Genomic DNA, 144,179 nt, shown 5'->3' on the forward strand with positions numbered 1-144,179 from the left:
CTGTATTAGGGGAAACAAGGGAAATGAGGGAGACTATCTACTGCCCCGAATTTGTCGAAGAGGCAAGTTTTTGGGATGATCAGATTTCCGCCTGCATGTTTAGGTATTCGCGAAAGGGTCTGATAAACAGTGTTCGAAATGTTTGTGGTCTATTGTCAGCAAAATCACAAGGAGATAAGTATTTCAGTGTTTTTATCCAAATATTCGCAGGCTCTACTTTGTGAAACACTGGAATCCTTTTCACAATACTGTAATATGTACAGACAATGCGCCTCATTTCATTCACACCTAGAGATGTGCAAACTGCACATGAAAAATAAACTTGGATATTTATCAAATATCTTTAAAGAACCAGGGAACAAAAAGTCCTCATAACGTCCTGCATTGTTGCCCGGCCACCACAAAACAGTGTGTGGTCTCAGTTGATAGAGATTAGAGTGCATGCCTAGACGCCTACAGACAGTTAGACCCTGCAGCAATAAAACAATCATTTTTACATGAACATACGCCTACAGTTGGAGCACTGTATCAGGATGTCGTGCTCCATTTTGAGATGTACACACTCGGAACATAAAGTTGACCACTGCTTTGGACCTACGTGTGCGACATTCTAGCATTGATATTCCAGCGTAATTTCTGATTAATGACAACATGGAGCATGGCTGTTCTCTTTCTGCTGGCCATTTCTAGTTGATTGGTGGGAGGGGTGCTCCTAGTGCTTGGGGTTTGTCACTGAAACTGAATTAGTGCAAATTTAGGGTATTACCCCAAGGGCTATGCCACTGGGATGGCTTAAATCACTCCGGCACCGAGCAATAAAAAATGTCAACGAGCAGATTTAAGACACTCTAGCTATGAACTTTTCTTTTCTCTTCACAAGCTTCACAAGGTTGACATTTAGAAAGAACGAGGCCCTTGAAGGAATCCTCGTAATCATATTTGCTTTGTATCTCGTGCCATACTTCCAATTCGTCTGTTCCAGTTGAAGGATGGCACGTCCAATAAGGCTGCTTATGCTGAGGGTGTATTATGAGGTATTAATAGTTTTAAACAGCTTTTATCTGCTATTGAAAGGATTAACAAATGTACTGTATAATTTCCACCACAGCTACCACAATGCACACTTTCCATCTCTTGGGTACATGCGTAATGTTGACATAATGGGGATTGTAAGTGCATTTAAGGTCGGTTTTACTCTGCATTTGATTACTCTTTAGCTAAATATGCAGCCCCCTCCATTCCGCCCCTCCTCTACCCCCAGTAAGGGGATGCCACTGTCAAATGAGGGTCATAAACTCAATCAGATTCTTCACAGGCTAAAACAAGATTAGAGTTTAATCCAATGTACAACAGGGGCTACAGCTCTTGTCACTCACAGCAGCATCGCTACAACATTTCCCTAATAAAACAATAGAAGTACACCATCTTGGCCACCGTCTCTTCAATTGATATGGTTATTACCTCAACTCCATGTTAAATGGACAGTTCACCCAAATTACAAAATGACTTATTGGTTTCCTTACCCTGTAAGCAGTCTATGGACAACGTATGACAGCAATCCATGCTTTGGGTTAGTTTCCCTGGCACTGTTTCCAAATGCTAACGTTTTATCACGTGTGGCACAAATCCCATTGAAGTCATGGTACCGATATTAGCATTTTTCACATACCATGTTCAAATCATCTATAAGTGACTTTGTTGAGCTTCAAAATCAATTTGAGATACTTTTGGATGATTTGGACATAATGCACGAAATATTATAATATCAGTACCATGTATTGAATGGGATTTGGCCACAAATGCGAAAACGGTAGTATTTGGAAACAGAGTCAGGGAAATAAAACCAAAGCATGGATGGCTGTCATACCTTGTACATGAACTGCTTACAGGGTAAGGAAACCAATGTGTCATTTAGTAATTTGGGTGAACTATCCCTATCCAAGTCCTCAGTTGTGGAACGTCTTACATACAGAAGTCAACCTCTTTAAATACCTTTATACATAAGGAATATATTTTCTTATAGTGGCTACCACTTTCGCTACAGTAACCTAGAACTAATTCTTATATGTGCTGCTAACTTCTACAGTTATCTTTGGCTGGTCCTTGTCCTGTCCACTCCTGCTGTCTTCCTCTGTAGATATCTCATGGTACTTAATCCCCTAGCCAACCATGTGCGATATTGGCCACGCTAGCTTGCTGGTCCCCTGTCCACCCACTGCACTCCAGCTATATTTTGTTTGTCAGCTAGTAGTTGTGGAATTATGGTTATTCTGCCATTTTATTGCTCCAATTTCCCAATGAGAGAAGCACATTTCCCAACTGACAGGCAGGCAGACAGACATCTTTCTATTAGAACGGGATGGAAATAAACATACATCAGCTAGGCCTACTAGAACTAGCCCAGTTGATGTATGTGGGGGAGCAGCTAAAGTTACATTATAACGCAATCACAATTCCTACCTATGTTGGATTTGGGGAAAGGGGAGGAGCTGCTGGCTTGATTGACAACCACTGACCCTGTGGTAGAGAATCGGGGAGAGATCAGTTTCAGTTTAAATTCAGTTTCAAGTTGAAGCCCCTTCCTGCAGTCAAATGACTAGTGGCCTCATTGGTGGAATGTTATTAATATTTTTCATAACCAGATGAAAATCTGGTGTTTCTATGTCAAACAGTTTTGTTATATTTCAGTCTTCTGTGATATATACAGTGTAATATTGGGATACAAACTCAAAATTGAATACATTTCAACTCTATATCTGACATAGTACAGGTGTCTTCTTTTTTTAAGCCCATAACCATGTGTGTGAGGTGTGTACTTTGGTTTCAAAGTAGATTTGTTTAAGATTACCAAGAAACACTCTGTGTGACCCTGATTTAGCCCACTGCAGTAAAAGGTTAAAGTCACTTCCACAAGTACAGTGAAATGCCTTTCTTGCAAGCTCTAAACCCAACAATGCAGTAGGTATGCAAGGTAGAACAAAAACACACAATAAATTAAAATAAGAAAGAACGAAAGAAAGTATGCAAGCTATATACAGGGTCAGTTCCAATAGAGGTAGATATGTACAATATAGGGGTAAGGTGACTAGACATCAGGATATATGATGAACAGAGTAGCAGCAGCGTACAGTATATGATGATTGTATGTGAGTGTGTGTACGTGTGTGTAGACTCGGTATAAATGTGTGAGCATGTTATGTGTGTGAGAAAACAAAGTGAGTGTGTGTGTGTTGGAGGGTCAGTGTGCGTGAGCTTGTAGAGTCCTGTGAGTGTGCATAGAGATGGTGCAAAAATGTAAATAAAATACAAGAGTCAACTCAGATAGTCCGTGTAGCCATTTTGTTAGCTACACTGAATAAAAATAAATTTTAAGCTTCCAGGAATTGTGTACAGATCCTTGCGACATGGGGCCGTGCATTATCATGCTGAAACATGAGGTGATGGCGGCGGATGAATGGCACGACAATGGGCCTCAGGATCTCGTCACGGTATCTCTGTGCATTCAATTGCCATCGATGAAATACAATTGTGTTTATTGTCCATAGCTTATGCCTGCCCTTACCATAACCGTACCGCCACTATGGGGCACTTTGTTCACAACATCAGCAAACCGCTCGCACACAGGATGCCATACACACTGTCTGCCATCTGCCATCTGCCCAGTACAGTTGAAACCGGGATTAATCCGTGAAGAGCACACTTCTCCAGCATGCCAGTGGCCATTGAAGGTGAGAATTTGCCCACGGAAGTCGGTTACGATGCCGAACTGCATTCCGGTCAGGACCCTGGTGAGGACGCAGATGAGCTTCCCTGAGTCGGTTTCTGACAGTTTGTGCAGAAATTCTTCGGTTGTGCAAACCCATAGTTTCATCAGCTGTCCGAGAGGCTGGTCTCAGACGATCCCGCAAGTGAAGGAGCCGGGTGTGGAGGTCTTGGGCTGGCAAAGTTACACGAGGTCTGCGGTTGTGAGGCCGGTTGGACGTACTGCTAAATTCTCTAAAATGATGTTGGAGGCGGCTTAAGGTAGCGAAATGAACATTCAATTCTCTGGCAAGAGCTCTGGTGGGCCTTCCTGCAGTCAGCATGCAAATTGCACGCTCCCTCAAAACTTGAACATCTGTGGCATTGTGTTGTGTGACATAACTGCACATTTTAGAGTGGCCTTTTACTGTCCCCAGCACAAAGTGCACCTGTGTAATGATCATGCTGTTTAATCAGCTTCTTGATATGCCACACCTGTCAGGTGGATGGATTATCTTGGCAAAGGAGAAATGCTCACTAACAGGGATGTAAACAAATTTGTGCCAAAAATTAGAGAAATAAGCTTTTTGTACGTATTGACAATTTCTGGGATCTTATTTCAGCTCACTTTACTTGTTGCGTTTATATTTTTGTTCAGTATATTTAGCAGTCTTATGGCTTGTGGATAGAAGCTTTTCAGGAGCCTGTTGGTGTCAGGCTTGATGCACCGGTACTGCTTGCTGTGCGGAAGCAGAGAGAACACTCTATGACTTGTGTGGCTGGAGTCTTTAACACATTTCTTCCTTTCACACCGCCTGATATAGATGTCCTCGATGGCAGGGAGCTCAGCCCCAGTGATGTACTGGGCTGTCCGCACCACCGTCTGTAGCACCATGCGATCGAGGGTGGTACTGTTGCCATACCCAAGCAGTGATGCAGCCTGTCAAGATGCTCTCAATGGTGCAGCTCTAGATCTTTTTGAGGATTTGAGGGCCCATGCCAAACCTTTTCAACCTCCTGAGGGGCACGTGTGTGGGGACCATTTTAAGTCCTTAGTGATTTGGACACAGAGGAACTTGAAGCTCTCGACCCGCTCCACTGCAGCCCTGTCGATGTGGATGGGGGCGTGCTCACCCCCCCGTTTTCTTTAGTCCACAATCGGCTCTTTGGTCTTACTGACATTGAGGGAGAGGTTGTTGTCCCGGCACAACACTGCCAGGTCACTGACCTCCTCCCTGTAAGCTCTCTCATCGTCGCCGGTGATCAGGCCTAGCACCGTTGTGTCATCAGTAAACTTGATGATGGTGTTGGAGTTGTGCGTGGCCACACAGTAGTGAGTGAACAGGGAGTACAGGAGGGGACTATGCACACACCCCTGTGGGGCTCCCGTGTTGAGGGTCAGCGTGGCGGAGGTGATGTTGCCTACCATCACCACATGTGGTCGGCACATCAGGAAGTCCAGGATTCAGTTGCAGAGGGAGGTGTTCAGTCCCAGGGTCCTAAGCTTGTTGACGAGCTTGGAGGGGACAATGGTGTTGATCCCTGAACTGTAGTCAATTAACAGCATTCTCACATAGGTATTCCTCTTATCTAGGTGGGTGAGGGCAGTGTGGAGTGCAATTGAGATTGTGTCGTCTATGGAGCTATTGGGGCGGTATGCAAATTGGAGTGGGTCTAGAGTGTCTGGGATGATGGAGTTGATGTGTTCCATAACCAGCTTTTCAAAACACTTCATGTTTACAGATGTGAGTGCTACAGGGCGGTAGTCATTGTGACATGAAGCCTTGGGAACAGGAATGATGGTGGTCAGCTTGAGACATGGGGATTACAGACTAGTTACATAAAAGGTTGGAAATGACCGTGAATATGCCTGCCAGCTGTTCTGTGCAAGCTTTGAGAACGTGCCCTGGAATACCGTCTGGCTCTGCGGCCTTGCAAATGTTGACCTGATTAAAGACCTTACTCACATTGGCCTCGGAGAGTGAGATCACCCAGTCATCTGGGTTAGTTGGGGCCCTCACGCACGGCACGGTGTTGTTATTGTCGAAGCGTGCATAAAATGCATTGAGTTAGTCTGGTAGAGAGGCATTGTTGGGCAGATCACGGCTCGGTCTTCTTTTGTAATCCATAATGGACTGTAGCCCCTGCCACATGCGGCAGGTGTCGGAGCCTGTGTAATATGACTCCACCTTATTCTTATATTGTCCTTTTGCTCGATTGATGACTCTATGGAGGTAGTAGCGGGACTTCTTGTACTTGTTCCTGTCCTCAGCGTTGCTTGCAATATCCCTGTGTGTAGCAGCCATGTCCTTTAGCTCTGTGTTAATCCAGGACTTTTGATTGGGGAAGAAGCGAACCTTCACTGTGGGTACAACATCGCTGATACATTTCCTAATGAAGCCAGTGATGGAGGTGGTTAGCTAGTCAATGTTTTCAGCGGAGTCTCATAACATATTCCAATCAGCGTTAGCGAAGCAGTTCTGTACCATAAACTCTGATTCAGATTACCATTTCTCAATGGAATGAGTCACGGGTACTTACTGTTTCACCTTCTGCTTGTAAACAGAACACAGGAGTACGGAGTCATGATCTGATTTGCCGAATGGGGGAGGAGGGAGGGCCTTGTAAGCTTGCTTGTGGTTAGAGTAATAGTGGTCTAGAACTTTATCGCCCCTATCGTGTTGATGGAAGTTGGGCATCACGTGTCTTAATGAATTAAAATCACCGGCAACAAGACAAGCAGCAAGTGCAAGTTTTCCTGCTTATTTATAGCCTGGTACAGTTCGTTAAGTGCTAGCTTGTTATTTTTCTTGTCCTGAGAGGGAATGTATACAACAGTCCCGATAACAGTAGAAAGGTCGGCATTTGACCATAAGGTATTCCAAGACGGGTAAACAATGGGTCGAGACTTCCACTACGCTTGAGTTAGCACACCATTTGTTGTTGATAAAGAGGTAAACCCCTCCCCCTCTCGATTTGCCTGACTTCACTGGCTTGGTGAATGGAGAATCCATCAAATTGGATAGCCATGGGGGGTATCTTGTCTGAAAGCCATGTTTCAGAAAAGCAGAGAATATTGCAGTTACGACAGTCCCGTTGGTAGCAAATCCGTGATCGGAGGTAATCCATCTTGCTATCTAGTGACTGGCCAATAGAATGGAGGGAAAAGGTGGCTGGTTTTCCCTTCGCCTTAATCTCGCCAGGACTCCCCGTCTTGCCTCTGTAATGCCGGCATTTCCTCTTGGATACCCCGAAAATTGGGTCAGAATTACAGAAAGAGCCAAGGGCAGATGAGTCAAAGTCGAAGTTAAAGCCGGAATTAAGGTAAGTAACTGCCGATCTGATGTTCAAAAGTTCTTGTCGGTTATAAGAAATGATAGCGTTTATAAGAAATGATATCTGATACATTTAGTGAAAAATAAACGCCAAAATAATCACAAAATAGCAAGTTGGGTTGGAGCTCGCAAAACGGTGGTCATACAGTACGCTGCTATCTTTTTACATCACTGTTGATGTTGAGGAGACCAAAGGGAATAGTGGTGAAAGAGACTAGTTGACTCTAAACTCAGGATCATACAGGTTCCACAGTTTATAGTGTATACAATACAATTAGATATAAACTACACTGAACAAAAATATAAACACAACATGTAAAGTGTTGCTCCCACGTTTCATGAGCTGAAATAAAAGATCCCAGAAATGTTTCATATCCACAAAAAGCTTATTTCTCTCAATGTTTACATCCCTGTTAGTGAGAATTTCTCCACCTGACAGGTGTGGCATATCAAGAAGCTGATTAAACAGCATGATCATTACACAGGTGCACCTTGTGCTGGAGACAATAAAAGCCCACTCTAAAATGTGCAGTTTTGTCACACAACACAATGCCACAGATATCTCAAGTTTTGAGGGAGCGTGCAATTGGCATGCTGACTGCGGGAATGTCCAACATAGCTGTTGGCAGAGTATTGAATGTTCATTTCTCTACCATAAGCTGCCTCCAATGTCATTTTAGAGAATTTGGCAGTACGTCAAACCGGCCTCACAACGGAGACCATGTGTAAGTACGCCAGCCCAGGACCTCCACATCCGGCTTCTTCACCTGCGGGATCGTCTGAGACCAGCCACCAGGACAGGTGATGAAACTGTGGGTTTGCAGAACCGAATAATTTCTGCACAAACTGTCAGAAACCGTCTCAGGGAAGCTCATCTGCGTGCTCATCGTCCTCACCAGGGTCTTGACCTGACTGCAGTTCGGCTTCGTAACCGACTTCAGTGGGCAAATGCTCACCTTCGATGGCCACTGGCACGCTGGAGAAGTGTGCTCTTCACAGATTAATCCCGGTTTCAACTGTACCGGACAGATGGCAGACAACGTGTGTGCCATCGTGTGGGCAAACGGTTTGCTGAGGTCAATGTTGTGAACAGAGTGCCCCATGGTGGTGGTGGGGTTATGGTATGGGCAGGCAGGCATAAGCTATGGACAACGAACACAATATCATTTTATTGATGGCAATTTGAATGCACAGAGATACCGTGACAAGATCCTGAGGCCCATTCTTGTGCCATTCATCCGCTGTCATCACCTCATGATTCAGCATGATAATGCACGGCCCCATATCGCAAGGATCTGTACACAATTTCTGATGGCTGAAAATGTCCCAGTTCTTCCATGGCGTGCATACTCACCAGACATGTCACCCATTGAGCATGTTTGGGATGATCTGGATCAACGTGTACGACAGCGTGTTCTAGTTCTAGTATTTTGTTCAGTGTACACTACCGGTCAAAAGTTTTAGAACACCTACTCATTAAAAAGGGTTATTCTTGATTTTTTTACTATTTTCTACATTGTAGAATAATAGTGAAGATATCAAAACTATGAAATAACACATGTGGAATCATGTAGTAACCACAATTGTGTTAAACAAATCAAAATATATTTTATATTTGAGATTCTTCAAATAGCCACCCTTTGCCTTGATGACAGCTTTGCACACTCTTGGCATTCTCTCAGCCAGCTTCATGAGGTAGTCACCTGGAATGCATTTCAATTAACAGGTGTGCCTTCTTAAAAGTATGAAAAATGTATGCACTCACTAACTGTAAGTCCCTCTGGATAAGAGCGTCTACTAAATGACTAAAATGTAAATGTAAAATGTAAAAGTTAATTTGTGGAATTTCTTTCCTTCTTAATGCGTTTGAGCCAATCAGTTGTGTTGTGACAAGGTAGGAGGGGTATACAGAGGATAGCCCTATTTGGTAAAAGATCAAGTCCATATTATGGCAAGAACAGCTCAAATAAGCAAAGAGATACGACAGTCCATCATTACTTTAAGACATGAAGGTCAGTCAATCTGGAACATTTCAAGAACTTTGAAAGTTTCTTCAAGTGCAGTCGCAAAAACCATCAAGCGCTATGATGAAACTGGCTCTCATGAGGACCACCACAGGAATGGAAGACCCAGAGTTACCTCTGCTGCAGAGGATAAGTTCATTATAGTTACCAGCCTCAGAAATTGCAGCCCAAATAAATGCTTCACAGAGTTCAAGTAACAGACACATCTCAACATCAACAGTTCAGATGAGACTGTGTGAATCAGGCCTTCATGGTTGAATTGCTGCAAAGAAACCACTACTAAAGGACACCAATAATAAGAAGAGACTTGCTTGGGCCAAGAAACAAATTTGAGATTTTTGGTTCCAACTGCCGTGTCTTTGTGAGACGCGGTGTGGGTGAACGGATGATCTCTGCATGTGTTTTTCCCACCGTAAAGCATGGAGGAGGAGGTGTTATGGTGTGGGGGTGATTTGCTGGTGACACTGTCTGTGATTTATTTAGAATTCAAGGAACACTTAACCAGCATGGCTACCACAGCATTCTGCAGCGATACGCCATCCCATCTGGTTTGGGCTTAGTGGGACTATCATTTGTTTTTCAACAGGACAATGACCCAACACATCTCCAGGCTGTGTAAGGGCTATTTTACCAAGAAGGAGAGTGATGGAGTGCTGCATCAGATGACCTGGCCTCCACAATCCCCCGACCTCAACCCAATTGAGATGGTTTGGGATGAGTCGGACCGCAGAGTGAAGGAAAAGCAGCCAACAAGTGCTCAGCATATGTGGGAACTCCTTCAAGACTGTTGGAAAAGCATTCCAGGTGAAGCTGGTTGAGAGAATGCCAAGAGTGTGCAAAGCTGTCATCAAGGCAAAGGGTGGCCACTTTGAAGAATCTCAAATATAAAATATATTTTGATTTGTTTAACACTTTTTTGGTTACTACATGATTCCATATGTGTTATTTCATAGTTTTGATGTCTTCACTATTATTCTACAATGTAGAAAATAGTAAAAATCAAGAAAAACCCTTGAATGAGTAGGTGTTCTAAAACTTTTGACTGGTAGTGTATATAAACCATGTTTGATAATGGAGGAAAACAAAAGCTGAAGAACATACGCACATCTAGGTACTTTTTTTCAGGTGCTGGAGTTATAGGTGAACTCATGAAAAATAAAAAGGAAAATGCCTTACACTGCCGTTCATGCTCCAAGGTGATTTTATTGTTACAACGGTTCGACCTTAGGTCTTCATCAGGCATGGATGCCAGCTTGTTGTTCTGCTGTATCTGTCTATCGATGTATGACCAAGTAAAATAGTTCAAGCCATTCATGTACTTTGTTCAGTTCCATCGACAAACCTATTTGGTACGATATCTTCCCCGGCACAGTTTCTCTTTAAGCTGTGGCCTATGTATGCCTTTTTCCTTGAACGTTACCCTTGTTTCCTTGTTTCCATAGCAATGCCTTTTTCTGTGCTCCCACGCTCACTCTCCTCCCAGGTAGGCACTCACAGGATGACATCATAAACTGGTGGATTTCTAATCATTAGACTACAAGACCTCCATTAGAGTGTGTGGTGAGACATTCCCATATACATAAGTGGTATGCCCTTGAGGGGGCCCAAGGCACTATTAGCAGACGTTCTTTAAAAAATGTTAATAACACAATGTTTACGCCTGGCCTTTTAGAAATGTGTTAGTACGTACTCTTATTTGTGTGTATTTGCATAACATTCTCAGACAATAGCTAGAACAAACATTTATTTGCTTTGACCGAGGGCCTGCTATGTTATAAGTCTCACATTTACAGAATGGTGCTGTAGCATTTTAAGGGAACACATCTTTTGAAGTAAAGTTCTCCTTTTTCAAGGTTGGTTCCCTCATATCTCACACACACTGCAGTTCTGCTGACATTGTTCTGCTGACGTTGTGCAAATGGTAAGTGATTTTAGCATGTTAGGTAGGTCTTAGCACCTACTAGCTATAATAACAGTAAAAGCCACTTAGACAAGACGTCTTCGTTTTAACAACATACACAATGGATGTTATAGCATCACTTTTCTGTTTTCTGTGATATTTTTTTCTGAGTTGGGTGCTTGTTCCTGAGAAGTGAACCCAATTCTGATTGTGTTTTTGGGAAGAGTAGGAGTTGTCTTCCCACACTAGACATTGATTCCCACTGATGCCATGATTCATGAAGCTTAGCCTACTAATGCATTTACATTTTCAATTGAATCATCAGAAGTCCAGCTGCTGAACAACGTTTTTGTGAGGATAATACTTGATTACTTCATGCGCGCACACACAATTATATCAATTATTTTAAGTAACATGCAGTTATGTCTACCTCAAGACTGCAATAACCTGACATGAAACTGGTAATGCTACAGCACACCTTTCATATAATGAACCCACAATCTTAGCTGAACATCGTCTGTTGCTATATGCACAAACTTGGCAAATTGTGAGTGAATGGAGATGCATTGCATCTCTGATGTCATTGTTTGCTGTTGTGCAGAGTGGATTTCGCAAGGTTTTCCCCATAGTATAAACAAGTGCAATATAAACCATTCATCATAGCTTCTCTCTCTGTCCTCCCTTCTAATGAGCAAACCGTGGCATATAACACCAATCAGTAAGTGGACATTATTCACTGCATCGCAGTGCTAGCTGTGTCACTAGAGATCCTGGTTCGAATCCAGGCTCTGTTGTAGCCGGCCGCGACCGGGAGACCCATGGGGTGGTGCACAATTGGCCCAGCATTGTCCAGGGTAGGGGAGGGAATGGCCGGCAGGGATGTAGCGCAGTTGGTAGAGCATGGCGTTTGCAAAGCCAGGGTTGTGGGTTCGATTCCCACGGGGGGTATAAAAAAATAATGTATGCACTAACTGTAAGTCGCTCTGGATAAGAGCGTCTGCTAAATGACTAAAATGTAAATGTAAAATATAATGAGTAGATACACCAAAAAGGCCATCATTGTGACATTGGGAAAAAAGTTCCTCTGAATAACTCCTCCTAGATTTATTCATTTCTATTAGCACTTTGTTTTGTAGAAATTGAGAAGCTAGTAGATAGAAAGGAATTTTCTTTGTGAGTAAAGGAATTTACTCTGAGTTTTTGTTTTCCATCGCAGCATGCAGTACAGGGGAATCCACTCTAATCCACACTAATCTAAGGCAGCCTACTGTTTGGGAAAGGTATCCTAGAGCAAGGCACTTAACATTAATTTGCTCCAGGGGTATCGTACTACTATGGCTGACCCTGTAAAACAACACATTTCACTGCACCTATCCTGTGTATGTGACAATAAAACATTTCTTATTTTTTATTAATTTTTATTCTACTGCTAGGACTTCTACTTTGCACAAACGAAACACAGAAATGCCAATCTGAGGCACTGAAGAGCTATGCAGACATGCTGCACATCCCAAATCCCTCTCCCTTTAATTCTAGTCCTCATTGCGGGGCGTTAATGACTTACACAACAGCTGTTTCACCGGGAGCGTTTGGGTTTATGGTTCCTCCATGTGAACCATAACACCCACAGTCTGACTGATGCAATGCAACCAGTGACTATCTCTGAGGTAAAACAACAGCACTCTCCTCATCAACGCTGTCTTTCTCTCTCTGTCTCCCTGTCACACACTCTCTCTTTCTCACATACACATACACTCAGACAGATTCAGACTAACACAGACACACACACACACACACACACACACACACACACACACACACACACACACACACACACACACACACACACACACACACACACACACACACACACACTAAGATGCAAACACACAGTGTGTACTATGTGTGAGAGTGAGTGAGAGAGAAAGAGAGAGATGGGGAGGGGATAGAGAAATCAAAATCCATTCAAAAATGAATTTAACAAAAGTCTCAATACACCTCACAAAAATAAATGAATAAAAAAGAAAGAAAGAATGAGATAGAAAGAATGAGATAGAAAGAGAGGGGAGATAGAGAGGGGGAGATAGAATGGGAGAGATAGAGTGGGGGAGATAGAGAGGGAGAGATAGAGTGGGGGAGAGAGAGAGGGGGAGATAGAGTGGGGGAGATAGAGAGGGGGAGATAGAGTGGGGGAGATAGAGTGGGGGAGATAGAGAGGGGGAGATAGAGTGGGGGAGATAGAGAGGGGGAGATAGAGAGGGGGAGATAGAGAGGGGAGATAGAGTGGGGGAGATAGAGAGGGGGAGATAGAGAGGGGGAAATGTGATGGCATAATAGCCCAGTTACTCATAGGATTAGAGTTAAGCGTTAGGACTCAGAGCTCAAACAAGTAAGAAATAACCCACTGCTGGGTCAAATATGTTTGAACAACAATAACCCAGCAAGAAAGTAAAACAACCCATGTAAATGTACAAATATACAGTTGCAAAGTATGCTGGGTATTAGTCTAATGACCTCTGCCCCACAAGAATAGAAACTCTTTGACCAAACAACATTAATTAATCTGGTGCACATCAAGTTCCACCGAGTTAAGTCAATTCTACAAGAGAGAATTACATTACGCCATAAAACCTGAATGGATTGTGTAATGTTAACAAAATATGATAGAGCAAAACTTAAGGGCTGCCAAAATAAATGTTTTGAGTGTAGAGAGGTTTGTTTATCTGTCAATCATAGTCCACTGAGAGAGAGCCATAGAAAGAGATCAACCTCTCTTGCACTCTCACATTCCTAATAGCTCACCTTCAAACACAACAAATTGGTAATGCAATGTTTGCTGTGTAAATCATATAGGCTATAACAGGTGTGATTTCAACAGCTGACTGCACCTGTTTGACACATTGACCCTGAGGTGCAAAAGAAGCCCATCACATGCTCTCTCTGTATCACGCAAGAGCTGAGCTTGTCATATGTAATGTTTTCACTTATCTCGCTGTGGTCATATCAGTATGTTGAGTCTAATGTGATGGGAGGTTGCCTACCTCCAACATCTTGTAATATAGGTGTGCAGATGGCTGAGGGCAAGACCAGAGTGACGGGTTGAGTTTGCAGTGTGGTCTCCAATATCAAATATTTTACTTTAAAATGACGTCAGATGGGTGTCAGCCGAAGCAGGACTGTCAGGTTGTTATTCAGTCTGCGAGAGGCACTGAAAGGCAGGGAGATATAGCACGGGGTGATAACATTGCACTCTCTCTCTCTTCAAATGACAAGTGCTTATTTTTCCCTATACTGCTTACCACGCGCAGCATCTCGCGCTGACGCGCTCACAGACTATCTTCCAAAATAACTCGTTCTCTCACCTAGTCTCCTGTTTCTTTAAAAAAATTGTTAACCTATTACTTACATTCATTTCTTCAGAGATGTGCGAAATGTGGAATTTTGGCCAACGGTGACCTATCACCATTTCGAAATTCTTCGGCGCATCTTTTCGGGGTTGCCTGTTATAACCGTTCAAGATGGGTATCTTTCCTGATGTTTTGCTATGCTCTTCCTCTCAATAATGTAGAAAAGTGCGTGGTCATTTTCAGCGCCGAATCCACTGAGGATGCCAACGATTCACCTTGCCTCTCTGGTGTTCTTTTTCATAGCTTTTTGACTGTCTAGTGGAGTAAATTCGATGATTTATATAAAGACAAAGTTTGACCGACACAAGTGGTCAGAGGACACCTTTTGGTAAAAGCACAGTGGACCACCTGTCCACGGACTCCGTGCGTCCTTATCAACCTTATCAAATTAATGGGAAGATAATTGCCAAGTTAGAATATACAAGCAACGTCCAATATATTTGCATCTTCTCTCCTTTGGTGGTGTAATATCAGAATTGACATCATATTTGGAGTAATTGTATATGCGCAATGTCGAAGGATATAGCCTTAGAATGTTTGCATTAATGACATTTGGAGTAAGGTTCGTCACTTGAGTGTATTAGCCACTATCGACTTTTGTGGAAACCATCTAAATGGGAGAATACCTGGAGAACTGACTCGGAATTGTTGTCGAGAAAATGTGGATAAAACGGTGTATTGCACGCAGGTAAGAATCATTTAGTCTCTACCTTATATAATTTGCATTATATAAGTTTTATGGTAAATGAAAAATGTCTGTTGGTGTTTTTCAATGTATAATATATTATTGTTTCATATTTGCATACGCCCACATCTACAAATGCTCTCTATAATCTACACCATGACAAGAGTTATGAGCGTCTGCTGGAATTGAATATGACTTTATCAATTGTAGGGTTCACAGAATACATAAATATTATTTATATATTTCTATGGTGTCTTTACTGCCACAATGGTTTTTAGATTTGAATGTGGGCATCAGTCGTATGAAGACTCAGTTTCCAGCTATATGAAGAAACTGAGCAAAACTTTCACTTACCGCACGCTGGGGGTCGCCAAAAGTACATGCTGCTGCACGACACGACTGCAAGCCAAAGCTGGCAAATAGGTCGACACACACACACACACACACTATATATTTCTCATTGCCTAACACAAGTTCAATATGTATGAATTACAAGCCATTAGTTGTACCAGAACTGTCAACCCTGTTCCAAAGAGACTGTGCTATAATTAAGCAATAAGGCCCGAGGGGATATGGTATATGGCCAATATACCACGGCTAAGGGCTGTTCTTAAGCACGACGCAACGCAGAGTGCCTGGATACAGCCCTTAGCTGTGGTATATTGGACATATATCACAAAACCCCAAGGTGCCTTACTGATATTATAAACTGGTTACCATCGAAATTAGAGCAGTAAAAATAAATGTTTTGTCATACCCATTTAGCAGACACTCTTATCCAGAGCAATTATCATTAAGTGCCTTGCTCAAGGGCACATCAACAGATTTTTCACCTAGTCAGCTCGGGGATTCGAACCTGTGACCTTTTGGTTACTGGCCCCAATGCTCTTAAGCGCTTGGCTACCTGCCTCCCTACCTGTGGTATACGGTCTGATATACTACTGCTTTCAGCCAATCAGCATTCAGGGCTCGAACCACAAGTTTATAATAACCCTTGAAATGGGTGACTTTACTTGTATATGACAATTTTGTGTTTTTGATACATATTAAAATGTCCATAGGCCTACATGCCTAGTCATATTCATTGCATGAATTAGGTGGGTAATATGTCTATAGTCCCATGTAGCTCAGTTGGTAGAGCATGGCACTTGCAACACCAGGGTTGTGGGTTCAATTCCCACAGAGGGCCAGTATGAAAATGTATGCACTCACTAACTGTAAGTCGCTCTGGATAAGAGCATCTGCTAAATGACTGAAATGTATGAGATGGCACAACTAGATTCTTTTAAGTTTGTTCCTGTGGCTGCCCACATAAGGGCAGAGCAAATGTAAGCACATCCCTCTTGCGAAGTATGCTTATGTTTACTGCTAATGTTTATGACAGTAGTTACAGGGGAAATTATCAAAAGCCAAGTGACATCCATCGTGGCACACCTTGTTACTCAGAACACACAACTAGTTAAATGCACCTAACGAACTAGCTACCCTCTCTCACACACTCAACATTAACTCAACATCAACTTAACATCAACTCTACATCAACTCAATATCACATCATTAGAGCCACACAGCCAGTGATTCATACTGACTTCTGCAGTGTTTAGATAGGATGAGGCTGGTTGGTTGGTTGAGACAGGCTCCCCACTGTGAGAGGCATAAGAGGGGCGTTTTATTCATTTTTATTCAGAAGGAATCTTTAATTAGGAAAATAATAGTATGGGAGTGAACAAGCTTTTCAGGTGATTCACTGAACGCAGAGTGGGAGGGAATCTGCTAATTAGAATAGGATTTCATGCTGAATTGTGCATTTAATCACTAAACATTTATTTATTTCCCACTGAAACGTTAATTAGACATTACGGATAATGTTGAGGGTTGACATCACAGTCGAACGATAATACTTGTGGACAGAGCAATCATTGCTTTGGAAGATGCAGAAATGAAAAGGCAGAAAGCCTATAAAATGATTGGTCAGGTCAGTGACATGACAGCTAGAGAGCTAGAGATCGAGTACCACAACCCACACCCACCACATTTCCCTGTCCTGCTTTAAAATGCCATTACTTTTCTTTATGTAGGAATTGGTTTTATCAGGCTGAAATATTATTCAAACAATTCTGAGAATTTTGAGATGCAGCATTCCATATTGAGATTCTATTATTGTGTTATTACTATTCAGTGCTATCACTCTGGTTGTTACCAAACATGATCCTAGAGGATAGCCACAACAATTTGGTCTCCTTAATTCTAACATTTGATTGTATCATTATGCGTGTTACAGTGTGTGTGTGTGCGTGTGTGTGTTTAGGATAGTACGGTGCATAAGGAGCTGATGATGTTAACCTATGAAGATTTAATACCACCTTGTGTTGCTGTAATAGTCAAAAACTACAGGCAACATAAATAGTGTAGTAGCTACAGTAATGAGTCTGCTCACCTCTGTTGTTTGTAGAATGGAAATGAGCCATTTTGGACCTTGTTCAAACAACCTTGTCAACTGAAAGTTAGTTTATATATAATTTTGTTATTGATTAATTTACTATTTTATTGGCTGAAATTAACATAAAAGCACAGGGATTTATTGAATAATACTTTTGATGATTGCAAATGAAGAGCGTATCCACCAATTTTTCATGTGTTTTTTCATCAGAAATTATAGCTAATGGCAGGGGTGTCAAACTCATTCCATGGAGGGCCGAGTGTCTGCAGGACTTTGGTTTTTCCTGTCAATTAAGACCTAGACAACCAGGTGAGGGGAGTTCCTTACTAATTAGTGACCTTAATTCATCAATCAAGTACAAGGGTGGAGAGAAAACCCGCAGAGACTCAGCCCTCCGTGGAATGAGTTTGACACGTGGCTTATGGGTACCTTAATGTGTGTGTAAAATATTAGTGTTCTCAGATTTTTGATTCATAGATCTTAGGTGTGCATTAAAATGTTTGTTATTTTGCAAAACGCTATACATCCATTGTTTATCTGGAATGGAATGTTCGAATACTGTATATTTGATGTGATATGTGGTTGTCTCACCTAGCTATCTTAAGATGAATGCACAAACTGCAAGACGCTCTGGCATCTGCTAAATTACTAAAATGTAAATGTTTTCCATACAGATCTCATATTACTGTGTTGATTAATTTTTTATATATATATATTTTTTATATTGGTATCACAAATCTTTATATAAAAAAATAATTATTTGCTACATTTGACTGTGTAAAACCTAGCAGTACTACTTATTTATCTGAGAGTGAGGCGGTTATATAGCGTTTTGCAAGAAAACATGATTATTCATCTCTCTGAAATGAAACCATCAAGTGATAGATTTCAAACAAATACATGTCTGTCATTGAACAACCCCATGCCATGATTAGATAGTGAAAAAACACACACATTTCTTTCATAAGTTCTTTAAACAATAAAAGCTAATTTACCAACATTTCTGAAAATGGATATATAGGGTTTTGGAAAGAAGCTCTTAAAATGTAACACCAAATTCCTACACCTCCTGCTGCACAAGTTCCTCCATTGGGCTGGAAATACGGCTGGGTAGAAACGCCTGAGCAATCAACACAGTATTGACTAACCAAGCATGAAAGTATTGCTCATTATGCTAATCTAATATGTTGCCTATAGGGAGATATGGCTACATGTCCTCTTCACAGACTAGCGAGAATATGGTAGGAAAGCACGTCACCTATTTGTAAATTTTATACCAAAGCCTGTTACTACTAAATATTAATAAAAATGCTATATTTACAGAATATAGGTGATTGACTCATCGTGAACAGTTTCAAATGAGATAAACTCAAAGTAGACATTGTTCCCTTGAATCCCTTCCCCCCCAGGGTTCTCTCCTGGGACCTAAATGCATAGTGTGTGGGAGTGCCCCAAATGGTTGGTTCTATTTAAAGATACTCCTCGTTTTCTACTTCTCACTGTGATGGTATAGAATAATAGAGTCAGCATGCATGGCTCGTCTTAACCAATAGGGATTCCTCCCGCTCTCCTCCTCCTTGGCATCAATAGGCCTTATCTTGAGCTCTTTTCATGGATGCCACACATGTGATGTTCCCTACGGTGAGCCCTGGCAGTAGTTAGATAGACCAGACAGCCTCTGCTACTGTTGCTAGAGGGGAAGACTTGGCAGGGCTGCCCGGATCCTTTGGGAGGAGGTTTAGAGGTGGTATTTATTTTGTGTGTGTCTTCGTTAATGAATGTATAACCATTTGATAACTAAAATCAACTTGATTTATTTCTTGTTGCTGCATTGTCGAGAAGGAACCTGCAAGTATTTTATTGGACGATGTATACCATGCATATTCCGTACATACGACTAATAAAACTTGAAACTGAAAATTATAAATGGATCCTACACATAAATAATTTCTGGCCATTTTTATGATTGGTATTCATTTCCATAAGCCAAGGGATGTGGTTGTTTTAATGATAGATGCCTTGCATATAAGGATGGTTTCTATGGACCTACAGTGATGAGAGCTCATGATTTAAATATTTTTCCTAACCATTTCCTGGCAACTCTTAGTTTTGAGTGTGCAAAATAGACCAGTGCACATAGTATCACAGATATTTTTAATTTTTTTATTTAACCTTTATTTAACCAGGTAAGCCAGTTCAGAACAAGTTCTCATTTACAACTGCGACCTGGCCAAGATAAAGCAAAGCAGTGCGATAAAAACAACAACACAGAGTTACATATGGGGTAAAAAAACAAAATACAACAGAAAATATATATACAGTGTGTGCAAATGTAACAAGTTATGGAGGTAAGGCAATAAATAGGCTATAGTGCAAAATAATTACAATTAATATTAACACTGGAATGCTAGATGTGCAAGAGATTATGTGCAAATAGAGATACTGGGGTGCAAAAGAGCAAAATAAATAACAATATAGGGATGAGGTAGTTGGGTGGGCTAATTTCAGATGGGCTGTGTACAGGTGCAGTGATCGGTAAGGTGCTCTGACAACTGATGCTTAAAGTTAGTGAGGGAGATAAGAGTCTCCAGCTTCAGAGATTTTTGCAATTCGTTCCAGTCATTGGCAGCAGAGAACTGGAAGGAATGGCGGCCAAAGGAGGTGTTGGCTTTGGGGATGACCAGTGAGATATACCTGCTGGAGCGCAGACTACGGGTGGGTGCTGCTATGGTGACCAATGAGCTAAGATAAGGCGGGGATTTGCCTAGCAGTGATTTATAGATGGCCTGGAGCCAGTGGGTTTGACGACGAACATGTAGTGAGGACCAGCCAACAAGAGCATACAGGTCACAGTGGTGGGTAGTGTATGGGGCTTTGGAGACAAAACGGATGGCACTGTGATAGACTACATCCAATTTGCTGAGTAGAGTGTTGGAGGCTATTTTGTAAATGACATCGCCGAAGTCAAGGATCGGTAGGATAGTCAGTTTTACGAGGGCATGTTTGGCAGCATGAGTGAAGGAGGCTTTGTTGCGAAATAGGAAACCGATTCCAGATTTAACTTTGGATTGGAGATTCTTAATGTGAGTCTGGAAGGAAAGTTTACAGTCTAACCAGACACCTAGGTATTTGTAGTTGTCCACATACTCTAGGTCAGACCCGTCGAGAGTAGTGATTCTAGTCGGGTGGGCGGGTGCCAGCAGCGTTCGATTGAAGAGCATGCATTTAGTTTTACTAGTGTTTAAGAGCAGTTGGAGGCTACTGAAGGAGTGTTGTATGGCATTGAAGCTCGTTTGGAGGTTTGTTAACACAGTGTCCAATGAAGGGCCAGATGTATACAAAATGGTGTTGTCTGCGTAGAGGTGGATCTGAGAGTCACCAGCAGCAAGAGCGACATCATTGATATACACGGAGAAAAGAGTCGGCCCAAGAATTGAACCCTGTGGCACCCCCATAGAGACTGCCATAGGTCCAGACAACAGGCCCTCCGATTTGACACATTGAACTCTATCTGAGAAGTAGTTGGTGAACCAGGCGAGGCAGTCATTTGAGAAACTAAGGCTATTTAGTCTGCCAATAAGAATGCGGTGGTTGACAGAGTCGAAAGCCTTGGCCAGGTCGATGAAGACGGCTGCACAGTACTGTCTATTATCGATCGCGGTTATAATATCTTTTAGGACCTTGAGCGTGGCTGAAGTGCACCCATGACCAGCTCGGAAACCGGATTGCATAGCGGAGAAGGTACAGTGGGATTCGAAATGGTCGGTGATCTGTTTGTTAACTTGGCTTTCAAATACTTTCGAAAGGCAGGGCAGGATGGATATAGGTCTGTAACAGTTTGGATCTAGAGTGTCACCCCCTTTGAAGAGGGGGATGACCGCGGCAGCTTTCCAATCTCTGGGGATCTCAGACGTTACGAAAGAGAGGTTGAACAGGCTAGTAATAGGGGTTGCAACAATTTCAGCGGCTAGTTTTAGAAAGAAAGGGTCCAGATTGTCTAGCCCAGCTGATTTGTAGGGGTCCAGATTTTGCAGCTCTTTCAGAACATCAGCTGTCTGAATTTGTGTGAAGGAGAAGCGGGGGGGGGGCATGGGCAAGTTGCAGCGGAGGGTGCAGAGTTGGTGGCCGGGGTAGTGGTAGCCAGGTGGAAAGCATGGCCAGCCGTAGCAAAATGCTTGTTGAAATTCTCGATTATTGTAGATTTATCGGTGGTGATAGTGTTTCCTAGCCTCAGTGCAGTGGGCAGCTGGGAGGAAGTGCTCTTATATCATGGATTATGCAATATATGGTTCATAAGCCATCTTATTTTTCATTATGCCCTTAGTGAAAATTATTGATGAAACCACATACTGTATTATTTGGGTTAGGCCTTGCGATAGACTAGTCCAGGGGGTGTACGTACATCAAGCTGCCTCCGGCTACAGAAACAGGAGATGGGCTTCTGCCCTATGGGCCGTTGTGGCTCGGACATGGATACTTACTTACTATGTGTGATTTTACCAAGTAGCCTACCTACCTTTAGCTATGTGTCAACTACTGTAGTGCATTGTACAGTAAGCCTCGATCTGATATTCCGATATTCGGGCGATTTCGGTGTCATCTTAATAGCCTTTATGGGGTTATTAACTGGGGCCTCTCTGGAGCGTGATTAACCTATAAGAGTCTAAGCCCTGTCTAAGCCGGGGGAGGGCAGGGGGGGGTTCTACTAAGCTATATGGAATTGTTTAAGAAGGTCATACCGAGGATCATTTTGATATTTGATGTAGAGTTTTAAGACCACTTGAAGGAAAAAAAATAATATTTAAAAAATATTAGATGAAAAATATTGTATTATTTGTCCATACAAACGCATTGAATAACAGATTCACTACATGAAACAACAGTTAGTCCCCCCAAAAATCAAAAGGAAGTTTGTTCTGAAGTGTCTGTCCTATATCTGAGAGATATAAGAAAGATCAGGAAACATTTGTCTTTTTTTAAAACATGTATTTAACCCCTTATTTTTGGCACTAAACAGTCTCTATATATACTTCAATAAATGTTTTCAACTGGTACCGGGGGACCTTCAGACGAGTCTTGTGAGGCCTTTGGGCATCCTAGAGCAAAACAGACATGTACGTGTTCTTGAGAGTCTCACCTTTCCACAGAGGGGTCATATTCGTGTGCAGCCCAAATTGTTCGGGCGATACAGACAGAAGTTGGCAGATTGGCTATACCAACTTCAGAGCAAAATGGAGAACACCATCATGAGGCCTGTGGGCGTCCTAGAGCAAAACAGACATGTACGTGTTCGTGAGAGTCTCATCTTTCCATAGAGGGATCATAATAGTTTGTAGGCCAAACAGTTCGGACACTAAAGACGATTTTGTGAGAAGACCGATTTTCGGGATGTCTCATGGTCTGACAAACACCGCTCTAGCTCTGTCACCTTTCACTGCAGATGCGGAAGTGCGACATAGGCAGATGCGGTGGATTGAGACGCCTCTAATGCAAAAAAACAGATATCTCTATCTTAAACTGACATATTTTTATGGGGATTTGTTTATTATGCTAATTAGATTTATGCGAGGGCGCGGACATCAACCTTAGATTTTTTTAACCTCATTTTGGCGAAATAGGCTGTGTTGCATTTCTGAGCTTCCCTTCTCTGGAGGAGTGTGTGTGTGTGTGTGTGTGTGTGTGTGTGTGTGTGTGTGTGTGTGTGTGTGTGTGTGTGTGTGTGTGTGTGTGTGTGTGTGTGTGCGTGTGTGTGTGTGTGTGTGTGTGTGTGTGCGTGTGTGTGTGTGTGTGTGTGTGTATGTGTGTGCATGCTTACAAACACCCTGCACTCAGCAGTCTGCTAAACCCAGGAGTGGGAGGAGAGCTGGTCCCTGTGACACACAGCAGTGACAGCAACACACAAACCGCCAACTTGGACCATGCTATTAACACCCGACGTAACAGTATACATCTCAGTTTGCCCAGCCACACAGCCTGATCTTCTAAATCTCATTAGCGAGTTATATAGCTTAAGAATTGCCACAACATGTAGTGGAATTGATCAGACATCTTACTGTATCACAGCACTGGCTGATAATGTGAGGCACCTAAGTCAGAATTGTGGTTCACTGAATGGTGTTAAAGGTAGACTCAGCATTATGACATCAGCATACACAGTGGGGTTACTTCCTGCCTACAGAAACAACAACAACAGAATTCAAGACTGACACTAATTTGCGCCCTACCTTGAGGCATGCCCATGTTGGGAAGAGCCAATAGTGGCAGTCTTGGCAGATTTGAATTTTGTTGTTGTTGATTTCTGTAAGCGGGAAGTTGCCTCGCTGTGTATGCTGTAATACCACTTTGTCTACCTTTAAGGGATTTGAATTTGGGTGCCCAAATATGTGCGGAACCACCACAACAGAACAAGACTTTGAGACACTAGTCAGGTTATGTTGTTACATTGTTGTGTCATGTTAAAACATGCCTAACATCTGCAGAAATTATACATGTCATGTACATGATAAAGGTCTACTAAGAAGAGTTTGAATCAAAATGTATCTTTCAGACCATCAATTTATTGAACTAAACACCATGCATGTCAACTACAAATATTCTCAATCTTATCCGAAATATAGGCCTAGCTCCATTCCATGCAATTGAAACACACTCTATTCCAACCACAATATGCTAACTGCAGAGAAGAGCTTGATAGCGAATTTGTGAGTGGTTTTAATGACCACTGCTGTAACCAAGCCTTGCCACAGTTGCCAGTGTGTGAGCATGTGAAGGAGGATATGTGCTATTATTTCACTGAAGCACATCCATCGCACTGAGCCGAGCCTGGGAGAGGGAGCGGCGGAGCTTATACTTGATTCATGTAGTGAGCTTTTGTTGGATCAATACTGCCTCTACAAAGTATCAGATTTATCCGTCAGGGCATCTCCACTAACTGGCCTGCTCCATGAAGGCATGGAGGTCGCCTCTCAGCGGCCTGCTTTTCCTGAAAACACTTCATAAATGAACAACAGGGATTTTCTGGGAATGGTTTCCCTTTTCCCTGTTCCATCCAGTTAGACTGTAATTGAGATGGCTGGATAGGAGGCGAAAACCTTGACTATGAGAGCTGAGTTGATTCGAACATTGTCCCATACGTCCAATCAGGAAGCTCCATCCCTCTCTTTTGCCATGCAGCATTAGTCCCCCGCTTATCTTTTTCAGCATGTGGGTCATGTACACAGTAGTGGAGGACGGTGTGCTGAGGGATTCATTAATGGAACGTCAAAGCGCCCTTGGCTGTTGCATCTTGGATCCTCCACACTTTCTGTTTTTCCAGGCGTAGGTTCCCACAGCTAGCGGTGACGCAACATTACTTCATCTGCCCATAGTAGCAGCTGCTGCCTGCTCTACCTTACAGGCATGGTGTGTGTGTGTGTGTGCGTGCGTGTGTGTGTTTATGTGTGTGTGTGTGTGTGTGTTGTTTTTTATTTATTTATTAGTTTTTTCCCTTTATTTAACTAGGCAAGTCCGTTAAGAACAAATTCTTATTTACAATGACGGCCTACACCGGCCAAACCCGGACGACGCTGGGCCAATTGTGCGCCGCCCTATGTGTGTCTGTCTGTGTGTGTGCACACGTGTCTATGGCAGGGTTTACTTTTTACAGCTTTTCATGTGAGAACCTGAAGCATGTTATTGAAACACTTGAAAGATTTCGTAAAATATTTACCACCTAGAGGCCTGCACTTACGCAATCCATAAAGCTGTAGAACCTTCGCTAGAGCCGGCTATGGTCATTTACTCTGAAATAGTGGATTTCTACTGAGAAAACATGACGCTGGGCTAGTTCCCAGGTTTGTAGCTACCTACGTGAGAATGCTATTAATTGACTACAGCTCAGCGTTCAACACCATAGTGCCCTCAAAGCTCATCACTAAGCTAAGGATCCTGGGACTAAACACCTCCCTCTGCAACTGGATCCTGGACTTCCTGAAGGGCCGGCTCCAGGTGGTAAGGGTAGGCAACAACACATCTGCCACGCTGATCCTCAACACGGGGGCCCTTCAGGGGTGCGTGCTTAGTCCCCTTCTGTATTCCCTGTTCATCCATGACTGCGTGGTCAAGCACGACTCCAACGGTGACACAACGGTGGTAGGCCTGATCACCGACAACGATGAGACAGCCTATAGGGAGGAGGTCAGAGACCTGGCAGTGTGGTGTCAGGACAACAACCTCTCCCTCAACGTGATCAAGAAAAAGGAGGGCAGAGCACGCCCCCATTCTCATCGACGGGTCTGTAGTGGAGCAGGTTGAGAGCTTCAAGTTCCTTGGTGTCCACATCACCAACAAACTATCATGGTCCAAACACACCAAGAAGGTCGTGAAGAGGGCACGACAAAGCCTATTCCCCCTCAGGAGACTGAAAAGATTTGGCATGGATCCTCAGAACCTCAAAAGGTTCTACAGCTGCACCATCGAGATCATCCTAACTGGTTGCATCACCGCCTGGTATGGCAACTGCTCGTACTCCGACTGCAAGGCGCTACAGACGGTAGTGCGTATGGCCTAGTACATCACTGGGGCCAAGCTTCCTGCCATCCAGGACCTCTATACCAGGCGGTGTCAGAGGAAGGCCCTCAAAATTGCCAAAGACTCCAGCCACCCTAGTCATAGAGTGTTCTCTCTGCTACCGCATGACAAGCGGTGCCGGACCGCCAAGTCTAGGTCCAAGGGGCTTCTTAACAGCTTCTACCCCCAAGTCATAAGCTAATGAAATGGCTACCCGGAATATTTGCTTTGACCCCCCCCTTTTTACGCTGCTGCTACTCGCTGTTTATTATCTATGCATAGTCACTTTACCTCTACCTACATGTACATATTACCTCAATTACCTCAACTAACCTGTACCCTCACACATTTACTCGGTACCGGTACCCCCTGTATATAGCCTCGTTATTTTATTGTTGCTCTTACATTTTTTTTACTTTAGTTGATTTTGTAAATATTTTCTTAAAACTGTATTGTTGGTTAAGGGGTGTAAGTAAGCATTTCATAGTAAGGTTGTATACAGCACATGTGACAAATACAATTTGATTTGATAACACCTTGGACCAGACATTTACATTTCAGTCATTTAGCAGACGCTCTTATCCAGAGCAATTTACAGTTAGTGAGTGCATACATTATTTTATTTTTTATTTTTCATACTGGCCCCCCATATCTACCAACTGAGCTACATCCCTGCCGGCCATTCCCTCCCCTACCCTGGACGACGCAGGGCCAATTATGCACCGCCCCATGGGTCTCCCGGTCCCAGCCAGCTACGACAGAGCCTGGATTCGAACCAGGATCTCTAGTGGCACAGCTACCACTGCGATGCAGTGCCTTTGACCACTGTGCCACTCGGGAGGCTCAGCCCTCGGTAATCTTTAAAAAAATATATACACTGAGTGATCAAAACATTGGAACACCGGCTCTTTTCATGACATAGACTGACCAGGTGAATCCAGGTGAAAGCTATGATCCTTTATTGATGTCACCTGTTAAATCCACTTCAATCAGTGTAGATGAAGGGGAGGAGACAGGTTAAAGAAGGATTTTTGAGACATGGATTGAGACATGGATTGTGTATGTGTGCCATTCAGAGGGTGAATGGGCAAGACAAAATATTTAAGTGCCTTTGAACGGGGTATGGTAGTGGGTGCCAGGCACATCGGTTTGAGTGTGTCAAGAACTGCAACGCTGCTGGGGTTTTCACGCTCAACAGTTTCCTGTGTGTATCAAGAATGGTCCACCACCCAAAAGACATCCAGCCAACTTGACACAACTGTGGGAAGCATTGGAGTCAACATGGGCCAGCATGCCTGTGGAACGCTTTCGACACCTTGTAGATTCAACTGAGGCTGTTCTGAGGGCAAAAGGGGGTGTATAGTGTACATTGTTGCTTTGGCTCCATAGCGTTGACTAGCTAGCCTCTTCAGTAGCTTCACAGTTAGCTTCACCAGAGTTAGCTTAGTTTAGCCAGCTACTGTACTGTAACTGAATAAGTCCTCTCTTATTCCTGTCAGCTCCTCATTGGTTGATGTTGGCGCTCAACAGTTTCCCGTGTGTATCAAGAATGGTCCACCACCCAAAGGACATCCAGCCAACTTGACATAACTGTGGGAAGCATTGGCATCAACATGGGTCAACATTCCTGTGGTGATCTCGACACCTTGTAGAGTCCATGCCCCGACGAATTGAGGCTTTTCTGAGGGCAAACGGGGGTGCAACTCAATATTATGAAGGTGTTCCTAATGTTTTGTACACTCAGTACAGAAACTGCACAGAAAATGCAAAACAGCCTCATCTGTGTCTCTGCAGGCTCAGATGAGCGATACAATGTTGCACTTTCACTGCTCTACGGGGAGGGAGGCCCCGTAGCAAGCTAGCTAGCAACTGAAACTAGTAAATCAAATCAAATTTTAGCTAAATGCTTGTGTTCCTAACTACAACAGTGCAGTAGTATCTAACAATTCACAACAATACACACATCTAAAAGTAAAAGAATGGAATTAAGAAATATATAAATATTAGGACGAGCAATGTCGGAGTGGCATTGACAAAAATATAGTAGAATACAGTATATACATATGAAATGAGTAAAGCAGTATGTAAACATTATTAAAGTGACTAGTGTTCCATTATTAAAGTGACCAGTGTTCCATTATTAAAGTGACCAGTGATTCCATGTCTATGTACACAGGGCAGCAGCCTCTAAGGTGCAGGGTTGAGTAACCGTGTGGTAACCGGTTAGTGACGGCTGTTTAACAGTCTGATGGCCTTGAGATAGAAGCTGTTTTTCAGTCTCTCGGTCCCAGCTTTGATGCATCTGTTCTGACCTTGCCTTCTGGATGATAGCGGGGTGAACAGGCCGTGGCTCGGATGGTTGATGTCCTTGATGATCTTTTTGGCCTTCCTGTGACATTGGGTTCTGTAGGTGTCCTGGAGGGCAGGCAGTGTGCCCCCGGTGATGCGTTGGGCAGACCGCACCACCCTCTGGAGAGCCCTGCGTTTGTGGGCGGTGCAGTTGCCATACCAGGCGGTGATACAGCCCGACAGGATGCTCTCAATTGTGCATCTGTAAAAGTTTGTGAGGGTCTTAGGGGCCAAGCTGAATATCTTCAGCCTCCTGAGGTTGAAGAGGCACTGTTGCGCCTTCTTCACCACACTGTTTGTGTGGGTGGACCATTTCAGATTGTCAGTGATGTGTACGCCGAGGAACTTGAAGCTTTTCTCCTTCTCCACTGTTGTCCCGTCGATGTGGATAGGGGCATGCTCCCTCTCCTGAAGTCCACAATCAGCTCCTTCATTTTGTTGACGTTGAGGGAGAGGTTATTTTACTGGCACCACTTCACCAGGGCCCTCACCTTCTCCCTGTAGGCTGTCTCGTGATTGTTGGTAATCAGGCCTACTACTGTTGTGTCGTCTGCAAACTTGATGATTGAGTTGGAGGCGTGCATGGCCACGCAGTCATGGTGAACAGGGAGTACAGGAGGGGGCTGAGCACGCAACCTTGTGGGGCCCCTGGTAGCTAACAAGCCAGCTAGCAATGTCACTCAGTCACGGGCTTGCTAGCAGGTCCAGCGGAGGGAAAGTCCAGAAAATCCACAAAAATGTTTTAAAATCCACAAAATAGTTCACAATTGTCCCAAGAAATATTCAGATTTGAGAAAATAGAAGGAAAAAATGAATCAGTTTTGACACCTGTGTTGCGTTGGCTCCTTGGAGTTGACTAGCTAGCTTCAGTAGCTTCACAGTTAGCTTCACCATAGTTAGCTTAGTTTAGCCAGCCAACACTTCTAAAAGTCAGGGTATGAGTCGATAAACCTGCCTATTTTCCTCTAAAGTACGTAATATCACGATTTCAAAGCTATACGATATTAGTGAGGACAAGTAAATTATCTCAAATCCTGAAAGAAAAATATTTGTATTGTTGATCTTCTTGTTCACGTAATTCGTGCTCATGTTGTGTTTTTGTGCTTGCGCCCAATTGACTCTCATTGACTCCTTGAAGGGGAGATCTCCTTGTTAGAGTTTACCCAGAATGCACTGCGCGGCCCATTGATAACGTACAGGCTACGTACACAGTGGCTGTTAACTGATTCCAATTGAGTTTCCCATCTTCTCAAAAGTATCTCTGATAAGTCCTGTCTTATTTCTGTCAGCTCCTCGTTGGTTGATGTTGGCGTGGGAAGAAGGACACAATAACCTTCTCTCTTTCTGCTGTTTATTGACAGTTTGTTAACCACACAAAGACTGACAGGCTCCAGCGCAAGAACTATGTGTTCCATGCCGGGGCCATACGTCAAGTCAGTCTGACGATCAAACCAGCGCGCAAACAATATAAACACAGAGCTCTTATCTGGTTGGCCAGTAAGCCATCAATCATAAATAATGTAACAGGATAGACGGGATCTCCACTCATAACAATATTATATGTATCATTTTATTTTTGGGGGGGCGGGACTCAGTCGGGGTCTCAATTTACTGATGAGAGTTAGAATAGTAGAATACACAAGGTGCCATTTTGAAACTTGGTTTATGCATCAGCAGTTTTCCTCTTGTTATATGTCACAGATGGTCACTCAATTACCCCATGTCAGTTAAAGGTCCAATGCAGCTGTTTTTATCTCAATATCGAATCATTTCTGGGTAACAATTAAGTATCTTACTGTGATTGTTTTCAATTAAAATGGTCAAAAATAAACAAAAATAGCTTCTTAGCAAAGGGCAATTTCTCAAGCAAGAATTAGGGCGTTTTCACATATGAAATTCGGTACCCTGGTTCGGTTTCCTGCAGTGTTTGTGAGAATTCTACAAAATAAGTTTTGCTTTCACAAGACCTGAAAATAACCGTTTCAGGGGTGCGATTAGCAAGACGCACATTCTACATGACGTTAGCGAGCTATCTTGTTTACAATGGGCAATGTTGCTGCGTCACGATACCTGGTACTCTGGTCCTAGATCTTGGACCCACTACTCACGCAGGTCCAGGATTAGTTTCAGCCAGGGTTAGTTTGCGTTTCACACATTCTTTATAACACAGATCAGGGTACCAAACGCTCCAGGATCCGGGGATATGTGAAAGTGCCCTTAGTCTAGTTAGTCTAGCCAGCTATTTACAGTAAACTTGTAGTAATCATGGCCGATTTACCGACCGGGCACGCAGGGCACGTGCCAAGGGGTCCTGACCTCCAGGGGTCCCCCATTGATTTTATTAGTCATGCTCACTCAGATATCAAATGAACATGTCATGACATGGCAAAATGTGTAGAATTGCAGGAAATTAGATTTAAACTGCAAAAATGTATCCTACCCAATGTTCCTTCTAAGCTGCATGCAGAATAAATATCCGCCTGCGCAGAGAAGCATGAGATTGAACTTCACTCACCTTTCTTGAGTTTTCCCCTTTAGTTAACACTATCAACGTTTCGCTCTACTATGGGAATTGTGATCGAACGCAATGTTAGCCAATTTCAATGTAACATACCGACACAAAACGAACTATGCAAAACTTAGTATGCAAAACTAACTGTGCAAGAGATTTTCTTGTAGGCAGAGCGCATTTGAGTAGGATTCTATTGCATTGACAGGCACAACTCAGGCCCGTACTCTACACAGACCAGTGCGCCATAACCAATCAGAGCTACAGTAGGCCTATATGCAAATAGCCATTGCCATATATGGATCTGTGCCATTCACTTTGACCTTGACTGTGTTTAGGCTACAGTATGAGCGGTCATGATGTGCTTGTTTTGAGATCAAAGCGAGAGCTACATGTAGCCACCTGTGCACATTTGTTCATATTCTTTGCTAGTTACTGGGTTAATAGCCCAGTTGTAGCTAATTTCTAGTCAACAATGGGGGAGTGGTTGCTTCCTACAAGATCACAAAATGTGGGCACTTCTAGCCATCTTTGAAAAGAGAGTCACGTAAATAGCTTTTTTTATGTCTTAAAGGGGCAGTGTTGTATTTTGAGATGGTCTTGAATAAGTAGCCAATAGGCAGAGCGTAGATTAATTTGTCTGATTCTCTGTAATAATGATATGGGAATAATAATGCATTTTATTTGTGTAAAGTGGTTTCTTGTATCAAACAACACAACATTTTCAGTCACCTCCTTGTCTGAAGGACAAGTGGATAAATAGGTTAATGTCAAGCCCTGCATGGTTTTTTCTCTCCAAACGTCTCATGGAATGTAGGCCTACATTGAACACCTGCTACTGTAGGCTTAATATAGAACAGCTATTTCCATGTTAAAATGTTATGGGATGGATTTTTCTCCATTGTTTTTGATAGTAGGCCACTCTGGTAGGCCTACATTATGATCAAATAGCCACAGTAGCCTACATAACCACTGTTAAAACTGTAACTTAAAGCGGGTACAACCTCAGTGCTCACAGTAAACGCGTGCCAGAAGTTGCACAGCATTTTCACATCCTTCAAGTTTATGCTCAGCAGACCTTAAATTTGCTCAGTAACAAAAAACATTTATAGGGAACATTTATCCCATTCCCACCCCATAGTAAAATGTGTAGAATTGCAAGAAATTAGCTTTAAACTGCAAAAAGGGATCCCATCCCATTGTAAAATGTGTAGAATGGCAGGGAATTAGCTATAAACTGCAAAAATGGATCCCACCCCATTGTAAAATGTGTGGAATTGCAGGACATTAGCTGTAAAACTGCAAAACAAAATTGTTCTGTAAAGCAAACTTAGGTGTTTAGCTTTTGTTAATAAAATACTTTTTCTGCTAACAGATCCCTCTGTAAGTATTAAATTATAGTTTTTAATCCCGGTGCTGAGTTAATGTGAGTTAATTTGTAGCGGCTAATTGTATAGCTAATAGGCTATGTGTTTGTAGCTCAACTGAGGTGAATGAAGCTACAGCAACCAATGTGATAAATGCTGGGGTCATTTTTGCTTGTTTTTGCTCTTCTCCAAACATTATTTTATAGTTTTTAAATTGTATAGAAATGCAGTAAATGAGCCCCAAAACTCAAGACCTGGCTACGTCCCTGCTAGTTCTACACCTCAGTCTGTTTTTGAAAGCCATTCAACCACACACTGACCAGAAACTGGAAACTGCACACTCCAAGTAAAGTTCCAGCCTATACCTATTTCCCAAATAACACACTTTGATTTATGATTTCAAAATGTCTAGCGATGGGAGGAGTGTGTATACTGTAGTGTGTGTGTGTCCTTCCTCGGTGTGTGTGTGTGTGTGAGAACATGCTGGACTGTGTTTGCCCTAACGCTTACTCTAAGAGCTTGAGCACACAGGCCTCCAACCCCAACAAAGTCACGATCGCAAATTCAACAGGCTCCAAATGGAGGCTCAATGGGCTCTCAGTCTTTCCTAAAACCTGCGGTTTTAAACAGACTTATCAAAACCACACAGACAGCTAGCAAAATGGGATTTCTTGAGCAAGCACAAGCCACTAGGCCTTCCAAAAAACAGTATTTTTCAATTATTTTTCTGTTGATGAACATGTGAAGAAAGTGATACATTTTTCAAGTGTAATGAACTAAGGCCCTGTGTTTTAGTTAATCATGTCACATTACCTGGATTTTAACCTTTATTTAAAGCTTTTTATCAAACTGTCCCCTTTTCTTTTCATGTCAGATGGTCCAGCACCATCCTCAGACAATTGCTTTAATGTCACAAGTACAGTGAAATGCCTTTCTTGCAAGATCTAAACCCAACAATGCAGTAATCAATAACAATGTAATACTAAAAAAGAACATAAGGTAGAACAAAAACACACAATAAATAAAAAATAAGAAATAAGAAGAACACGAGAAAGTTCAGACTTAAATTGACATTATCAGACTTAAATATCAGACTTAAATTAACAATATTTCCAGTATGACAGTATGACAATATCACCAGTATGCTCAATCTAGTCTCTGTGGATTAAGTTTAGCATATAAACTCTTACATTTTTTAAACAGAAGCTTAGAGAATATTATTAATTATAAAATTAAATCAATTCTACCCACACTTCCAAACATTTTCAAAAATTAGCCTATGCTATGCTGATTATCGCAACCATTCTTATCCAAAGCCTGCCAGAGGATGATGCTTTTCTCTTCTCCAGACCATCTCCAATCACCCACCTTTCCCCTTGTATCCCCCCTCCACAACACTGATACTCTTAAGGGGGCCAAGGCTGAGCCCTTTCTATCTCTGGACCAGAAACTAAGACAGTTATTGAAAAAAAGGGAAACAACATAGGCAATAAAGGATTAAAATAACTATAGACAAATTTGCTAATGGCCCTAATTTGAAGCACTGCCACAATGTGACATTTACTCAGGGGATTATAGGAGATAAGTAATGCATTGATGTCTCAAAAGAACACTAATGTTTTCCAGGCTTTGATAATAGATTCAGTGCCAATGGTAGTATTGGATAGAATGCAGCTAATATGGAATGAGGCACTTTATATCTCGTATTTCCTAATTCTGTATCCCGAGACTACTGGCACCGCATTTACTTATTGTCTGTGACTGTGCAATATCTTACAAAGTGATAGAATAGGCCTAGCCTTTTTTGTGATGACTGTATGAAAGAATAACAAGCTTGAAAATAGAAGGCACTTTTTCTCTTCTACTCATGTCAGAATATGGCACATTCAATGACAGAATATTTTTTTTTTTTTGTGGGGGGGTGGGGATTTTTTATGTAATAAAGGAAGCAGCCATGTATCCTCATCATTCATAAATTTCCAATGCGGCAGCATTCATCAGGATCCCTCCGAATCCCTGTCAGTATTTTGTATACATCCTGACATATTCAATTTACCTTATCGTTAGTAATTCATTGAGTTTATTGAACTGGAAAGAAGGGCTGCCATATTTTTCATTTCAATAACACAATTCTCTGTGAAGTCCGGCCATTGTAAATGTCTATATATCTCCAGCAAATGATAGCTGGTGTTTTACCAACATCACGGATGATTAACTCAATTGTACGCGTTTCTTTCTAAGTAACATTGGAGATTAACATCAATTCAGACATTAGCTCTTGAGAGACACTTGCATTACAGTGTACTATAGCATCGTTCCATCAAGCTCAATTCAGACGAAGAGGATGCCATTGTCAATTAACGTTCTCCCCATCATTCTCTCCAGTGAACTAACTGTTAGTCTCACATAACTATCTGTAGAATAACAATTGGCCAGTGATTCATCGATCATCTGCAGAATCAGCATTTCCCTTGATAGTCATGTTAACCATTCCTGACCAGGGTGATTGAGAATAAGAAAGTAATTAAGAGGAGAATGGTGCAGTAGATCTTCATAAGTACTCTAATAATTCCAGCCCAACCATCTCCAAGCGCCAATCTTAAGCACTGTAATATAGCTCTCATTTTCCTAATGATATCTGTGTTCTAAAGTGAAGCTGGTGATAAAGGTATTGGAAAAGAATGCTGTGGAGATTGTATCTACATTTACATTTACATTTACGTCATTTAGCAGACGCTCTTATCCAGAGCAACTTACAAATTGGTGCATTCACCTTATAGCCAGTGGGATAACCACTTTACAATATGTATTTTTTTGGGGGGTGGGGGTAAGGGGCGGGTAGAAGGATTACTTTATCCTATCCCAGGTATTCCTTAAAGAGGTGGGGTTTCAAGTGTCTCCGGAAGGTGGTGAGTGACTCTGCCGTCCTGGCGTCGTGAGGGAGCTTGTTCCACCATTGGGGTGCCAGAGCAGCGAACAGTTTTGACTGGGCTGAGCGGGAACTGTGCTTCCGCAGAGGTAGGGGGGCCAGCAGGCCAGAGGTGGATGAACGCAATGCCCACGTTTGGGTGTAGGGACTGATCAGAGCCTGAAGGTACGGAGGTGCCGTTCCCCTCACAGCTCCGTAGGCAAGCACCATGGTCTTGTAGCAGATGCGAGCTTCAACTGGAAGCCAGTGGAGTGTGCGGAGGAGCGGGGTGACGTGAGAGAACTTGGGAAGATTGAACACCAGACGGGCTGCGACATTCTGGATGAGTTGTAGGGGTTTAATGGCACAGGCAGGGAGCCCAGCCAACAGCGAGTTGCAGTAATCCAGACGGGAGATGACAAGAGCCTGGATTAGGACCTGTGCTGCTTCCTGTGTAAGGCAGGGTCGTACTCTCCGAATGTTGTAGAGCATGAACCTACAGGATCGGGTCACCGCCTTGATGTTAGCGGAGAACGACAGGGTGTTGTCCAGGGTCACGCCGAGGCTTTTTGCACTCTGGGAGGAGGACACAACGGAGTTGTCAACCGTGATGGCGAGATCATGGAACGGGCAGTCCTTCCCCGGGAGGAAGAGCAGCTCCGTCTTGCCGAGGTTCAGCTTGAGGTGGTGATCTAATTTGTTGATGTGAGTGCTTCACCTAATTGGCAAGGAAGGACCACATCATCTGCCACCCCACCCCATCTCTAAACCTACCTAGCCATAAAAGTTAATCTTGAGCACCAGCCCTTCAAAGAAACAGTATGAAACCACAGGCTTCTTGAGAAAGTTATTAATCACTCGGCTCTGATAGAGGTAGCGGTAGAGAAATCAGCCATGGAGACTGACTCATTCACTTCACTACATTGCAGCGGGGGTTGATGTCTGTGCAATGTGCAAAGATGTCGTAGGGGAACAGAAATTGGGCTTTTTGTAATCTCTCTCTAATTTCCTTGTTTTTCTATATATTTTTTTCATGGTGGTCAGTCGTTTATTTCAGTTGTTTGGAGCACGGTTGCTTAAGTGTCAAGACTTCCGCCGAGGCTGCCCCCTCTCCTGGTTCGGGAAGGCTTCGGCGTTCGTCGTCACCGGAGTACTAGCTACTGCCGATCCCATTCTCATCACTCCACTTGTCATGTCTTGTCAATCACACACACCTGGTGCTCATTCCCCTAATTAGTATGTGTATAAGTGTTCCCTCTGTCTCCCTTGTCTTTGTGAGTGATTGTTTTGTTGTGAGAGAGTGTAGCTCGGTTGAGCTACATTTCACTGTGTTTATGCCAAGGTGAATGTTTTCCCTTGTATAGTTTTGTTTGACGCTTTGGGCGTTTGATTTATGTAAAGGGAATTAACTCTGGACTTCGGTATTTTACATTTACATTTACATTTTAGTCATTTAGCAGACGCACTTATCCAGAGCGACTTCACAGTTACCTCCTGCGCCTGACTCCTTCACTCACACCTCGTCACATTAAGGCTATCCAGGCTTTAAAGTGCATCTCCACTGACCTCGTCTTAAAAACAGTGATTATTCTGGGTCAGACTCCCTTAAAGCTGCAACGCTTGTATTAATGGAAGTGGGAAGGGCAGCGAAGGACTGTTCTCATGCCATTGTTTTGCCGTACCCCTCAAAATAGGGGAGAAAGAAACCACATGACCCACTCTCTTCCTTATCTACTCTAGGGTCATGTAAAAAAAAAGACTGCTTATGAATCGCGGAGATACAACCACTTACTGTGACTATTTTGGTTAATTTATGCTTCAGATGTAATTAATTATGGGGTAATTGCCGTATGTGTTTAGTGTGCCAATTTAGACTTCGGGGGATTTACTGTAATTTCCAAACCCATATTGGTGCACACACACTTCTGATGTTAATCATGATAATAATATGAAATGCTCAGTCTAATCTGCCAATATGAAAAATGTGTTTTACATTTCCAATCAAGGTCAACTACTTTGTCCTAATACAACAATGAACGGTTGCATTTGAAGCATGTTCATTAGTTTCTGTCGATGAAACCTTTTGCGATGTAGCTATAGCAGCATTCATTGGAACAAGACCACTGTGCTTTTTCCCATCCAGACTCACTGTCGATGGTGCATTGACACATGGTTGTTTGGGTAATGCATCAACATGATGACAGCTTGTAATATCACATTCTGCTGCTGCACCAAAAACAATAACAGAGCCCCGGTCCCTCTCCTTGCGTGCTTGAAGCTATTCATAGAACCCAGGGCATCGGCTCTCCTCTGCCCTCCTCTTAACTACACTCGTGGGGCCATTGTTGTAATTTGATGAAGCAGTCAAATCTGTCCTGCTGCCAGTGGGCTCCCAATCGCTGTTTCTGCCTGCACTGCCGCTGTGAGTCATAGGCTGTATGTGATCACACAGTTTCCCCCCGCCACACCACTGTGCAACTGTTCAAGAGTTCCTCTCAAGGTAATACAAATGCTACCTCCCTCCCTCCCATTTCCCCCACTCTTCTATTTTAAGTATCATAACCCTCATATGGGCAGGCGCTCGAGGCTGCCAGTTTCAGGAGAGGAGAGGTAGAATGAATGGATTCCCATTGTATGAGCTCCTGCTGATGTTTTGCTTAAGTGTCAGATGCCTTTCAATGCCCTTTCAAGATGACATATGGAATTGTTTTAAGCTGGTCATACTATGGATCATTTGATTTGGAATTTTAGGACCCCTTGAGGTATCCCCAAAAAATATGACAACATTATTTGATAAAATATTGATTTTGGCCTTTACTACTATAGCCCATAGAAACGCATTGAATAACACATTCATGAATGGCAAAAAGGACAGTCTAAAAATCATTAATAAAAAACAAGGTTTTGAAGTGTCTGTCCTAAATCTAGGAGATATAAGAAAACTCAGGAAATATATATACAGTGGGGAGAACAAGTATTTGATACACTGCCGATTTTGCTGTTTTTCCTACTTACAAAGCATGTAGAGGTCTGTAATTTTTATCATAGGTACACTTCAACTGTGAGAGCCGGAATCTAAAACAAAAATCAAGAAAATCACATTGTATTATTTTTAAGTAATTAATTTGCATTTTATTGCATGACGTAAGTATTTGATCACCTACCAACCAGTAAGAATTCCGGCTCTCACAGACCTGTTAGTTTTTCTTTAAGAAGCCCTCCTGTTCTCCACTCATTACCTGTATTAACTGCACCTGTTTGAACTCGTTACCTGTATAAAATACACCTGTCCACACACTCAATCAAACAGACTCCAACCTCTCCACAATGGCCAAGACCAGAGAGCTGTGTAAGGACATCAGGGATAAAATTGTAGACCTGCACAAGGCTGGGATGGGCTACAGGACAATAGGCAAGCAGCTTGGTGAGAAGGCAACAACTGTTGGCGCAATTATTAGAAAATGGAAGAAGTTCAAGATAACGGTCAATCACCCTCGGTCTGGGGCTCCATGCAAGATCTCACCTCGTGGGGCATCATTGATCATAAAGAAGGTGAGGGATCAGCCCAGAACTACACGGCAGGACCTGGTCAATGACCTGAAGAGAGCTGGGACCACAGTCTCAAAGAAAACCATTAGTAACACACTACGCCGTCATGGATTAAAATCCTGCAGCGCACGCAAGGTCCCCCTGCTCAAGGCAGCGCATGTCCAGGCCCGTCTGAAGTTTGCCAATGACCATCTGGATGATCCAGAGGATGAATGGAGAATGTCATGTGGTCCGATGAGACAAAAATAGAGCTTTTTGGTCTAAACTCCACTCGCCATGTTTGGAGGAAGAAGAAGGATGAGTACAACCCCAAGAACACCATCCCAACCGTGAAGCATGGAGGTGGAAACATCATTCTTTGGGGATGCTTTTCTGCAAAGGGGACAGGACGACTGCACCGTATTGAGGGGAGGATGGATGGGGCCATGTATCGCGAGATCTTGCCAAACAACCTCCTTCCCTCAGTAAGAGCATTGAAGATGTGTCGTGGCTGGGTCTTCCAGCATGACAACGACCCGAAACACACAGCCAGGGCAACTAAGGAGTGGCTCCGTAAGAAGCATCTCAAGGTCCTGGAGTGGCCTAGCCAGTCTCCAGACCTGAACCCAATAGAAAATCTTTGGCGGGAGCTGAAAGTCCGTATTGCCCAGCGACAGCCCCGAAACCTGAAGGATCTGGAGAAGGTCTGTATGGAGGAGTGGGCCAAAATCCCTGCTGCAGTGTGTGCAAACCTGGTCAAGACCTACAGGAAACGTATGATCTCTGTAATTGCAAACAAAGGTTTCTGTACCAAATATTAAGTTCTGCTTTTCTGATGTATCAAATACTTATGTCATGCAATAAAATGCAAATTAATTACTTAAAAATCATACAATGTGATTTTCTGGATTTTTGTTTTAGATTCCGTCTCTCACAGTTGAAGTGTACCTATGATAAAAAAGTACAGACCTCTACATGCTTTGTAAGTAGGAAAACCTGCAAAATCAGCAGTGTATCAAATACTTGTTCTCCCCACTGTACAGTGCCTTGACTTTTTCCACATTTTGTGACGTTACAGCCTTATTCTAAAATGTATTACATAGTTTTTTTACCTCACCAATCTACACACAATACCCCATAATGGCAAAGCAAAAACAGTTTTTGGACATTTTTGCTAATTTATATATTAAAAAAAAGGCAATATCACATTTACATAAGTATTCAGACCCTTTACTCAGTACTTTGTTGCAGCACCTTCAGCAGCGATTACAGCATTGAGTCTTCTTGGGTATTTAAAGTGGCGCCGGATAAGATGGCTGCCGTTTTACAGCTCTCTAACCAATTGTACTATTATGTGTGTTTTTTCGCGTTATTTGTAAATGAATGTTTCTGCCACCGTCTGTTATGACCAAAAAGAGCTTCTGGATATCAGGACAGCGATAACTCACCTCGTATTGGACGAAGATTTTTTCTTCAACGAGTCGGACGCGAAGGATATCCTACAGACACCCGACAAGGCCCAAATCCCCATCATTCGCATGAGAAAGAGACAGAGATATCGTGGACGTAGGTCGGGGTGCCTTGTAAGGATCCGACTGCGAGCGAGTAAACTGCCTCTTTCATCAATCCTATTAGCCAATGTTCAATCATTTGAAAATAAATTAGACGACCTAAGATTAAGGTTATCCTACCAACGGGACATTAAAAACTGTTTCACCGAGTCGTGGCTGAACGACGACATGGACAACATACAGCTGACGGGATATACGCTACATCGGCAGGATAGAACGGCTGACTCCGGTAAGATAAGGGGTCTGTGTATATTTGTAAACAACAGCTGGTGCATAAAATCTAATACTAAGGAAGTCTTGAGGTTTTACTCGCCTGAGGTAGAGTATCTCATGATAAGCTGTAGACCACACTATTTACCAAGAGACTTTTCATCTATATATTTCGTAGCTGTCTATCAACCACCACAAACCGATGCTGGCATTAAGATTGCACTCAATGAGCTGTATAAGGCCATAAGTAAACAGGAAAACGCTCATTGAGGCAGCGCTCCTAGTGGCCGGGGACTTTAAAGCAGGGAAACTTAAATCCGTTCTACCTAATTTCTACCAGCATGTTAAATGTGCAACCAGAGGGAAAAAAACCTTTACTCCACACACAGAGATGCGTACAAAGCTCTCCCTCGCCCTCCATTTGGCAAATCTGACCATAACTCTATCCTCCTGATTCCTGCTTATAAGTAAAAACTAAAGCAGGAAGCACCAGCGACTCGGTTAATAAAAAAGTGGTCAGATGACGCAGATGTTAAGCTACAAGACTGTTTTGCTAGCACAGACTGGAATATGTTCCGGGATTCTTCAGATACCATTGAGGAGTACACCACATCAGTCACTGGCTTCATCAATAAGTGCATTGATGACGTCGTCCCCACAGTGACCGTACGTACATACCCCAACCAGAAGCCATGGATTACAGGCAACATCCGCACTGAGCTAAAGGGTAGAGCTGCCGCTTTCAAGGAGCGAGACTCTAACCCGGACGTTTATAAGAAATCCCGCTATGCCCTCCGACGAATCATCAAACAGGCAAAGAGTCAATACAGGACCAAGATTGAATCGTACTACACCGGCTCTGACGCTCGTCGGATGTGGCAGGGCTTGAAAACTATTACAGACTACAAAGGGAAGCACAGCCGCGAGCTGCCCAGTGACACAAGCCTACCAGACGAGCTAAATCACTTTTATGCTCGCTTCAAGGCAAGCAACACTGAAGCATGCATGAGAGCACCAGCTGTTCCGGATGACTATGTGATCACGCTCTCCATAGCCGACGTGAGTAAGACTTTTAAGTAGGTCAACATTCACAAGGCCGCAGGGCCAGACTGATTACCAGGACGTGTACTCTGAGCATGTGCTGACCAACTGGCAAGTGTCTTCACTGACATTTTCAACATGTCCCTGACTGAGTCTGTAATACCAACATGTTTCAAGCAGACCACCATAGTCCCTGTGACCAAGGACACTAAGATAACCTGCCTAAATGACTACCGACCCGTAGCACTCACGTCTGTAGCCATGAAGTGCTTTGAAAGGCTGGTCATGGCTCACATCAACACCATTATCCCAGAAACCCTAGACCCACTTCAATGTGCATACCGCCCCAACAGATCCACAGATGATGCAATCTCTATTGCACTCCACACTGCCCTTTCCCACCTGGACAAGAGGAACACCTACATGAGAATTCTATTCATTGACTACAGCTCAGCGTTCAACACCATAGTGCCCTCAAAGCTCATCACTAAGCTAAGGGTCCTGGGACTAAACACCTCCCTCTGCAACTGGATCCTGGACTTCCTGACGGGCCGCCCCCAGGTGGTAAGGGTAGGTAACAACACATCTGCCACGCTGATCCTCAACACTGGGGCCCCTCAGGGGTGCATGCTCAGTCCCCTTCTGTACTCCCTGTTCACCCATGACTGCATGGCCAGGCACGAGTCCAACACCATCATTAAGTTTGCCGACGACACAACAGTGGTAGGCCTGATCACCGACAACGATGAGACAGCTTATAGGGAGGAGGTCAGAGACCTGGCCGTGTGGTGCCAGGATAACAACCTCTCCCTCAACGTGATCAAGACAAAGGAGATGATTGTGGACTACAGGAACAAAAAGAGGACTGAGCACGCCCCCATTCTCATCGACAAGGCTGTAGTGGAACAGGTTGAGAGCTTCAAGTTCCTTGGTGTCCACATCACCAACAAACTATCATGGTCCAAACACACCAAGACAGTCGTGAAGAGGGCACGACAAAGCCTATTCCCCCTCAGGAGACTGAAAAGATTTGGCATGGGTCCTCAGATCCTCAAAAAGTTATACAGCTGCACCATCGAGAGCATACTGACTGGTTGCATCACCACCTGGTATGGCAACTGCTCGGCCTCCGACCGCAAGGCACTACAGAGGGTAGTGCGTACGGCCCAGTACATCACTGGGGCAAAGCTTCCTGCCATCCAGGACCTCTATACCAGGCGGTGTCAGAGGAAGGCCCTCAAAATTGTCAAAGACTCCAGCCACCCTAGTCATAGACTGTTCTCTCTGCTACCGCACGGCAAGTGGTACCGGAGCGCCAAGTCTAGTTCCAAAAGGCTTCTCAACAGCTTCTACCCCCAAGCCATGACTCCTTAACAGCTAATCATGGCTACCCAGACTATTTGCACTGCCCCTGCCCCCCCCCACCCCATCCCCCTCTTTTACCCTGCTGCTACTCTGTTTATTATTTATGCATAGTCACTTTAACTCTACCCACATGTACATATTACCTCATTTACCTCGACTAGCCGGTGCCCCCGCACAATGACTCTGCACCGATACCCCCCTGTATATAGCCTCCCTACTGTTATTTTATTTTACTGCTGCTCTTTAGTTATTTACTTTTATTTTTTTACTTAACCCTTTTTTTATTTTACGTTTTTTTTTTTTTTATGTTTTGCATTGTTGGTTAAGGGCTTGTAAGTAAGCATTTCACTGTAATGTATACAATTGTTGTATTCGGCGCATGTGGCAAATACAATTTGATTTGATTTGATGACGCTACAAGCTTGGCACACCTTTATTTGGGGAGTTTCTCCCATTCTTCTCTGCAGATCCTCTCAAGCTCTGTCAGGTTGGATGGGGAGCGTTGCTGCACAGCTATTTTCAATCAATCAATCAAATGTATTTATTAAGCCCTTTTTACATCAGCAGATGTCACAAAGTGCTATACAGAAACCCAGCCTAAAACCTGAAACAGAAAGCAATGCATGTAGATGTAGAAGCATGGTGGCTAGGAAAAACTCACTAGAAAGGCAGAAACCTAGGAAGAAACCTAGAGAGGAACCAGGCTCTGAGGGGTGGCCAGTCCCCTTCTGGCTGTGCCGGGTGGAGATTATAACAGTACATGGCCATTAAGGCCAGAATGTTTAAACGTTCATAGATGACCAGAACGGTCAAATAATAATCACAGTGGTTGTAGAGGTTGCAACAGGTCAGTACATCAGGAGTAAATGTTACTTGGATTTTCATTGCCGGGCATTTAGAGGTTGAAATAGCAGGTGCGGTAGAGAGAGAGAGTTGAAACAGCAGGTCTGGGACAAGGTAGCACGTCCGGTGAACAGGTCAGGGTTCCATAGCCGCAGGCAGAAGAGTGTAAACTGGAGCAGCAGCACGACCAGGTGGACTGAGAGTCATCAGGCCAGGTAGTCCTGTGGCATGGTCCTAGGGCTCAGGTCTTCCGGGAGGAGAGGGAGAGAGGTCTCTCCAGAGATGTGCGATCGGTTTCAAGTCCGGCCTAGGGCTGGGCCACTCAAGGACATTCAGAGACTTGTCTTGAAGCCACTCCTGCATCGTCTTGGCTGTGTGCTTAGGGTCGTTGTCTTGTTGGAAGGTGAACCTTTGCCCCAGTCTGAGGTCCTGAGTGCTCTGGAGCAGGTTTTCATCAAGGATCTCTCTGTACTTTGCTCCGTTCATCTTTGCCTCGATCCTGAGTAGTCTCCCAGTCCCTGCCGCTGAAAAACATCCCCACATCATGATGTTGCCACCACCATTCTTCACCGTAGGGATGGTGCCAGGTTTCCTCCATACATGGCGCTTGGCATTCAGGCCAAAGAGTTCAATCTTGGTTACATCAGACCAGAGATTCTTGTTTCTCATGGTCTGAGAGTCTTTAGGTACAGTTGAAGTTCGAAGTTTACATACACTTAGGTTGGAGTCATTAAAACTAGTTTTGCAACCACTCCACAAATGTCTTATTAACAAACTATAGTTTTGGCAAGTCGGTTAGGAAATCTATTCTGTGCATGACACAAGTAATTTTTCCAACTATTGTTTACAGACAGATTATTTCACTTATAATTCCCTGTATCACAATTCCAGTGGGTCACAAGTTTACATACACTAAGTTGACTGTGCCTTTAAACAGCTTGGAAAATTCCAGAAAATGATGTCATGGCTTTAGAAGCTTCTGATAGGCTAATTGACATCATTTGAGTCAATTGGAGGTGTACCTGTGGATGTATTTCAAGGCCTACCTTCAAACTCAGTGGCCCTTTGCTTGACATCATGGGAAAATCAAAATAAATCAGCCAACACCTCAGAAAAAGAATTGTAGACCTCCACAAGTCTGGTTCATCCTTGGGAGCAATTTCCAAACGCCTGAAGGTACCACGTCCATCTGTACAAACAATAGTACGCAAGTATAAACACCATGGGACCACGCAGCCATCATACCGCTCAGGAAGGAGACGCGTTCTGTCTCCTAGAGATGAACGTACTTTGGTGCGAAAACTGCAAATCAATCCCAGAACAACAGCAAAGGACCTTGTAAAGAAACAGGTACAAAAGTATCTATATCCACAGTAAAACGAGTCATATATCGACATAACCTGAAAGGCCGCTCAGCAAGGAAGAAGCCACTGCTCCAAAACCGCCATAAAAAAGCCAGACTACGGTTTGCAACTGCACATGGGGACAAAGATCGTACTTTTTGGAGAAATGTCCTCTGGTCTGATGAAACAAAAATAGAACTGTTTGGCCATAATGGCCATCGTTATGTTTGGAGGAAAAAGGGGGACCTTGCAAGCCGAAGAACACCATCCCAACCGTGAAGCACGGGGGTGGCAGCATCATGCTGTGGGGGTGCTTTGTTGCAGGAGGGACTGGTACTTTTCACAAAATAGATGGCATCATGAGGAAGGAAAATTATTTGGATATATTGAAGCAACATCTCAAGACATCAGTCAGGAAGTTCAAGTTTGGTCGCAAATGGTTCTTCCAAATGGACAATGACCCCAAGCATACTTCCAAAGTTGTGGCAAAATAGCTTAAGGACAACAAAGTCAAGGTATTGGAGTGGCCATCACAAAGCCCTGACCTCAATCCTATAGAAAATGTGTGGGCAGAACTGAAAAAGTGTGTGCGAGCAAGGAGGCCTACAAACCTGTCAGGAGGAATGGGACAAAATTCACCCAACTTATTGTGGGAAGCTTGTGGAAGGCTACCCGAAACGTTTGACCCAAGTTAAACAATTTAAAGGCAATGCTACCAATTTCTAATGAATGTATGTAAACTTCTGACCCACTGGGAATGTGATGAAAGAAATAAAAGCTGAAATAAATAATTCTCTACTATTATTCTGACATTTCACATTCTTAAAATAAAGTGGTGATCCTAACTGACGTAAGACAGGGAAGTTTTACAAGGATTAAATGTCAGGAATTGTGAAAAACTGAGTTGAAATGTATTTGGCTAAGGTGTATGTAAACTTCCGACTTCAACTGTACCTTTTGGCAAACTCCAAGCGGGCTGGCATGTGCCTTTTACTGAGGAGTGGCTTCCGTCAGGCCATTCTACCATAACAGCCTGATTGGTGGAGTTCTGCAGAGATGGTTTTCCTTCTGGAAGGTTCTGCCATCTCCACAGAGGAACTCTAGAGCTCTGTCAGAGTGACCATTGGGTTCTTGGTCACCTCCCTGACCAATGCCCTTCTCCCCCGATTGCTCAGTTTGGCCGGGCGGCCAGCTCTAGGAAGAGTCTTGGTGGTTCCAAACTTATTCCTTTTAAGAATGATGGAGGCCACTGTGTTCTTGGGGACCTTCAATGCTGCAGAAATGTTTTGGTACTCTTCCCCAGATCTGTGCCTCGACACAATCCTGTCTCGGGGCTCTACGGACAATTCCTTCGACCTCTTGGCTTATTTTTTGACATGCACTGTCAACTGTGGGACCTTATATAGACAGGTGTGTGCCTTTCCAAATCATGTCCAATCAATTGAATTTACCACAGGTGGACTCCAATCAAGTTGTAGAAACATCTCAAGGATGATCAATGGAAACAGGATGCACCTGAGCTCAATTTCGAGTCTCATACCAAAGGGTTCGAATACTTATGTAATAAAGTTTTTATTTTATTTTTATTATTATTAGGCTCCCGAGTGGCGCAGTGGTCTAAGGGACTGCATCTCAGTGCTTGAGGTGTCACTACAGACCCCCTGGTTCAATTCCAGGCTGTATCACAACTGGCCGTGATTGGGAGTCCCATAGGGCGGCGCACATTTGGGCCAGCGTCGTCCGGGTTTGGCTGGTGTAGGCCGTCATTGTAAATAAGAATTTGTTCTTAACTGACTTGCCTTCTTAAATAAAGGTACAAAAATTAAATTATACATTTGCAAAAATGTCTACAAAATAGTTTGCGCTTAGTCATTATGGGCTATTGTGTGTAGATTGCTGAAAAAATAAAATATTTAATCCATTATAGAATAAGGCTGTAACGTAACAAAATGTGGAAAAAGTGAAGGGGTCTGAATACTTTCCGATGGCCATGTATATTTATTTCTACACATATTTAACCCCTTTTTTTGTGTAAGCACAAAACTACCTTCATACTTCCATAATAAAAAAAACAACTGTACTGGTTACATTCAGATGAGTCCCGTGACTCTTGTGGGGGTCGTAGAGCAAAACGGAGAACACCATAGTGCTTGGGAGAGTCTCCCCTTTCCATAGTGGTCATAATAGTTTGTAGGCCAAACCGTTTGAATGCTACATACGTTTTTGCGAGAAGACCGATTTTGGAATCAACATGGGCCAGCATCCATGTGGAACGCTTTTGACAACTTGTAGAGTCCATGCCCTGATGAATTGAGGCAAAAGGGGGTGCAACTCAATATTAGGAAGGTGTTCCTAAAGTTTTGAACACTCAGTGTATTATATATACCATTGTTCATAATGTTACATTTACATTTTGGTCATTTAGCAGACGCTCTTATCCAGAGAAACTTAGTCAAAGAGATACTTACAGTTTATCACTGTGTATGATGTTATAATATCATGTAGGTGTTATAAAGGCTTTATGAATGCAAACATATCTGAAAATGGTGAACAATTTGCCAGCACACCTAGCGCCAAAAGGTTGGCAGTCAAACGTCCACCAGCGGGGTGGTCCCTAAAACACACCATACAGAACGAAGGCAGAAAAAATCGCAGATGAACGGCAGATCAACATTCGATTCGGTGTGCGTGGTCCCTAAGTGTAAGGTCTCCAAAAAACATGTCACCAGTTAACTGTTGTACTGACTTTGCATAGCACTTTTGGTGTAGCTGCTGAGACAAAATTATTATGTTTTGCTGTCAGGGGTCTTACACCTAGACGGCTAGATGGCTGCAGCGATCTGGTGGCTAGCAACTGTCGCTAACCAAGCTGGAGTCTGATGCCTTGGACAGGCTCACGTTTTAAACACACGGAATCCAATGAAGGCAATAACAAAACCTGAATCAGCCTGGTCTCATAGACTAGACGTAATATAGTAAAAGCAAATCCGGGACACTGAAATTAGTATGATATGTTACATTTGGTATGGTTAAATAAGACAGAAGGTTACTTGAGACAAAAACAAAAGTAGAGTGGTCAGTGTGGATGGGTGGGTGTATAACGTGAACGTTATACACCCACCCATCTAGCAATCCAAAGGTTGCATTTTCTAATCATCACAGACAACTATAGCATTTTAGCTAATTAGCAACTTTGCAACTACTTACTACTTTGTATCTACTTTGCAACTACTTAGCATGTTAGCTAACCCTTCCTCTAACCCTAACCCTAACCTTAACCCTTTAACCTAACCCCTAACCTTAAACCCTAACCCCTAGCCTAGCTAATTGTCACGATCGTTGACTGAAGACACGGACCAAGGCGCAGCGTGATAAGCGTACATACTTTTATTTAACGTACTTAACGACAAAAACAACAAACAAACGATACGTGAAGTCCTGAGGTTATAACACAACAAACCTTTACGGATCAAGATCCCACAAAGACTAGTGCAAAACAGGCTGCCTAAGTATGGTCCCCAATCAGAGACAACGAGCTACAGCTGCCTCTGACTGGGAACCACCCTGGCCAACATAGATCAAACGATCTAGAACAAAAACATAGAAAAACTAAACATAGCAAATCCACACCCTGGCTCAACATTTAAGAGTCCCCAGAGCCAGGGCGTGACACTAATGTTAGCCACCTAGGTAACCTTAGCGTTAGCAACCTAACCACCTAGCTAACATTAGCCACAACAAATCGGAATTCGTAACATATTATACGATTTTTGCATATTCGTAACATATTGCACGAATTGCCATTCGTAACATATTGCACAAATTGCAATTTGTAACATATCATATGAATTGTAATTCATAGCATATTATACGAAATGGATGATGGAAATCCACACACAAATACATACCATACAAAACGTAACATATCATGCTGAATGGAGTGTCGTGGATTTATATTTACTATGTTACGTCTACCCCTGAATCCAGGTTGAATAAATAGGTAGCAACAGTAACCAAGGGGGTGGATCTTAGGGAAGGGTGAATTAGCAACTAGATTTAGACCATTCCAGCTAATGGTGCACTATGGATGATATTAAACGACTTGTACAGTGTTGCAGTTGACATGATTGATGAAGACTCATGAGACAATTTTCCCATTTTGGCAGCTGAAGGACTATATGAAAGATTAATGTAATGTCCTTTGGTCTTGTATAACAATCTCAAGGTTATTTAATTATTATTGACAACGAGTTGCACCAATGCCCCTGCTCCTCTGACAAGATGTTGGAAGCAGAGGTGAGATTAGGGACTGCAACAGGGCACCACCACCACCTTAGGGTGGTAAACGGAATAGGTTTCTGTTGAAAATTAGAGTTTCATCCCCTACAAATTATAATTTAACACTCAGATATTTGCGTACATGGACCATCCAAACTGTACCACCTACTGTAGAAATGAAATGCATGCTCTCTGAAGCTTGCATATCTTTTCCCATTGATTTGACCTCAAGGCCATTTTTTAAAACTTTGTGTGGGAGAAGATATGATACAACAATAGCTGGCATAAATGCACCATCAATTGCTAGACACCTTCCAACAAAAAGCCTCAGTTACTGTATAGGCTCTGAAAATGTTAACATAAGCTTAAACCCCAAGACAGTGCCTCTAGGGCTATAAATCAAATAGAAAAGACGAAACACTGATTCAGTGGGAACCCGCCTAGCTGCCATCGCACCTAGCTCTTTCAGCCAAGCAGAGGGAAGGTGCCTTCAGCAAAGCACCTTTCAAAAACTTTGTCGGGAAGGGAAATTATGTGTACTAAGTGGAAGGGTCGTCAAGGGCAGTGCTGATAAAATGGCAATGTGGAGCAGTTGGGAGCTGAGCGGAGGGGCTGGGGGGGGGTGAACTAGATTATATAAAGGCCTGCCTTTCTGACCTCCCTCTGGTGAAGGACCTGGATCTGCCAAAGGCCTTGTTTCTGCTGCTAACTGACTCCCAGGAAGAGTTCTAATTACAACCTACAGTGCTGCTTGAAAGTATGTGAATCCTACAGGGCTGGTCATTATTTTGCTATAAAATATTAAAATAAACATATAAAATCCTTCTCTAAACCCCAATTCGTAATAAAGACATTCCAAGTAAATATGATATATTTTCATTGTTTATTCAACAAAAGTGGTTTATTTAACAGAAACTCAGATGTGTGCAAAAATGTGAACCCCTTCAGTCAATAGCTTGTGGCACCTCCATTAGCGGCGATAACTTGGACTAAATGTCTCCTATAGCCAGTAATCAGTCTCTGACACCAGTTTTGAGGGATTTTTGACCTCTCCTCCTTACAGAACTCAGCCAATTGAGTGAGGTTTGAGGGGTGTCTGGCATGAACTGCCCGCTTCAGGTCCTGCCACAGCATCTCGATTGGATTTAGGTCAGGACTTTGACTTGGCCAATCCAAAACACAAATCTTCTTTCTCCTGAGCCATTCTTTGGTAGATTTGCTTGAATGCTTTGGGTCGTTGCCTTGTTGGAAGACCCATTTTCGGCCCAGCTTTAGCTCCTTGACTGATGGCCTGACGTTCTGTTCAAGAATCTCCTGGTATACCTCAGAATTCATTGTTCCCTTAATGATGTGGAGTCGTCCAGAGGAGGAAAAGCAGCCCCAGATCTTGACATTTTCATCACCATGCTTGACTGTTGGGATAAGGTTCATTTGGTGGTAGGCAGTGTTGGGTTTTCGCCAAACATAGCGTGGTTGAATGTGACCAAAAAGGTCAATTTTGGACTCATCGGTCCAGAGAATGGACTTCCAGAAACCTTCAGGTTTGTCCAGGTGGTCTCTGGCAAAGTTAAGACGGGCAGTTTGGTTCTTTTTTGACAGCAGAGGCTTCTTCCTAGCAACCCTCCCATGAATAGCATTTAGATTCAGTGTTCTTCTTATTGTTGAAGCATGCACAGGTACCTGAGATGCAGCAAGGGAGGTCTGCAAATCTCTAGATGTTATGTTTGGGTTGGCTTTTACCTGATTTATTATTGTTCTTGTGGCTCTTGGGGATATTTTGGAAGGGCGTCCACTTCTAGGCCGAGTTGCTGTCATGTTAAATGCCCTCATTTGTAAATTATTTGCCTCACAGTGGACTGATGGAGCTCAAATCTTTTTGAGATGATTTTATATCCTTCCCCAGACTGATGTGCTCTCACTCCTCTGAGATCTCCTTTCCTCTCATGGTGTGCTTTGCATTCACCTGGATGGGTAACACCAAACTGACCAGGTTTCTTATCTCTATTTATCAGTGTCCCGCCCAAACTCTTTCCTAATGATCTCTCCTTTGATTGGTTCATTTGTTAGCTAATTATTTACCCACCTGATTCTACTTACCTACTTGATTTAACCAATGCAACTTGGGGTCCATTTATTTTTGCACCTTCACTCATTCCTTTTTAATTTAATTTTTCTACTACACGCATGATTTCCTCTACACCAACATATGGTATTGGTAAATATAAACCTGTTATGTCAGATCAAAAAGACTGGTTCTGATTAAATGAAGATTTCATGGTAAGAACTGAAAAAATCTATAATTGCAAAATTACTTTCAAGCAACACTGTATATTAAACACAGCATTACTATACTGTGACTATGGCAGACCTCCGCTTGCCCAGCCAGAAGACAATAATTATAGTGGAATAACTAATTAGCTTCATAGGCAATGTTTTTCTTTAGCACTTTGTGTAGCATATTTAATTTTTAAAGAAATATTGTGCCTATTGTGTGTTTCTACGTCACTGGGTAGGCGACCGCCGACTGCATATTTTTCTACGTCACTGGGTAGGGCTCCCGAGTGGTGCAGCGGTCTAAGACACTGTATCTCAGTGCTTGAGGTGTCACTACAGATCCCCTGGTTCGATTCCAGGCTGTATCACAACTGGCCGTGATTGGGAGTCCCATAGGGCGGTGCACAATTGGCCCAGTGTCGTCCGGTGTAGGCCGTCATTGTAAATAAGAATTTGTTCTTAACTGACTTGCCTAGTTAAATAAAGGTTAAAAAAAAGGCAACTGCCGACTGCATGTTTATCTACATCACTTGGTCGGCGACTACATGTAGAATATGCTGGAGATACAATGCCTCTATAGAACAAACCTTTAGTACTGCATCATTTATTTCTAGACCCCATTCAATCACTTGATGTGAACTGACAGGAGAGCACTATGTTCAGACCTTGTGTATAGTAATGTGCATATTGCAAGGAACTGCCTTTGATCCTTTGTGTTGTCTGTATCTTACATGGCTTAAATGGGTTTTTCCCTTTGTTGCTGGAGTGGTGTGCACAACCAGTTAAATTATGTTATTTACCTTGAAACGAAGACTTCTCAGCTATGATAGAACTGCATGTCCCTGTGTGCCTGGTCCTGGATTTTTTTCTTAATCTCTATCGCTGCCAGTGTAACCATGGACACTCAACTGCGTAGTAGGCTAGTGACACTACCCTCCTATGTGAGGCTTTGCTCTCTGTCCTCCTTGCCCTTTGTTTTCTCATAACCACCGAACGTTGTCCAGCCTGGCCTCATTACACACCTGAGATCTGAACACCAGGCACAAGCTCTCATAAATCCATTCCCAAACAGGGAATTACAACCTAACCATCCATTCAATTACTCTCTGATTACACCAGTGATGGATGTCTCTCCCTGTCTTCCAGTTGCGTTCCTCTCGACCTTTCAGGAAACGTTAGCCAGCTCTGTTAGCCAGCCACATTTGATTACTCTAAACTGAAGTGGTCCATTGTGCATTCGTCAGTGGCTCCTGAGTAGAGCCCTGAAGGCCAAGGCTGAGACAGTCTGAACTGCCAACAGCGAAGAAGGGGGAGTCAAATGTCACTGGTTCTCTGTCACAAGTGTCTTAGTCATCCTGACATTGAGCGTGAGGACCATTGAACCCTCTTTGCGCTCTCTCAGAATGCATAGATCACAGAGAGCTCAGGCTTAAATCGCAGCAAACATGCAGCACAGTTCACTACTTCACTATGTTATTGAGCTGATAATATCATAATATAGGCCACATCCTCTTTGCACAGAATGCTCCGAGCTGTAATTCCATAAAAACATAGAATGAATCCTTATTTTTTTTATCCTCCAAACATTCGAAGCAGGATTATTTCCCAAATATTTTTGCGAACTGACATCAAAGGAAGGTAATGCTACTCTATGCTCATTTAGCTTTTGGATAGCTTTGTATTGACTGATGGAGCACTCAAGTTTCAAGTGCAGGTAATGGCATTAAGTAGTTGTGCAGAATGGATTACCAATAAATATTTATTTCCTTTCTATGGATCACAGTTTCTTGTATGTTGGAATTGAAAGTTTGGTAACACTTTACATAAAGCCTGCAGGTATAATGCTGCACGAGCCTTTATAATGTCTTACAATCAGGCGTATAAAATGTTGTTTCATTATGTATTAACATTTCAACTGACTCGAAATTGATCATTATTAGATGATATAAGACATTATAAGGGGGTCATTCTTGCTCATAACATATCCTACATAATTTATTATATATTTTCAGCGGAATGCATTTTCAGAGTATATACTTTAATCTTGTTTGTGAAATCTCTAAGGTGCCAGTTTGTTAACACGGTCTGATATAAGAGTCGGTTCAAGAGAAAGCGCTTTTTTGGCCACGGGCATGTTTTAAACATAGTCACAGAATATTATTTATTTATAACTTACCCTAAGATGCAATTTAACAGTATAATCCAAGTCTTGAGTCATATGCCAATTATATTTTTTACTAAAGTGAAAACCTATTAATGTGTCGCAGATTGACGTTCATCAAGCATGAGGCTCATGTGCTTAATTTAGAATGCCTGTCTAGGCCTAATCCTAACCACCCTGACACTGGAATTTATATAGAGCTGCAAAATAACGTTACAGTGGATTTACTCTATACTGACAGGCTAAGGCTGGCTCTGTAAGTGGAATATCAACTGAGAACATTCCTTCAGCAGATTCAAGTGTTGTTTTATCCAAAATGCTACTACAAAACAAACAAATGGCCAATGTTATAGGCAATCGAAACTGTAGAATTCAAAAGGCTGGAATTCAATGATAACCTCAGTGCTTTAGAGAGGAAAGGACACCAGAGCAACGGACGTTGGCTGAGTGGGTGGCCGTCCTATCACCTCTGATCAGAATTTCTGTTCATTTCCAGACAATTCTACATGTTGAATCACCACTGTTCGTCGCCACCCAGCAGGTGATCGCTAACACACTGCGGCCACCCGCTGCTTTGAGCCATTCATCTCCACTGTGTTTTCTTCTCTTACACCCACACAGATAATATTGTCCCTGCCTCATACAAAAACACATTTGAAGTACTAACCGGTAATTAACTTTAAATTAGACAATGTTTACGGGTTGAAAGAAAACGAAATGAATGTTTGTTGTTGATAAAAATGGTGTATGTGTACCTGCGCTTGTGTGTGAGCCTGTGTGTGCTTGCTATCTTCCGGATGTCTAAAGAGAGCCTCAATAATGCATATTGTTTACAATCAACTTGCCTTTTGCCAGTCTCTCAGCACTAAGAAGTGCAAATGAATGTGGATATGTTGGCTCCCTCTCTGAGTAATTGTGTTCTTCCTCCTGTTTTACTGGGTATGAAGATCAATGAGGCTGTACCATCCATAATGACTCCCACTACCATGATCCCACAGAACCATCTGAATATATTATGGTAATTGAAAGGGGTCTGGTAGGGGGTGGTGGTGGTGGTGGTGGTGGGGTTAAATGTGACTGGTTACAGGATCGGGGGCGTTTGATGCTAGTTCCTACTTCACAGTAGGGCCTTTCGATAATTATTTTGGGGTTGCAGAAATGCCTTCTTGAACATGTGAACTTTCATGTGCCTTAATTAGAAACTTGTATGGGATCCAGGACCGGACTAAGAAGTTTTTATTTTTTAACTCATTTCATGTAGTTCGTCATTTACATGAATCTTTTTTAATACCACACAAATGACCAAAATGAGTGGCTACTCTGACACTGAGATCAATCTGGTCTTGAATTCAAACAAACAATAGCCCAGGCCAATGAAGCAACACACAGATTGTACAATATTAGGAGGCAATATACAGTATACAGTACATTAGGAAAGTATTCAGACCCCATCACTTTTTCCACATTTTGTTAAGTTACAGCCTTATTCTAAAATTGATTAAATAATTTTTTGCCCTCATCAATCTACACACAATACCCCATAATGACAAAGCAAAAACAGGTTTTTAGATTTTTTTGTAAATTTATGAAAAATTAAAAACAGATAAGTATTCAGACCCTTTGCTATGAAACTCGAAATTGAGCTCATCCTGTTTCCATTGATCATCCTTGAGATGTTTCTACAATTTGATTGGAGTCCACCTGTGGTAAATTCAATTGATTGGCCCTGTGTAGCTCAGTTGGTAGAGCATGGCGCTTGCAACACCAGGGTTGTGGGTTCGATTCCCACGGGGGGCCAGTATGAAAATGTATGCACTCACTAACTCTAAGTCGCTCTGGATAAGAGCGTCTAAAATGTAAATGTAAATTGGACATGATTTAGAAAGGCACACACCTGTCTATATAAGGTCCCACAGTTGACAGTGCATGTCAGAGTAAAAACCAAGCCATGAGATCGAAGGAATTGTCCATAGAGCTCCTAGACAAGATTGTGTCGAGGCACAGATCTGGGGAAGGGTACCAAAACATTTCTGCAGCATTGAAGGTCCCCAAGAACACAGTGGCCTCCGTCATTCTTAAATGGAAGAAGTTTGGAACCACCAAGACTCTTCCTAGAGCTGGCCGCCCAGCCAAACTGAGCAATCGGGGGAGAAGGGCCTTGGTCAGGCTTGTGACTAAGAACCCAATGGTCACTCTGACAGAGTTCCTCTGTGGAGATGGGAGAACCTCCCAGAAGGACAAACATCTCTGCAGCACTCCATCAATCAGGTATTTATGGTAGAGTGGTCAGACGGAAGCCACTCCTCAGTAAAAGGCACATGACAGCCTGCTTGGAGTTTGCCTAAAGGACTCTCAAACCATGAGAAATAAAACTCTCTGGTCTGATGAAACCAAGATTAAACTCTTTGGCCTGAATGCCAAGTGTCATGTCTGGAGGAAACCAGGCACCGCTCATTACCTTGCCAATACCATCCCTACGGTGAAGCATGGTGGTGGCAGCAACATGCTGTGGGCATGTTTTTCAGCAGCTGGGACAGGGAGACTAGTCAGGATCAAGGGAAAGATGAACGGAGCAAAGTACAGAGAGATCCTACATGAAAACCTGCTCCAGAGTGCTCAGGACCTCAGACTGGGGCGAAGGTTTACCTTCCAACAGGGTAAGAGGTTACAAAACCCTTTTATGGATTATAAGTCTATGTCCGCAACGCAACAAGCTCTAACCTATATTTGGCACGCATGCTGCCTAAACTGCAGCCTTCCCGACTGTAGGCACACCGGTAACTGCCAAAATAAAGGAAACACTTGAGTAAACAAGGTATGCAAAGTATATGTTATGCTGTAGGGTGCATTTTCCTGGCATGGTTTAGGTCCACTTGTAGAATCTATGCCAAGGCCCATTGAAGTTGTTCTGGCAGCTCGTGGTGGTGCAACAAACAACCTTTTAAGACACTTTATGTTGGTATTTTCTTAATAAAGGCAGATACCTGTATGTTCTTGTGATAAAACTTAATCCCCAGTTATTGTTTTATAAACTATTGATCCTATGTGGCTAAATTATGCTCTCTGGTGTCTTTTGAACATTGAGAGCGGGCTTCTGTGGTTGGATACAAAATTATAATAATAAAACAATGTCATTTTATTTTTATTTTCTTTGCCTCTTGGGCCCCCTATGGGCTTGTGCCCAGCCCCTGACTCACACAATTGACCAGTGAAACATATTATTTTTTTTATTAATCAGTTACCCAATCAAGGCAGGGCTCCTCAGTTACCCACGTTGGCCCACTACCGCCTCTCCTCCCAACTGATGATTAGCAGAGCAGCAGCAGGCAGCAGCAGGCTGTCTACACTCATTGAGAGCAGGCTCCTGAGTTTTCCTGTGGTTGGTGGTTGCAGTGAAAAAATTTAAAAATATATACCACATATATTGTATACTGTATGCGTGCCAAATATATATACAGTATATATTTCCTTAATAAAAATAAAAAGTATTTTATTTATTTATTTGCTGTCTCTTGGGCTCCCCACGGGCCTGGGCCCAGGGGCTTCATCCCCTGCATTAATCCGGCCCTGATGGGATCCGTAAATATGAGTAAAAATGTTAAATTATGAGTTTAGCCAAGGAGGAAGCACTGAGCTATATAGTGAGAAAGACAGGATCCTTCCTGACTAGCCATGACATGATTGGCTGAGATAATAGGGGTTGACCATGCTGATGGTTGGCCTGCGTTTACATGTGAAATCTTAAAAGAGATGGGTGGGGCTAAGGCTTAACACTTAAAGGGGCAATCAAGAGTTGCTGTACCCATTGATTCTTAAAGAATATAACTTATAAATGCCTCATGAGCTTAGTTAAACTTTCGTACCTGATCAGAACCTAAAATATAAGCTTGTTTTACTCCAATGTTTGTAAACAAAGTAAATGTAAACAAACACTATATATCCCCAAAACATGTTTAAAACTATAATGTTGATATCATGGATAGTTAGTCCTTGCATCCATAGTGCTGTCTATGAATTTAAGAGTGGTTACATTTCTCCAGCCCCATCCCTCAGCTTTTCACCGAAACAGGGGCGGGGAGGTCCTTTGTTATTGTTTCTATTGCTGATTGCCACTTTAAAATGCCGGGCCTCGATAACCCTGTACCTAAGCTTCTTGATGTCAACATTCTAACAGTCTAATAAATACACTAAAACACCACAATTCAAGTGTTAAATTCCATTAAATAAACACCATCGCAAAAGAACAGAATGAAATATTTAGAGTTTAAATGACCGACAGGCTCGATTTGGTCCTATGTAGCAACATTTGAAATTGTGTTTTTTACATTGGGTAAAAGTAGAGACTCTGAGCTAGAAAATGGTTATTAATACACTGCAGTTGAGGAACAATGGGAAAGTAAGTCTGCTTTGAAAGTTGATAAACTTCTAACCCCACTTTTGAGAAAATGGCCCCTGAATGTTTTGGTACACCTACTGGAGAGCTCTTCTTTGTCTACACCCAATCAGCATCGTTCACACTTTCTCTTAAGCCTTAGCCCCACCCATCTCTTTAAGGAGTCACATGTGAGGCCATGTGCTAAACAGAGTAAGGTAGTGTAGTAAACAACCAATTGTTTCAAGACTAAAAGTAGTGAAAGTAGTAGCAAAAATAAAATGTATGTAGTCCTTGGCCTGCATCCTAATCTGACTTTGGTGCAGGGCATGTTGCTCTTCACATTACCGTCTCTGGTAAACACACACCATATCAAATAAAATATATGTTTATTTGTAACATGCACAGGATACAGAAGGTGTAAACGGTACAGTGAAATGATTATTAGCGATATTAACAAAAAAAAAGTGTCCAGATAAATATTTTATAATTATTAGATGATTCTTACCCAGACACACTTGTCTAAATTGATGGGTCATTTGAAAGAAAATCTATAACCACCCCCCAGCCACATCTAGCTAAGTGGATGGGTCACTATTGTCTAGACATGTACACATGTTCATGAAATTCAATACGTGACCGTAATCACCCCCAGACACACCTGGCTAACTTGGTCATGTAATCATCTGGCGAAGTGGAGTCTTTTGTTTAGACATGTAGCTAGTTAGCTAGCGAGCTAAACAATGAACTAATGGTGCTTTCAAGACAACTGGGAAAAATCAGAGGTCAAATCATAACGTCAGTGACCTTCAGGTAGGAAAGTCAGGGCTCTAGAAAGAGGACAGAGTTCCAGAGTTGGAATTCCGAGTTGGATGACCGTTCAAAAGGATTTTTCCCAGTCAGAGCTAGTATTTTTCTGAATTCCCAGATGTCTTGAACGCACTGAAGTCGGAAGTCGGAAATTTCAGAGTTCAGAGTTCCAAGTTGTTTTGAATGCGCCAATAACCCCAACAGATACTACTAGCAATACAAACTGATTGTCATAGCTAACCACCATGCATGAATCTGCAGGTAGCTAAAGCTAACCAACTAGGTTCAATGTTAGCTAGCTATCTAATATTAGGCTATAACTAGCAATGCAGATGGCTTTCTGAGATACAAATAATATTACTACACAGATCATACATGTAACGTTAGCTAGCGAGCCAGCCAGCTAACATTAGCTAGCTAGCTAACAGTACGCTTTAACTTGCAATGAAAATGACTTTCTGACAAAATTAGAAACGTATAATATCTGAACATTTTGCTAGATAGACTCTCTTACCCTTATACACAGATGCCAAGGTTGCCCTTAGCTTGAAGATGCAATCCATAGACAACAGCCTTCTGTGTGTTCTCTTTTCGACTCCCTCCGCATATTTGCAATCAAATGCCAGAATTTTCACAGTTTTCTTAGCTATCATACTCTGTTTCCACCGGGCATGCCACTGATTTCAAAACGTATTCCGTGACAACAACACTGTTGATCACGGTTTCAGAAGACTGTACAATGCCAATGTCTGGTTCAATTAAAATGTTTTTACCTAAATCAGGGATTTCCTGATCGTCAGATTCATTTTCAGAGTCAGAGAGAGTCAGCATGGCATGATCGTCCTCCAGAAGTTGGAGAGCTGTAGTTAACACTTTTGCAGTTCTTCTTGATATCTTTCAAAAAATCTGCGGTAGAAAGGATTCCCTACACATACTGAGCAGCTCATGTTATAGAGCAGTGGAGGCTGCTGAGGGGAGAACGGCTCATAAAATGGCCGGAACGGTGCAAATGGAATGGCATTAAACACCTGGAAGCCATATGTTTGATGTATTTGAAACCATTCCACTGATTCCGCTCTAGTCATTACCACGAGCCCGTTCTCCCCAATTAAGGTGCCACCAACTTCCTGTGTTATAGACAGAAGCCTGCTACATGGCAGACCAATCCAATCTCGGCATGTTCATCCATTATCTCAGCAAATCATGGCTAGTGGGAAGGTTCCTGTCTTTTTGCGTGGTTAAACCAACTAGGCTCGTATTTTAACAATTGTATTCGTATTTACACATGGCTTACAAGTTTATTATTAAGGCACATGAAATTCACATGCTCCAGAAGGCATTTCTGCCAAAAAACGGATTTTGATCAAAAATGTATGTTTACGTTCAAATGCCTCTCCTGTGAAGTAGTGACATGCGACATATGCCTAGTTTTCTGAAACGAGTCACATATACTACTGTGCTTTGAGTGTTCCGAGTGCACGTGGGGAGCGCATGGAATTGCAGCATTTTTAAGAGTTGTTTGGCAAGGATAGGTGATTTGGAAACTGCAGAATCTGCTCTTTCTAAAACTATTTAGACATCAAAATGTCCTCCCTGCTTGTGACTCTGTAGGAGGATTTGAAAAAGTCACTTTTTGGCACTCCGTTTCCCTGCCTCTGTGTCAATTCCAAGCTTTGCTGTTCATCAGTTTCTTCATATACAATTTAACAATTGATAATATTGTCACCCATCAGACTATTGTCAATTGAATCTTTAAGATAACTCTATTATTATGTGTGTGAAATTAGTTTCAATATAGTTTAGGTGTAGTTTTGATGAATGACGGTCTATGTCCTCTTAAAACTGCTTATAACACAATTTCTGTTTATGATATTAAGATTCTAACAACATGCTCTTAAGGAAATCGTGAATGTCATAGATACATTAGAACTAGTAGATATATGGAGGCTTAAATATCCTGATCTAGTGAGATATACATGGCGGAGACTCAATCGAGCTAGTCGTCTTGACTTCTTTCTTATGTCATTCTCGTTGGCACCAAAAGTTTAAAAAGTGTTGATAGGGGACAGAATGCGGTCGGACCATCATATAATTAGCATATACATTACTCTTACTGAATTTCCACATGGGCGAGGATATTGGAAATTTAATTAAAGCCTATTGAATGACAACTTGTTTTTAACTAGGACAGAGGAATTTATAACTGATTTTCTAAGACAAAACATAGGTACAGCAAATCCCCTTATTGTATGGGACACTTTTAAATGTGCCTTTAGAGGCCATGCAATTCAGTACTCATCTCGAAAACAAAAGCAATGTAGGTCAAAAGAGTCCATACTAACAAAGGAAATAGAAGGTCTAACAGAACAGATACAGTGGGGAAAAAAAGTATTTAGTCAGCCACCAATTGTGCAAGTTCTCCCACTTAAAAAGATGAGAGAGGCCTGTAATTTTCATCATAGGTACACATCAACTATGACAGACAAAATGAGAAAAAAAAATCCAGAAAATCACATTGTAGGATTTTTAATGAATTTATTGGCATATGATGGTGGAAAATACTTATTTTCCACCATAATTTGCAAATAAATTCATTAAAAATCCTACAATGGGATTTTCTGGATTTTTTTTCCTCAATTTGTCTGTCATAGTTGACGTGTACCTATGATGAAAATTACAGGCCTCTCTCATCTTTTTAAGTGGGAGAACTTGCACAATTGGTGGCTGACTAAATACTTTTTTTCCCCACTGTATATAGCAATAAAAACTGTAACAGAATAAATTAGAGGAAACACAAAAAGAAATGGAGAAACTTATTCAAGAAAGCAAACTGTATGGAATATGGGGAAAAATGCACCAAATTCTTTTTTTTATCTTAATGATACCAAAAATAATTTACTGAAACTGGTTATAAATGACGGAATCACCCATGATTCACTAAATTATATTTTGAAGGAGGAAGCAACGTACTTTAAGCATATGTTTTCGTTTCAGTCGCCTCCATCTCCTCTAACTGAAGCTAATTGTAGAGATTTTTTTTCTATTGATAATGTAAAATTAACAGCCATACAGAAAGACTCATGTGAAGGTGAAATTACAGAGGAGGAACTTCTGGATGCAATTAAAGAGTCCGGGAAAACTCCAGGGTTGGATGGTATACCAGTCGAGGTATACCAAACCTATTTTGAGATACTCAGAGGACCGTTATTAGCATGTTTTAACCACTCCTATGTAAATGGTAGATTATCAGACACTCAAGAAGAAGGTCTGATTTCAATATTACAGGATACAAGTGGAAAATATAAAGATCCAGTCCATTAAATAAATTGGAGGCCCCTTAAACAATGTTGTGATGCAAAAATTCTAACAAAATGTATAGCGCATAGAATTAAAAAGGTATTGTCGGACATTACTAATTCTAATCAGACAGGTTTTTTACATGGACGATACATTGGAGATAATATAAGGCAAGTACTGGAAACAATAGAACACTATGAAAAATCTGGGAAACCAAGCCTGCTATTCATAGCAGACTTTGAAAAGGCATTTGATAAAGTATGACTGGGGTTTATATATAAATGCCTGGAGAATTTCAACTTTAGAGAAGCTCTTATAAAATGGGTTAAAATCATGTATAGTAACCCTAGGTGTAAAATAGTAAATAATGGATATTTCTATGAAAGTTTTAAACTGTCAAGAGGAGTGAAACAAGGTTGTCCACTATCGGCATATCTATTTATTATGGCAATCGAAATGTTAACTATTAAAATCAGATCCAACAATAATATCAAGGGATTAGAAATCCAGGGCTTAAAAACAAAGGTGTCATTGTACGCTGATGATTCATGTTTTCTTTTAAATCCACAACTTGAATCCCTCCACGGCCTCATAGAGGATCTAGATACATTTCATAACCTCTCTGGATTACAACCAAATTATGATAAATGTACTATATTACGTATTGGATCACTAAAAAATACAATTTTTACATTACCATGTAGTTTACCAATAAAATGGTCTGATGGTGATGTGGATATACTCGGAATACATATCCCAAATAAAATAAATTATCTCACTCCAATACATTTTAATAGAAAGTTAGCAAAAATAGATAAGATCTTGCTACCATGGAAAGGTAAATACCTGTCAATTTGTGGAAAAATCACCCTGATTAACTCTTTAGTATTATCCCAGTTTACCTATTTGCTTATGGTCTTGCCTACGCCTAGCGAACAGTTTTTTAAATTATATGAGAAAAACATATTCCATTTTATTTGGAACAGCAAGCCAGACAAAATTAAACGGGCCTATTTATATAATGAATATGAATTCGGAGGACAGAAATTATTAAATATTATAGCATTAGACCTATCACTAAAAGCTTCAGTCATACAAAAGTTATACTTAAATCCGAACTGGTTCTCTAGCAAATTAGTAAGATTGTCTCTCCCAATGTTCAGGAATGGCCTTTTCCCCTTTATTCAGATTACAACCTCTCACTAACAGTTATTTGAAAAGGAAATTATCTCCCAAATATCACTATTTCTAAAACAAGCCATAGAAAGTTGGTTGCAATTTCAATTTAATGCTCCATAAATGACAGAACAAATAATGCAACAAATATTGTGGTTAAACTCAAATATACTAATTGATAAAAAAACATTATTTTTTGAAAATATGTTTAAAAAATGTATAATCTTCGTAAATTATATCATAGGTAGGACTGGTGGAGTTATGTCACACATGCAGCTAACAAAAACATATGGCAATGTCTGCTGTACCCAAAATTACAACCAAATAATTGCAGCATTACCGCAAAAATGGAAGAGGAAAGTGGAAGGGGGAAAAAGTAAGGAACTTGTCTGTCGGCCCTGCATTAAAGAACATAATTGGTTAAAGAAAATTGTGATAAATAAAAAAGTATACCAGTTTCGTTTAAGGATCAAAGGATTGACAGCCGTCCCATATAGGTTGCAAAATAGTTGGGAAGAGATTTTTGACGTTCCGGTTCCATGGCATAGTGTTTATGAACTGATACGAAAACGACGCCGGATTCAAAACTTAGAATTTTTCAATTTAAATTATTATACAAAATTATTGCTACCAATAGAATGATATTTATATGGGGGATACAATTTTCTCAGCTCTGCAGATTTTGCTGCGAAGAGACAGAATCATTAGATAATTTGTTTTGGTACTGTCCATTTGTAGCTTGTTTTTGGACACAGGTCCAGGAATGGCTAAAGGATTGCAAAATTTACCTGGAGATAACCCTGCAGATAGCACCACTGGGTGATCTGAAAAGTCATAGTCAATTGATCAATAATATAATACTTTTAGCAAAAAAAAAACATGTTCAATTTACAATCTGTAGAAACAATGAGAATAGAAGGGTTCATGAGAATATATGGGAAATATAAATCCAGTATGGATGGTGTTAAGAGATAGATGGGTGGTGTTGAGTGGAGTTGAAGGATGGGGCTAATAACAATTAACAACAACTAATAACAACAAGATAACTAATGTAAAGCATACTGTGTCCATAATAAGTATGTAGGTTATAGGTTGAGAGCTTTTGTGAAAGAGCACAGTTAGAAAGATATGGCATATAGAAGCAAACCGGATGGACATCATGAAAATGATCGGAGAGGTTGAGGGTAGAGGAAGTTCAGGAGTAAAAACAAACAAAATAGAATTATTGTAAAATTGACCATAAAATGTATATACACTGCTCAAAAAAATAAAGGGAACACTTAAACAACACAATGTAACTCCAAGTCAATCACACTTCTGTGAAATCAAACTGTCCACTTAGGAAGCAACACTGATTGACAATAAATTTCACATGCTGTTGTGCAAATGTACTAGACAACAGGTGGAAATTATAGGCAATTAGCAAGACACCCCCCAATAAAGGACTGGTTTTGCAGGTGGTGACCACAGACCACTTCTCAGTTCCTATGCTTCCTGGCTGATGTTTTGGTCACTTTTGAATGCTGGCGGTGCTTTCACTCTAGTGGTAGCATGAGACGGAGTCTACAGCCCACACAAGTGGCTCAGGTAGTGCAGCTCATCCAGGATGGCACATCAATGCGAGCTGTGGCAAGAAGGTTTGCTGTGTCTGTCAGCGTAGTGTCCAGAGCATGGAGGCGCTACCAGGAGACAGGCCAGTACATCAGGAGATGTGGAGGAGGCCGTAGGAGGGCAACAACCCAGCAGCAGGACTGCTACCTCCGCCTTTGTGCAAGGAGGAGCAGGAGGAGCACTGCCAGAGCCCTGCAAAATGACCTCCAGCAGGCTACAAATGTGCATGTGTCTGCTCAAACGGTCAGAAACAGACTCCATGAGGGTGGTATGAGGGCCCGACGTCCACAGGTGGGGGGTTGTGCTTACAGCCCAACACCGTGCAGGACGTTTGGCATTTGCCAGAGAACACCAAGATTGGCAAATTCGCCACTGGCGCCCTGTGCTCTTCACAGATGAAAGCAGGTTCACACTGAGCACATGTGACAGATGTGACAGAGTCTGGAGACGTCGTGGAGAACGTTCTGCTGCCTGCAACATCCTCCAGCATGACCGGTTTGGCGGTGGGTCAGTCATGGTGTGGGGTGGCATTTCTTTGGGGGGGGCCGCACAGCCCTCCATGTGCTCGCCAGAGGTAGCCTGACTGCCATTAGGTACCGAGATGAGATCCTCAGACCCCTTGTGAGACCATATGCTGGTGCGGTTGCCCCTGGGTTCCTCCTAATGCAAGACAATGCTAGACCTCATGTGGCTGGAGTGTGTCAGCAGTTCCTGCAAGAGGAAGGCATTGATGCTATGGACTGGCCCGCCCGTTCCCCAGACCTGAATCCAATTGAGCACATCTGGGACATCATGTCTCGCTCCATCCACCAACGCTACGTTGCACCACAGACTGTCCAGGAGTTGGCGGATGCTTTAGTCCAGGTCTGGGAGGAGATCCCTCAGGAGACCATCCGCCACCTCATCAGGAGCATGCCCAGGCGTGGTAGGGAGGTCATACAGGCACGTGGAGGCCACACACACTACTGAGCCTCATTTTGACTTGTTTTAAGGACATTACATCAAAGTTGGATCAGCCTGTAGTGTGGTTTTCTACTTTAATTTTGAGGGTGACTCCAAATCCAGACCTCCATGGGTTGATACATTTGATTTCCATTGATAATTTTTGTGTGATTTTGTTGTCAGCACATTCAACTATGTAAAGAAAAAAGTATTTAATAAGATTATTTCATTCATTCAGGTCTAGGATGTGTTATTGTGTTCCCTTTATTTTTTTGAGCAGTGTAGTATGTATAAGCTGGAAGTAGAGGCCTAAGCATTGTTGTTCCCTGGTTTGCTCCAATTAGGGAAGGGGTGGTGGGGTTGGAAAGTAATAAAGGGAAATATATTTGTAAAAAGGATATGTATATATGTATGTATATGTATTTATATGTATGTATGTGTGTGTATGTATGTATGTATATGTATATATATATATATATATATATATATATATATATATATATATATATATATATATATATGCGAGAGAAAAAAAACATATGGGGGATTGGAAGTGATGCAGACAATTACATTGATGGAAGTTACAATCTATCTGCAATATTAAAGCTGATCTACCCAACCCCCCCCCCCAAAAAAGAAAGATTCTAACAACAACAGTGTGTTATATATAGACTTATTTAGGAAAAGTGAAGGACGGGGGATATTACTTTAAAAATGGCAGAGTAATTAACACTTTCGGCACGTCTAGAGTTAAGGAAAGGGGGGGGGGGGGATACCTAGTCAGTTGCACAACTGAATGCATTCAACCGAAATGTGTCTTCCGCATTTAACCCAACCCCTCTGAATCAGAGAGGTGGGGGGCTGCCTTAGTCGACATCCACGGCAGCAGTTGTTGAGGGTTAACTGCCTTGCTCAAGGGCAGAACGGCAGATTTTTCCACCTTGACGGTTCTGGGATTCGGACCAGCGACTTCCAGTTATTGGCCCAAACCTCTTAACCACCAGGCTACCTGCTACCTGCTGAATGGGGGTAAACAAAGATGAGAAAGTGTCACTAGAAAGTGTGAAAATCTCATAAAAATCTTTCAAAGGGCCTTTTCACCTACTTGTCTCCTAAGTGGGATAACAAGTTTATCAACTTTCAAAGCAGAAAGTTGATAAAGAGTCTGTACCCCCACAGAAAAATCTGGTCACAAATGTCAATCTGAATGTCAATGTCAGCTGATCATGATCCTTACAAACTAGGGGGGCCATCATCTCCTATGATGGCTTTCGCTATCATCCTACATCATCACCTATAGAATGTATATTTAGATTACCGTAATATAAAACAAATTCAAATCCTGGGAAATGGTCATTTAAGCCCCCACAGTTATTTCTGCCAGTAGCCTTGCTCCCTTTCCTTGATGGTGGCGAATCAGACGCTAATGCTTGTGATGCAGAGGTATTTATCATGCTACATGTGTCATCCCGTTTACAATCCCCTCATACAATGACCTTTCTGCTTTCACAGAGCAGCACATTCCTGATTACTGCACAGTAGGTGGTCAATATGACCCACTGTACCAGGGGATGTGGCTAGATCTGGCAACCATTAAATCATTAGACCTACAGATGTAGGATCTTAATTTGAGGCAGTTTGCTACAGCAAGAAAATTATCCTGCAGCAACACGAAATGTGAATTATAATACACATAATAATTCACATTTCGTGTTGCTGCAGGATTATGAGGTTTGATACATTTTTTGTTAGGGAAAATATGTCTAAAATTTCAAAGTGGAAATTACAAACTTCAGAATCCTTTTTAAACCTCAAATACACAACATGTTCTAAATGTCTTGCATTGCAGGAAAGTTTTCCTGCAACAGGGTGATCAAATTAAGATCCTACATCTGTACAACAACACTTTCCCTTTAATACTCATGATAATTCACACTCACATAGGGCTGTAACAGAACAGTATGTCACTCTGGCACTCTTCCCTCTGGCTATATTGGAACCCAGTAGAGCAGTGGGGTACATACTGAACCAAGGTGGTCATTAAACATTCCCTGGTACTTTTTGACAGGGCAGAGTTGTTATCCCCCATCTCCTGTTAGAATCAATATTATTCAGGACGGGTAACAACTGCTTCCCTTATTGGAGATTACATTAATTCCAGAGCCCTCAGACAACAGTCTTGGGCGAGAATGGCCTCGCTTCAAGTGTGCTTTTTAGGAAGTTAACACAGCTTGGTTTGAGAGCAGGACCAATCCAAGTCACCAGACAGAACCATATAGACTATATTTCATATTTTAAGCCATAGCTCTGTCAAAAATGTGAGAAACCTTTGCTGTATTCTCTTAGAACTTCAAAAGGACCCCGCACACTGCTACAGTATGTCTGAGGGTATCAACAACCCACAAAAAAGTTAATTTATTTTCCTACACTGTGCATTTTTCCTTTTAAGCACTTGCTTTCATGCCCCTCAGCAGTGTGCAAGTTTTTGCCCTTTTGATGTTTGATGATGACTGTGATTCTCAAACTTGCATGGAAAACAACTGCTGGTTAGTGTGCAGAGTCTCATTCTACATTCACTATGTTTACTGTGTCATCATTCAGTGGGTGGGTGGTTGATTCTTTTAAAGTAACATTGTTTACAGTAGTCCTGGTTTAGTAGTGCAATTCAACTGTTAACTTGCTCCTTAAAAAGGTGTTTTGGTCCATGGAAAGGTTCAAGCAATTAACCCTAAAGTACTAAAACATTTTTTGAAGTCATGATTCGAAATGAGCTGGTAAATTGTTGATTGTCTTGAAAATGTAATGTCCCCTTACGATAGCGTACCTACTCACTACAATACCTGCTTTGTTCAGCAACGTCTGAACGCCTGTTCAGCAATGCCTTGGTGCTGGCTTAAATTGACCAAGGACAATAACAATTAGAGATACCCCATGATTTTTTTAAATTAACCTTTATTTAACTAGGCAAATCAGTTAAGAACAAATTCTTATTTACAATGACGGCCTACAACGGCCAAACCCGGACGACGCTGGGCCAACTGTGCGCCACCCTATGGGACTCCCAATCATGGCCGGTTGTGATACAGCTTGGAATCAAACCAGGGGGTCTGTAGTGACGCCTCAAGCACTGAGATGCAGTGCCTTAGACCGCTGCGCCACTCGGGAGCCCAAGGGTGATGAGGTTGTTCCATCTGGAATCAAGTTTTGCTTTGTCACATAGTGGCCATAGAAGGTTGCACTCGGCAGATCAATTCTTCTTTATGTTCTAGTCAGGATCGTGAAACAAGTGGAGGTTTGGAAACAGGGTAAAGTTTCACTGGTGTTAAAATGTTAAGGTTTTAAATGACTCGTTATGTTGAGACAATATTAGTATGAATGCAGTTTTAATGACTATGATGACTAAAGTGATACAAAATGTAATACTTTTCATGTTAAAGGTAGTAGTGGGGCAGTGTCCTGTTTACAGATATCAATAACAACAAAAACAAAATGTTGAAATCTGCCAATACTACCACCATGCCCTCCCTTGAGACATGCCTACATTAGGAAGAGCCAAAGGTGGCAGTCTTGACAGATTTGAAGTCTGTTGTTGATATTTTATAAGCAGAAAGTCACCTCACTGTGTATGCTTTAAGTTTTCATATTCAATATCATATTCACATCAAGCCATGTCTAATTCGGACGTTATATTATATGACATCCTTCAATGCTCTTGTGGCATAATCAAATTGCCCTTTGGGAATCAAGATGACATTCTATACAACATGATTATGCTGAATATTATGATCAGCTAAACTAGGGCTGACCTTGTCCTTCTACAGTTAATCATGGCTGGATTCAAATCAAATCACATTTTATTGGTCACATACACGTGTTTAGCAGATGTTATTGCGGGTGTAGTGAAATGCTTGTGCTTCTAGCTCCGACAGTGCAGTAATATCTAACAAGTAATATGTAACATTTTCACAACATACACCCAATACACACAAATCTAAGTAAGGAATGAATTAAGAATATATACATATATGGACGAGCGATGTCAGAGCGGCATGGACTATACAGTAGAATAGTATAGAATACAGTATATACATATGAGATGAGTAATGCAAGATATGTAAACATTATTAAAGTGACTAAGATACCATAGAATAGTATAGAATACAGTATATACATATGAGATGAGTAATGCAAGATATGTAAATATTATTAAAGTGGCTAGTGTTCCATTTCTTAAAGTGGCCAGTGATTTCTAGTCTATGTCTATAGGCAGCAGCCTCTAATCTGCTAGTGATGGCTGTTTAACAGTCTGATGGCCTTGAGATAGAAGCTGTTTTTCAGTCTCTCGGTCCCAGCTTTGATTCACCTGTACTGACCTCGCCTTCTGGATGATAGCGGGGTGAACAGGCAGTGGCTCGGGTGGTTGATGTCCTTGATTATCTTTTTGGCCTTCCTGTGACATCGTGTGCTGTAGGTGTCCTGGAGGGCGGGTAGTTTGCCCACGGTAATGCGTTGTGCAAACCGCACCACCCTCTGGAGAGCCTTGCGGTTGCGGGCTGTGCAGTTGCCGTACCAGGCGGTGATCAGCCCGACAGGAACCTGTAAAATCAAGGAAAATCAAGGATACATCCTTGCTGCGTTTGACAGCAGAAAGCAAAAGAGTTTAAAGCCGTAATCTTTCAAAATGTATTACACCATTTATTTAGTTTTTGACCTTTGTAATGTCAGGTGCTCCGCTAAACTAATTATTATCGGATTTCAATTAGCCAGAGTTTACTTAGTCAGAGAGCAGAAAGTTGCCTGAGAAGCAAGTCATTGCGGAATACAGATGCAGACCTACACAATGTTACATCAATATACATTTCATTGTGCAGGTAATTAGACCTCCATCAACTTAACTTCAGTGGTGTCAATCTCACAGTTAAAAAGCACTTTGGGCTGGTTTTCAAATGTAGATTAAGCCTAGTCCTGGACAAAAAAATTTTTCAATCCATTGAAAGTGCTTTTTAGTCCAGGACTAGGCTTAATCCATGTCTGGGAAACCGACAATCTAAAAAACAACTACTATCCTTTTTAGTTTTAAATGTGAACCAATGCCAAATCTAAAATGTCCTCTCTCCTTTTCTCCCCAGTCAGATGTCGGCTTTACGGCTGGGGAGCTGTGTAGGGCTTCGGGTGTGGATCCTCCTGGCCATGACCCACCTCACCCTGGATTTCTCCCTGTGTAGTCCCCTCAGTCAGGGCCTGGAGATCAAGCTCATCCCCAAACCTGTGCCTCGTCCCCGGCCCCGCTCGGCGCCCCTCTGGGATACTCCCAACATGCTCCACTGGAGGACTGTGAGCCCGCTGGCACGCCGGCTCCTCAACCCCGTCCCACCACCAGACAGCATGGGTGGGCCAGGGCCAAAGATCAGGGGTCAAAAGCACAGGAGACTGGCATATAAAGGACAGCCATGTAAGGAGTGCCGGTTGAAATACACATCCACCGAGGCGGGGGATTTGGCAGCGGCGGCAGCGGCGCTAGGTCTTCCCATGGGGCACAAAACAGACGTGGTGAGGTTGTTACTGAGGGCGAGGAGGCAGCTGAAATGGGACAGCGATGACAAATCTCAGGACGGCAGGACCACGACAGTGGCCGGATATATCGACTGGGGACCCACGGGGACGGAGGACAACTTTGACAACGGTGAGGGGAAAACAGCGGCCAACTCCACGGTGTCCACCAAGGCCTTGACCACTGCCATGGCCACCACCACCACCACCACCACCACCACTAAGAGCCCCCAGAGGACGTTCGCATTGGTGACCACTCCTCACCCCAGGAGGCTGAGCACCACCAAGGCCAGCGTCAGTCTAGGGGAGACTGTCAAACCACCAAAGCCATACGGAGACACATCAGGTAAAACTCCTTTCCTCTGTTTTCGATCATGCTATTTTGAAACCCTTTCATTTGTATTCTTATCCTGTTAAGCATTCCACTGTTAAGTGAATAATAGTTGGATTTGGCGTGTCAAGGCTAGACTAGTCAGGAAGACAGTAGGAGAGTAGGCCGTTATTGTGTTGATCCACCAATTCGTTGCCTTTTGAGATGTGTAACTTGGTAAAAAAAACAAATTCTAGCATTCTGTTTCAAGAGGTTTAAATAAAATAATGACTATAGAAAGTGCCTATTAGGTGCCAAATAAAGTAACAGGGTTGACCGTAACAGGGTTGACGATTTCATCTTAAATCAGCCATAAATTCCCTTGTGACAGGGGGAATGGAAGCTTGTTGTGTGCAACAGGCAGTGGCAATTGAATGCAAGTTTCACGACGCGTTATGCTTGACCCGCTCAGTTTTCCGCCACAAAACACCAGAAAATGGCAAAAACGTTTGGAAAAAAAGTGCTATCTAGAACCTAAAAGGGTTCTTCGGCTGTCCCTATAGGACAACCCTTTGAAAAACCCTTTTTTGGTTCCAGGTAGAACCCTTTTTGGTTTCAGGTAGAACCTTCTACCTGAAACCAAAAAGGGTTCTACCTGGAAACAAAAAGGGTTCTCCTATGAGGACAGCCGAAGAACCCTTTTGGAACTTTTTTCTAAGAGTGTAGAACAAGCTCACCTGCCTTTACACTATCATTTGACGATAACTTATTTTTTAAAACAATTTTTTTTTTAAGGAATAGTTTCACCAAAGCAAAACGAGAGTTCAGTTCACGTAACAAGGTTGACCTTAAAAGGAGGAACAGATGTAAATGAATCACTAATCACAAAAAATTATAATATTCAGAAATTACTTCGTTAAAACAACAAAATAACTTGTGCACAGTTTCTACTTAAAATATCAATAGGGACGCAAAATACACTCATTTCGTGGAACAAACTTTATTATACTCCCATTTCTAACTGCAAGAAGCAACATTATGGCATGAAGTGCTGTTGTCTGGGACAGATACAGTGCCTTCAGAAAGTATTCACACCCCTTGAACTGTTCACATTTTGTTGTGTTACAGCTTGAATTTAAAATGGATTACATTAAGATTTTGTGTCACTAATCTACACACAATATCCCATAATGTCAAAGTGAAATTATGTTTTTAGAAATGTTTACAAATTAATTAAAAATGAAAAGCTGAAATGTCTTGATGTCAATAAGTATTCAACCCCTTTGTTATGGCAAGCCTAAATAAGTTCAGGAGTAAAAATGTGCTTAATAAGTCACATAATAAGTTGCATGGACTCTGTGTGCAATAATAGTGTTTAACATTATTTCTATAGCTCACACATCTCTGTACCCCACATATACAATTATATGTAAGGTCACTCAGTCGAGCAGTGAATTTTAAGCACAGATTTAAGCACAAAACCAGGGAGGTTTTCCAATGGTTCGCAAAGAAGGGCACCTATTGGTAGATAGGGGTAAAAAAGCAGACATTGAATATCCCTTTGAGCATGGTGCAGTTATTAATTACACTTTGGATGGTGTATCAATAGACCCAGTCACTACAAAGACCATATTTTATTAGGGTGGACTGGTTGAAATGAACTAAAATAAATATTTACAGTGATATACAGTGCCTTCGGAAAGTATTCAGACCCCTTGACCTTTTCCACATTTTGTTAGTTTACAGCCTTATTCTAAATTCCCCTCATCAATCTACACACAATACCCCATAATGACAAAGCAAAAAAATCTCACATTTACATAAGTATTCAGACCCTTTACTCAGTACTTTGTTGAAGCACCTTTGGCAGCGATTACAACCTCTCATCTTCTTGGATATGACGCTACAAGCCTGGCACACCTGTATTTGGGGAGTTTCTCCCATTCTTCTCTGCAGATCCTCTCAAGCTCTGTCAGGTTGGATGGGGAGCGTTGCTGCACAGCTATTTTCATGTCTCTCCAGAGATGTTCGATCAGGTTCAAGTCCGGGCTCTGGGTGGGCCACTCATGGACATTCAGAGACTTGTCCCGAAGCCACTCCTGCGTTGTCTTGGCTGTGTGCTTAGGGTCGTTGTCCTGTTGGAAGGTGAACCTTCACACCAGTCTGAGGTCCTGAGCGCTCTGGAGAAGGTTTTCATCAAGGATCTCTCTGTACTTTGCTCTGTTCATCTTTCCCTCAATCTTGACTAGTCTCCCAGTCCCTGCCGCTGAAAAACATCCCCACAGTATGATGCTGCCACCACCAAGCTTCACTGTAGGGATGGTGCCAGGTTTCCTCCAGACGTGATGCTTGGCATTCATGCCAAGGAGTTCAATCTTGCTTTCATCAGACCAGATAATCTTGTTTCTCATGGTCTGTGAGTCCTTTAGGTGCCTTTTGGCAAACTCCAAGTGGGCGGTCATGTGCCTTTTACTGAGGAGTGGCTTCCGTCTGGCCTCTCTACCATAAAGGCCTGATTGGTGGAGTGCTGCAGAGATGGTTGTCCTTCTAGAAGGTTCTCACATCTCCACAGAGGAACTCTGGAGCTCTGTCAGAGTGACCATTGGGTTCTTGGTCACCTCCCTGACCAAGGCCCTTCTCCCCCGATTGCTCAGTTTGTCCGGGCGGCCAGCTCTAGGAAGAGTCTTGGTTGTTCCAAACTTTTTACATTTAAGAATGATGGAGTCCACTGTGTTCTTGGGGACCTTCAATGCTGCAGACATTTTTTGGTACCCTTCCCCAGATCTGTGCCTCGACACAATCCTGTCTCGGAGCTCTACGGACAATTCCTTCGACCTCATGGCTTGGTCTTTGCTCTGACATGCACTGTCAACTGTGGGACCTTAAATAGACAGGTGTGTGCCTTTCCAAATCATGTCCAATCAATTGAATTTACCACAGGTGGAGTCCAATCAAGTTGTAGAAACATCTCAAGGATGTTCAATGGAAACAGGATTAACCTGAGCTCAATTTCGAGTCTCATAGCAAAGGGTCTGAATAATTAAGATATTTCTGTTTTCTATTTTTAATACATTTGCAAAAATTGATACAAACCTGTTTTTGCTTTGTCATTATGGGGTATTGTGTGTAGATTGATGAGGAAAACATTTAATTTAATCAATTTTAGAATAAGGCTGTAATGTAACAAAATGTGGAAAAAGGGAAGGGGTCTGAATACTTTCCGTTTGCACTGTGTATATATGTATATGTGTATATGTGTATATATATTTCTCTGTTGTCATAATCGTCTATATTTAGCATTTGTCTGACCATTGGGCAACGTCCCGGCAAATTGACATTCAAAGTAAAACGTGAATCATCAAAGAGAGTGAGACCTGCTCTGGCTCTGCCAGTCACAGTCAAAACAGTAAAACAGAAGGGTGGTGCCTAAAAAGTTAGAAAGACCAAAAAAGGGCTCTTGAAATGAACCAACTTATTTGCTAAAAGTTCTGGTTCTGCTGTTGCAAGTGCTATATCTTTGTTTGTAAGAAACAGATAATCTGCCTTGGTGCAGTCGAGGTAGGAAGAAAACAGAGAAAGACACACTCATGCACACTGACACAGATCATGTAGCCTACTACTGCCAGTTAGGTTTAATATTTTGGCTGTGTATTGCATGAAACGCTTCATTTGAAATATGTAGTTAGGCTGTTATAAGGTATTATATATTCAGTGATTTTCTTCTTTGTCTAATATATGTGTTTATTCATTCACAACTAGGATGGGTAACACTTTATTTGAAGGGTCCATAATAAACCATTTATAAGGCATTTATACATTGTGTGGACACTATTTATTAATCATCACTCCCACGTTAATAAACATTTACTAATCATTAGTAAAAAGTATTTTTGCAGTACCTAATCTAAAGTGAGTGCAATTTATACTTTATAAATCCTTTATAAATGTTTTGAGTGACCAGTTTAATTTCTCACAAAAATATGGCCATGCCATTGGTTGACATTCCTGCTGTATTGTATTGTATTGTATTATATTTATTATGGATCCCCATTAGTTCCTGCCAAGGCAGCAGCTCCTGTTCCTGTGGTTCAGCAAAATTAAGGCAGTTATAAACAATTAAAAACATTACATTATTCAAAACACATTGTGTGCCATCAGGCCACTACTCTACTATCACAAATCTACAACACAAAATCCATTTGTACGTTTGTGTATAGTGCATATGTTATCATTAGTGTGTGTGTGCGTGTTGCTGTGCCTGTGTGTGTCTCTTCACAGTCCTCGGTGTTCCATAAGGTGTCTTTTTTATCTTTTTTTTTTTAGCTGATTTTACTGCTAGCATGTGTTACTTGATGTGAAATACAGTTCCATGTAGTCATGGCTCTATGTAGTACTGTGTGCCTCCCATAATCTGTTCTAGACTTGGGGACTGTGAAGAGACCTCTGGTGGCATGTCTTGTGGGGTATGCATGGGTGTCTGAGCTGTGTGCTGGTAGTTTAAACAGACAGCTCAGTGCATTCAACATGTCAATACTTCTCACAAAGTAGGGATGAAGTCAATCTCTCCACTACTTTGAGCCAGGAGAGATTGACATCCATATTATTAATCGTAGCTCTCTGTGTACATTTTAGGGCCAGCCGTGCTGCCCTGTTCTGGGCCAATTGTAATTTCCCTAAATCCCTCATTGTGGCACCTGACCACACAACTGAACAGTAGTCCAGGTGTGACAAAACTAAGGCCTGTAGGACCTGCCTTGTTAATAGCGATGTTAAGAAAGCAGAGCAGTGCTTTATGGTGGACAGACCTCTCCCTATCTTAGCTACTGTTGCATCAATATGTTTTGACCATGACAATTTACAATCCAGGGTTACGCCAAGCAGTTTAGTCTCCTCAACTTGCTCAATTTCCACATTATTCATTACAATATTTAGTTGAGGTTGAGGGTTTAGTGAATGATTTTTCCCAAATACAATACTTTTCGTTTTTTGAAATATTTAGGACTAACTTATTTCTTGCCACCCATTCTGAAACTGACTGCAGCTCTTTGGTAAGTGTTGCAGTGATTTCACTTGCTGTGATAGCTGACGTGTATAGTGTTGAGTCATCAGCTTTACTCAGAGCCAGTGGCAGGTCATTAGTAAAGATTTTAAAAAGTAAGGATCCTAGACAGCTGCCCTTGGGAATGCCTGACTCTACCTGGATTATGTTGGAGTGGCTTCCATTAAAGAACACCCTCTGTGTGTTGTTAGACAAGTAACTCTCGATCCACAATATAGCAGGGGATTTATAGCCATAACACATACGTTTTTCCAGCAGCAGATTATGATCGATAATATCAAAAGCTGCACTGAAGTCTAACAAAACAGCTCCCGCAATCTTTTTATTAGCAATTTCTCTCAGGCAATCATCAGTCATTTGTGTAAGTGTCGTAAATGTTGAATGCCCTTCCCTATAAGTGTGTTGTTAATTCGTTTGATGTGAAAAAGCATTGTATCTGGTCAAACACAATTTTTCCAAAAGTTTTCTAAGGGTTGGTAACAGGCTGATTAGTTGGCTGTTTGAGCCAGAAAAAGGGTGCTTTGCTATTATTGGGTAGCGGAATGACTTTTGCTTCCTTGCAGGCCTGAAGGCACACACTTTCCTGTAGGCTTAGATTGAAGAGATGGCAAATAGGAGTGCAAATATGGTCCTCAGTAATTTTCCATCCGAGTTGTCAGACCCAGGTGCCTTGTCAATGCAACAATAGTTTTTTCACCTCTTCCACACTCCCTTGACGGAATTCAAAATTACAATGCTTGTCTTTCATAATTTGGTCAGTTATGCATGGCTGTGTAGGTTCAGAATATGTTGTTGGCATGCCATGCCTAAGTTTGCTAATCTTGCCAATTAAAAAATAATTAAAGAAGTTGGCAATATGAGTGGGTTTTGTGATGAATGAGCCATCTGATTCAATGAATGATGGAGCCGAGTTTGCCATTTTGCCAACATTTTATTTAAGGTGCTCCAAAGCTTTTTACTACCATTCTTTATATCATTTATCTTTGTTTTATAGTACAATTTCTTCTTTTTATTTAGTTTAGTCACATGATTTCTCAATTTGCAGTATGTTTGCAAATCGGCTGTGCAGCCAGACTTATTTGCCATTCCTTTTGCCTCATCCCTCTCAACCATACCATTTTTAAATTCCTCATCAATCCATGGGGATTAAACCGTTTTTACAGTCATTTTCTTAATGGGTGCATGCTTATTAGCATCTGGAATAAGCAATTTCATAAATGTGTCAAGTGCAGTGCCTAGTTGCTCCTCATTACACACCACACATCAGAAAATATTCTATACATCTTCAACATAGGAATCACTACAAAACGTATTGTATGACCTCTTATACACTATATTAGGCCCAGCCTTTGGAACTTTGGTTTTCCTAGATATGGCTACTATATTATGACGACTACATCCGATGGATGTGGATACTGCTATAGAGCAGATTTCTGCAGCATTAGTAAAGATGAGATCAATACGTGTGGATGATTTCATTCCTGTGCTGTTTGTAAATACCCTGGTAGGTTGACTGATAACCTGAACCAGGTTGCAGGCACTGGTTACAGTTTGAAGCTTTTTCTTGAGTGGGCAGCTTGTTCTTTTACCTGGTAAAAGAACAAGCACACAACACAGGATGTTTAAGGAAATATATATACATGTGTGAATGACTAGCTTACTAACATTTACAAATGTGGTAGTAATGATTAATAAATGGTGAGGAAACAGTTTGTAAATGCCTTATAAATGGTTTATTATTGATCCTTCAAATAATGTGTTATCCTAGGATGTTGCTGGGCCCAGCACAGGCATTGTGGTCCCCTGGTCTTCTGGTCCCAGTGATGCTATGCTTAGCTGCACTGACATCTTAGCTGCTGTTGCAGCAGTCAAGTGTAGTGGACATAGGGAGGAGAGAGAGAGAGAGAGAGAGAGAGAGAGAAGAGAGAGAGAGAGAAGAGAGAGAGAGAGAGAGAGAGAGAGAGAGAGAGAGAGAGAGAGAGAGAGAGAGAGAGAGAGAGAGAGAGAGAGAGAGAGAGAGAGAGAGAGAGAGAGAGAGAGAGAGAGAGAGAGAGAGAGAGAGAGAGAGAGAGAGAGAGAGAGAGAGAGAGAGAGAGAGAGAGAGAGAGAGAGAGAGAGAGAGAGAGAGAGAGAGAGAGAGAGAGAGAGAGAGAGAGAGAGAGAGAGAGAGAGAGAGAGAGAGAGAGTAATCTATTAGGCATTTATACAGTAATCTTTCTTCTTTATCTAATACATGTGTTTATTCATTCACAACTAGAACGTTGCTGGGCCCAGCACAGGCAGTGTGGTCCCCTGGTCTTCTGGTACCAGTGATGTGGGAAAGGATGCTAGGCTTAGCAGAGACAGCTCAGAGGTGAGTGCAGTGGAGGTAGGAGGAAAACAGAGAGACACAGATGCACTGCCTGTTCCTTAATATGTTGGGTCTATATGTTATAGCAATTAACATTTAGGAGTGACAGACAGAGTGACAGACAGAGAAAGACAGACAGACAGACAGACAGTGACAGACGGACGGACGAACAGACAGAGAGACAAATTGAGAGACAGAGTGACAGCAGAGAATATGCAGAGACCGACTGCACAACAGGGAGGCAACAGAGGCCCAGTTCTAGTGGTGAGGTGTATCTCCAATGGTCCTTTTACATGCAAAAAATGTGGCAAAGAAATGTACTTTTTGTCCTGAATACAAAGCAATGTTTGGGGAAAATCCAACACAACACATCACTGAGTACCACTTCATATTTTCAAGCATGGTGGTGGCTGCATCATGTTATGGGGTATGCTTGTCATCGACAACGACTAGGGAGTTTTTTTAAGATAAAAAGAAACGGAATAGAGCTAGGCACAGGTAAAACCCTAGAGGAAAACTTGCTTCAGTCTGCTTTCCAACAGACACTGAGAGACAAATTCACTTTTTAGCAAGACAATAACCTAAAACACAAGGCCAAATATACACTGGAGTTTCTTATCAAGACGACATTGAATATTCCTGAGTCGCCAAGTTATAGTTTTGACTTAAATCGGCTTGAAAATCTGTGGCAAGAGATGAAAATGGCTGTCTGACAATGATCAACAACCAACTTGACAGAGCTTGAATAATTTAAAAGAATAATGTTCAAATATTGTACAGTCCAGGTGTGCAAAGCTCTTAGAGACTAACCCAGAAAGACAGCTGTAATCGTTGCCAAAGGTGATTCTAACATGTATTGACTCAGGGGGTTGAATACTTATCTAATCAACATACTGTATATTAGTGTTTTATTTCCCATTATAAACTGAATGGTTCGAGCCCTGAATGCTGATCGCCTGAAAGCCATGGTATACCACGGGTATGACAAAACATTTATTTTTACTCTTCTAATTACGTTGGTAACCAGTTTATAATAGCAATAAGGCACAAAAATTACAATTAAATCCATTTTAATCCCACTTTGTAACACAACAAAATGTGGAAAAAGTCAAGGGGTGTGAATACTTTCTGAAGGCACTAAGTAAAGAGTGTGTTGAATATGTGTGTAAAAGAAGTGAAATATCATTCAGTGATGTAAGTGTTCTCCTTTGGACATATCTAGGGTATTGAGAGGGATGGGCCCCTCAAAATTGTTCAACTATTCAAAGCACATCCTCCCTAACCATTGGCCAATTAATATTTTAGCGAAAGCTTTCCCCTGAACTGATAGGAGCTGTGACTTACAGCAAACTGTCTTGTTTTATTCAACAGTTTGTGGTTTCAGAATAGGCTTCTGCCATATTTATACCTCTGTAGATAGGCCCATTAGTTTATACGCCAATGTGATTTGCAGGTAGAGCATTGTTAAATTGTTCTTACAGCATGCTTGTGGTACCATGGTATGATGAAATCTACACTATATATGCAAAAGTATGTGGATATCCCTTCAAATGAGTGGATTCGGCTATTTCAGCTACACTCGTTATTGACAGGTGTATAAAATCGGGCACACAGCCATGCAATCTCCATAGACAAACATGGGCAGTAGAATGGCCTTACTGAAGACCTCAGTGACTTTCAATGTGGCACCGTCATAGGATGCCACCTTTCCAACAAATCAGTTCGTCAAATTTCTGCCCTGTTAGAGCTGCCCTGGTCAACTGTAACTGATATTATTGTGAAGTGGAAAAGTCTAGGAGCAACAATGGCTTAGCCACAAAGTGGTAGGCCACACAAGCTCACAGAACCGGACCGCCAAGTGCTGAAGCGCGTAGTGCGTAAAAATCACCTGTCCTCAGTTGCAACACTCACTACCGAGTTCGAAACTGCCTCTGGAAGCAACGTCAGCACAAAAACTGTTAGTCAGGAAATTCATGAAATGGGTTTCCATGGCCGAGCAGCCACACACAAGCCTAAGATCACCATGCACAATGTCAAGCATCGGCTGGAGTGGTGTAAAGCTATTGGACTCTGGAGCAGTGGAAACGCATTCTCTGGAGTGATGAATCACACTTCACCATCTGGCAGTCCGACGGACAAATCTGGGTTTGGCGGATGCCAGGAGAACGCTACCTGCCCCAATGTATAGTGCCAACTGTAAAGTTGGGTGGAAGAGGGATAATGGTCTGGGGCTGTTTTTTATGGTTCGGGCTAGGCTCCTTAGTTCCAGTGAAGGGAAATCGTAACGCTACAGCATACAATGACATTCTAGACGATTCTGTGCTTCCAAATTTGTGGAAACAGTTTGGGGAAGGCCCTTTAATGTTTCAGAATGACAATGCCCAAAGCGAGGTCCATACGGAAATGGTTTGTCGAGATCGGTGTGGAAGAACTTGACTGGCATGCACAGAGCCCTGACCTCAACCCCATCGAACACCTTTGGGATGAATTGGAAATGCTGACTGCGAGCCAGGCTTAATCGCCCAACATCAGTGCCCGACCTCATCTCTGCTCTTGTGGCTGAATGGAAACAAGTCCCCGCAGCAATGTTCCAACATCTAGTGGAAAGCCTTCCCAGAAGAGTGGATGCAGTTATAGCAGCAAATGGGGGACCCACTCCATATTAATGCCCATGATTTTAGAATGAGATGTACGACGAGCAGGTGTCCACATACTTTTGGTAATGTAGTGTAATATATATATATATATATATATATATATATATATATATATAAATGTGTGTGTGTGTGTGTGTGTGTATATGTTTGATTTGGTATCTCAGAGAATAATGAATACCATCATGTTTCAAATAGTTAGCTCAGAGCTGTGGGTAATGTGATGTTTCACTTTATTATGATTAAGCACATATTTGGATGTGGATGGGGGCATTTTCACCTACAGGGAGGAGGTGAGGGGCCTGGCGGAGAGGTGCCAGGAAAATAACCTCTCCCTCAACAAAACGAAGGAGCTGATCGTGGACTACAGGAGACAGCAGAGGGAGCATGCCCCCATTCACACCGACGGGGCCGCAGTAGAATGGGGGAAAAGCTTCAAGTTACTCATCGTGCACATCACTGACAACCTGAAATGGTCCATCCACACAGACAGTGTGGTGAAGAAAGCGCTGAAGAAATTCAACAAACTTAAAACCCCCACAAACTTCTACAGATGCACCATTTAAGTATCCTGGTACGGCAACTGCACCGTCCGCAACCGCAGGGCTCTCCAGAGGGTGGTGCGGTCAGGTCAACGCATCACCGGAGGCACACTGCCTGGCAGGAACTTGAAACTTTTCACCCTCTCCACTGCGGATGGGGACGTGCTCCCTCTGCTGTCCTCTGAAGTCCACGATCAGCTCCTTCGTTTTGTTGACGTTGAGGGAGAGGTTATTTTCCTGACACCACTCCGCCTGGGCCCTCACCTCCTCCCTGTAGGCTGTCTCACCGTTGTTGGTAATCAGGCCTACCACTTTTGTGTCGTCTGCAAACTTGATGATTGAGTTGGAGCCGTGCGTGGCCACGCAGTCATGGGTGAACAGAGAGTATAGGAGGGGGCTGAGCACGCACCCCTGTGTTGAGGATCAGAGTAGTGGAGGTGTTGCCTACCTTCACCACCTGGGGTCAGTCCTTCAGGAAGTCCAGGACCCAGTTGCACAGGGCAGGGTTTAGACCCAGGGCCCTGAGCTTAGTGATGAGCTTGGAGGGCACTATGGTGTTGAAGGCTGAGCTGTAGTCGATGAACAACATTCTTACTAAGGTATTTTTCTTGTCCAGATGGGATAGGTCAGTGTGCAGTGCGATGGCGATTGCATCATCTGTGTAAATGCTGGGGCAGTATGCACATTTTAGTGGGTCTAGGGTGTCGGGTAAGGTGGAGGTGATATGATCGTTAACTAGCCTCTCAAAACACTTCAGGATGACAGAAGTGAGTGCTACGGGGCGATAGTCATTTCGTTAAGTTACCTTCACTTTCTTGGGTACAGTAACAATGGTGGACACCTTGAAGCAAGTGGGGACAACAGACTGGGATAGGGAGAGATGTAATATGTCTGTAAACATTCCAGCCAGCTGGTGTGCACATGCTCTGAGGACCCGGCTATGGATGCCGTCTGGGCTCCCAGCCTTGTGAGGGTGAACTCGCTTAAATGTCTGACATCAGCCACGAAGAACGAGAGCTCACAGTCCTCATGAGCGGCGGCGGCCCACGAAGCGGGCGAAGAAGGTGACGTGTCTGGTTTCCCTTTATAATCTGTGATTGTCCTCCAGGACCCTCCAGGACATCTACAGCACACGGTGTCACAGGAAGGCCAATAAGATCATCAAGTACCTCAGCCACCCAAGCCACGGCCTGTTCACTCCACTACTAGGCGGAGAAAGTAAAGGTGCATCAAAGCCGTGACCGAGAGACTGAAAAACAGCTTCTATCTCCAGGCCATCAGACTGTTTACATAATCACTACTAGCCGACCTCCGCCCAGTACCCTGCCCTGAACTTTCGTCACTGTTACTAGCCGGCTACCACCTGGTACTCAACCCTGCACCTTAGAGACTGCTGCCCTATGTACATAGTCATTGAACACTGGTCACTTTAATAATGTTTACATACTGTTTTACCACTTCATATGTATATACTGTATTCTAGTCAAGGCTCATCCTATATAACTACTGCGGTACACACCTTTTCTATTCATATACTGTCCATAATGCGTAAACACACCATCATATACAGTACCAGTTAAAAGTATGCACACACGTACTCATTCAAGGGTTTTTCTTTATTTGTACTATTTTCTACATTGTACAATAATAGTGAAGACATCAAAACTATGAAATAACACATATGGAATCATGTAGTAACCAAAAAAGTATTAAACAAATCAAAATATATTTTAAATTTGAGATTCTTCAAAGTAGCCACCCTTTGCCTTGATGACAGATTTGCACACTCTTGGCATTCTCTCAACCAGCTTCATGAGGTCACCTGGAATGCATTTCAATTAACAAGTGTGCCTTGTTAAAAGTTAATTTGTGGAATTTCTTTCCTTCTTAATGCGCTTGAGCCAATCAGTTGTGTTGTGACAAAGATAGGGGTGGTATACAGAAGATAGCCCTATATGGTAAAAGACCAAGTCCATATTATGGAAAGAGAAACGACAGTCCATCATTACTTTAAGACATGAAGGTCAGTCAATACGGAAAATTGCAAGAACTTGGAAAGTTTCTTCAAGTGCAGTCACAAAAACCATCAAGCGCTATGATGAAACTGGCTCTCATGAGGACCCAGAGTTACCTCTGCTGCAGAGGATAGGTTCATTAGAGTTCAAGTAACAGACACATCTCAACATCAGCTGTTCAGAGGAGACTGCGTGAATCAGGCCTTCATGGTTGAATTGCTGCAAAGAAACCACTACTAAAGGACACCAATAATAAGAAGAGACTTGCTTGGGCCAAGAAACATGAGCCATGGGAATTAAACTGGTGGAAATCTGTCCTTTTGTCTGATGAGTCCAAATGTGAGATTTTTGGTTCCAACCGCCGTGTCTTTGTCAGACGCAGAGTAGGTGAACGGATGATCTCCGCATGTGTATTATTTCCCACCGTGAAGCATGGAGGAGGAGGTGTGATGGTGTGGGGGTGCTTTGCTGGTGACACTGCTGGTGATTTATTTAGAATTCAAGGCACACTTAACCAGCATGGCTACCACAGCATTCTGCAGCGATACGCCATCCCATCTGGTATGTGCTTAGTGGGACTGTCATTTGTTTTTCAACAGGACAATGACCCAACACACCACCAGGCTGTGTAAGGGCTTTTTGACCAAGAAGGAGAGTGATGGAGTGCTGCATCAGATGATCTGGCCTCCACAATCACCCGACCTCAACCCAATTGAGATGGTTTGAGTTGGACTGCAGAGTGAAGGAAAAGCAGCCAACAAGTGCTCAGCATATGTGGGAACTCCTTCAAGACTGTTGGAAAAACATTCCAGGTGAAGCTGGTTGGGAGAATGCAAAGAGTGTGCAAAGCTGTCATCAAGGCAAAGGGTGGCTACTTTGAAGAATCTAAAAAAAATGTAACACTTTTTTGGTTACTACATGATTCCATGTGTTATTTCATAGTTTTGATGTCTTCACTATTATTCTACAATGTAGAAAATAGTAAAAATAAAGAAAAACCCTTGATTGAGTAGGTGTGTCCAAACTTTTGACTGGTACTGTACATGTATATTTATATTCTGGACTCTGACATTGCTCGTTCTAATATTTCTATATTTCTTAAGTTCTTTCTTTGTATTTTGGGAATTTGTGTGTATTGTATTGTTTTGTATTGTTAGGTCTTACTGCATTGTTGGAGATAGGAACATATCGCTACACCTGCGCTAACATCTGCTAAATATGTTTTGGCAACCATTTTTTAAAATTAGATTTTATATTTATCTTTTAAAAGTATGATAGGAATCCCAGCCAAAGCCTAGTAGTATTCCACAAGAATATCTGCCGTATAAACTTTCCTTGGTTTTCACAATGCATAAAACGTATGTCTCGCACACACTTGCCTGCGGGCAGGGTATAATTACCAACTATAGACAGCAGCGCTCTCTATTGCTGATGAAACAAAACCACTGTTGGAGGGGGAAGGGTTGAGGAAGCAGGGGACACACACTTCCCTTTTTCTCTGCTATCTCTCACAGCAGGCATGTCAGGTCATTGTGCAACTTGGGAGAAGAGAACCCACCTACCCTCAACATCTCATACATTGGCAGGATCTGAGGCTCGGAGTATAGGGACTGTTGTTATGTAAAAGGTCCATGCTATGTACATTACAGCAGGCTCAGAACATATCAATGAAGCACCTAGGAGCCCAGTAACTGGCTCTGATAATGTGTTCGTACGTGCCTTTTTCGTAATGTTCTTGAATGCTAGTTATTGAAAATGTGCACAGAATTCAACAATTCTTAAAGGGGCAATCTGTGATTACTACAACCATTTTGGGACACTTAAATTAATGATATACACTCAGGGACCAGTTTATTAGGTACACCACCCCGTTCACGAAAATGATTTGCTCCTACAGACAGTCAGTCACATGGCTACGGCTTGCTATATAAAGCAGGCAGAGAGGCATCGAGGCATTCAGCTACTGTTCGATTAAACGTTAGAATGGGCAAAACCAGTGACCTAAGCAAATTTGAACATGGTAAGATCGTCGGTGCCAAGCGTGCCAGTTCCAGTATCTCAGAAAATGCCAGCCTCCTGGGCTTTTCATGCATGACAGTGTCTAAGGTTTACCGAGAATGGTGCGACAAATAAAAAACATCCAGTCAGCGGCAGTCCTATGGGCGAAAACAGCTTGTTGATGAGAGGTTGAAGGAGAATGGCAAGAATTGCGCAAGTTAACAGGCGGGCCACAAACAGGCATTTAATGGCGCAGTACAACAGTGGTGTGCAGAACGGCATCTCGGAATGCACAACTCGTCGGTCCTTATTACGGATTGGCTATTGCAGCAGACAACCATACCGGGTTCCACTCCTATCAGCTAAAACAAGAAGAAAAGCGGCTCCAGTGGGCACGTGATCACCAACACTGGACAATTGAGGAGTGGAAAAACATCGCCTGGTCTGATGAATCCCGGTTGCTGTTGCGTCATGCTGATGGCAGAGTCAGGATTTGGCGTAAGCAGCATGAGTCCATGGCCCCCTCCTGCCTGGTGTCAACGGTACAGGCTGGTGGTGGTGTTGTAAGGGTGTGGGGAATTATTTCCTGGCACACGTTAGGTCCCTTGATACCAATTGAGCAACGTTTCCATGCCCCAAAGAATTCAGGCTATTCTGGGGGCAAAGGAGGGTCCGATCCGGGACTAGATGGGTGTACCTAATAAACTAAGTGTATACCCATTGCTTATTGAAGAATATAAATTATAAATGCCTCATGAGCTTAGTTCAACTGTCGTACCACATCACAACCCAAAATATATGCTTGTTTTATACCAATGTTTGTAAACAATGTAAATGTAAACAACCACTGTATAGCCTCAAAACATGGTTAAAACTATAATTTTGATATCATGGATGGTCAGTCCTTGTATCCAGAGCTCTATCTATGGATTTGAGAGTGGTTACATATTTCCAGCCCCATCACTCAGTTTTTTCCATAACAGTGGTGGGGATTACGCTTTGTTATTGTTAGAACTGCAGTTTTCCCGTTTAAAGGGGAAGTTCTTTATTTAATTTGATCTTATTTTCAACTTAATATTGTGTTCACGTTCAATCCAGAAATGTTTTATGTTTGTTAGCAGGTTATCTTGCGAGCATAATTTGGAGCATGTAGCAGTGCAAGTGGAAACGGTTCAGTGCATTCAAAAGAATGGGGAAAAATATGTGGAGGAAGAGGCATAAGCCCATCCTTATACAAATTATTTTGAATGCACTGCACATGCACATGCATCACAAATCAATATGTCATCTTCCATCAACATTGAAGATTTCAGATAAGTGTGATGCTATGTAAATTCACCTCCACACTCCAGAAACGCACTGTGGTCATAATTCATTGTGACTCAGAGAGTTGCGACAGAGCCACCGGGGGTGGTTAGCACACACGTAGCATGACGCGGAAGACAATACCATACAGTACAGTTAGGATGATGGAGGACAGGGAGTGCTTTTGATCATTATGCTTTGGTGGTCCTGTGGCCCACCATGTGAAGCAGATGTACAGCTGTGGAGCCTCCAGATGCTGGCTGATTGTTCCCGGTGATATTGTGCTAGCTCCACTCTGCTCTCTCAAAGCCGCGCAGATGGAGCTGTCAGCTTCATTATGGATATGAGATGATTAAAACTACTGTCCATCTTGCTGGCTGATCGCTCAGGTCTTGTTATCGCGATCCGAAGTTAGGTTAAACAAGGCAGTGGAGTCAATAAGTAAATGTGAAATCCTGCCAAAAATGTGATGGACGCATTGAAAATATATAGAACCTGCTTCTAATTCGGGTTTTGTTATCACATTCTGAAGAGACGAGGTTAAACTAACAGTTTTGTATTTATATTTAAAGAGGTGTGCAAATTTGCCAAACGCCACTAATGCTACATTGTGACCTCGTGAGACTTGTAGAGGGGTAGGCTTCTATAGAGTGAGAGGCTCTTCAGGCACAGATAGAAAGAGCGAGGGAAAAGAGAGAGAGAGAAAATGAGAGAGAAAAGAGAGAGAGAAACACTTTCCCCACTGGTTACCATGGCAATCTAGTTATCTCGCCATGACTCTATATTGACGCTCAGTAAACTGGGTAAAAATGAATCTTCTTCCGGAGCGTTAAATATGGACTTAAGTGCTGATGCCTGGTGACAGCCATGCACAGTCAATCCCCCTGATTTACAGAAACTCAGCCAAGAGGGGATGAAGAGTAGCCAGAATGAACAGATGCTGCTTTACTTTATGTTTCTAATGCTCCGCTCTTTCATGGCTGACATTTCCTCTAAGGGGAAAAGGTGCACTACTGGCAAGCGACCATTTAAAAAAGCTAGCAAATTGTTCCTTTACCCAATGTCGACTAGAAATATGTATCTATTTTAGATAGTCATTTCTAACAGCAAGTATTCACGGTGTCCATCATTTGTTTTTTTCCCACAAATTCAGACAGTGTGAAGAAACATCAATATCAAGTCAGATAATTGAGTGGGGAGGATATGCGAGGCATTTCGTTTTGAATACATCAAACCCATAGAACTCTCTCTCTCTTCTATAGTCCCACTTATTTGTGGCAATCCACTTTCTGTAGTTAACTAGAAGATGAGCAGGCCAGTCTTTTATAGCTAACTGTCCCCAAATAAAGTACAGGCATGCAGGACAACTGCATTTCCTGGTCAGTAATAAAATTAGCAGAACATGAGCAAGAATCCGACCACCTCTCCTCTCCTGTCAAAGTTTACTATCCAGAGTGATTGAATTATGCAGTGTTGCCTTTGACATTGGGAGAAAGGAGTGTGGAATAATTGGCTCTGATCTTTCTCTCTCTTCTCTCTCACTCTCTCTGTCGCTCTCTCTCCACCTTCTCTCTTCAAAAGCATCCTCTCGTCTGTAAGTGTTTCAGATTGCTCGTGACTCAGTGGAAATCAGGCCAGATTGACAAGTTGACATCAGCATTAACTGGCCATTGCGAGCCATCAGCAGGCTTCGATAGAAAGTTTCCCCTGCCCCGTCCCTCCCTTTCCTCAAGTACCACGCATGGGAGGATGGATTGGAGAGGGGCCACGGAGGAGAACAGAGGGGATAGGTGGGTTCTACTGCAAGTCAACCCTCACACTCTCCAGGAAGTTTAATGCATTATAAATGAGAGGCAGATTCCGGACATTTGCAGTGGGTGGGCGCGAGGGAGTGCGTTGGCTGGCTCGCTCTCCACAACAGCTCGGTTTACATTTTTCATGAGCTTTTAAGCTGCTAGCGGACGCAGCCATACGGCGGCATTAGTCCTTAACTATGCCTTAACTATGCCTTTGTTATTGAGGCAATTTTTGGAGGGCAAACTGCTCGAAGGCGGTCTGTGCACAAATGGTATTATAACAGTTTCAAATCGATGCCCACAAGCAATTCAAATAGCCAGGCTGTAAAATTGACAGGCTCTGCCATCGGGAACACAGATGTGAGAGAGGGTAAACAGCTGTAATGGGAAGCCAATGTTCAGTTATCGAAGAGCACCATAGAGAATGATAGAGGCCTCTAGTGGCCAAAAAGCTATTGTAACATGGGCAGCACCATTGAGGGCTTCCGCTATTTTAATGTAGTCAACTGGGTGAGTCATGTCCAACCGGGTCATCAGGAGAGTTCAGCCAATCGTGAAGAAGAAAATGGACTACTTCAAAATGGAAATTGCCTAAATGGCACTACCCATGCTGTCACAGACACTATAATGGCACAGCGACAAAGATGAGTCCTCTATCTATCTCTATGGAGAGCACAGAGTTCCTGGTTCAAAAGTGGATGGCTTCTTTACTAAATACACTGTTTGCTTCTGGTACCATTGACTTAACAGGCGAGCGTTTTCAGCTCAATATTCCAGTGTCCCGATTCATTATCGAGGTTGGCTAGAGTATGGTTCTTATTTTGGCCAGTTAAGCAACCTGGACTCAGGAGTAGACAGACGTGACATAGTAAATGTAAATCCGGCCCACTTCAATTAGTATGATATGTTACGTTTCGTATAGTATGTATTAATTTGTGGATGACAATCATCCATTTTGTATGATATGTTATTAATTACAATTTGTATAAAATGTTACTGGCTAGGTGGCTAACGCTAACTTTAGCTAGGCTAAGATTAAGGTTAGGGTTAAGCTTAGGGTTAGGAGTTAGGTTAAAAGGTTAAGGTTAGGGGAAGGGTTTCCTAACATGCTAAGTAGTTGCAAAGTAGCTAAAAAGTAATAAGTAGTTGCAAAGTTGCTAATTAGCTAAAGTTGTCCGTGATGAGATTCAAACACTAAACCTTTAGGTTGCTAGACATTCGCGTTATACGCCCACCCATCCAACCCGACCAAACAACCTACTTTCATTTTTGCCTTAAGTAACCTTTTTCTCTTATGTAACCATACCAAACATAACATATCATATTCGGATTTACATTTGAATATGAAATGGCGCCGAAAGAGATGGATGCCGTTTTAAGGGCTCCTAACCAATTGAGCTATTGTGTGTGTTTTTTCGCGTTATTTGTAACTTATTTTGTGCATAATGTTTCTGCCACCGTCTCTTATGACCGAAAAGAGCTTCTGGATATCAGGACAGCGATTACTCACCTCGTACTGGACAAATATATTTTCTTTAACGAGTCGGATGCGAAGGATTTACTTCAGACACCCGACAAGGCCCAAATCCCCGTCATTCGCAGGAGAAAGAGACGGAGATATTGTGGACGTAGGTCGGGGTGCCTTGTAAGGATCCGACGGCGAGTAGGTAATCTGCCTCTACCATAAATCCTATTAGCCAACGTACAATCATTGGATAACAAAATAGACAAGCTACGATCACGAATATCTGTAATATCTTATGTTTCACCGAGTCGTGGCTGAACGACGACATATATAAGATACAGCTGTCGGTGTTTATGCTGCATCGGCAAGATAGAACAGCCGCCTCTGGTAAGACAAGGGGTGGCGGTCTGTGTATATATTTAAACAACAGCTGGTGCACAAAATCTAATATTAAGGAAGTCTCAAGGTTTTGCTCGCCTGAGGTAGAGTATCTCATGATAAGCTGTAGACCACACTATTTACCAAGAGAGTTTTCATCTATATTTTTCGTAGCTGTCTATTTACCACCACAAACCGATGCTGGCACTAAGACCTCACTAAATGAGCTGTATAAGGCCATAAGCAAACAGGAAAACACTCATCCAGAGGCGGTGCTCCTAGTGGCCGGGGACTTTAATGCAGGGAAACTTAAATTTGTTTGACCTAATTTCTACCAGCATGTCACATGTGCAACCAGAACTCTAGCCCACGCACAGAGACGGGTACAAAGCTCTCTCTCGCCCTCCATTTGGCAAATCTGATCATAATTCTATCCTCCTGATTCATGCTTACAAGCAAAAACTAAAGCAGGAAGCACAAGTGACTCGGTCAATAAAGAAGTGGTCAGATGACACAGATGCTAAACTACAGGACTGTTTGGCTAGCACAGACTGGAATATGTTCCGGGATTCTTCCGATGGCATTGAGGAGTCCACCACATCAGCCACTGGCTTCATCAATAAGTGCATCGATGACGTCGTCCCCACAGTGACCGTACGTACATACCCCAACCAGAAGCTATGGATTACAGGCAACATCCGCACTGAGCTAAATGGTAGAGCTGCCGCTTTCAAGGAGCGGGACTCTAACCCGGACGCTTATAAGAAATCCCGCTATGCCCTGCGACGAACCATCAAACAGGCAAAGCATCAATACAGGACTAAGATTGAAACATAATACACCAGATCCGACGCTCGTCGGATGTGACAGGGCTTGCAAACTATTACAGACTACAAACACAGCCGCGAGCTGCCCAGTGACACGAACCTACCAGACGAGCTAAATCACTTCTATGCTCGCTTCGAGGCAAGCAACACTGAAGCATTTATGAGAGCATCAGCTGTTCCCGACGACTGTGTGATCACGATCTCCGTAGCCGATGTAAGTAAGACCTTTAATCAGGTCAACCTTCACAAGGCCGCAGGGCCAGACGGATTAGCAGGACGTGTACTCCGAGCATGCGCTGACCAACTTGCAAGTGTCTTCACTGACATTAGCAAAATGTTTCAAGCAGACCACCATAGTCCCTGTGCCCAAGAACACTAAGGTAACCTGCCTAAATGACTACCGACCCGTAGCACTCACGTCTGTAGCCATGAAGTGCTTTGAAAGGCTGGTCATGGCTCACATCAACACCATTATTGCAGAAACCCTAGACCCACTCCAATTTGCATACAGATCCACAGATGGTGCAATCTCTATTGCACTCCACACTTCCCTTTCCCACCTGGACAAAAGGAACACCTACTTGAGAATGCTATTCATTGACTACAGCTCAGCATTCAACACCATAGTGCCCTCAAAGCGCATCACTAAGCTAAGGACCCTGGGACTAAACACCTCCCTCTGCAACTGTATCCTGGACTTCCTGACGGGCCGCCCCCAAGTGGTAAGGGTAGGTAACAACACATCTGCCACGCTGATCCTCAACACGGGGGCCCCTCAGGGGTGCGTGCTCAGTCCCCTCCTGTACTCCCTGTTCACCCATGACTGCATGGCCAGGCACGAGTTCAACACCATCATTAAGTTTGCCGACGACACAACAGTGGTAGGCCTGATCACCGACAACGATGAGACAGCCTATAGGGAGGAGGTCAGAGACCTGGCCATGTGGTGCCAGGATAACAAACTCTCCCTCAACGTGATCAAGACAAAGGAGATGATTGTGGACTACAGGAAAAGGAGGACAGAGCACGCCCCCATTCTCATCGACGGGGCTGTAGTGGAGCAGGTTGAGAGCTTCAAGTTCCTTGGTGTCCACCAACAAACTATCATGGTCCAAACACAACAAGACAGTCGTGAAGAGCGCATGACAAAGCCTATTCCAAAATAGAATTATTGTGAAGTTGACTGTGTCCATAAAATGTATATAGTATGTATAAGCTGGAAGTAGAGGCCTGAGCGTTGTTGTTCACTGGTTTGCTCCAATTAGGGAAGGGGTGGTGGGGTTGGAAAGTAATAAAGGGAAATATTTTTTTTTAAAGGATATGTATGTATATGTATGTATATATATATATATACAGTGGGGAGAACAAGTATTTGATACACTGCCAATTTTGCAGGTTTTCCTACTTACAAAGCATGTAGAGGTCTGTAATTTTTATCATAGGTACACTTCAACTGTGAGAGACGGAATCTAAAACAAAAATCCAGAAAATCACATTGTTTGTTTTTTAAGTAATTAATTTGCATTTTATTGCATGACATAAGTATTTGATCACCTACCAACCAGTAAGAATTCCGTCTCTCACAGACCTGTTCGTTTTTCTTTAAGAAGCCCTCCTGTTCTCCACTCATTACATGTATTAACTGCACCTGTTTGAACTCGTTACCTGTATAAAAGACAGCTGTCCACACACTCAATCAAACAGACTCCAACCTCTCCAAAATGGCTAAGACCAGAGAGCTGTGTAAGGACATCAGGGATAAAATTGTAGACTTGCACAAGGCTGGGATGGGCTACAGGACAATAGGCAAGCAGCTTGGTGAGAAGGCAACAACTGTTGCCGCAATTATTAGAAAATGGAAGAAGTTCAAGATGACGGTCAATCACCCTCGGTCTGGGGCTCCATGCAAGATCTCACCTCGTGGGGCATCAATGATCATGAGGAAGGTGAGGGATCAGCCCAGAACTACACGGCAGGACCTGGTCAATGACCTGAAGAGAGCTGGGACCACAGTCTCAAAGAAAACCATTAGTAACACACTACGCCGTCATGGATTAAAATCGTGCAGCGCACGCAAGGTCCCCCTGCTCAAGCCAGCGCATGTCCAGGCCCGTCTGAAGTTTGCCAATGACCATCTGGATGATCCAGAGGAGGAATGGGAGAAGGTCATGTGGTCTGATGAGACAAAAATAGAGCTTTTTGGTCTAAACACCACTCGCCGTGTTTGAAGGAAGAAGAAGGATGAGTACAACGCCAAGAACACCATCCCAACCGTGAAGCATGGAGGTAGAAACATCATTCTTTGGGGATGCTTTTCTGCAAAGAGGACCGGACGACTGCACGGTATTGAGGGGAGGATGGATGGGGCCATGTATCGCGAGATCTTGGCCAACAACCTCCTTCCCTCAGTAACAGCATTGAAGATGGGTCGTGGCTGGGTCTTCCAGCATGACAACGACCCGAAACACACAGCCAGGGCAACTAAGGAGTGTCTCCGTAAGAAGCATTTCAAGGTCCTGGAGTGGTCTAGCCAGTCTCCAGACCTGAACCCAATAGAACATCTTTGGAGGGAGCTGAAAGTCCGTATTGCCCAGCGACAGCCCCGAAACCTGAAGGATCTGGAGAAGGTCTGTATGGAGGAGTGGGCCAAATCCCTGCTGCAGTGTGTGCAAACCTGGTCAAGACCTACAGGAAACGTATGATCTCTGTAATTGCAAACAAAGGTTTCTGTACCAAATATTAAGTTCTGCTTTTCTGATGTATCAAATACTTAAGTCATGCAATAAAATGCAAATTAATTACTTAAAAATCATACAATGTGATTTTCTGGATTATTGTTTTAGATTCCGTCTCTCACAGTTGAAGTGTACCTATGATAATAATTACAGACCTCTACATGCTTTGTAAGTAGGAAAACCTGCAAAATCGGCAGTGTATCAAATACTTGTTCTCCCCACTGTATATATATATATATATATATATATATATATATATATATGTGAGAAGAAAAAAAACATGTGGGGGATTGGAAGTGATGCAGACAATTACATTGATGGAAGTTACAATCAATCTGCAATATTAAAGCTGCTCTACCACCCAAATAAATTTAATAATAATAATTAAAAATCCTATTCCCCCTCAGGAGACTGAAAAGATTTGGCATGGGTCCTCAGACCCTCAAAAAGTTCTACAGCTGCACCATTGAGAGCATCCTGACTGGTTGCATCACTGCCTGGTATGGCAACTGCTCGGCCTCCAACCGCAAAGCACTATGTTCTCTCTGCTACTGCACGGCAAGTGGTACCAGAGCGCCAAGTCTAGGTCCAAAAAGTTTCTTAACAGCTTCTACCCCCAAGCCATAAGACTCCTGAACAGCTAATCAAATGGCTACCCGGACTATTTTTCTTAAAACTGCATTGTTGGTTAAGGGCTTGTAAGTAAGCATTTCACTGTAAGGTCTACACCTGTTGTATTCGGCGCATGTGACTAATACAATTTGATTTGATTTGATTTACTATGTTACGTCTAGTCTATGAGACCAGGCTGAGTTAAGAGCTATAGTGTTGCTAGCTTTTTATCAACTGGTTGTGGTGTTTTGCCACAGATATACATGTCGTTTTTATTGTTGGCTTGTATCCACTACTATTTAATTAACGGGATGTGCATAGACATAGGTAAATATTTATGTTAACCTGAATGTGTTTGATAGAATATGATATCAACAACAGACGTATTTGAAATACATAGTTTATTGTTCCCCTACTGGGCAGCACCAGGTAGTATTTTAATAAAGGCAGGTAGCGGGGGAGATTTGATTAAAACACCATGCTTGTCAATGGCATGTTCATCAAACTGTCAAGACCACAAAGGTGAAAACCTCATTTATTTCTCTCCGGGAGCCTTGGTGTAACTCTCTCTATCCCTCTCTCTCTTTTCTCTCCCTTTCTTTGTCTGGCACTGATTCGTCCAAACAAAACCAAACCCAGCACCTCTAAAGCAAGGTGACTGCCAAAGGTGATTTTTCAGCCTCACTGCCAGAGCACAATGAGTTTGAGCTAGCAGGGCAAAATAGTTTTCCCTTCAGCTGGCAGGTCTGGACGGGAGTGGCGCAGTGGTCTAAGGCACTGCTTCTCAGTGCTAGAGGTGTCACTATAGACCCTGGTTTGATTCCAGGCTGTATCACAATCCGGACGTGATTGGGAGTCCCATAGGGCGGTGCACAATTGGCCCAGTGTCGTCTGGGTTTATAATAAAATAATATAATATGCCATTTAGCAGACGCTTTTATCCAAAGCGACTTACAGTCATGCGTGCATACATTTTTGTGTATGGGTGGTCCCGGGGATCGAACCCACTACCTTGGCGTTACAAGCGCCGTGCTCTACCAGCTGAGCTACAGAGGACCACAGGGTTTGGCTGGGGTAGGCTGTCATTGTAAATAAGAATTTGTTCTTAACTGACTTGCCTAGTTAAATAAAAAAATAATAGTCTTGACTGACTCTTGGTTGTGTCAGTGGAGTCATTATCTGACTTGATCTTTTCTTCTTAATGCACTGCCCTGAAATTAGGTCAAAATGAGACCTAAGACTGGGTTTGTTTGGCCAGGGCTTCAGCCTGATATTGATTTGGTATAGTATTAATCTGGAAATCTCTGCCAGAGAAGCCTTTCACGCCGACACAAATGTAAAACGAAACAATTCTCTATGGAGACGTAGACTATTGATCAAGTTCAAGGGCAAGCTCTATTATCCATGAACTTGGACAGCTGTTGATTTATTACTCCACACTTTCAACTTCAGCCTTGATGTCAGCCAGGAAGGGAGGGAAGGAAGGGAGGGGAGTGAGCCGAGCGAAAGCAAGAAATTCAAATGACTGCCAGATAAGTGAATGTGCCTTTGCTGCAGAGGGACTGTGATTTCAGCGAGGGAAGGGAGGCTTTCCTGAGCCAGCCAGAGATATCATTCGTCCAAGGTTGACCTGGCTGCTTTGTGCCCTGCCCACAGAAGTTCATTATCCAAGTGCACATGCACAATGAGGGAGCTAGAGTAGCGCCAGCCAGCTAGCAGTCACCGCGAGCGCTGGCACGTCCTTTTAAAATGACTGAGTGGCAGCTCCTTTTGAGCTATCCTGAAGACAAATTGGCCTGGATCAGCAGCAAATTGGCTGATGAGAGGGTTTGGATGTATGGGCCCGCGAGGACATTTTCATCATGAAGGGCTTTGCGTTGGTGGAGGGAGATTCAGAGATGGAGGGTTGTGGAGGGTTGTGACCCAAAACGCAGAGAGGGGGCAACACTGTGGACAATGTAATTTGCCCTGTAGAAATGTGCAAATGTTTATTTTTAAAGCCTTCCCACTGGGCACAGACGTCAGTTCAACGTCTAGTTTTTAATTGCATTTGGTTGAGTTGTCAACTAACGTGAATTCAACATGAAATCAACAAAACATTTCACCATGTCATTGGATTTAGGTGAAAAGTTTGGTGAAAAAAATATTAAATGGCCTTACTTTGATGACATTTTGTAAATCCAATCAGTTTCCGCGTTGATTCAATGTCATTACATAAATTAATATTTTTTTGGTTGAAGTGACGTGGAAACAATGTTGATTCAACCAGTTTTTCCCCATTGGGTTGCTACCAATGATGTACAGTGCCTCCAGAAAGTATTCACATCCGCTGACTTTTCCAAATGTTGTTGTGTTACAGCCTGAATTTTTTATTGATTAAATTGAGATTTTGTGTCACTGGCCTACACACAACACCCCATAATAAAGTGGAATTATATTTTTACAACTTTTTACAAATTAATAAAAAATGAAAAGCTGAAATGTTTTGAGTCAATAAGTATTCAACCCCTTTGTTATGGCAAGCCTAAATAAGTTCAGGAGTAAAAATTTGCTTAACAAATCACATAATAAGTTGCATGGACTCACTCTATGTGCAATAATAGTGTTTAACACGATTTTTTGAATGACCTCATCTCTGTACCCCACACATACAATTATTCAACACAGATTCAACCACAAAGACCAGGGAGGTTTTTCCAATGCCTCACAAAGATGAAAAAAAAATCACAGACATTAAATATCCTTTTTGAGTATGGTGAAGTTATTAATTACACTTTGGATGGTGTATCAATACACCCAGTCACTATGAAGATACAGGCGTCTTTCGTAACTCAGTTGCCGGAGAGGAAGGAAACCGCTCAAGGATTTCACCATGAGGCCAATGGTGACTTTAAAACAGTTACAGAGTTTAATGGCTGTGATGGGAGAAAACTGAGGATGGATCAACAACATTGTAGTTACTCCACAATACTAACCTAATTGACAGAGTGAAAAGAAGGAAGCTTGTACAGAATACAAATATTCCAAAACATGCATCCTGTTTGCAATAAGGCAGTAAAGTAAAACTGCAAAAAATGTAGCAAATATATATATATTTTTTGTCTAACAGTAACCATGTTTCCATCCAGCCATTTCATGTGGTTTAATTACCTGACACATGAAAAAAGTCACGACCGGGCTAATGGAAACATGAAATGCCAGTACAATTTTATAAATGCAGACAGACAATTTGTTCGTTCGACATGGTGGGATCTTTTTGTATCGGTAAAATTAATTATGCGAGAAATGGCAGGGGAAACGCCTTTATGCGCAAATATTGAAATAATAACCATCATAGGCTACAGATTAAATAAGTTATGATGAACTTCACAGGGTGGTGAATGTGCAAGGTGATGATCTTGATGCTCCTTTCCAATAAATATCGATGGTCATATATTCTGGTGACATGATGATCGATGCTTGACAATACAAATAATATCGCTTTTATCCATAATAATCTCATAATGTAGGTAGCCTACCCGCACTGTATCTGCAAGCTGTTTTCTAGAGCGCATGTGCCAAGACCAGAGTGGGCACATTTGCTGTATAACGCAACAGTTTTTGTGTCTAAACCATCATGCGATGGAATTCATTTAACTTGTGTTTTTCATTTGGTACATGGGAATTTAAGTTAATGGCAAAAGTAATTTTTATGTGAACTATGTCATCATGCACAGCATTTTATCCGCAAAAATTCAGTGTGATGGAAACACATCTCTGGTGGAAAAATGTGCATATTGTTCTATGCAGATTTTAGAATATTTGCATGAAAATCTGTCGCAAATTGGATGGAAACCTAGCTAGTAATGTTATACTATGCTATTATATTTGGTTATATTATGTAGAATACTAATTAATCATTATGTGATCTTCCAAGACATTGATTCAGCTTTGATTTAACTTTACTAAAGAAGCTCCATTGTGAGAAGCGGCGGAGCTCCGGCAGCACTACACCCCTGCAGTCTGCTGCGCTGAATGAGCAATTGAAGCGCACCTAGCCTACTCTTCTACCTCCTGGAAAATTTGGTGATGCAGAAATGAGAGACCAAATGTGGCTGTTTTATGAAAAAGTAGCAGAAAATATGTTGAATGAGCAACTAATGAGCATGGAGAGCCTCACAAGTTTGATGGAATTACCTTATATCTTTCAGTCTAATACGGCTATTTACTTACTTTTTGTAAGTGGTAAGGCTAAATGTCCTTTCCAAGTTTACCCGGAATTTAGCCCAAAAGTATATGAGAAATATGATTGGTTAAAGATAGGCCTATGACACTGGACATTTTTGTCCCCCAAAGTTTTACCATTGGAATGTGATACAAAGCGAGACAACGGTGTGCTTTAGAACCATGCGGATGCCTCCGAGCGGTCGGGTAGGCTGTTTGGAGTGTTTATCCGACAAAAAAAAATACAATCATAATATGCCCCCCCACTTCTAAAACCAAAGTTGCGCCCCTGACACTGAGTATACCAAATATTAGGAATAAATGTTTAACCTGTCTCCTCCCCTTCATCTACACTGATTGAAGTGGATTTAACAAGTGACATCAATAAAGGATAATTTAACCTGGATTCACCTGATCAGTCTATGTCATGGAAAGAGCAGGTGTTCTTAATGTTTTGTATTCTCAGTGTGTATCTTTTCGTAAGCGCAACGTGACAGGTTGGAATGCTTGACTAAAATACTGGGCAAATCAACCTTTTTTTTCTAAATGAATGGAGTTTGAATTTGTTGATAAAATGCGGGACATGATGCTTTGGTTGCGGGACGCGGGACAAAATGTGGAACTGTCCCTAGGTGCAATGTGGAGCACATATCCACATTCAAAAACATATTTAAAATATCACTAAATAGTTTTCTATAACATGGCAAATTACCACCTGCCTTTAAAACAGTTCCCTTCGTAACTAAGCATTTCTGTATGTTTTGTGTCTTTGTCTCTTTGCAGGTCTGGCAGTTCACCAGATTATTACAATCACTGTGTCTCTCATTATGGTCATCGCAGCCTTGATAACTACACTTGTCCTTAAAAACTGGTAGGAAAGATTCCTTTACTTTGCAATTACTACCCGACACACAACACACCACTTTTGAAAATGGCAATTAAGCTTTTACCAGAGCCACTCATCCAGTGGTACAAGGTATGATTTTATGTTTGTTTTTTGTCTTTGGTACGTGTTTTTGTAGCTGTGCACAGTCGGGGAATGGCCGTCACAGTAGCCATCAGCGGAAGATCCACCAGCAGGAGGAGAGCTGTCAGAACCTTACCGACTTCACCCCCGCCCGCGTGCCCAGCAAGGTGGACATCTTCACCGCCTACAACGACAGCCTGCAGTGCTCGCACGAGTGTGTGCGCACCGCTGTGCCCGTCTACACGGACGAGATGATCCAGCAGACCCCTATATACAAGACCACCTACAATGGAAATAGGTATGTCGGCTTTAAATTGCTCTTAGCTCTAGGTTTCTGGGTCAGTTTGATCACTGTTTGTGTAAGTGCTTCCCTCTCACTGTTCGGTTAGTTATTATGAGTTTTCCCTGGTAAAATCACATATTTGGGAAAAAGTCCTGGCCCTATCTTTGGGAAATGGTGTAAATCCCTCTTTTGTAACTGGTATTGTTTCCTTTCCAAAGTACCTCTATAAGAGTGTGTCCTGGACTTAGATGATGAGTAAGTATCAGGTTCTCACTGTCTTTGTGTCTCAATCCTTTGTCCTACAGACCTTCTCCCACTGAAAGGCAGCTGATTCCTGTGGCCTTTGTGTCAGAGAAGTGGTTCGAGATCTCCTGCTGACCAGCTGAAGGCTTTTTTACGTCACATGGGTGGAACAGACTTCCTGAATTTATGCTCTGGTGAGTACCACTTTTCCCCCTTGATCCCTGGGTGATATTGTCCCAGTTTGGGAATAGAAGGGAACTTGGCATATGGTTGTTATTTCGGCGATGATTTTTCATAAACTGCCTGGCTAAATGCAATTTAAACGGCAAGATCACCAAAGGTCATTCATTAGCTATTATAATTCAATATTTTTATTAGAAGTATAGGCTCGATTATGTTTGATTCATTCCCTTCGACAACCTAGTGTGCCTTTATGTGCCTTTATGAAACATATTACGCATTTATGAAGTTGCGGCCCTCATTCATGTGGTCAGTGCAATATTGTTTGAATGTTTTGTTATGGGAAAGGGGCACTTTCACTTGACTTTCTTACATAACAATAGGCTGGACTGCCTCCATTTGAAATTCAAAGCGTGAAAGTTAAACACATGCTCTGGCCCAGTGTACGGCTGAAAGCCCAGGGGGCCACACGTCTGTTATTGACCCAGATTTAAAAAGAACTAGAAAGCCTGCAGGTACCGTAGCAGGAGGAAGAGGGCCAAGACCATCGTATCTGTACAAAGATTGGTCTCAGTCAGAGAAAGAACCCAAACGCCCCAGTTCTTCCTTCCAGCACTGCGGTCTTAAAAGACATGGAGAGCCATGGTAGTTAGATGGGCATATACAATGTTATTGCAGTGTGGGTTCACATTGTGACATGGGACTTACAACTGGGAGTTATGGCACATACTGTAGGCTATTTGATGTGCTCAACATAAATGCTTATTTTGCTCCAACTACTGCTTTAAACCTATTGATTTTCTACAGCTCTTTTAACAATTTCAATGACTTATGTCATGATTTTTCTCCACAGGACACTTTGGTAAACTTTTCCAACCAAGAGAAAGAAGTGACTCAAACAATGGCCAATTTTGTAAAATAGTGGGAACTCTCTCTCTCTGGACACCAATGAAAATGTTTATTTTTCTAAAAATTATGACAAACCGAGCAGCCATACCGCTGCCACTTCATATTATTATCCAGAGACCTGTGGTAGTTTAGATATGTAGTTAGAGTTAATGTATAGCTATATTACTGGATGTGCAGGAGAAGACCATTGACGTCAGCGACACCTTGAAGAGGATTAGCTGCCTTGCAGAGCTAGGAGACTCTGAGAAGCTGCTCACAGTGGAAGAAGCTGAGCTGTATTACTGAACAATGTGCCAATAATGCCACTATGTGCCACAATCTGTACAGAAGGAACTTTCGACAACAATTTATGGACAACTAAAATAGTGCTATATTAACCCTGTATCATCCCAACTCCATCTTTTTTTTAAGAAAAGTGAAGAAAAAAATATGTTATAAAAGTATTTGAATATGTTTTCTGAAGTAGTTTTAAGAATTGTGTTGCAAAGTCCAGAAAATGTTTATAATATGAAGCACTATTCATTGAGGCCAAGCAACAAAAAAAAAGAAAGGTAAATGCTTTATTCAACACTTACATTTAAGGCATTGTTACTAGGTCCCATTTTAAAACCAGAGTAGTCTGTCTATTTTTATACATAAAAAGAGGTCAGTCACAACCCAAGCAGTGCAGTTCCCATGCCACACGATGTTTGGACTGTTAATGACGTGCGCTGTCCAATCAGATATTAAAGCAAAGGGGACGATTTCAAAATACTTATCGAATCCAAGCCCATATTAATTCCCCATTCGGGATGACCTTTTTCTCAGAGGTTTTTGATTGTGCTAACTACATTTCTTCAAAACTTCTGTCTCAATGGCTGTCAAACAGTGCATACCCTATGTCCTGTTATGGTCAGTTCTATCTGAATGTTTATCCAGATAGCTAAGGCAAATAGACAGGATTAGCAGTATGTTTACATATATACTGCCTCAGGTCAGTGTCCAATACACAAGTCTTCATTTCATCTTCCATCCCAAGCATCATTCACAAGTGATAAGACATGATGAGTTACTATGAGTGGAGGTAGGATGTGAGCAGTACCGCACAAGGGTGGAATTTAGAATGAACTATTCTAACTCTACGGTTAGTGAGAAATATTGAATATCTCCTCTCAACTACAGTGCATTCGGAAAGTATTCAGACCCCTTAACTTTTTCCACATTTTGTTACGTTACAGCCTTATTCTAAAATGGATTCAATTGTTTTTTCCCCCTCATCAATCTACACACAATTCCCCATAATGACAAAGCAAAAACACGTTTTTAGAAATGTTAGCAAATGTATTAAAAATAAAAAACTGAAATATCACATTTACATAAGTATTCAGACCCTTTACTCAGTACTTTGTTGAAGCACCTTTGGCAGCGATTACAGCCTCGAGTCTTCTTGGGTATGACGCTACAAGCTTGGCACACCTGTATTTGGGGAGTTTCTCCCATTCTTTTCTGCAGATCCTCTCAAGCTCTGTCAGGTTGGATGGGAGCGTCGCTGCACAGCAATTTTCAGGTCTCTCCAGAGATGTTCGATCGGGTTCAAGTCCGGGCTCTGGCTGGGCCACTCAAGGAAATTCAGAGACTTGTCCCGAAGCCACTCCTGCATTGTCTTGGCTGTGTACTTAGGGTCGTTGTCCTGTTGGAAGGTGAACCTTCGCCCTAGTCTGAGGTCCTGAGTGCTCTGGAGAAGGTTTTCATCAATGATCTCTCTGTACTTTGCTCCGTCCATCTTTCCTTGATCCTGGCTAGTCTCCCAGTCCCTGCCGCTGAAAAACATCCCCACAGCATGATGCTGCCACCACCATGCTTCACCGTAGGAATGGTGCCAGGTCTCCTTCAGAAGTGACGCTTGGCATTCAGGCCAAAGAGTTCAATCTTGGTTTCATCAGACCAGAGAATCTTGTTTATCATGGTCTGAGAGTCCTTTAGGTGCCTTTTGGCAAACTCCAAGCGGGCTGTCATGTGCCTTTGACTGAGGAGTGGCTTCTGTCTGGCCACACTACCATAAAGGCCTGACTGTGGAGTGCTGCAGAGATGGTTGTACTTCTAGAAGGTTCTCCCATATCCACAGAGGAACTCTGGAGTTCTGTCAGAGTGACCATCGGGTTCTTGGTCACCTCCCTGACCAAGGCCCTTCTCCCCAGACTGCTCAGTTTGGCCGGGTGGCCAGCTCTTGGTGGTTCCAAACTTCTTCCATTTAAGAATTATGGAGGCCACTGTGTTATTGGGGACCTTCAATGCTGCAGACATGTTTTGGTGTCCTTCCCCAGATCTGTGCCTCGACACAATCCTGTCTCGGAGCTCTACGGAAAATTCCTTCGAACTCAAGGCTTGGATTTTGGCTGACATGCACTGTCAACTGTGGGACCTTAAATAGACAGGTGTGTGCCTTTCCAAATCATGTCCAATCAATTGAATTTACCACAGGTGGACTCCAATCAAGTTGTAGAAACATCTCAAAGATGATTTTTAATACATTAGCAAAAAATTATAAAAACCTGTTTTTGCTTTGTCATTATGGGGTATTGTGTTTAGATTGATGAGGATTTGTATTTATTTAATCCATTTTAGAATAAGGCTGTAACGTAACAAAATGTGGAAAAAGTCAAGGGGTCTGAATACATTCCGAATGCACTGTATCTAATTATTCAGTGTTTACCACTGTTTTCCAGTGTCTAATTGCAAATATATTAAAACAACTAAAGGTCAGATTTTTCAAAAGTGCTTCTAAGTCCACTATTAAGTGTGATTTGTGTGTATTTTTTGGGAATCATAATACTTTTTTGTGTTGTGTTTATCAAGCACATGGTAATTGGAATTATAATTGGAATGATCATATTATCATCACATAGCTTTATAAATGGTGCCCCGTGTGAGGAGAAGTATTTACAATTGGAAGCAGTCTTTTCTATAGCATAATCTCATAAATTCATGCAAATCAAGAAATTGACATCTGAACATCCCCCTCCAGCTATTTCTTTTAAAGGTATGCCTTCGAATTAGGTCCAAATTAGCTGTATATCTTGTGCTGTGAATGCAGTCACAACCATGTATAATACTGTTCCTCCATAAAGCTCACCTCTACTGTATGAAGGAATACAGTCTCCCTCTTTCATGCCAAGTGTAGTACAGTGAAAAACAGGCATGTTCTTTCCTGGTTCGTGGGGGTTGCTCATGGATGCGAGCCTGTGGAATATCAGTGTGTTTGCCTTGTCAAAACCTCCAGCATCATCAATGAGATGCGGAACCAGGGGATTGGGAGCAGCCAATGAAAAACAAGAAGTCTGGGCCACATGTAATACATAAATTCATTGATAAGTCAATACAATCCCATCTTTGGTGAGTCAGGACACTTGGACAATACAACAACTTTTCATTACACTAGTGGGTTGGTAGAAAGCACAAAAGACAACAACACTCGATCGCAATTATTCTGTGTGGAAAGCAATATGTACAGATGTAAAGATGGACTGGATTCTGTCCCGGGTTGAGATCTGCACTTACTCAAGGAGATGGACAAGATTCAGGCTTCAGCTATTCTGTTCCCTGAGCTCAAGGCAGAAGTAGACCCTTAGTATAGGTCCGAGATGAGTTAACCTAAATCACTAAATCATAAGCTTATGTAACTGGAGGGGTAAATAACTGACCTTGGATCAGAGGTTGTGGTGCAACTGTGACTCCAAGTACACCATTCTCTCCACTCACACGCCAAAACACCATGAATGACGATGCCAGTTCGGCCCAACATGTACGTTGAGGTTGAGTTGCGTCAAAATAACATATATTTTTGGAATGAAGAGTGTTATCCTAATAGTCAGAGGGTTACTAAATTACTGTATATTATACTTGTGTAAATGTATTTTCTATATATTTACTTCTATTTGTGTACAGGTGTGTTCTATTTTAAAGACCTGTCCCTTTTTGGGAAAGGTTCAGCTAGGTTGGGGATAGTGTCTTTGTTTACATGTGTAACTACAGTATTTCTTTCACAACACAAACTAACCTTGTGCCAAGCTTCTACCTGCACTTTCAAGCAGTACTTGTATTATATATTTAGCTAAACAATACAATACTTTAATAGAAGCTGCAATATTTTAAATACTGAAGAAGGATTTGGGTTGTGAGAAGTAACAGAGCTATGGTCCAGGAGAATCTACACAGACGTGAGAAGTTATTTTGATTGTATGCTAGGTTGAGATCAGAATGCTGCTGCCTTGGGTTTGGTTGGTAAACGATGTGCAATTATCAAACGCTGACACACCATTTTCATAGGAATTCTATTTGCTTCTGGAAATATGATTAGTCATGGTGAAAAGGGGAAGTAATGTCAACCCAATAATAATTATAATGAGAGAAAGTTAGACACTGAGACTGAATTTCTTTTTTGTGAATTTGTGTTGTAATATTTACTACATGTAACCACTCTAGCGATCTAGACGTGTTATTTTTCTCTTTAAAGGCAGGGAAAACTATAAGACCTATGACCCCCATATTATTTTGGCATGAGTTGAAACCATAGATACATTATTAGAAAGTAGAGTAGTAAAGAGAACAAAGAATAAGGGTTCAGTGGGTTTTTAGGGTAGATATTTCACTCCCCTTTCATGGTAAACCACTCACTGATGCAATGGTAACACTGGGAAGATTGAAAAAAGGACACCTGCTGATGCATATGCCGAAAACAAGGATTCTTGATGTTTTTGTTTGTTTTGTTTATGCTGGTACTGAACTGTATCGGGTATGTAATTATTATGTCTATCTTTCATATGATGATCACTGAAATACCGCTAATTGTTTGCCACAAAATTCTCCCCTCTCATTAACATATGAAAACATATGATTTTTAGATATGATTGTTTAAAGCCAGTAACATACTATACTATTTTTGGCATAAATGTATTTTTGCCTCAATATTCTAAAGGAAGTTTGGGACATCATAGGAATATCAGGGGCACAATTCCTTTCATGTGAAAGGTTCCTCGAATACTGTCTACGAGCCTCAGATGTTTGTATATGCTCCCAATCAAATATCAAAACATTTGATATTATATTGTCCTGAATGCACATTTCTTAAATTCCTGATATACTGTGAAATTGTTACATGTGAAAGCCTTGCACCTTGCAACATTCATATTAGAACTCTCTCAAGTGTCTTGAAATATGAATGGTAATACGCCCATAGGACTTCAAAAATGTAGTGTGTACCTGGCTTTAGGGTCGTCACTTAAGTACCTAAACTAGCACTGGAATGGCAAAGAAAATGTAACTTGCCATAAGCCACTCACAGGATTTCAGTTCTTCCCTCAGTGTGAAATATCAATGCCAACTACAATACCCATGATTCTCTGCTCAATCTGTTATGAAGAATTTGATGCACTAAAGCATACCTGGCATGATTCTCTGCTCAATCTGTTATGAAGAATATGATGCACTGAACAATACCTGTGCTGTAGTCCACTAACGTGTTCACAGTACACTCATCCTTCCTCCACATTTGACCTGTTTCCTTGTATCAGTGTTTCAAGAAAAGTTGACCTTTTTCATCAAATGTTTGAAGTTATCAATTATTGTGGCAGGTAATTGCAACATTGTGTGAGGTCAAAATCAGGAAACATGAAAGAACATACCTAGATCATGCAAAACCTATTTAATTTTCACAATGTGTAACACTAAATTATCATTTTAGGCAACTCGGACATACATTATCAGAGCTATTTTATGAATTCTCTGTTGATTTGACAGTTAGCCCACTTGACTGTGAAGATGACTTACAGTGAGGGAAAAATGTATTTGATCCCCTGCTGATTTTGTACGTTTGCCCACTGACAAAGACATGATCAGTCTATACTTTTAATGGTAGGTTTATTTGAACAGTGAGAGACAGAATAACAACAACAAAATCCAGAAAAACGCATGTCACAAATGTTATAAATTTATTTGCATTTTAATGAGGGAAATAAGTATTTGACCCCTCTGCAAAACATGACTTAGTACTTGGTGGCAAAACCCTTGTTGGCAATCACAGAGGTCAGACGTTTCTTGTAGTTGGCCACCAGGTTTGCACACATCTCAGGAGGGATTTTGTTCCACTCCTCTTTGCAGATCTTCTCCAAGTCATTAAGGTTTCGAGGCTGACGTTTGGCAACTCGAACCTTCAGTTCCCTCCACAGATTTTCTATGGGATTAAGGTCTGGAGACTGGCAAGGCCACTCCAGGACCTTAATGTGCTTCTTCTTGAGCCACTCCTTTGTTGCCTTGGCCGTGTGTTTTGGGTCATTGTCATGCTGGAATACCCATCCACGACCCATTTTCAATGCCCTGGCTGAGGGAAGGAGTTCTCACCCAAGATTTGACGGTACATGGCCCCGTCCATCGTCCCTTTGATGCGGTGAAGTTGTCCTGTCCCCTTAGCAGAAAAACACCCCCAAAGCATAATGTTTCCACCTCCATGTTTGACGGTGGGGATGGTGTTCTTGGGGTCTTAGGCAGCATTCCTCCTCTTCCAAACACGCGAGTTGAGTTGATGCCAAAGAGCTCGATTTTGGTCTCATCTGACCACAACACTTTCACCTAGTTCTCCTCTGAATCATTCAGATGTTCATTGGCAAACTTCAGACGGTCCTGTATATGTGCTTTCTTGAGCAGGGTGACCTTGCGGGCGCTGCAGGATTTCAGTCCTTCACGGCGTAGTGTGTTACCAATTGTTTTCTTGGTGACTATGGTCCCAGCTGCCTTGAGATCATTGACAAGATCCTCCCGTGTAGTTCTGGGCTGATTCCTCACCGTTCTCATGATCATTGCAACTCCACGAGGTGAGATCTTGCATGGAGCCCCAGGCCGAGGGAGATTGACAGTTCTTTTGTGTTTCTTCCATTTGCGAATAATCGCACCAACTGTTGTCACCTTCTCACCAAGCTGCTTGGCGATGGTCTTGTAGCCCATTCCAGCCTTGTGTAGGTCTACAATCTTGTCCCTGACATCCTTGGAGAGCTCTTTGGTCTTGGCCATGGTGGAGAGTTTGGAATCTGATTGATTGATTGCTTCTGTGGACAGGTGTCTTTTATACAGGTAACAAGCTGAGATTAGAAGCCCTCCCTTTAAGAGTGTGCTCCTAATCTCAGCTCGTTACCTGTATAAAAGACACCTGGGAGCCAGAAATCTTTCTGATTGAGAGGGGATCAAATACTTATTTCCCTCATTAAAATGCAAATCAATTTATAACATTTTTGACATGCGTTTTTCTGGATTGTTTTGTTGTTATTCTGTCTCTCACTGTTCAAATAAACCTACCATTAAAATTATAGACTGATCAGTTTTTTGTCAGTGGGCAAACGTACAAAATCAGCAGGGGATCAAATACTTTTTTCCCTCACTGTATGTATACTCTGAATGGGAGGTGGAGTAAGATCAGAGAAATATTAAGTTGACACCAAAGACTGAACACCTTTTATGAACAAACAAATATCTATATAAGAGACGTATCTGCTCTAGCTGTCTCTTCAGTGATCCCTGACACTTAGAGTACAGTATGCCCCCAATGTGTCACATATGACAAACAAACTGTCAATTAACAAAAGGATGCAGTCAGTCAGTGCCATCTGCAAGAGGAAAGGAGATGTCACACACATATTGGGCTGTATTTCGCTTCATGTTAATGTTAATATCGTATTGATTATCAGTTGTATTGATTGCGACCTATTGAAATATTCAATCTTTGCCTGACGTCTCAATGGCCCAAGAGGCTTTTTCTATCTATGAGATATGGTGAACACTCCAGAACTAAAATGATCAATCTGTCTTGTTTCTCAGTCTAATCACAGGCCAGGGGGTTCAGACTTAATGTATTTCAATATGGCACTATACTGATGGGGGAGGACATATTATCATAATGAACATTGTGACTGATTGATATCATTAGAATTCTTCTGGCCACAGGCTAATTACGGTACAGAGGTGTTACGGATACTCCTAGTTGTTCTGAAATACTTAGAGAAAGGGAATAAATGCGGTGTCTGGGTTGTTTTTGGGTGCATATTTTTGCTTTACACAGGGTCATTCGTTCACACACTGCTTCCATCATCATGTTATTATGACTTCATGTATTGTGCACTTAAACTCTATCTAAAGCGAAGTGCTCCGATTCTCCTCACAGATCATGTTTTTATTTTTCTATTCATAAGAGCTATTGTACTGACATGATCACCAATGCTTATCAATAGTTTCAATGACTTGAACTATCATTTAATGACGTCACTGTTTCCTATACGGCCATTTTGGGTCAAACGGAGTCTGGTTACATGAAACACATCTGCCTATGAGCATAGCTATATGCCACTGCACAAAAAAGGGCCTCAGACTGACATTCAGTATGACGCCTTGAAAATGGAGTGAATATTGATCTGGACTGGTTTAAGGTTGATATTTGAGATAGCACAACTCAATCGATACGTGGTTATCACTGGACAGGTCGTCAGAATGGAACATAGTCAGCCCTGACAGTGAGGCATTGCCTCAGCATTGCCTTGTCACTCTCTCAGAGAAGATGAATCCAAACCGATATACAGTGCTATGAAAAAGTATTTGCCCCCTTTCTAATTTTCTCTACTTTTGCATATTTGTGGTACTGAATGTTATCAGATCTTCAACCAAAACCTAATATTAGATAAAGGGAACATAAGTAAACAAATAACACAACAATTACATATTTATTTCATAAACAAAGTTATGCAACACCCAATTCCCCTGTGTGAAAAGTAATTACCCCCTTACACTCAATAACTGGTTGTGCCACCTTTAGCTGCAATGACTACAACCAAATGCTTCCTGTAGTTGTTGATCAGTCTCTCACGTCGCTGTGGAGGAATTTTGGCCCACTCTTCCATGCAGAACTGCTTTAACTCAGTGACGTGTGGGTTTTCAAGCATGAACTGCTCGTTTCAAGTCCTGCCACAACATCTCAATTGGGATTAGGTCTGGACTTTGACTAGGCCATTCCAAAACTTCCAATTTGTTGCTTTTTAGCAATTTTCATGTAGACTTGATTGTGTGTTTTGGATCATTGTCTTGCTGCATGACCCAGCTGCGCTTCAGCTTCAGCTCACAGACGGATGGTCTGACATTCTCCTGTAGAATTCTCTGATACAGAGCAGAATTCATGGTTCCTTCTATTAAGGCAAGTCGTCCAGGTCCTGAGGCAGCAAAGCATCCCCAAACCATCACACCCCCACCACCATGCTTGACCTTTGGTATGATGTTCTTCCTGTGGAATGCAGTGTTTGGTTTTCGCCAGGCATTACTGGAACCATGTCGTCCAAAAAGTTATACTTTTGAATAATCTGTCCATAGAACGTTCTTCCAAGAGTCTTGATGATCATCCAGGTGCTTTTTGGCAAACTTGAGTCACCTTTTTGGACGAGATGGGTCCCATTATGCCCGGTGAAAACCAAACACTGCATTCCACAGGAAGAACATCATACCAAAGGTCAAGCATGGTGGTGGGGGTGTGATGGTTTGGGGATGCTTTGCTGCCTCAGGACCTGGACGACTTGCCTTAATAGAAGGAACCATGAATTCTGCTCTGTATCAGAGAATTCTACAGGAGAATGTCAGACCATCCGTCTGTGAGCTGAAGCTGAAGCGCAGCTGGGTCATGCAGCAAGACAATGATCCAAAACACACAATCAAGTCTACATGAAAATTGCTAAAAAGCAACAAATTGGAAGTTTTGGAATGGCCTAGTCAAAGTCCAGACCTAATCCCAATTGAGATGTTGTGGCAGGACTTGAAACGAGCAGTTCATGCTTGAAAACCCACACGTCACTGAGTTAAAGCAGTTCTGCATGGAAGAGTGGGCCAAAATTCCTCCACAGCGACGTGAGAGACTGATTGGTTGTAGTCATTGCAGCTAAAGGTGGCACAACCAGTTATTGAGTGTAAGGGGGCAATTACTTTTTCACACAGGGGAATTGGGTGTTGCATAACTTTGTTTATGAAATAAATATGTAATTGTTGTGTTATTTGTTCACTTATGTTCCCTTTATCTAATATTAGGTTTTGGTTGAAGATCTGATAACATTCAGTATCATAAATATGCCAAAGTAGAGAAAATTAGAAAGGGGGCAAATACTTTTTCATAGCACTGTATGTCTGGGAGATATTGGGAAGACGTTTCTTCAGGTATTGAAATCATTCACAAAGCAAAACGATAGATACACACATACACCTGACTGAGACGACATCTTTTTCTTTCTGGTGTTTTTTTCACATGGGGGCACACAACAACAGTTTGTTCAGAGAAACCATCACAAGAATCCATACTACTACTACACGGAACTGACTGAAGTCTTGTTGCCATAACAATTAAAAATTTGTACTTTGTGACTCTTAAACTTTTATATTTGTGTTTAATATATCAATGAGTACCTATGTTACTTTTATATAAATCTATGAATATAGTACACACAAACACACACATACGCACACAGAAGGACTGTACTATAAACAGTTAGTTTCTGTGTCAGCTAAATGTTGTATACTTTTATTTTGTGTCTTATGGATCACATCTCTCTTCTTTTTGTAGGTATTGGTAACGTTTGAATTTCCAGGTGATTTTTATTTGGTTACTCTTGTACTTCTAAGCTCTGTATTTGCAAGCACTGTAAATGCGATTCTCATTGGATTCGTCCTCTGTACATTTAGTACTCTGATGTTGCTATTAATAAAAATTCAAACACAACAGACTGTCTGTCTAAAGTCATGCTGGGGAGTTTGTCTAATAATTATAGGTGTGGATTTAGGGAAACAACACAAATAAACCATTTTAATATGAGGAGTACCCACATAAATATAAGCACATTTCTTCCCAGATCTCTCTCAAACCAAACCAGTCTATGCAAAGCACCCAAGGGGGTTGTCTGACTCCATAGTTACCCTGAAGTTTGCTCTGCCTGCCTGCCTGCCTGCCTGCTTGCCTGCCTGCCTGCCTGCCTGCCTGCCTGCCTGCCTGCTTGCCTGCATCTGTCTGTCTGTCTGTCTAATTCAATCACACATACATACAGTATAACTCATCAAATTATTTCTATAACTCTACATATTAAATATATTCAACAACCCTAATGTAAAATTACTTATTGGATATTATAAACTGGGTGGTTCGAGCCCTGAATGCTGATTGGCTGTAAATCGTGGTATATCAGACCGTATACCATGGGTATGACAAAACATTTATTTTTACTGCTCTAATTACGTTGGTAACCAGTTTATAATAGCAATAAGGCACCTCGGGGGTTTGTGATATATGGCCAATATACCACGGCTAAGGGCTGTATCCAGGCACTCCACGTTGCGTTGTGCTTAAGAACAGCCCTTAGCCGTGGTATATTGGCCATATACCACACCATCTCTAGCCTTATTGCTTAAATGAAGTGGCCAGAAAACAATCAATCATAATTATTAGGTTGTTGTGTTTGCTTTAGGGTTTTCACCTGTATTATCAGTTTATTTACAGTACTTTCACATTTTATTAAAGTATTCCCTGAGTACGGAATGCCTTAATAATCAACAAACATTAGTTTATGAGTTAAAGGGATACATCAGGATTTTGGCAATGAGGCCCTTTATTCGAGTGGATTTCAACATTTGTCAGCACATGCTGTCCTGAAGAGAAAAGCCACTCTAGTGTTTTAGCCTGCCTTGTGAGGTTTACTATGCCATCATATTCTGTAAATCGTACGGTCCTCACTCTGCCCCTGAATTTTATATAATTTCCACCGATAGAAAATGAAGTGTATTACTGCTTGTGCCAACAACATTTCCATTTCATTCATACTTTTAATGTTATTCTGGATTGACCAATGGTCAACCACTTCCACTGCTCACCTGACACACACAAAGGTCTGACTTTGCTTTCATTTTTAAAAAGGCCTTTGTAAATTGGGTATCACCTGGAGACATGGTCTTCCACCACCAGGGCGTAATCCCCCTCTCCAGCCCCTCTTTGATGAATGTGCATGGGCAGAGTGAGTCCTCCCGCTGCCTGCCCTGGTCTCCTCTCCCCCTGGTCCCCTCAGGGAGGGCTGCCAGACGGCATTAGTATGAGGCAGGGCAGATCAGTCTCTACTCCCTCTGACAGTCTCTGAGCCCCTCGGTCCTCATACATTAAACAGAATTATGCAGCCCCACACAGACACCTGGATCAATGAGGTGGATAGCACATGCCAACAGCTGCCAGCGAGACACTTTAGTGCGGCAAGATAAAGTACCCGCTGCAACCTGTGCTCGTCAAAGGAGGTTCCAATGCCAGCCCAGACACCCAAGTCAGAGTTGATTAGTTTGCAGCTTGTCTCGGTGTAGACTCTGTCCACTTTTGACTGGTGGCTATGACGGCCAGGGTTCTGTTGCGCATGGTGAGAAGCCCCTGTTGCTCAAAGCTCATACCCTGCACGGGAAAAGGAGCAGGGATGACTGAGACTGGCTTAGGCTCAGTATGTGAATTTCAAAGTATATGTGGTCAAGTCCCCTGTAGCTCAGTTGGTAGAGCATGGCGCTTGCAATGCCAGGGTTGTGGGTTCGTTTCCCACGGGGGGCCAGTATGAAAATGTATGCACTCACTAACTGTAAATCGCTCTGGATAAGAGCGTCTGCTAAAATGACTAAAATGTCAAATGTAAATGTCATGGACCTGTATAAACAAAGTTATGGCTGTGCTTGTGGCTCAGTCCTGTGTGGCTCAGTTGGTAGAGCATGGTGCTTGCAACGCCAGGGTTGTCGGTTTGATTCCTACGGGGGACCAGTATGGAGAAAATAAAATGTATGCACTCATTACTGTATGTCGCTCTGGATAAGAGTGTCTGCTAAAGTACTGAAATGTGAATGTAAAAAAAAAATGGCTCCTGAGTTTCTAGAATATGTCAAGAACAATATTTGTCTTGTCACAACATGAGTACATACAATTTGAATCATGAAAATCTGCAAAATAATATTTAAAGTGTGAAACTCAATGCAAAGCAAGGGAAAGTTGCGTTTGAATAGAAACCTGAGTCTTCACTCCAATTCATATATTTCTTAGCCCTACATTTGCATATGATTGAGTGCAGAGCCACTTGGTTTCTAATCTAGGCTATATGGATCAAACATCCATAAACTAGCTAGCTAATCCACAAAGGACTGTCACAAGAGAATATTGTTTATTGCTTCTATCAAGCCATTTGAGTCAACACTGATGTATTATGACAGATTGCTGTCTTCAATTATTTACAGTCCAATCTGCAAGTGACAAAACATTTTGGAGCGATTGACTAATGGACGTCTGTCACTGGGGAGAGCTGTGAGACGCCGTGGGGTCCGAGGGAGAACAAGAGCGACGATGAGGTGAACCGCCATGGCCTTTCCAGGTTAAGCGAGAAATGATTTGCCAATTACAAGCTTGATTCATACTATAGGGCCAAGCCGGGCAGGTTACGCACCATCGGCCATAGTTTCTGGTGTAAAGAACATCACGCTGCTGCTTAGCGAGTACCACTTCCTCCTGATTTGGCTCACACCAAGGTTTGAACCCAGAAACACTGCCTTGCTACCACAAGTGGCACCCGAAAAGCTAGTTAATAGCTGCCGCAAATGGGGACACCTGCGGTTGAGGATTAAGTTTCACACATCCCCATGTGCTGCACTGTGTACTGTGTCAAAGTTAAAGGATAACTGACCTAAAGTAAACAGACGTGTACATTGTACTTTACCTTTTGAAAAAAAAAAAAATGAATTTTGTCCTGTACTGTATGGATATCTCATATAACTAAACATGTTAAAGACTCCTTTTCACACCTGAACCTTATGATTCATTGTTAAGGATTACAGTCCAATTAGAACAAGTCAGGTGTGAACAAGTGGAGGCTGTTATAGCAGCAAAGGGGGGACCAGTTCCATATTAATGCCTATGATTTTGGAATGAGATAGTCCCAGTAAGCCCAAACCAGATGGAATGGCGTATCGCTGCAGAATGCTGTGTGCACTCACTATTGACATAATCATCCTAAGAGAAGTAATTATGGGTGTTTGAAACCCCTTGGTCTTAAACTGTATAATGTTAGCGTGAACTGTCTTCTCTTTTTGTGCATACAAAACAGCAGCATTAATATCATGCAAGTACATGACTTCACTAAGTGCCATGGACAACACTGATACTACCGTGTAGGTGTACGCGTCTCACTCTCTCTCTCTCTCTCTCTCTCTCTCTCTCTCTCTCTCTCTCTCTCTCTCTCTCTCTCTCTCTCTCTCTCTCTCTCTCTCTCTCTCAATTACCTTTTCAGTGGCAGCTTTGGTTGCATTGCTGCTTCTCAAGAGTTTGAAATCCCCATATGCATGGCTAAACTTAGATCAGATGCCCACATCAGCTCCAGCACTGAACATAGACTCCAGGAATAACATATTATTATGACTGTGCTCTCACATTGTTGTTCAAACATTTATGAATAATTTGCTATGGTGCTATCTCATATTTCAGTTTAGCATGGTAAGATATACAGTAAATCTGCTAGTACATTTGGAAGTATATGATTCTCTGCATTTTCTGCCATTTGTTAGCTGATTCCATCTGCTACAAATAGGGCTTCCAAGCTTATTTCGCAGTATATAGGAGAACATTCATAGACGCAGAACGGATGCAGTAATAAAACTCCTAACTCGTCCAGTGCTAAAATATTTTTAGCACTATAGTTTTATAACACCCTATTTGCACTGGGGACCAAGGCATTCTTTTCTCCTTATCAAACTTGATGTCAGTGATTGTTGATATGTAAAGTACACTGACTGTCAAACTTTTGTCCACATTTCATGGTTAGAGGCAACTCATTTCAGCCAGGGACTAGCCTATTCAAGGTATTGGTTCTCCCCCTGTGGACGTTCAATGTATATTAAAATAGTTATCAGTGAGCTGCAGTCAACCAGGAAGGAAGCCCCGTAGGCTATCCTTATTTCACAATGAAAAAGATAGAGAGAGAGAGAGAGAGAGAGAGAGAGAGAGATTGAGAGAGAGAGAGAGCAAGGGGAGGGAGAGAGTGGAGAGAAAGAGCGAGAGATAAAGAGAGAAAGTATAGAGAAAGAAAGAAAGAAAGAAAGAAAGAAAGAAAGAAAGAAAGAAAGAAAGATAGAAAAGAAGAAAGAAAGACAGAGATACAGAGAAAAAAAGGAGAGAGGGGGTAGAGAGAAAGAGAGAGAGAGAGAGAGAGAGACACCATTTCTCCCTCTCCCCCTTGAGCAGACCCAGACTGACTGGAGAACATTCTCTTTTCGGTCCATCTCCAGGGCATTTCCTGGTTCTCCTCCTCATCATCATGGATCCCCTCCACCCACACAGGTCTTTGATTACCTCCTCTCACCCCACTGCTTCTCAATGCCTGGATTACCGGGTTTAGAGTCCAATAACACTAGTCTAGGAGCGGTCCTAAAGACAACATGGCCCAGGAGACCAGTTCAGATCATCCCAGTCCTGATCTTCTCACCTCTACACTCTATAGGACCTACAGTAGCTCTCCTCATTGGCTCAGCTATGTGTTCTGTTTCTGAACAAATAACTGCACAGTCAAGAAACAGTGAGTGACCTCACCAAGACAGTGATTTATGGTGGGCGTGGCCTCATTCAACAAGTTGAGATTTGAGGTTAATTTAGATTGGTCGAAACTGCTCAATAGCTTACACTGGACGTAGCAGTGGGAGTGCATCAGTTGCTGCTCATGGCCATAGCAAAAAAAAAAGTAGCACTGCTGTTATTGGCTATTCTGTTTTTGAACTTTTGACTGGAGCGGACATGCTCGCAGAACTTCCAGGGCGGATCAGGTCACCCAGCAGTATAAACTACTTACTCGCCCGCTATCACACCGAGGGCTAAGTGAGAGCAAAGCTAGTTTAGAGTTTAATATATAAGTCATAGCCTCTATCTACCCAGGGAGAGCAGATTCGGTTTACTATTAGCTAAAGGCTTTCCTGTCAGTTTTGTTCATTGTAACCTTTGCTCTTCGTGAACAAAAGAGTCAAGTGGGATTAAAATAATGAAGGGAACCTACGTTTGTAGATCACTCTGGTGGATGCATGGAAGGGAGTTCATTTTCTTTGTCTTATGTAGTGGTATCTTTGACATTATTGTGTTAAAGTGATGTTTAAGTGTTTGTAGGCAAATTCACTGCAGAAAACACACAGAGCTATAGACAAGAGTGATGACGATTGCCCAATTGACTGATTTCAGTAAATCAGTCAGGGACGGCTTGTTCAATAGGGCGATATGGGCGACGCACTGCCAAACGGGAAAAGGAAGGGATTTTTTTTCTAATCAATTATAAAAAAAAAAAAAAAATATATATAATTTTTTTTAATAAATTTATAAAAAATTATATCACGGCAACAGCAGTTATCAGTGTTCACGTCTGATCTGCCAGCCACTAAATGTCAAATCAGGCTAAAGTCGTGCTTCAAATGGCCCCTGCCCGTTTTTTGGGCGATTTCAGTCAGGTTGAAAATCGCCCAGAAGTCTCTCATAGCCTGTCATGTAAAATCTATTTTTTTCACATTTCAAAGCTTTCAATACATTCTCTATGGGTGTCTGTGTGCATGCACTTACGCGCTTTCGTCATACGTGACGTAACGTTGAACGTAACTAAGACAATGGCGGCTATCAGCGTCTATGTTGCGACCTGCAGTGTGGCGTTATTTTATGTTTTTAATTTGTAGACTTAGTTTACAAACATTCTGCAAACATTCTGCTTTGGACTGATCTTCGGTTTTGGACTGATCTTGTTGATCGTGTACATACCCGCTACGAACGGACTAAATAATGAAAACGCTGCTGGCAGAGAGGTGGAGCCGGCCACCTTCACCCTGGTCAGAGCGGACCGCGATCCTGGTAAGAGAGCGACTGTACCCCGACATTGAACTGCTTTCTGTGTCATTGAACCTTACTATTGTTGATAAAACAAGTTTACTGGAGAACGGAGAAAAAGTAGAGACTTTTGGACAAGGTGGATAATTGTATAATATAAGGCAGTTTATTCAGAGGTAAAGATATCTGCAATCGCGTTCACGGACCCGTTCGTCAAACTCTTAGGGAGCTATAAATCAAGCCCCATTACTTACCATATCAGATAAGAGAAATTGCTGCAGCTACATATATTTTACATCCTGGCCCTACATAGTTCACTATTTGCATCACTTACCAAAATATTACATGTGGTCATATATGCTTGGAAAGTGGAGATGCCATAGAACGTCAAAAAGTAAACATTGCTGGAGACACATTGCGTTTGCTAGCGAAGAGATTTGTTGTGGCAAATGAACTTGGGCTGGGAATTGCCAGGAACCTCACGATAAGATATATGCATCAGCATTGCGAGTCTCATGATTCTATACGTATTGCGATTCGATACTGTGATTTTATTGCGCACCATATGTCTGTTGCAGAGGGATCAGAAAGCCATGAGAACGAGTTTTGATCAGTCATGGAAATAAAAGTGCTGAAAACAAATTGGCTCCCAATGTGAAAAGATTGAGAACAAGCTATGAAGGAACAATAATGGTGTTTTGGTGCAGGTACAGCCAACTAGCGCTAAAATATTGCGATATTGTCAATACAGTATATCGTAAAGTATCACTATGTAACTCGATTTCTTTCACCCCAATCCCTCAAATTAACGGTAAATAACTGAATTGTTTGCCCCACATTTAGCTAAGATGATTAGCTAGCCAGCTAAAATGTTTTATTTAGTTAGCAGTCGCATCTACAATAGTTTACTGTCAATAACATGTCTCCAAAAATGACGTGGTGTCTCCAATTGTGTTGACATTTTACAATTGCAATGCGCATCCATGAGTATCCACTTTCTGTAGCTCAGCTGGTAGAGCATGGTGCTTGTAACGCCAAGGTAGTGGGTTCGATCCCGGGACCACCCATACACAAAAATGTATGCACGCATGACTGTAAGTCGCTTTGGATAAAAGCGTCTGCTAAATGGCATATTATTATTATTATTATTATTATTATCTGAAGAGAGCCCCGAAACATTGTGTGCAGACATTTTATGCAATAAATGAAGTAGGTTCAATCTAGTAGTTCTGATCTTCTGATTGGTCCTGATGAGTTGGGCGAGGTCCCCTCCAGGCTACTGTCACTGTTGCATTGGCTCTGAGTCGGGTTCTCTGTCTTCAAATGTTCAGCCTAAGAGAGGGGATTTTTTGTGTGTGTGTGTGTGTGTGTGTGTGTGTGTGTGTGTTTAACAGTGATGATGTGTGTGTGTGTGTGTGTTTAACAGTGATGATGTGTGTGTGTTTGTGTGTGTGTGTCCTCAGAGCAAGAACTCGTGAGTTGGAAGAACTGAGAGGCCTATGGCGTGGGTGTTGTCCTTGGCCACCTGCTGACAAGGCTGACAAGATAGGACCCTTTTGTCCATTGTTATTGGATAGGAACATAACTTATAACCAGCTCCTGACCTAAATAGATCTTAGCACAACATTTTACTCAACATATCATATTCCATATTCACTATAACAAATATATTTACTACGACATTAGCAAGAACCGCCACATCCTCAGCCGGCTAATCCAGTGTGTGAAGTTTTGCGGAGTGTTTGAGTTAGCTTTGCGAGGCAAAGATGAAACTGAGGGCTCCACCAACCCTGGTAAGCCAACACTTTTGAGATCAGTCAATAAATGCTTCTGGTATTGACTTATATGCTGCCCCTGTCTTCATGTTGTTGCTGGACATATCTTTTTTTAAATGTGTGTAGGTCACCTAAATCATCAGAAAAATTGCCCCTCCTGAGAATTTTTTCAGGAGCCGCCACTGAAATCAGTACAATAAAACCATAAGCAAGTTTGGTGATGTATACATGCAGACATGTATTTACATGTTACAGGCCATTGAGATTCAAAACACACAACAACAACAACAGAACAACAATAACAATCTATGCCAATAGAAGAAAGTGAAGTAATTTCCTATCATCACAAATCTTATGACATATTCAGCCACACGCAGCAACAACAAACACAATAATTTCTGCAATAAGCATTGCAAAATGTGGATCATGCTTTGCAATGAAGGCATTACAAACCTTTCCTCACAAAGGCTTTCTTACATCTACAGGTGATAATTGGCCACAGGCAGTGGGAGATGTGAAGAAGACGGTGCATTGTGATTGTAATCACAGATTGAAGATTTTCATATTTTGCAGACAGTGCCCCGCCAGGTTGACCTTTTGGCTGTTTTCAGGGGACTTTCCCATTTATATGATCAACATACTGAAGCACCTGCAGGGGATTGAGACCCGCACTCTGAATTTATTATACTCATCCTAATAATTCCATGTATTCCTGTGACCGTTTCAGTCATCTCTATAGAGAAAGCAAAACCCTCTGTCAGTTGTATGACTATGGAGCGATTAAGATTTGTGTGTGTCAGAAGGGTTTGTTTTTGCAATTTATCTAGTCTTGTAAATGAATCTTAGTTATTTACAAACCATATATCGGTTTGTGTTTGTTGAGTTGAGTTGAGCCTTTAAATTAAATGGATATCTGACTACACATAATATACTCCCAACCACTTCAGACAGAGCTATAAGTCTTATGTAGTCTCACAAGTCCTTGGTGTTTGCTAATGGTTGCATTGAATTGGGTTATTTTATATGATTGTGATAACAAAAAGTATATTTTAGCTCTGTTTTCAAGGCAAAAGCATTAGCCATCTATATGTACATGTACTGTAGGTCTCTATTGAGCTAACAAAAACACTTGTGAAGCTGTTTATTCTTCATGGTTCCTCTCCTCTCCCCAGAGCCATTATGAATACATACTTGAGACCTAGTAAACTCACCTGTGCCTGACTGTATTCCCCGACGGAGCCATATCACTACTTTGAACATGCTCGTGGGGGCCTTTATTGTTTGGTGATGAGATTAATGTTGTGGCCCCGCTGTGCTCTGTTGTGTCAACATTATCAACAAGACTCACATCCTCCATTTTGTGCGGTCCGCCTTTGGTTTCCACTGATTTAAGTGGAAAACTGAAAGCTGTGGATTATTAATGCCTCTCTAAAAAGCTAACCTATTAAATTAAAGCCACAGGAGAGCTGCAGGTCCCAATACACACGGTGGCTAAAGGCTGATTTCATCTCACTAATGGGCGATTCCTCATGAACCTAGAACAAAAAAAGATTTTCACAAAATGTAATCCATAGAAGGGTCCTTTGGAGGAAGGATTGTTGACATATATTTAACATTTGTACCTTAAAGTATAATTGAGAAATAACTAATTGAAGTTGGAACATTTGTGACATTTTGGCCTTACCCAGACCTCTTTTAAGACCTCCTTTAAGACTCTAAAATATTTAATCTGTAGGTACTACAAAGCAAGAATTTGTGTATCACGGTTCCCATCTAATAATCAGGAAAGGCAACACATCACTTTGCTGCTCGTACGGTATGTCCCCGCGAGTGGTCCTCCGATGCAAACTATGGGTGGCAGACATCTTTCCATAAATCACTAAAAAACTCCTTAGAATCCCCTTTTCTCGCTTTCTCTCTCCTTGACATGTTCCATCCTTTGTTTTTGCCTCCTGTCTCCGCTGCAATATTTGTGGTTTTATGGATTCTGTATATAATACCAATGGTAGGCTTATTGGAGTAATGGAGTTGTAGTTACTCAGTTTCTCAGTTGTCATCATCACAGCGCAGCTATTCTACAATTTGATTATTAATGCATTTCTGAGTTATTGATTTAGTAGTGATTTAATGTTATGCATAGCCTAGAACCAAGATGTTGGGATTGTTGTCGAACACAACAGGTGCTGTGCTGTATCTAACTCTGAGGAAAGGGTACCACTTAATTTGCTGTGTGTCTGGTTTTGTAAGAGCAGGTTGCGTTACATTGGGTAATACGCTACAGAGGAGTAGATGGTATGGTATCTATACATTTGGAAGCCCACAAAGGCAGGGAAAGGGGAGTCACTGACTTCTATTGGCATCATCCATCCTCTGCACCTCATTACTGTGGCACATCATATGAGCATCCATCCATCCTCTCTGTACAATAGACTACCCATTCATTCATCCTCACTATCTCCAACAGCATGGCCATCTATCCATCCTAGCGTGCTACAGAACCTGGCCATCAATCGCCGGCATCTCCTCAACGGGAATACTGTTCCTGCTAATTCCTTTGCTATTTATCTCCCTAGCCTTCCATCACATTACTTCAAAAACATCAATCGCTACCTACTTCTCGCACAAACAGTGCAAGAACAAGTTAGTCAAAAGTTGCATCAGAACCTCCCCACCTAAAAGTTTGGAGTACAAAAGCTGAATTTTTTACACCATTCCCCAAAGAGGACCTCAAAGTTCCCCTGTACCCCTCTGTACACCCCCCTCCATTCTTGTAACACGAAGGGAGAGAGAGAATTGTTGAGATCCTTTTTTCAGCAGCTGCTGTGTGTGTCTCTGTTGAGGTTTTCCTAATTACCTCCCAAAGGAGCTGTGCTGCTGTCAGATAGAAAGAGAGAGAGAGAGGAATAGAGCAGAAGAAGATAGAGAGAGCAAGAGAGCGAGAGAGCGAGAGAGAGAGTGAGAGAGAGAGACTTGCATGCAATCCCTCTCTAAGCCCTGTGCTCCATGTTGGCTGTCACTTCAGCTATCTTAGCAGGTATAATGCACACATCTCCAGTATGCACTTTTTAAAAATGTATGGGGCCGCTGCCTCTCCAAAGAGGCTAGATCTAATTCATAAGCATATATAGTAGCTTGCGAAAGTATTCCGCCCCCCCTTGGCATTTTTCCTATTTTGTAGCCTTACAACCTGGAATTAAAATTGATTTTTGGGGGGTTTGTATCATTTGATTTACACAACATGCCTACGACTTTTTTTATTGAGAAATAAACAAGAAATAAGACAAAAAAAACTGAAAACTTGAGCGTGCATAACTATTCACCCCACCAAAGTCAATACTTTGTAGAGCCACCTTTTGCAGCAATTACAGCTGCAAGTCTCTTGGGGTATGTCTCTATAAGCTTGGCACATCTAGCCACTGGGATTCTTGCCCATTCTTCAAGGCAAAACTGCTCCAGCTCCTTCAAGTTGGATGGGTTCCGCTGGTGTACAGCAATCTTTAAGTCATACCACAGATTTTCAATTGGATTGAGGTCTGGGCTTTGAGTAGGCCATTCCAAGACATTTAAATGTTTCCCCTTAAACCACTCGAGTGTTGCTTTAGCAGTATGCTTAGGGTCATTGTCCTGTTGGAAGGTGAACCTCCGTCCCAGTCTCAAATCTCTGGAAGACTGAAACAGGTTTCCCTCAAGAATTTCCCTGTATTTAGTGCCATCCATCATTCCTTCAATTCTGACCAGTTTCCCAGCATGATGCTGCCACCACCGTGCTTCACTGTGGGGATGGTGTTCTCGGGGGGATGAGAGGTGTTGGGTTTGCTCCACACATAGCGTTTTCCTTGATTGTCAAAAAGCTAAATTTTAGTCTCATCTGACCAGAGTACCTTCTTCCATATGTTTGGGGAGTCTCCCACATGGCTTTTGGCGAACACCAAACGTTTTTGCTTATTTTTTTCTTTAAGCAATGTTTTTTTTCTGGCCACTCTTCTGTAACGCCCAGCTCTGTGGAGTGTACGGCTTAAAGTGGTCCTATGGACAGATACTCCAATCTCCGCTGTGGAGCTTTGCAGCTCCTTCAGGGTTATCTTTGGTCTCTTTGTTCTCTCTCTGATTAATGCCCTCCTTGCCTGCTCCGTGTGTTTTGGTGGGCGGCCCTCTCTTGGCAGGTTTGTTGTGGTGCCATATTCTTTCAATTTTTTAATAATGGATTTAATGGTGCTCCGTGGGATGTTCAAAGTTTTGGATATTTTTTTATAACCCAACCCTGATCTGTACTTCTCCACAACTTTTTCCCTGACCTGTTTGGAGAGCTCCTTGGTCTTCATGGTATAACTAATTGCATTTGTTGAACATTTCTCTGCAGGTCTCAGTAAGCAACTTGATTGGTAACCTCGGGAGGCCATATTGGTCTGGACAAGACTATGCTCAGAACCTCATGGTTCCTCTTAAAGTAGTTAATTAAGTATTTATCAAGTGTAAGTAAGGTTCTTTGAGATATCATAATATTTCACCATGACTTTGTGTTGATAAATAAGACTAGCTCATTTTGTTGGACTCCCACTCTGAAAACTGAGCTGCATGTGTCGCATTTACCTTCCGTGAGCATTGTTGTTAGCATTGTTTTTAGCCTGCTACACCAGAAGCAGCTAACAGAGGCAGAAATCAGAAGCACAAACCACTTTATCAGTTTAGACTACTTTAGAGACGTGTAGAAACACTTGAAATTGACTTGAAGCGTAAAATGACACTCGCTTCACTGACATGCTACTTCAGCGGACAGTGTAGCATGTCTCATTGATTTACAGAGAGTATATTTTAACTGTAGATCATGTTGTGCAACGCTTGGCAAATCGTCTCATACAGTCAGGTCCAAAGTTATTACTTGAACCCCATTAAAACATGCTAAGGTCGATGTCCGTGCCCCCGTGGAAGTCTAATTAGCATAGTAATAAAATCCCCCCCAAATTCTGTCAGTTTAAGCTAGAGATATATGTTTTTTTTGCATTGGATGCGTCTCAATCAACTGCATCCGCCTATGTCGCACTTACAAATGTTCCTTTAGATTTTTGGGGGGGACTATGTGTTGCTCCATGTAGTGAATATGTTATTCAATGCGTTTGTATAGGCTAATAGCAGTAAGGCCTATGGTTTGAATTGAAGAGGGCTGTCCATAAGGGCAGACGAAGGATATCAAGGATCTGGAAACATTCTGTATGGAGGAATGGTCTAAGATCCCTCCCGATGTGTTCTCCAATCTCATAAAACATTTTAGAAAAAGGCTCAATGTCGTTATCCTTGTAAGGGAGGGGTGCTGGAGTATTGAAAACACATTTTTCCTCTATCTTTTTTCAATGTTTTATTATTAACCAAACTCTCTTTCTCTGAGCCATTGTATTAGTATAAAATAATATAATTTCACCCTTTTTTTTGCATACAAGATAGCTCAGTATTTGTATATTTTTTGCTAATCTTTATCAAGGGTGCCAGTAATTTTGGACCTGACTATATGTCACTTACTTAAACCAGAAAGCCCAATGTTATTTAATCAGAGGGCGACTCTAGTGATTCTAGTATATTTTGGGAAACAATTATTGTCATAGCACTCAAAACATTTTCCCTTCTATACTGTATAATGAAGAGAATTTAACTCGATCATGTCCCTTCAGATTTTTTTTTTTTATATGCTCAATTTCAATACAGGTATTCCTGCATATTTCTAGAGTGTAGCAAGTCTCTTTCCTGTGCACTGCTTAGTCCCGGGTGGTCTATCGTTCGTGCAACCCAAACAGAGAAGTGAGGCAAGAAGTGTAATCACGCGAGAAAAAAACAAGAAAATCAGTTATGAAAAATCTGAAGGTAAATTTTGCCTTTATAAATTCACTCATGGAAATGAAATGGGCCTATTTATTTATTTATATCAGGGACATTACCTCAGTGGCATATTATTTATCCGGGCCCCTTGCAGCCGGCATTAGTAAATGTGCGCTGACAGCAGAGGTTACCTTGAGCCAGCCGCTGGACCTGGGGGCTGTATGTCTTCATTTACCCCAGTATCTGCAGATGCCAGGAATAAGATAAAGTTATTTTCTGTGTCTGGCCCACAGGGAAAACAGAGGCTAATGATCTTGGCCATGTTGATTGTTACCTTGCTCCTAGAATAGCGATGCTTTTAGAGGAGCTGCATGCACCGCGAAAGAGAGAGAGAGGGAGACAGGCACGCTGGGGCCGACACCTCAGAACCCCGGTGGCCGCTCTGTGATTACTCTGCACCTATGGGTGCCCCTATTAATCATCAGTCTGACCACTATACAGAGATGTTGAAGGTCATGCTGTACATGAAGGTAACATGTAGTTACCTGGAATATTGTAATGTATTTGTGTGATTACACATAGTAACTACACTGGTAACTCATTGGAGTTTCCTTTCATGAATTCAATTGTGCACTTTGAATTAAGTAGAAGTTTTAAATTAATGTCAAGTGATTAAAACAATAACAGCCTGCCATCCACGTAAATCACAGGGAACCCATTTTGTCAGGAGAAACTACCTGAAACATCAACATGTTGTGTAACCATATCGGTTGTGTGGTGTCTCCACAACGGTTGGGTAAACAGCTTTGTGCAGACAATCTCATTAAAATGATCTGTTGTATAAGTGGTACATGTGTGTGAACTAAGCCATTGTGTAACCACTCTGGAGTAAACATTTAGACGTTTTTGGCAAAACTAAAGCAAATCCTTGACCTCCTCCCTCATTCACCAGTAGCGTTTTTCCCACCATAACCATGTCTAACTCCCTTGCTCTCTTCTCTCCCCTTCATGACATTGGCAGAGGTGCAGACCATTAGAAGATAGACATAGAATTTGAGTCACACTGCCTAAATTAAGGATTATTAGTGTTAAACACAGGCCGACAGGCCATCCACTAATCCTGAGGGTGGACATTACTGAGGAAGCTAATGGAGACATTTGTAATCAGGCTCTCCTGCTTGACACTGATCTCTCACTCCCGGGTCATCGGCCTGCTTCAGCAGATTTGTAATGGGAATTCCACAGTGGAAACGATTCACTCCGGTTGAATTATCATCCATATCCCAGCAGCTCTGGCGGCTGTCTCCTTCTCCTAACCCCAGCGGACTGACTGACTGTCCCTCCCTCTCTGGTCTCCGGGTCCCCGCAGCAGCCGCAGGTGCATTTAGGGGCACATAGGGACTGCCAGGGGCCTGAATGGAGCCCTTTATAGGGCCCTTCAATGGCTCCCTGTTCCCACTGTCATAGGAAACCACTATCATGGTTGTTATGATCTAGAGCCCTGGCATTTGGCTCCCCTAGCGAGGCGGGCTGTGGGACCCACTCGGGGGTTTATGAGGGTAAATTTCAATCAGGCCCCAGATTCAGCCGCCTGGACAGGCTAGATATGTAACTGCAGCACCCCGAGCACGATGACAGAGTGGGGAATGAACAGGGAAGCAAGACACCCTTCTTAGTTAGGATTTATGGGGAATATAACCCAGTGAAATGAACAGGGAGAAAAATGTGTCAGCGCATTGTCACTACTACCTACTACACCAGGGCTGACTGCATGGAGAACATACCACCTGGCTGGGAACATATAGCTACCGTATGTTAGGAGGTCTCTGCAGTACAATAGTCCTTATGTGTACGACTCGTCATGTTTTGGTACCGGCTCAGAGGATTTGATAATGCGGCTGACAATTACTAATTTACTCTGATCTCCATTAGTGCTTTTGGCCCCATGAGATCCAAGTTAATTATTAATCATTAGAATTGATACAAAGCTATAGGCCTAGAAGAATCACCTGGAAGTCCGTATGGTGTGTCTTTTCTACAACCAGATGGTGGTCACAGCCTATGATGATGACAACAGCGACAGCAGCGGTTGATACAGTAGTCCAGCTAACAATAAATGTTCACACAACTTTGGAGAACGTTCCCATAAGAGTCTCATTAAGTCATTACCTAACGTTTTCATAGGAATGTTCCAGTGATGTGCAAGGACTGTTTCCAAGAGACCATTCCCTTAATGTCAAAAATAACTTACCTAGAACGTGGTTACCATGTTCTGAGAATATTTTAGATTCATGTTCTAGACATGTTTCATTGGAACGTTGCAAGAATATTCCAGTGTCTAGTTTTCTGAGGGATAGGAGAATATTCCATAATTTTTTTTTTACATTTTAGTCATTTAGCAGACGCTCTTATCCAGAGCAACTTACAGTTAGTGAGTGCATACATTTTCATACTGGCCCCCCGTGGGAAACAAACCCACAACCCTGGCGTTGCAAGCGCCATGCTCTACCAACTGAGCTACAGGGGTCCACATCAAACATACACAGAACATAGTTGCCATGTTGTCAGAATATACGATTTTAATGTTCTAGACACGTTTCATGGGAACGTTGCAAAAGCATTTCTGTGTCCAATGACGTTTAAAACATATGACTTCCTGTCATGGTCCCCTGGAGGTTTTTGTCTAGTCTAGTTTTTGTCTAGGTTTTTGCCCAGCATGTTCCGAAATATGTTTTTAGGACTTCGCTTGACGGTCCCAAAGAAACGTTCTCCCCCCAATCTTTTTTTATTTCTGTACACACCACCCCTTGATACTGTTGCCAAGCACATCGAGGCTCTAATTGGCGTACCACTGATCTATTTACATTTCTTTGTCTGTTGTCAAGGTTAGGGACACCCACACACAGTGCTTTTAACATACAATGTTTTCAACTTACATGATTACATTGTGGATGTTCATTTATACAGGAAATATTATTCAACATGTTTTGACCTGGGATTTGAACTCACAACCTCTTGGTTCACGCTGTTCCGATCTTCCTGCTATGCCAACATATCCTTGTCAGTTATCTGTTCATTTGACCATTCTCTCATCATTGATTTGATTTACTGTACTTTTTTCAGCAATTTTAGTTTTTGTTTGTATAGTTGTCTAATGCTAGTGGGGCATATTACTGCATTTTAATGTTACTCTTTAATCACTTTGATAAAACATTTATAATTAGTGTACTTTAAAGGTCCATGCAGATGTTTTTATCTCAATATCAAATCCTTTCTGGGTAAAAACTAACCCTCAGAAAACTGAACACATGAATGTTCTTGCAACATCCTATGAAACGTGTCTAGAACATTAATATTATATATTCTGAGAACATGATAACCACGTTCTGGGAACGTTTTGTTTGACATGCTGAATATGTTCTCGGGAGGTTTTTGCTAACATACACTATATATACAAAAGAAGGTAGACAGCCCTTCACATTAGTGGATTTGGCTACTTCAGCCACACCCGTTGCTGACAGGTGTATAAAATCGAGCACACAGCCATGCAATCTCCATAGACAAACATTGGCAGTAGAATGGCCTTACTGAAGAGCTCAGTGACTTTCAACGAGGCACCATCATAGGATAACACCTTTCCAACAAGTCAGTTCGCCAAATTTCTGCCCTGCTAGAGCTGTCCCAGTCAACTGTAAGTGCTGTTATTATGAAGTGGAAACGTCTAGGAGCAACAACAGTTAAGCCGCGAGGTGGTAGACCACACAAGCTCAAAGAACCGGACTGTCGAGTGCTGAAGTGTGTAGCGCGTAAAAATTGTCTGTCCTCGGTTGCAACACTCACTACCGTGTTCCAAACTGCCGGAAGCAATGTCAGCACAAAACTGTTTGTCGGGAGCTTCATGGCCGAGCACACAAGCCTAAGATCACCATGCACAATGCCAAGCGTCGGCTGGAGTGGTGTAAAGCTTGCTGCCATTGGACTCTGGAGCAGTGGAAACACGTTCTCTGGAATGATGAATAACGCTTCACCATCTGGCTGTCCGACGGGCAAATCTGGGTTTGGCGGATGCCAGGAGAACGCTACCTGCCCCAACGCATAGTGCAAACTGTAAAGTTTGGTGGAGGAGGAATAATGGTCTGGGGCAGTTTCTTATGGTTCAGGCTCCTTAGTTCCAGTGATGGGAAATCTTAACGCTACAGCATACAATGACATTCTAGACTATTCTGTGCTTCCAACTTTGTGGCAACAGTTTGGGGAAGGCCCTTTCCTGTTTCAGCATGACAATGCTCCCATGCACAAAGCGAGGTCCATACAGAAATGGTTTGACGAGATCGTTGTGAAAGAACTTTACTGGCTTGCACAGAGCCCTGACCTCAACCCCATCAAACACCTTTGGGATGAATTGGAACGCCGACTGCGAGCCAGGCCTAATCGCCCAACATCAGTACCGACCTCATTAATGTTCTTGTGGCTGAAGCAAGTCCCCGCAGCAATGTTCCAACATCTAGTGGAAAGCCTTCCCAGAAGAGTGGAGGCTGTTATAGCAGCAAAGGGGGGACCAACTCCATGTTGTTGCCTATGATTTTGGAATGAGATGTTCGACGAGCAGGTGTCCACATACTTTTGGTAATGTAGTGTACATATAATGTTCCCGTAAAGAACGGAAAACTGGACACTCAAACATCAGGGGAACATTACGGGGACCTTACAAAAACATTCTCTGTCCCTAGAATTGTTAGCTGGGATGTCCACAAAGGACACAATAACATGTTAGTTAGATCTCTTTTCATGATTGGACCTTTCATCACTAAGAGTACATACTTGGAGTGGGTTAATCCTGTAAGGCATTATGGTAGTCTTTCATTTGGTAGTTCACCTACAGTACTTTGAATGTCAGCCCTTCCCCTTCGTCCTTATGCTTGCAAGTCCTCCTCATTGCCGATGCTATTTTGAATGAAGAAGCCCTCTAAACTGCAATTTGTTAATTATTAATTGACACGTGCACTTATGCACCACGGAGATGATAAAATGATTTCAGGAATTCCAGCAAATTCCAAATGACTTCAGATGTCCGCTAACTTTCTGCCTTTGCGTCCGAAAAACAACGTAAGAAAACACAAATGGGTCAAGATAATCTATTGACGTTAACCCCATAGTGTATCCAACCTTATCCACACTGATCCTTTATTTTTAAAAAGACAACAACAAAGGGATAGTTGCCCTCTACCAGATGCATTACCCATCACTTCCATCTGGATGAGGGGGTTTTAGCGCTGTCACTCTCACTCAATCACAAGTGCCTCTATGGATTTCCCAAATATACTGATCCTGCCAAAGACTCCATTGCCTTATTAAAGTCTCCCACCACCAGTCTATGGGGCTATCACTGTACCAAAACGTAATGGACAGGCTGCCAGAGGAGAGTGTGAGGAATGGGTGACGTGTATTCATTACTTGCTCTCTGTTGATGCCGTTGTAGAGTGGGCCTCGAGATGGAGAGACAAAGGTCGTCGACTGTTCACATGTGCTTTTTAGGGAGGATTTGAATGACTGAGTGAGTAGGCCAACGCTAGAGACCTTGATGCTTCACACCCTTACGCGCAACATATTTATTTTTTACTGTCACACTTAAATGTGTTTGTACAAGGCTGAACAGTTCATTTACCACACATCTGCATGTCTCTATGTAGACGTGTGTTCATGTGCATAATTCGAGATATGACCAACATCTGTGTTAGTAAAATTGGGCTATATTCGGTATAGTCATGCATAAAGGCAGATGCTGTGACAGTTCTGTGAAGTGGAATAGCTCATTAAAAATGTTACACTTTTGAGCAGGCAGTAAAATAGCAGTTATCAAGGGCAACCTGGTCCCTAGTTTTTTAAGATCCTAATATTGGACATGTACTGTATGAGTAATCAAGTAATTTCCAAGTGGTGGTGATAAATGGTTTATTAGCTGCTTACAAACATTGAATAAGCATTACATACATTGTCCTCCATTAGATGTGACATAAAAATCTACACAACCGTGCCATTTGGCAAGCACTCATAGTACAGTCATCGAGCGGGGGAGCCACGCAGCAATTCAAAAGTGAGGAACATTTAAAGATAAAAAGACAACGTTAATCTGCTGGTCACTCCCCAGCCTTTATTTCTAGTTCACCTTATAGTAAAAATGTACATGTCCCTGTGCTGAACTCATCATTTATATAGCAAATCAACTATACACTACCGGTGAAAGGTTTTAGAACACCTACTCATTCAAGGGTTTTTCTTTATTTTTACTATTTTCTACATTCTAGAATAATAGTGAAGACATCAAAACTATGAAATAACACATATGGAATCATGTAGTAACCAAAAAAGTGTTAAACAAATCAAAATATATTTTATATTTGAGATTCTTCAAGTAGCCACCCTTTGCCTTGATGACAACTTTGCACACACTTGGCATTCTCTCAACCAGCTTCATCTGGAATGCTTTTCCAAAAGTCTTGAAGGAGTTCCCACATATGCTGAGCACTTGTTGGCTGCTTTTCCTTCACTCTGCGGTCCGACTCATCCCAAACCATCTCAATTGGGTTGAGGTCGGGGGATTGTGGAGGCCAGGTCATCTGATGCAGCACTCCATCACTCTCCTTCTTGGTCAAATAGCCCTTACACATCCTGGAGGTGTGTTGGGTCATTGTCCTGTTGAAAAACAAATGATTGTCCCAGTAAGCTCAAACCAGACGGAATGGCGTATCGCTGCAGAATGCTGTGGTAGCCATGCTGGTTAAGTGTGCCTTGAATCCTAAATCAAACACAGACAGTGTCAACAGCAAAGTACCCCCACACCATAACACCTCCTTCACCATGCTTTACAGTGGGAAATACACATGCGGAGATCATCCATTCACCCACACCGCGTCTCACAAAGACATGGCGGTTGGAACCAAAAATCTCAAATTTGGACACAGCAGGGATTTTGGCCCACTCCTCCATACAGACCTTCTCCAGATCCTTCAGGTTTCAGGGCTGTCGCTGGGCAATACAGACTTTCAGCTCCCTCCAAAGATTTTCTATTGGGTTCAGGTCTGGAGACTGGCTAGGCCACTCCAGGACCTTGAGATGCTTCTTACGGAGCCACTCCTTAGTTGCCCTGGCTGTGTGTTTCAGGTCGTTGTCATGTTGGAAGACCCAGCCACGACCCATCTTCAATGCTCTTACTGAGGGAAGGAGGTTGTTGGCCAAGATCTCGTGATACATGGCCCCATCCATCCTCCCCTCAATACGGTGCAGTCGTCCTGTCCCCTTTGCAGAAAAGCATCCCCAAAGAATGATGTTTCCACCTCCATGCTTCACGGTTGGGATGATGTTCTTGGGGTTGTACTCATCCTTCTTCTTCCTCCAAACACTGCGAGTGGAGTTTAGACCAAAAAGCTATATTTTTGTCTCATCAGACCACATGACCTTCTCCCATTCCTCCTCTGGATCATCCAGATGGTCATTGGCAAACTTCAGATGTGCCTGGACATGCGCTGGCTTGAGCAGGGGGACCTTGCGTGCGCTGCAGGATTTTAATCCATGACGGCGTAGTGTGTTACTAATGGTTTTCTTTGAGACTGTGGTCCCAGCTCTCTTCAGGTCATTGACCAGGTCCTGCCGTGTAGTTCTGGGCTGATCACTCACCTTCCTCATGATCATTGATGCCCCACGAGGTGAGATCTTGCATGGAGCCCCAGACCGAGGTTGATTGACCGTCATCTTGAACTTCTTTCATTTTCTAATAATTGCGCCAACAGTTGTTGCCTTCTCACTAAACTGCTTGCCTATTGTCCTGTAGCCCATACCAGCCTTGTGCAGGTCTACAATTTTATCCCTGATGTCCTTACACAGCTCTCTGGTCTTGGCCATTGTGGAGAGGTTGGAGTCTGTTTGATTGAGTGTGTGGACAGGTGTTTTTTATACAGGTAACGAGTTCAAACAGGTGCAGTTAATACAGGTAATGAGTGGAGAACAGGAGGGCTTCTTAAAGAAAAACTAACAGGTCTGTGAGAGCCGGAATTCTTACTGGTTGGTGGGTGATCAAATACTTATGTCATGCAATAAAATGCAAATTAATTACTTAAAAATCATACAATGTGATTTTCTGGATTTTTGTTTTAGATTCCATCTCTCACAGTTGAATTGTACCTATGATAAAAATTACAGACCTCTACATGCTTTGTAAGTAGGAAAACCTGCAAAATCAGCAGTGTATCAAATACTTGTTCTCCTCACTGTACGTACAGTCACTGTGGGGACGACGTCATCGATGCACTTATTGATAAAGCCAGTGACTGATGTGGTGTACTCCTCAATGTCATCGGAAGAATCCCGGAACAAATTCCAGTCTGTGCTAGCAAAACAGTCCTGTAGCTTAGCATCTGCTTCATCTGACCACTTTTATATTGACCGAGTCCCTTGTGCTTCCTGCTTTAGTTTTTGCTTGTAAGCAGGAATCAGGAGGATATAATTATGGTCAGATTTGCCAAATGGAGGACGATGGAGAGCTTTGTACGCATCTCTGTGTGTGGAGTAAAGGTGGTCTAGAGTTTTTTTCCCCTCTGGTTGCACATTTAACATGCTTGTAGAAATGAGGTCAAACAGATTTAAGTTTCCCTGCATTAAAGTCCCCGGCCACTAGGAGCACCGCCTCTGGATGAGAGTTTGAAACATAAGATATTACAGTTTTTAATGTCCCGTTGGTAGGATATTCGTGCCTGTAGTTTGTCCACTTTATTATCAAGCAATTGTAAGTTGGCCAATAGTATCGATGACAAAGGCAGATTAGTCACTCGTCGCTGGCTCCTTACCAAGCACCCCGATCTCCTTCCACTATATCTCCTTTTCGTTCTACTGAATGACAGGGATGAGGGCCCTGTCGGGTGTCTGGAGCAAATCCCTCTCGTCCGACTCATTAAAGAAAGATTATTTGTCCAGTTCAAGGTGAGTAATCGCTGTTCTGATGTCCAGAAGCTCTTTTCGGTCATAAGAGACGGTAGCAGCAACATTATGTACAAAATAAGTTACAAACAATACGAAAAAACACACAAAATAGCACGGTTGGTTAAGAGTCCATAAAACGGCAGCCATCAACCTCTGGCGCCATCTTCACATCTTCTCTGTGCTTATTTGAGCTGTTCTTGCCATAATATGGACTTGGTCTTTTACCAAATAGGGCTATCTTCTGTATACCACCCCCCCAACCCCCCCCCCCACCTTGTCACAACACAAAAAGTGGCTCAAATGCATTAAGAAGGAAACAAATTCCACAAGTTAACTTTTATGATGCCACACCTGTTAATTGAAATGCATTCCAGGTGACTACCTCATGAAGCTGGTTGAGAGAATGCCAAGAGTGTGTAAAGCTGTCATCAAGGCAAAGGGTAGCTATTTGAAGAATCTGAAATATAAAATACATTTTGATTTGTTTAACACTTTTTTGGTTACTACATGATTCATTTTTACATTTACATTTTAGTCATTTAGCAGGCGCTCTTATCCAGAGCGACTTACAGTTAGTGAGTGCATAATTTTTTTCATATGTGTTATTTCATAGTTTTGATGTCTTCACTGTTATTCTACAATGTAGAAAATAATACAAATAAAGAATAACCCTTGAATGAGTAGGTGTTCTAAAACTTTTGACCGGAAGTGTATGCTAACACGGTTTGCATCAGCTATACGCTAACATTCAGTTTGCACCACCTATATGCTAACACTATAGCAAATTAGCTACATGCTAACACTCAGCTATATGCTAACACTCAGTTGGCGGCCTCGCTCCTTGTTTTCTACTGATCATATCACTACACTCTTAGAAAAAACGGTTCCAAAAGGCTTCTTCGGCAGTCCCCATAGGAGAACCCTTTTTTGTTCCAGGTGGAACTCTTTTGGGTTACATGTAGAACCCTATGTGGAAAGGGTGCTGTGCAATCATTACCTTGAATGTCAACAAGGCAGGGAACTTAATGGAAACAATGAAGATGTAGCGTGTGATTTGGATGGAGACAGGCGCAGGAGGTGTAAATCACAGAATAATGGTTTATTCGGCCAATACAGCGGTTCGCAGCAATGCGTAAAACAACTACAGTGCAACTTAACGGCCCACTGGGGAAAACAAAACACACAGGTGAATATCCCAGCGATAAAGTACATAATGCTCCACCGAGCTATCGACACCTCCACATAGAAACAATCACACACAAAAAGATGGGGGGCAGAGGGAATACTTATACAGGGACTGATGAGGTGATATGTACCAGGTGTGTGTAAAAAACAAGACAAAACAAATGGAATGATGAGAAGAGGAGCGGCAGTGGCTAGAAGGCCGGTGACGACGAACGCCGAAGCCTGCCCGAACAAGGAGAGGAGGCAGCTTCGGAGGAAGTCGTGACAGAAGAAGCAACATGTTTACAAAGTGTCAAGCTTTGATGGCTTGAAAATGCTTTGACACCAAGAGCTGTTAGTCTCAAATAGTGTGTAAAAAAAATAGCTGAAAATGCATTTGCATTTGCACAAAACAACACAAACCCTGTGAGAAACAGTTGTTTCTTGTGAAACTTGTAAGGGTCGTGAAGCCGTCTCTGTAATTTACATGTCCCGCACTGATGCCAGAGACTGCGCTTTGACGACAGACAGGACATAAAGCGTTGTCACTGTCCCCAAGGGAAGAGTCAAACATGGGTGTAAAGAATGGTGAGGAACATCAGCAGCCTCTGAGACTTCCTGATCAACATACACCAAACTTTCTCCACAGCGCTCTCCCTTTGTTCCCTGTCTTCCACAATGAATTATTTATATGCAGAGCATCCATTCTAATAAGAATCAGTTTGGCAACGGGACAGTGACGGTTATAAGGCTGTGTTAATGAATCCATCCTGATCGCTAGATGGCTGATGCCGGTTTCCGTTTGTTGTTGTTTCAACTAAGGAGACCATGCTCTGAAATATGTGACTGACATTTCGTAAGGCTATGGCAGAGATCATTGAAGTTGTTCAAAAGAGGTCTTGCAAAGCACTGATGTCAGAGAGTCTTTGACAGTGTACTCAAAGCGGAAGGTGTGAAAAGGAAGGAAGAATGACGATGCATGTGTGGAACAAACACAACGGTCAGAGAAGAAAGGTTGACCCTTTCCTCTGGTTGTTAGCGGCTATCAAGGACAAGGTGCCAATCATCAAGTTGACCCTACCTTGAAAAAATCTCCACGACATGTTGGTTTACAAGCCAGGGAGTGAAGCAGCAACTTTGACTTAATTGTTTGTTTTCCCCTCAGCCATTGCAGTGACATGTGCTAGGTTTTTTTCAATATGTCTCTGAATAGCATTGTATGGTTTTTCGTGTATGGGAATTTCGAGGAGCACTCGCAATTCCTTTGATATCCCCGTCTTTGCATAGCCCCACTCAACGCTGGTAAAAAAAAATATCTGAGAATGAGAGCTCCTCTGATGTGCTAATGGTATACTTCGCACTCACGCATGACAAGATGTTTTACATGACTCAGCCTTTATGCAAACTTTCTGCTTACCACTTAGAGAGTGCTGTGCATCAGTGGACATGTTTAGACTCCTCCAAAGGGAGAAGAAGCAGCATTATAAGATATTTATTTTTGATTTTTTATTGAACCTTTATTTAACTAGGCAAGTCAGTTAAGAACAAATTCTTATTTACAATGACGGCCTACCAAAAGGCAAAAGGCCTCCTGCGGGGACATGGGGCTGGGATTAAAAATACAAATATAGGACAAAACACATGCCAAGAGAGACACTACAACACTACATAAAGAGAGACCTAAGACAACAACATAGCATGGCAGCAACACATGACAACACAGCATGGTAGCAACGCCACATGACAACAACATGGTAGCAACACAACATGGCAGCAGCACAACATGGTAGCAGCACAAAACATGGTACAAACATTATTGGGCACAGACAACAGCACAAAGGCAAGAAGGTAGAGACAACAGTACATCACGTCAGTAAGAGTGTCCATGATTGAGTCTTTGAATGGAGAGATGGAGATAAAACTGTCCAGTTTGAGTGTTTTCTGCAGCTCGTTCCAGTCGCTAGCTGCAGCGAACTGAAAAGAGGAGCTACCCAGGGATGTGTGTGCTTTGGGGACCTTTAAAATAATGTGACTGGCAGAACAGGTGTTGTATGGGGAGGATGAGGGCTGCAGTAGGTATCTCAGATAGGGGGGAGTGAGGCCTAAGAGGGTTTTATAAATAAGCATCAACCAGTGGGTCTTGCGATGGGTATACGGGGGTATGAAAAATAGTATGAAAAAAAATTACAAAATAATATATGCACTCACTAACTGTAAATTGCTCTGGATAAGAGCGTCTGCTAAATGACTAAAATGTAAATGTAAAAAATTTATACAGAGATGACCAGTTTACAGATGAATATAGAGTGCAGTGATGTGTCCTATAAGAAGCATTGGTGGCAAATCTGATTGCCAAATGGTAAAGAACATCGAGCCGCTCGAGAGTACCCTTACCTGCCGATCTATAAATTACATCTCCGTAATCTAGCATGGGTAGGGTGGTCATCTGAATCAGGGTTAGTTTGGCAGCTGGGGTGAAAGAAGAGGACGAGGCGATGAGTAATGCAGTTCCCTATGCAGATTCCCCACCCCCTGCTGAGTTTAGTTGATGGAATTTGTTAAGCAAAATCATCATCTCTGAAACCTAAATTATTCTTCATTAAATAAACAAAGCTCTTTTGCCATCTTCGACTTGGAGTGTTTTGAAATGCAGCCATGTTCCACTCTCGTGGTAACAGAGTTTATATGTATTCATGCTGCATGGTGAGAGGGCCCTCCTCTTGCTTTGATGACAGGGAGGTAAATTCCTCTGGTTTAAGAGTGATGAGAATATCTGAGTCTGGTGGAGAGTCTCATCAGTCTCTCTGGCTGTGTTTGCTGATCCGGTGGTTTTGCGTTAATAACTCACCCCCTCACACAGAGCGGCAGCCCTCCCTGTCAGGGATCAAGCTACACAGCCACACAAGAGAGGAGAGAGAAGATTGTGTGCCGGAGATTAAAGAAATCATGGAGTTGTATACGGTGGAATCACTGGGCTAAAGAAGTGGTTGGCCCTGTGAGGCAGATCATCAAAGTGTTGGCAAATTATGGACTGATGGGTAACGGCACAAACACTTCCTGATAAACTTTCAAAGATTTGCATCAAAAGATCACTAAATATTTATTAATTTTGCAGCACCATGTTGTAAGAGAGAATTGGAAAGAATAGTGTCTATAGAGTTGTAGATCTTTGATCACATCATCATAGACCAGCTAATGTAAGGGAGTTCATTTCAGCACTTTGTGCAAAGGTGCAACAATCAGGAACACATCCTTGTAATACAACTACTCATTAGGTGTATGTTATGATGATTTTATCTGTGATTTCTGATAGTTGATATCTGAGGTGTTTGTAAAATATCACAATAGCTACGGTATCTTAGAACTGAAAATTCCAATAAAAACATTAAACGTACATCATCATGCACGGTGACGAGACTCTAAAATTAAGATAGGAAACTGGGATGTTGACATTTTCGCTCCAGCAATCCAGAGGAAGGCAGGGTAGTGAAAATCATGACAGAGTCAAAACAAATTGATGTGCTCCTAATCTGCATATTGATTGTGAACTTCATCAGGCATCGCTAATGAGCACAGAAACATTTATTTCACAATGAGATTGGTGATTATGATGAAGCCGCCCGCTACCCAGTGTCATATGCAGCCCTATAAATCAAGATCTGAGCACATTTAAACATAACGCAATCAATTAGCACTTTTTTCCTACCTGGAGCGGAGAAAACTGTCTTTGTAGTTGTTTACTAAAAATATTATATCAGATTGTTTAAATTTATTATGATTACGATGTAATATCACGTTTCGATTATGCCTAGCTCATTACTGATTGCCACTTGTATATTTATTTGTTGATTATATGATTTGGTTTGAGAACTACTACATACTGTAGCAGCTGACAAACACTTCCCATTCTGTATACGCACATGTGTAAGTCCCCAACTGTGATACCCTTCTGTCAATTTACAATAATGGAAAAGATTGCATGTTGAGTACTGTAAACAACTTACTTAACCTTCAATTTACTCTTCAGAATATAGAACATGTATAATAACAGTAATAATGAGAGGTCCTGACTTCTCAGTGTCACTTGTCTCAGTGTCACTTGATGCACCAAAATACCTTCCTTGTTACTAAAAACAAAAAATCATGAAGCAGATAAAAATTGAACAATGTCTTGAAACAGAGCTCCTTTGCTCTGGGGGATTCTCCTGCTGGGTCCTTGTGATGTTTGAGTTTGTCCACATTCCTTTTGGGCTGTAATCGACGCCGGCGAGTGTTTTTCCCGGGTTTGTGCTCCCAAGATGTACCAGAGTCAATCATGGCTGCAACAAACCAATTACCTGGCGCTCCAGAACTTCCCTCCCATCTGACCGGCTGTCAGGGAGAGTTCCCAGTTAGTCTCTTAGTTCTCCTAGCTGCTCTAATGTCTCATTGAAGTCACACCCTGCTAACCCAAATCCTCCAGCCGTTTTAGAGCAGGAAGGGTAAGAGGAATGATTGAAGACTCTTGGAGCCTCCTGCTATAGTAAATAAGGCCCAGAACATGGTGTCCAACATTTAAAAAGATGACTAAAGGTTCCAAAAGTGATCAAGACCAGAAGCTGAGCGACATAATGACTGTTATTTGCCCATTTATTTTTAAGGTAGTGGTCCGCCCGCTTATCAAGTGTCTCCAGCCACCCTAGTCATAGACGGTTCTCTCTGCTACCGCACGCAAGCGGTAATGGAGCGCCAAGTCTAGGTCCAAAAGGCTTCTTAACAGCTTCTACCCCCAAGCCTAAGACTCTTGAACAGCTAATCATGGCTACCCGGACTATTTGCATTGTATACTTATCTATTTTTTACTTAAAACTAATTTTTCTTAAAACTGCATTGTTGGTTAAAGCATTTTACTGTAACTACACCTGTTGTATTCGGCACATGTGACAAATACAGTTCGATTTGATTTGATTTGAACCAGTCATTTTGACTCAGCTGTTACCACATTGTATTGTGTGAGCTGATTTAGCATGTTATACTTCAGTCAGTGGTCACAACATTTTCAGGCGTCTAGGAATGTCGGTTCATCAATCACGGGAACATAAATTTGTCAAAATGAAGTTAGAAAATCCTGGTGCTCACTCAACCACTTAGTGGACCAGAAAATGCCCCCAGATTGCTTCAGCTTCTCTTGGGTTCCTGAAAATGAAAGTTCCCCCCAAAACATTTTTATCATGTCCGAAGCACTTCTAGTTCAGTGAGATATGTTTCACACATAATTGGCCCCGTAATGTGGTTAATAGTTATGACTATATACAGTGGCAGAGCTTAGCTGAAATTTCCCTTTAATGGGTCACAAAAGGTCAAGTGAAGTCAGTCATCTGAACAGAATCGCTGACATTTACTGCTCGTAGAGAGCTTTTTTCTCATAAAGGAGATAGGGAGGGCACAGACATTATAGCAACTACTAGGAATGGTCTCCCTGGGGAGAAAACCAATCTGGCCATTTATTATTTAGGCAGAGGAAGTATATTTATGTTTACCAAGCTTAAAGAGTTCTGCTGGACCGAACAAGGAGGGGCTTTTGGGAGTCTAAAGTTCTCTCTAGATGTCCCGAAATTCCCTCCCCACTGTACTAGGAAGTAATGGACTGTGTCCATAAGACAACCGCCCAAACCCCTCAACTTAGCACTCACATCATTAGCTTAAACTGGGGGTGTCTGACAAGGGAGATTTGTTGTGTTTAAATCACAACACAGCTTCATCCAACCCCTTGAGGCCGTTAGCAACTCAAATGGACAGGGAAAGTAAATAAAACTGGTTTTCATACCATGGTTGCGTAACCAGGTTTTAAAAAATGGATGCAAATGTATGTGTTACAATCAAGTGAAATTACTAAAAAAATGTAATGGTAATACAGAGATATAGTCTTGTTTCTATCTCCAGTTCTTTGAGAGTCATTGGCTTCATCAATAATGCAGTGCAAATGGCTGCCGGGCTGTTCTACTACAGCAGGGAGCTGTGAGGAAAGAGATCTCTAACAGCTCCCTTTGTTATTAATAGAAGCCTATTAATTAACCACGACCGTGTCATATATAGCACAGACAACAGACCCTGGCTCAGCTGGAGAGGGCTGTCTGTGTGCAGCCAGCGAACGTGTATCTGGCCCAGGAACAGCTGCTCTGGGTTTTGCACCTGAGGTCTGCTCGGCCCAGACAAACCTTATCCTCCCCATAAGCACGGATACAGATTAGTGTGGCGTCCCAATCTCGACTCCCTGCTACGTCACTGAGCCAGGTTTTTTCCCACTTCCTGTGTTGACGTCCTCAGTAGGCTAAATCAGCGTTTCCCAAACTTGGTCCTTGGGACCTCAAGGGGTGCACGTTTAGTTTTTTGCCCTAACACTACACAGCTGATTCAAATGATCAAAGATCAAAATGATCAAAAGTTATAGACATTTTTTCCTTGATTGCCTATTCTACATGCCAGCCTACATTAATAAGGGTTGTTCCTAAATGCAAATATAAATCTGGCAGCCCAGAACATGTACAGTACTTTATATGCAGCATATGGCTTTTTCCATTGAGTGGATTGTGTTTACTGATGCCCACTGACAAGCTAGGGTTTCGCATCATTCACAGGCAGCTTCGCTTACACAGAGTACAGTATTGACGCATCATTTCATAGTGCTCTACACAATGATATGCTGTTGAGGAACAGCACATCACTCTATGACAGAGACAGGAAAACAAGGTGATGTGTCAAACTCTGAATGGGATTTTTATGGTTTTCGGTCTGCATCACAACATTGTTTGTCTGGTAATGCACCCTGAGACTAGTTCATCAGCTATCTTACCATGTTGGTCAATAAAACGAGTATTGCATCTTTTTTAGGTAGAGTTTTGTGTTCAGAAATAGTTATTTAGCCTAGCCAGCATGCACAGATTTATTTAGCCAGTTAGGACCTTATGGTGTCTCATACTGGCATATAGGCCTACTGTTGATCACTGGCATTTGGTGTGTCATATACAGTTTTCTTGCCCACTTACAGTACCAGTCAAAAGTTTGGACACACCTACTCATTCAAGGGTTTTTCTTTATTTTTACTATATTCTACATTGTAGAATAATAGTGAAGACATCAAAACTTTGAAATAACAAATATGGAATCA

At 42.2% G+C, this 144,179-nt stretch overlaps 1 protein-coding gene across 1 annotated transcript; it reads left to right on the plus strand.

Annotated features, from left to right (window-relative positions):
• The first annotated feature begins 14,224 nt into the window (after window positions 1-14,224).
• ajap1 (adherens junctions associated protein 1) lies at window positions 14,225-103,606 on the plus strand. Its single transcript, XM_041857903.2, has 6 exons — window positions 14,225-15,095; window positions 71,164-71,930; window positions 100,617-100,704; window positions 100,856-101,098; window positions 101,389-101,520; window positions 102,360-103,606. Exons 1-5 carry the CDS (start codon window positions 15,067-15,069, stop codon window positions 101,459-101,461), a joined length of 1,200 nt encoding a protein of 399 aa, XP_041713837.2. The 5' UTR covers window positions 14,225-15,066; the 3' UTR covers window positions 101,462-101,520; window positions 102,360-103,606.
• The last annotated feature ends 40,573 nt before the right edge of the window (window positions 103,607-144,179 follow it).

The sequence above is a fragment of the Coregonus clupeaformis genome, chromosome 30, assembly GCF_020615455.1.
Source record: "Coregonus clupeaformis isolate EN_2021a chromosome 30, ASM2061545v1, whole genome shotgun sequence".
Taxonomy (NCBI): domain Eukaryota; kingdom Metazoa; phylum Chordata; class Actinopteri; order Salmoniformes; family Salmonidae; genus Coregonus; species Coregonus clupeaformis.

Bases quoted from the DNA above. Each gene is read 5' to 3' on its own strand.
- ajap1 (XM_041857903.2), top strand. From the start codon at position 15,067: ATGTGGATAAAACGGTGTATTGCACGCAG. The intron at 71,931-100,616 runs GTAAAACTCCTT...GTCTCTTTGCAG, and splicing joins GCCATACGGAGACACATCAG to GTCTGGCAGTTCACCAGATT. The intron at 101,099-101,388 runs GTATGTCGGCTT...TTTGTCCTACAG, and splicing joins ACCACCTACAATGGAAATAG to ACCTTCTCCCACTGAAAGGC.